Genomic DNA, 144,179 nt, shown 5'->3' with positions numbered 1-144,179 from the left:
TTGATTGATTGATTGATTGATATATTATATTATATTATATTATATTATATTATATTATATTATATTATATTATATTATATTATATTATATTATATTATATTATATTATAAGACAATATACAAACTAATAGTATTGAATACTCTTTGATAGTGATCAATTGTCAATATGGACCATAATGAAATTCATAATTTATGAGGTGAAACAAAGTAAATCACAGGACATGTACATGGATATATCATGTATCATTAAAAAATTTTTAAAAAAATAATGTATATACTAGCTTCAAAACTGAGGCGAGAACAAAATTTTCATAAAGACCTTATGTTTTACCTTAATTTAGGTTGGCAGCTTTTAGCTTGGCAGGGGAAGGAATGTGGATATCCGACAACAGCTTGGATTGGAAAGAAGCTTTCTGGAGACTCTAGAAGTGAAGAGATTGCAATGGTATGGTCACATGAAAAGAATGAAACTTCACAGGACTCCTCAAACATACTTTGACCTTAATGTTCCTGGGAAGAGACCAAGAGAAAGACCTCGTGATGTTTGGGAAAAATAGATGATGAAGGACCTTGAAATTAGAAATGTGAACTGGCATCACATATATAAGCAGCATCTGTGGATGGATAGAACAAACTAGAGGAGGCTCATACACAACCGCACCCGGCTTGCTGGAGCGAAGAAATGATGATGATGATGATGATGATGATGGAGGGGAAAGGTTAATTAAGGATCGGATGCTAACTTTTAAAATGCCACGCATTCATTCTTTGGTGCACGTGCACTCATTCCCGACGTATGTTGGCACGTTGCTACTGTGTTGTCGCTTCGTAGTGTGCAATAGAACTCAGTAAGATGGTTGAGCGGGCTGCCGTGTGTGAGATACAGTCAGTTATCCAGTTCTTGACAGAAAGGAATCTGCTACTGGCAGAGATTCACCAGCAGATCTGTTGGGGATCGGTACAGTAAACAACCTTCAAAAGTTGGGTATTTTAAATATTATTTGTCTCAGTTCCTACTACATGTACAGCAATGAAACTTTCTATAATGAAGCATTCTACATGTTTACTACAACTTACAAATCTCATTTTTGTCCCATATTGGCATCAACTCAATTAAGGTTAGGTTGAAGGAAGAATCCCATGATATAGATGTTGATTCCCATAGGGAACCTAAAATATTTGTCCTGAATGAGTAAATTTGGAAGAATCCCATCTTACAACACTTATTTGTTTTTACTGCTAGTCTAGAAAAAGTGAAAGCAATTTTTCTGAAATAAAAAAAAAGCGCTATGTGTCTCGAAATATAGGGCTACACCGTGAAGTGTTGTGTACAAGTTAATGTGTGAACCTTTCTACGTAGAGGGCCCTTGTTATCACCTGCCACTACCAAATATGCCAATTATTTGCAGTTTGTAGAGAATTTCAGGGCAAAGAGGAGACACATAAGGAGTGAATTTTACTTGACAGACACAATGATCTACAAAGACTGGCAAGGAAGAGGATATGAGCTAAGTTCCATCAACCAGTCATGTGTTTGTGAATGTTGCGGGAAGATCTGTAAAAGATACCATGCTATGAATTGTACTTGGCACGAATCTCTAACAGCCTTTTGCAAAGATGAATAATGTGATTTTATAATTCATGTAAATTCCTTTTTGGCTACTGGCTGCAATAAAATTTATTATTAAATAATTTATAACAGACAGAGGACATAAAATATATACCTGTATTTGAATGATATGGCCTTAGTCTTAATATCGATCAATTCTTTACAAAACGCGTTCGATCACCATATCTGCCAACTTTACAAAACCAAAAATCAGGAGATTTTGATAAGAAAATCACGAAAAATTGGGAGAAATCAGAAGTTAGAATTGGTCAAAGCTGCTTATTCTATATATCTTGTGCAACACAGGAGGACTGTGATATATATTATAACACTTAGTGTCTCAAAACCCGACTGTTGCTATACGAAGCTACAAGGCTAAAAATGTATGCGAGTAAGATGATCAGTCTATGATAAGCCTTCCAAAAATAGCATGAACTCATGCTCCACACATGTGAATCAGTCATGCACTTAGATGCCATTACTTAGCAAATGCGTAGATTAATACATTGCATCACGCACCCGTGCAATTATGCAAAGCGCAATGCTATTTTTATCAAGTAAATAATTAAAATTCACCAGAATAGTCTTCAAATGGCTTCTAAAATCTATAGAAAAGTCACTAGTCATTATCTTTGAAATTCTGTCAATTACTAAAAAAGATTCCAAATCAAGCAACAAGTCTCTAAAATTGACTAGACTGATGTGAACGAACACGAGCATAATACGCAACAACGAGAGATGGACAATCGATATACGTGTGACGATATACAAGTTTCAATAAACATCGCACATTCACAAGCATTTCTCGTATTAATAAACGTTGATATTTCATTTGAAAGCAGCCAATGAGCGAAGGACTTCCGGCCACTGGCATACAAAGCTGAAATGGCGGATTTGAAAACAAATGTTTGAAGTTCACCAAAAAATAAGCTATAATCAGGAGAAATAATAGAATAATCGGGAGGCGGGTAAAACCGTCGAAAATCGGGAGTCTCTCACCTAAATCGGGAAAGTTGGCAGGTATGGATCACCTAGCAGACTGGGCGACCTCCAATTCAAAAGCCTGAAGACAGTAAAACTGACCTTCAAGAAAGGAGGAAGACAGGCAGCAGAGGATGTTATATGCTTAGGCCCACAAACACTAAGCAATATGAGCAGATTTAAATATTTCGGGAATCACTCTACAGACAAAGGGAAGTATTCTGCGCATGTCAGAGAAAGAGTGACCGCAACTCTGATTGCAATAAACTATATCAGAGCAGAGATATCAGTTGGGCTACCAAGCACAGATTAGTCAGTGCGATTATATTCCCACTGTTCATGTATGGATGTGAGAGCTGGACGGTGAAACAGGCAGACAAGATGTAGATCGACGCTTTTGAGCTCTGGTGTTGGAGAAAACTCTTATGAATATCTTGGAATGCAAAAATCACCAATAAGGGAGTTTTAGAGCACAACAAGCCCCGTATGTCATTGGTTGGTACGATTATGAAGCTGAGACTAGCATACTTTGGCCACGTTATGCAATCGGATGCATTGGAAAAAGCAATCATGCTAGGAATGATCAGTGGTATAAGAAGACCAGGTTGCCAGAGGACTTGTTGGTTAGACACCATTAAAACAGACACCACTCTCAGCCTGAAACAAGTAAAGGATCTTTCTCAGAATTTATCTTTTCTTTTTTGGCTTCTAACTTTTCAATTAGACCTTTCCTGTTCAATTCTGCCCCTCGTATACAGGGCCTCTGGATGAATGACTAAACAATGATGCCTAAGCTGGTGTTGATGGACACTGATCTTTTGTTGCAGATATTTCTAGTTAGTGGGTATGCCACTTCTATCTTGTTGATAATGATGATGATGTTGACGATGATTATTAAATAAGTTATATATCGTCATCTGCATATATTAGTGTTGAAAGCGACTGCAGTTACTCTCTGACTGACTTGCTAGGCCTAACGTTAGAGAAGATTTTCTGTCAGGGTTATCTCCCTTTCCCTTTAGCAGTCCTCTGGCACATCTGCAAGGCAGCAGCTTCCAGCTGAATCATGGGCGCCCATATGACAGTTTCTAGAGGGGGCCCAGACCTGGGGGTACGTAGTATTTTAATATTTTGGAAGATAAATGGCGATTTGTATTCTGCGGTAGAACAATCCACGGTATCCGCTGCCTGTTGTTGGAGGACGGTACTACCGCTTTTACGTAATAATGACTTTTAAATCATTTTCTTGAAAGGAAAACACGTAACTACACTAGATTTTTGCCTTTCCCTGAGAGCTAGAGGGGGGCCGTGGCCCCACCTTCCCCCCGGGCATGGGCGCCCTTGAGCTGAATTTATGCGTCATTAACTACACAATGGTTTCAACAAAACCCCAAAAGCTGAACTCCACTGCCCATAGCCATTGGTTCTCCCTTAGTTTGTCAGGTTTTGTAACAACTGCCCAACCCTCGGCCAGACAGTCGCAGGTAGTAGTCTACTGTCATATACGGTAGCAGGATGTACCTGACCTGACTCTGACAGTAATGATGGCAATAAACAGAGAGGGATGACCAGCGAACATCATGCTAGGAAACCATCCACTAGAATGTGTGGAAAGCTTTACATACCTCGGCAGTGTAATATCTCGAGATACATTAGCTACAAAAGAGGTGGCAATTAGAGTGCAGAAGAGCTCTCAGTTTTACCAGCAAGTTCGAACACTCCTCTGGGATCCCAAAGTACCAACAAAATCAAAGCTGGTGATGTTCAACCAGTACTTCATGCCAATCTTAACCTATATTATTGAAACCTGCACTCTCACTAAGAAAGACTCATCAAGGTTTCAGGCATCCAAGTTGAAGTTCCTTAGGTCCACAATTCAAAGAACCAAACTGGACAAGTTAAGGAATGATGTGGTTAGGAAGGAAGCTGGGATTGCTACATCACTGTTAGATCAGGTCAGCATGTCCAGATTGAGGTGGTTTGGGCATGTAATGAGGATGGAGCCAACGAGGACAGCATATGTTAACTTGGAGAGACATGTGGCAAGGAAACAGATGGTAGAAAGACCAAGAACCCATTGGATGGACATCATAAAGATGGACAATGCAGACCGGGAAAGGACACTGAAGAACGTCATTAACAACAGAACGTATTTCAATAAGACAGAATGGAAGAGGCTTGCCAACAGTACCCGGGAAGCTGGAACTGTAAAATGATGATCATGATGATGATGATATGTACTCATGTCCTAGTAGGGGATAGAAGATCAGATTGGTTTGAAACCAAAAGAGGCGTCCAGTATGCTAGGAAACCATCCATTAGAAAGTGCGGAAAGCACTCCTGTTAGTGGATCATAAAATCCATCAAAGAACATTGCATACAGCCCAATACTTCAATATTTGCACATGATGTTCTGATCTGGGGAGACAATGAAGCAGAAGTATAGGGGAAACTAAATCTTTTGAATGGCAAGTTTAAAGAATATGGACTAAACATCAGTAAAACAAAACCAGTTGAAACGACTATCAACCGGAAAGGTACAGATGCAAATATTTCCCAGGAGGGATCTCTGTTGCAGTCTGTTTCTAACTTCAAATATCTTGGAAGTATCATTTCAAAAGACAACACAATAAGCCAAGAAATATTTAATAGGACTCAGAAATTTCTCGATTTTATTTTCAAGTGAGAAATCTACTCTGGGATGATAAAATACACCCGAAAGCAAAACTGACTATGGTCATAGCTAATTCATTGCAATTCTGCTGGTCAAAACTCACTGGTTCATCATAGTATTCCAGCTATTCGATCCCTACTCTGACGCACTGTTTTGAATGAGCAGTGTGCACACTTAAGGCAGAGGCTCACTTAGTAGTAGTAGTAGTAGTAGTAGTAGTAGTAGTAGTAGTAGTAGTCAGGGGCGAAGCATCAGGGGAGACAGGGTAGACAGCGTGTACCCTTAACATTTTGTGAACGAAATATTGTCTAGTTATTTTTTTTAGAATAATTATTTCCACATTTATGACATTATTTTATTCCCCGCTTTACTTATTTTCGTCAAACTTCGGCAATACTAGGGCTCGCGTCAGTTACACGAAGCACGAAGGCGAAAGTAGACGCTATCCATTCTGTGAATGTTACCTTTGATTTTCAAAGTTTTCAGATAGAGCAACACTAACGCTATCTGTAGGTGCTGACTGCGCAACTGTGACTTTCCTATAGTGAGATTTCTCCGCCCCGTAGACAGACTTACCAGCGTCTCTTCTTGCTCTCATTGGCTAGTACTTGGATCTCGGGTATAAAGGTGCTCTTATTGGCTACCATCTCAGACATGCTTTTAATGTAATTAATTTGAATTTACTTTATTATAAGACATGTCTCAAAATAAAATAAAAATATTAAAATACTAAATAAGTTATAGCAAACTTACAGCTAATAAATGACGGATAGCATGAAAACCTTTCAAGTGCATTCGTTTCCTTGTCCGCAAATATTAGTTATGATATTATAACCCCAGCAACTATTGGCTTACATTCTCAATAATGAACTCCAGAGTGTACATACGGAAACAACAAAATTGCTTAATTTGATGCCGTACATTCCATTGGCGTCAGTTTCTAGCGATCGCGCCATGAGTGCCTTCAAACGAATTAAAACCTATTCTAGGAATTAGATGACCAACAAGATGCCTGACTTCAAAACTAGAGTAATACATACATTTGCTGAAATGGACAGGCAGATTGAACTCATTTACAAGAATATTGTTTAAGGTGACTTGTACGAAAACCTATTTATTTCTTATTTTTCTTATTAAATCTTCATAGCAATGAAATATATTGCTATTTTTTATTCTAAAAGTATGTTATTTGACAACTCCCACTGCCTATTTAGTCTATGTTTAAAATAAAACGAGTGCACGTACGGTTATAGTTTGTTATAGGATTTGTCTTAGTTTCAGTCATTAATATTAAATATAGATATGTATGCGTCAAAAACAAAATTCAGTATATAATATGATTAAAATTTAAGTTAAAAATCTGTCTACCTCCTTACTGAGTTCACGCTTCGCCACTGGTAGTAGTGGTAGAAGTAGTAGTAGTAGTAGTAGTAGTAGTAGTAGTAGTAGTATGTCTAGAATTACAATTAGGGCTATTCCAAATTATAGCACCACAATTCACTAAAGAACTCAAAATTCAACCCTGAAAAGAGCTGTTTCTTAAGAAAAGCTTCTTCCTCTTCACTTTTATTAAATTCTAAATTCAGTTTATTCCAAATTAGCAGTGAAGAGGGGGTTTCTCCTCAGGCTTGGAGGAAAAATTTGCATCCAAATCGGATAGAATTTTCCACTGCCAGTATAGTGAATTGAGATTTTCTGACTCATTGGGTACTCCTACAAAACAGATTAGTAATAGGGCATAGTTTTTTTTTGCCCTGAGACTCTCCACTACACACCCCCTCCCCCGCGCCGAAAAAAAACCGAGTGTTGACGGATCACGGCTGTCTGCAGCTTGGTCATTCCAGCTCTGGAACTTTGGACTGTTAGATCGGTAGTGTAGTACTGTTCATTAAAAGTTAGAAAATGTGTGGTTTTTCATTTGATTGAGTTTTTCATATGAAAGCATTGCTTTTAATCGAGCCATTCGTGATGTCATTGTAATGACCTATGATTATTTCAGTTAGGAAAACCACTAAGACAGTCTTTTTGTGGATGTAAAAAGGCAGGTGGAGAGTGTGTGTCTGCCATTATAATAAATACGCCCCAACCAGATTGTGACTGATGGTAGGAAAGCGGGTCTACCATTACAATGAAAATTCCCTAACCCGGTCTTCATATGAGAAAAGACGTTTGGTGATTTCTCCGTCGCGTTTCTAGGGTGACGTTAAGAGCTATGCAATTTAATACAATCTTGCTCACAGCATGTACACTACCTAACCTAGAATTCTGTATACAATGTGAAATTACGTAGCGAAGCAAGGGTACATCAGCTAGTATTATATATTGATATTGTACTTACGCAGTGCTGATTAACAGAACAGCCTTTGTAATATCTTTGAAATCAAAAGGAATGTCGTAGAAATTGAAGAGCAAATTTGTAGGCATGTGGAACAGTTCGATGAGGCATCCCAGTATAGTAAAATCCCAGATGAGAAGGCTTTTGCAATGATAAAAGTACGGGATCTGTTTAGAGCTCAGTATGAACAAAGTAGATCGATAAGGTTTTTAAGATATCACCAATGATACCTAGTATGGAGAGCCAGAAGAAAACTGAAAAGAATATAGCTACTAATCACAGCATCCTTGACTGCCAGGAGTAGAAGACCCATATATCATTACAGGCCAAATCCTCACTGTCCTTTATTTCTTATAATACATCTTAAATCCTGTTACCTTTTATGTTTGAGATAACCTAGTAAATTAGTTATTAAGCTTATGTTTTGAAAACATAACATAGGAGTTTAAATCTTCTATTAACTTTTCTAAATTAAATACACTAAATAAGAAGAGAAAACATAAGAACCCTCAACCATTAAAAAAAAATTAATGACAATGGTAAATAAGCCTTCCGTACCCAATCCAACAACTACTGCAAAATGACCTCAATGTTGTGAAATGACAGTAGATGATGGTATGATGATAAACGGGTTTATCATCTCAGTTTTAATTACTGCATTGATGGGGTGAAAGTCCCTTTTGGGGATCACTTTAAGTACCTAGGTGTTAATATAAGGAAAGATCTTCAATGGGGTAATCACAAATATTATTGTAAATAAAGGGTACAGATCTCTGCACATGGTTACAAGGGTATTTAGGGGTTGTAGTATGGATGTAATGGAGACGGCATATAAGTCTCTGGTAAGACCCCAAATAGAGAATGGTTCCAGTGTTTAGGACACTCACCAGGATTACTTTATTCAAGAACTGGAAAAAATCCAAAGAAAAGCAGCTCGATTTGTTCTGGGTGATTTCCGACAAGACAAAAGAGTAGCTTACAAAAATATTGCAAAAATTTGGGCTGGGAAGACTTGGGAGAAAGGAGACAAGCTGCTCGACTAGGTGGTATGTCAAAAGATAAGAATTTCATGATTATTGGTCCATACTGAACTGTGAATTACAATAATAGTTAAATATTTTAAATTTAATGTCCACCTTTTCAATAGAAATTATAAATGATATAGGCCTACATTTATATTAACATTTAGACCAATATTTTAATCCAAATTACAATTTGAATGACATTTCCGAAAATCCAAACATTTTATATGACATGCTCATTCATACTTTCAGAGACACTTTATCTAGCAGTCAGAGTCCGATTTTTCATTCTATTTACAGTACCTTACTTAGGCGATCACCTATATTCCCGCATCCATTGGCCCCTCCTTAATCCCCTTTCTTTTCCTTGCTACCCCACTCTCTTCTTCGTTTTTCCCTCCCCGTACCCCACTCCCCTAAAGACTTCGGTAGAACCTCATACATTCCTCTCCTCAAACTTTTTTCACATCCAACTTCAATCCACACGTTGCAGCACAAGGTGATTCCCATACAACATATGTCATTTGTTATATCCCCTGATCATATCTCTTTTCATTCTGAACCATCATCTATACAAATAAAATCTTTACGGTCTGCATTGAACTGCGAAATCCCACCACCTTATAGATATTACTAATGTATTTGGACCTCCATGTGCAACACTCATTATCATTCAATATTTTTTAAACAGAAGAGCCTTTCTAACATCGTTCATCGCATTCACATGAACTGAATGTATAGGTTTTTTGTGTACATAACTCAAATATTTTAATATCATGAGAAGACACCTTGATTTTGGCTCAGTTAATCTTTGAACAGACTACAAGGTGTTTAAAGAGCCAGCTTCGATCGCATTCTATGCGTTAACTGCAACCTACATTTTATGTTTATCTATCAAAAGCAGCTTTTAATATATTGAAACGCACCAACATTTTATGAACCTCTATTAAAAACAACTCTTTAAAACCAAGATTCTTTATACAGAATAGCCTTTCCTAACATCATACATCGCATTCACATGAACTGAATATATAGTTTTATGTACACAACTCAAACGTTTTGATATCTTAAGAAGATACCTTAGCTTTGGGTCACTTGAACTTTGAACGGACTGCGGCTTATTTTGAGAGCCAAATTCAATCGCATTTCTATGTGTGAACCATGACCAGCAATTTATGAATATCTATGAAAAACAACTTTTTAACATAGAGCAGCAATCCAGCATTTTAGGAACCTCTATTAAAAGGATCTCTTTATCGTAGTGCAACAAAAATCTTGAACATTACCTTATCTCTCATATGGTATGTACATATCATTTTTAATATTATTGACACTACACTGTGTCTTCCATTGCTTAAACTTTTTACAGAAATTATTTTATTCAACCAGCCTTAACTTAAAATTCTATTGATTGTACGTACAGTTTTTTAAGACCATTGTGTCGTTACATCATTTTATTCGATACATTTCTGTAATTTGCTTCATGGTTGATGATGACCTACGATTTACGTCAAAACTAGTCCCTGAATGATAATATAAATGTATATCATTTATAATTTGTATTGAAAAGGTGGACATTAAATATAAAATATTTAACTATTGTATTATTGTACTGTGAGTGGTATGTTGCGAGCTGTGGAATGACATCAGTAGACAAATATGTTTGAGTCGTGTCTTTAAAAGCAGGAAAGATCACAATATGAAGATAAAGCTGGAATTCAAGGGGACAAATTGGGGCACATATTCATTTATAGGAAGGGGAGTTAGGGACTGGAATAACTTACCAAGGGAGATGTTCAATAAATTTTCAATTTTTTTGCAATCATTTAAGAAAATGCTAGGGAAAGGACAGATAGGGAATCTGCCACCTGGGCGATTGCCCTAAATGCAGATCAGTAGTGACTGATTGATTGATTATCATACCAAAACCACGGGAGTGTCCCACAAACTCAAATGCTCAACAAAGCAAGTGAATATTTCAGAAAGCGGAACACCTATACCCAGGACGGTCGAATAATTGTGCATAGAGGTGACGGCAAAAGGAATCAACTCAACACACCTGCAGAACTGAATGTCCTTATCAGGCGGTGTGATGAAAACAAACGTTAAGACATTGCTGAACTATCAGTAAATATTTTAATGTGTATTTCGGTAGTTTTAAAGTGTGCAAGTGAGATGGTGTGTTTGTGTGAATAAGCTGGCTGTCACATGTATTAGGGAATTCAGGTAATTACAAGTTATAAATCTCATCGTTAGGTCTGTGTTGAACAACACATACCTTTCTGAAAGAATGTTTCTTTTCAATACATGTTTTTTTATTAATTTACATAAATAATGTTACATCATTACTGTGTCTTAAGTGGGACATGTTTCACCTATGTTTTAAGCATCTTCAGCCGCTGTTCCTAATATCTAAGATGAAAACTGAAACCATGAATTCCAAAACAGCACAAGTCCACATTTTGATGCTATATGAGTTATAGGTATCATTGGAATAGTCTCATCATAAGCTTTCACTTGACAATAAGAACAGCACAAAATATACGTTTTGTGCACATGTATTTCGAGTAATGATAATCAAAATATCACAAGTGCACGAAGAAATGCTGTTCTAACTCTATACGCATATACTTGTACTGCGTGTGGCTGAGTTCCAGAACAGCACACGTCCGTACCACCTCTCACGCACGCTAGGTGGAGCTGCCTCGCATCAGCTGTTATGTTGTGTTCCCGCGTGAACTGTGGAGTCGTAAGTTATGAATTTCATTATAGTCCGTATTGACAATTGATCGCCATCAAAGGGTAGGAAGGGTCCACCTATTCATGGAACATGTCAATGCTTCAAGATACAATTGTTTCTCTGCCATGCCACAACACATGACAGACTCAAAACATAATTTTACATCAATTGACCAAGATCTAAGCATTTTAAAAACAGATAAGAAGGGCACCATGCTCAACGTACTGGAGAATTGTTATATACATTAGAACAATACTTTAACCCTAACCATAATATTAATGAAATTAATAAAAATCTAATATTCTATTTGATATCCTCATTCCTATATACAGAAAGTATAAACGGAAAAAAGACACATTAAGTCCACTAATCAGTTCAAATCTACCTACTCGCCCCCCACCCACCCCTCCTCACACATCCCTCCTCCAATCCCTGCCATCATAAGCTATACTCCTGCTCCCTCGCAACAATCAGTCTGGTGTTGGTATCTGTTCCAAGTGCATGTAACTTACGAACAACATAGGGGTGAGTCTCATATTGCTACAGGCGTACATACTTATCTTGATCTTCTTGCTTCTGTTATATTCTCAATTATTTACTTCAAATTATTTTCTTTTCAGAAATTCACCTCCAAATAAATTAAACAATAGATCACTACATTGATAATAAGGAAAAACCTATTCAAAGTACGAATGTTCCTCTTAAAGCTACATAAGTCTTGACCCATATTACGATTGAAAAAACATAAATATCAATCAAATTGAAAAAACATAAATATCAATCAAGTTGCTCATCTACACAGAAAAGGATACCAACTCCCAGATCAACTAAAAAACAATAACTGCTGTAGAAACGACAAAATAGTTCGCCATCCACCACAACATTTTTGACGTGTTATTTAGTTTAAAGTGTAGTTATGCTATTCAGACTTCATCAATGGTTTAAATTAAGACTATAAATTGTGTCATATCAGTGTTTATATCATTATTGGTTATATGTATTCTTATGTCTTCCAACTGGAGCGTGGCTGAAGATGACCCAATATATATGGGGTCGAAACTAGTCCCAGTTTTATAGACAATATACAAACTACCCTTTGATAGTGAACTGTGGAGTGTTAATACTGACAATATTAGTGGATTTTATGTAGTATTTTATGAAACAGAATTGGACAATGAGTGAGGAATGTGGTTCAGATAGTATATCAGTTCCTAAACGGAAATGTAATCCCCAAAACTGGAAGAAAAACATTCAGGAAAAGAGGAGAATGTCTGGCAGAAAAACAGGCAGGGATTGCAGGTAAGTAAAGAGCGTGGTTTCAAACCTACAGTGGCAAAATTGTAACATATAACACAGACATGTTAATATTTGCGGTATTTGTTGTAGATGTAGAAGACAATGCATGACAGACTTGTTAATGGCTGCAAAGGACAATATGATAACACAGCACAATAACATGGAGTCTAAAAATGCACAAGACAGGTATCTGGTTGGACTAGTAAGTGTGGGACTACCAAGAAGAAAATGGTCTCAGCCTCATGAACCTGCAAAAGCCTCATTCAGCTGTTTTTCACTACAGAGTGAGTGAATTCAATATAATATATTTTACATGTAATATACAGCCTACTCTAAGGTGAATAATTCAATATTACCTGCCAATGATCATTCATTAGCACTATTTTCCCCACCCCCTGTGGGTGGGGGCGGTAGATTAACACCCACGGTATCCCCTGCCTGTCATAAGAGGCGACTAAAAGGGGCCCCAGGGGCTCTGATCTTTGGAGCATGGGTTGGCGACCACGGGGCCCTTAGCTGAGTCCTGGCATTGCTTCCACTTACTTGTGCCAGGCTCCTCACTTTCATCTATCCTATCCGACCTCACTTGGTCAACTCTTGTTCTTTTCCGACCCCGACACTATTAGGTTTGCGAGGGCTAGGGAGTCTTTCATTTTCACGCCCTTTGTGGCCCTTGTCTTTCTTTGACCGATATCTTCATTTTTCGAAGTGTCGGATCCCTTCTATTTTTCCCTCTGATTAGTGTTATATAGAGGACGGTTGCCTAGTTGTACTTCCTCTTAAAACAATAATCACCACCACTATTTTCCCCTTCAGCCATTTTCAAAATGTGTTTCCAAGTAGTAATAAAACAATATCTGTTCTCTTTAGGCGAAAGTAGGAGATTTCGAGAAGATAATGTGCAAACAAGCCATTATGTCATTACCCCACGGGATCACTGCATCATGTCCCTGGTGTGTGAAGGAGTACTGTCTCCTGTCGATCAACGTGGGGACGTCGTGAAACATGGTGTAAACCTGAAAGTTGCAAAGACCAAATGAAGACGCATATTATGCCTATCCCTTCCGAGTGGCAAGAAGATTAGGTACTTAGCTTCAGACCTGAAAGTTAAAACAATGTGCATTGACCCGAGTGTGAAACAGCTGTGAAGTAGTGCCGAAATTCAAGTACCTTGGAGTCACCCTCCAAACTACTCTAACATCCTACAATATCCACATCAAAGAAAGAGCAGCCGCAGCAATAAAAGCCATCTACAACATTCAACAACCTCAACAAATATCACTGGGTACAGCAATGCTACTGTTCAGGACAGCCATATCACCAATAGCAACCTATGGGATTAGCATCACCTGGGAAAAACTCACACTCAGCGACCTGATGACAATAGAAAAAGTCAAGGCCTGATTTCTCAAGAGAATTCTAGGCATTGGGAAGTCAGCCCCTTCAAGGTTAACATATGTTCTAACCAAGGAGGACTACTTCATTGACGATATCAAAACACAGTTTTGTCTACCAAACACCAAGCCCTACGAGAATGCACGCCGAACTTTAAACGAGAAAAGGAATGCTATTTGGTCTGACTTCTACTCCACGGACGCCATAATGACGGAAGAGTGGAAGCAAGCAAATTACGAGCTACGGCACGTAATTACATGTTACGCCACTCATAGATTTCACCACAGATTCTGCCAAACCAAAAACTTCCACCAGCCGAACGAAGACTGTATATGTAACCTGTGCAACGATCGTTGTGAAAGATACCATGCACAAAACTGCAAAATGAGGACAACCTCAATAATAAGAATGGCATTAGCACAGTTGACCGTCTGTACAAAAACTGTTTTTGCACATTGTGCGCTTTTCATTTAATAATAATAATAAAACAATGTGGAAGATGTACCTACAGAAATATGAACCTGAGGCATATCTATGTTGTGACACAAGAGAATTCAAGCCTCCAATAACTTATGAGTACTTTTTCTGCTACTATAAAGAGACTTTTAACTATCCTGTTGGACGTCCAAGAACAGACTTCTGTGCACAACGTGAACAGTTAAAACTCCAAATACAGTGTGAAAATATTGCTGCAGTGAGGGAGGGTTTAAAGAAACAGCTTGAATTATGTAAGCATGCAGCTACAAATTTTTACACTGAAATGAAACAATGTGAAATCTTAGTCAAAGAGGGAGGAAAGGAATATGGCAAGTCAGAATGTGTGGTGTTTGATTACATACAGAATATTCCCTTTCCATTCATGCATATAACTCAAATGTTCTATGCAAGGAAGCTTTGGCTATTCCATCGTATGTCCGACAATCAAGCTTTCGTGTCTCTGTACACAGAACTAACAGGAAGGAAAACGCCTAATGAAATGGTTTCGTTTTTGGATCATTTCACCAAACATTGTGTTGGCCCGAGTGTGAAACAGCTGTATATTTCCACAGAGGCTTGTACATCTCAAAACCGAAACAACACTGTTGTCAAATATCTACATCACTTAATGAAATGCGCATATTTTGACTACATAAGACATATTTATCCAACAAAAGGCCACTCCTATCTTCCCTGCAACAGAGATTTTGCTCACATAGAGTTGAAGAAGAGGAAGCAGGACACTGTGTACATTATTCAACAATTCATAGAGAAGAGTGCTAGGAATGTACACATTGTTCACGTTGATCAATCCATGATTATGGATTACGAAACCTTCTTTGTAAAAGACCCTGTGCCACTGTCTAAACATGAAGGACAGTGCAAAGTCACATCATACAAGATTATTCAGTATCACAGCAAAATCCCCAGAAATCTTATCAATTCCAACCGCTTTTCTAGTTTTCAACTTTTGTTGAAATGAAAAAGAAAGAAAAAAAAATTGAATAATTTTCTTGACCTTGCAAAACTTATACCATCAGAAGAGAACAGGATTCAGCCTACTTGGTCGGGTAAGATAGGTGAAGGAGAAGAGATTGTTGGTAAGTCGAGTTACCTCATGTCCTTGTTCTGAGGTGGTGCAGCCATTTAGAGGCACACCTGGAATGGAGGTGAGCTGCATGAACCATTTTAACCACACAGCCACCCTCCTGCCTTTTTTAAATTTCTGGCAGTACCGGGAATTGAACCCAGGCCACAGAGGATGGCAGCTAGTGGTGCTCACCGGTAACCTACGGAGGCGGTGGCAATGCCAGAGTCAGCTGGAGCAGTTTTAAGACCTGTTTAAATCAATGAATTGTACAGATCAATAGGCTATGTAAAAAAAATGGTACTTGGCCAGTTTTCATGTCCAGTGAAGCAGAGAGTTTGAGGAACACCTCAGTATGGCCACTTCTCGTTCTCTGTGACTGTGATCTGATTTATGGTGTTTGCCCGGGTGTAGCAAGGAGTGGAAAGGAAGCGACTGTGGCCTTAACACTTCGAGCGCCAAGGGATGATTTTTCATTGAAAGTGCCAGGAACGATTATTCATCCCTCGTGCTGACTCTTTTAGACTCCGTGTATTTCTTCTTTTCTGTTAGATGGTAACACACATCAGTATATTTTTTCCAAGGAAGGTGTTCAGTCTCCAAATTTACCACTAGGAGCCGCATAAAATTATTTATTTTCGTGTGACGAATATTTAAAAATGTGAAAATCATGTCCGCACATCTCACGCACGTGTCAACAGTGATGGTCTGGCTGATTACATACATAGTTTAGGGAATGGCGATGATTATGTCAAGTCAGAAAGTGAACTGGACTTCATAATAGTGTTGAAAGCACTTCTAGTGAGTTTATAGTCAGTGAGAGTGATTCTGAAAGTGATTCTGTAAGTGGAACACCACTAATTGCTGTGGTTAGAGATAATTCGGAAAGTAATAAAGATTTCTATGGTAATATCAGTATTAAAAATATCACCACATTGCCATTATGCAGTGAAGCAATAATCATCGGCACTTTGAAAAACTTACACGTCTTAAAACAATACAAAATTCCTCCTACAGCACTAAACAGTACTATTATTCCATATTGTGAAACAGTTATGAATCTTGGTGAGGCTATAAGCGAAACATTGAACTGGCCACAACATGTAACAAAAGTGTACCAAATGATATATCAAAGCCTGCATCCCCTGAAGTGGTTTAAAAATATATTGAGATATATATAATGAGACTGCAATGTGCCCAAAATGCATGCATCAGGTATTTATTCATCATATCACCATATGCGCACGTATCCCCATACTACAGACAGTTATCTTGATTACAACTGAATGACAGACGTAGACTCCATGCAACTACTTTCGTTTATCAAGTGCTTTCTGAAAACACTCCTCCTTACCTATCCACCAGATTTCGCAACCTTAAGTCACTACACCTGTTCAATACCCGGTCAGGCTGTGCACTAGAAATTCCTGTACATCGAACCACAACCTACAACAGATCGTTCACGATCACCGCCATGAACTGGTGGTATGAACTCACCAATGACATCAGGGAAGCTAAATCTAAGACAAAGTTTAAAATCCTCTGCCAGCGTCATCTTATAAGCACTTCCAGTCTTTCTTGAGCGTGAATGGGATGCACGAATGTGAGTGAATATGGTTGTTTATTGTAATGTGTTTCAGTTTATACTTTAGTTATATTTACTTTAGTTAGTTTAGTTTATACTTCAGGTTGTAAAGATTTAATATGTTTAAGTAAGGCCATTTCAATTTGTATACTATTACCATGTATTAAAATGAAAATTGTTGAAATTTTTACACTGAAGTGGTTAAGGGTAAGAAAGATCCAGGAGCCCTAAATTCACCACAATAAAGTCGCTTTAATAATAATTAATAACGATATGCTAAAGACAATGGGTTGGGATATAGTACCATATCTGAAGTACTTGTTTGGCAGGTAGCAGATACGCACCCTCTTCGAAGGCAGCCCTGTCCAGGGAGTAACGCCCCTGCCTGTGTGAACCCCAGAGCACCCTGACCCAGTGTGTATCATCTGGTAAGAGTCCCAGCTCAGTGTTACGAGTGAAGAGCTCAATGGAATCTACAGCAGAGAAGATGGACTTTGGATCGGTGGAGATTGTGGAAGAGGCAGCCTAGTACTCAGGGAATAGTACAAGTAGGGGAGAACAGGGTAAGTTGACGATGATAAGCTTCCTTTTGTCATTATGCGGGAATACGGCGCGTTTTACGCCTGTGATGATGTGCTTATTATTGCTTACCTTTTCATGCAACAGTACTGCAATGTTCGAAGTTCGTGTTTAAATGGCTTTTTCATAAAGTAGTTAAGTTTAATTTTATGTAAATTCGTCATCTTGTCCCGTGCCCAAGGTAAGTTGACGAACCTATTGGGGTAAGATGACGAGCATTCTTAGCATAAGGGTACGGATGACTACGTGTAGCCTATACCTGGCTTGGGGTAAGATGATGAATTGGTCAACTTGGCTACTTAGGAAGCGGTTTGCCCTTATAACAGACAGACTTCTTGCAATCAAGATTCGGTTAACACTGAAGTAAGTTGGAAATACATTGACATTTAAAGAAAATAAGACAGATAATTCATACTGTGAGCATACTAGTAGTAGAAGCTTCTGCACATACCTCAAATAGTTTAGTGCGACAGCGCCAGATAGACAACCCCCTACCACTGCTTGTCACAGACTGAAAGGAATTTCCTTCTATGTGTAAGTTATAAGTATGAGATATCGGACCCAAGGTCACACGGTAGCTAATTTAGTGAACACAATACTACAAAAGTTATGATCGATTCATCATCTTGCCCTGGTTTCCCCTACACTATTCATCAACAGCGTTTGTTTCCCATGTAAGGGGTGACCTGAATAATTGCTGGCTGTAGCTCTAAAATGCCTTTGGGAGTGGCAACCCCATCGTAACAATAGCCTAAAACTTGGTGATGGTATAATATCAACACCCCAACCTGGCAGGAACTGGACAAGGGGAAATGAAACCGATGATGATCTGAAGTATTTGTTTGATTACTGTTTACATGAAGGACCTATACCAAGTGAATGGAGAGTAGCTATAGTAGGCCGTGTATAAAGGAAAGGGTGATACACATAAAGCTGAAAATTACAGGCCAGTCAGTTTGGCATGTATTGCATGTAAGCTTTGGGAAAGCATTGTTTTTTATTATATTGTAAAATTAATAACTGATTCGATAGATGTTATACTGTATAGAGTAATAAATAAGTTACATGATTGGGAGCAACTGCAAAATGACCTCGACAGTTTTGTGAGATGGTAATGGTATGATGGTATAAATGGAGTTAAAAGCAGTGCTTTCTTTCTAAATAATTTTTAAGGGATACTCTCAGTTGTACTTGACAAAACATTACGACCTTACAATTTTCAGCAATTATGCACAGTTCGGTTATCACGTTTTAGGCTGACATGTTTATAGACAAATTTATTACGCCATTTTACTTGTGGTCAACATGTCAAAATGGTAACTGCACTCAGTATTTCTAATCATTTTACTTATTTACTAGTTTTGCTCAATGCCGAGTTGCTAACCATTGGAATTAATTCAATAGTTCGCTTTAAATCGATGATTACTCGAAATCTTCTCCTGTTGTTGTGAACAGCACGTTGGCAAAAGCTGATCGATGAACTTTCAAGTCGGAAGTTATATTTGCAAGACTAGATAGAAATTTACCAATGTTTTTTTCTTAAACAGTCTTCACAAATAGGAAAAGTCCTCTCAGTTTTAATTACTGCAGTGATAGGATGAAAGTTCCTCATGGGGATCACAATAAGTACTTGAAATAAATATCTATCTATCTATCACCAAGGAACCTGGGTGTCACCTTAGACCGAACCTTAACATACAAGAAACACTGTGTTAACTCTGGACAGAAAGTCTCAGCCCAAACGAAATAACATCCTCCGTAAACTTGGCTCAAACAAATGGGGAGCCCATCCAACTTTGTTAAGAACCTCAGCTCTTGCTCTGCGTTTCTCTGCAACTGAGTATGCATGTCCTGTCAGCTTCAGGTCAGCCCATACGAAGCGGCACTTAATGAAACATGTAGAATAGTAACTGGGTGTCTGAAACCTACTCCGAATGACAAACTCTACTGCTTGGCTGGTATTTCTCCTCCCGACATTCGGCGAGAAGTGTTTGCAAGGCAAGAGAGGTCGAAGGTGGATCTCACAAGCAACCACCCGTTATTTGGACATCGACCCCCACCCAGAAGACTGAAGTCCAGGAAAAGTTTCCTCAATGTCTCCAAGGCTCTGGATAAACCAACAAGAACAGCACGTTGTGGTATGTGGCGAGCAAACGTGGAGCATCTTTCTGATTGGATGGTGCCTTCTGAATCTCCACCCCCTGGTCATCATTTAGAAAGGACAACGTGGAAGGCACTGAATCGTTTGAGGAGTGGAGTAGGTAAATCCAAGGATAACCTAAAAAAATGGGGTTATTTGAAAGATCAGTCAGACTTCTGCAATTGTGGGGAGCAACAAACTACCCAACACCTGTATGACTGTCAGTCCTGCCCTGTTCGTTGTACACTTCAAGTCTTGATTCAAGCCACTGAAGAGGGAATTTCTGTTGCCCATTTCTGGGCAGACATTGTGTGAAACATGTTTTGTGATGTAAAATGTACTTTGTTTTGTTTGTATATAATACCTTATTTATATTTTAAGTTTTTTAACACTCTGACACGAAATAAATAAATATAAGGAATGTTCTTCATTGGGGTAATCACATAAATATGATTGTAAATAAAGAGTACAGATCTCTGCACATGGTTATGAGCGTATTTAGGGGTTGTAGTGAGGATGTAAAGGAGAGGGCATATAAGTCTCCAGTAAGATCCCAACTAGAGTACGGTATGGTCCTGAAGTATGGGACCCTCACAAGGATTACTTGATTCGAGAACCGGAAAAAAATCCAAAGAAAAGCAGCGCGATTTGTTCTGAGTGATTTCTGAAAAAATAGTTCAGTTAGGAAAATACTGCAAAGTTTGGGCTGGTAAAAACTGGAAGAAAGGAGACGAGCTGCTTGACTAAGTGGTATGCAAAAGACAATTCTCATGATTGGTCCGTACTGAAGCTGACTAGGTATATGCTGTTTATCACAAGAATAATTTATTCTATTATCACCAGGAATAGAAATGTTAGTCAGGCAGGAGCTGCTGGAACAGTCAGATCTATTTAGCACTACCTTGACAAGTAAGTTACTTCTCAATTGACATATTAACTACTTGAAGTTTCTTGTCAATAAGTGTGCTTCAAAATACTAATTTTAACTTCTCTTTTAATTCATTACAGACAATATCCCTCTCAAAGGCTAATAATCACATTTACAAGTAAGAAAATTCACAATATTCAACAATTAAGCAGCAGCCTAAATATGGAATGTTGTCACGACAGAAAACATACGATCATTTTTCAAATTCACAACATTTTAATCACAACACTCAACTTATCTAATTTATTTTTAATTATCCATCTGTTGTTTATAACTAATGGACATTGTTTTTATCAAGTTCAGATACAGAACATTTGGAATTAATGTACCCAAAGAAGATTACTATCCCAATGATCTGCAAATTCTTAATTTTCATTTTTTTTTTTTTTTTTTTTTTTAATTTTTAATTTTCATGAGTATAGACAATATGAAATCTCAATACTCTTAGTGTGCAATGTGGCATTTTTTATATTATAATTGTAAAATGTTAACTTAAGATGTTTTTAATGTGTAATGTATTTTTCAGTGTAATTCTTGTATGAAGATAATGTTTCAGACATTTGACCTTATGGTTACCTACAGGCTGATGATGCCCTTAACAAGGGGTGAAACATGTCCTTGAGAAGTGTATATAGTATTATATAGATTTCACCCAAGTAGCACGTGGCTTTTATTGAATAGGTGGTGATAATAGAATAAATCATTCTTGTGAGAAACTGCTTATAAGTGGTAGGTTCCATGATGTCAGTGGAGAGATGACCTGGAATGACATTAGTAGACAAATAAATTTAAGTACCAGTGTTTTTAAAAGTAGGAAAGATCACAATATGAAGATAAAGCTGGAATTCAAGAGGACAAATTGGGGCAAATATTTGTTTATAGGAAGAGGAGTTAGGGATTGGAATAATTTACCAAGGAAGATGTTTAATAAATTTCCAAATTCTTTGCAATTATTTAAGAAAAGTCTAGGTAAACAACAGATAGGTAAGCAGATCAGTGATGATTGATGATAACCTTCCTCTGAGGATTCTGAACTCTTCCACCTTAGGTTTGATTGAGTAATTGTATATGTCCAGAGAGGCCTGGTACAGGTTCTTCTAGTTGACTCCCATGGGCGACCTGCGCGTCAAGTTGTGGGATGGTGGGATTTAATCAATCGAACCCCATGTGTGCATACAGCCTACTCCTGCTCAAGGCTTAACATCTCCATCCGACAGACGAATCACTCTCAACGTCGTATGCCATTACTCCATATGAACACTAGGGACAGGTTTGGAATTGAACCCAGGCTTTTGAAACGCAATCTAGTGATCCTACCCTGCTGGCCAACATTCCGATAGTGATTTTTTTTTTCACACCAAAGGGACACGAACCAGCTTACCGCGGTGCCAGACCATACAGACCTGACGGTTCAACTACCATGGCAACCGGGCGGGCTTTAAATTCGATTGAGGAAGGTCTAGTAACCGCGCCGTTTATACTCTTTAAAGTAGTTATAAATAATAGTAAAACCTCGTGAATATCAACACGCATTTAACTCGATTAACTACGGAATGGTCTGATAACACTACTACTGCTTCATAGCGTTTGAGATCGAGGTAAGGTACGAAAACATCAGTAGGCCTATTCTAACTTATACTGAATTTGAGGAGAATGGTGAATCTATAGGAAAAGAAATGAATCGTTACATTTATCTTGCAAAAGCCTTCTAAAGAATTACCTTAGTTGACATTTCTCAAATCAAGGTCTGCTGTTACCTAGGCCGAAGCTTTAGCTATGGTAGCGAAGTCAAGACCCCCTGGATCACACACCTATTCTTTGGTACGGTATCAAAGTAAACGCCAGCTGTTGACATCTCAAAGCACCTCGCCACAAAACTCTCCCCACTTCTCATTTCCACTTGTATGCTTCGTGAAACCACTTTTAACTTCAAAAGGAACGAAAATATTGGAAAGACTCAACATTCCAAAACATCCATCAGTCTCTGTGACAAGTTTCCAATATTACAGTCCTTACCTGAAGAAGAAGAAGAAAAAAAAGTTTGATCGCCCGAGTGTCGAGTGACAAATGTGTCACCACTGTTGACAGCTTCAAACTGCAGGAATGGGATTTAAAAAGGACATAACCGTCATTAAAGTGTTTAAAAACATCGTCCGATGGAAGAGAGAGAGAACTTGGGGAGAATATTGTACCGGTAGTTAGTTATAACATGTGAATATGAACGCCACACCCACCACACCTATTCTATGAAATTTGAGAGCCGAGTGATTCTGTATCGTCCAAACTTCTCCAGTGACAAAAGAACTATATTATCACAATACAAGATGTATGGTACCTAATTCCACAAACTGGTAGAATAAAATGAAGCGCAAAGAGACAATAAATCACTAAAATCTGTACGTACGGTACATACTATTGCACAACCAAACAAAACCCTAGACATACAACACCGCACGGTAATGTTTCAACTTCAATACGCCCACACCTAAAACTAAACATCACTACTTACAACTTTTGAACATGTTTTATTATGAGTACCCAGAACCTTCTGCATTTCTTAACAGTTTAAAGTCGCTGTTATTTTGCTTTCAAGTGATCACATACCGGCATTCAAGGAGAAGCTGCACCAGAAAGGATACCTACATGTCATAGGTGGGATTCCCTCTCTTATTTCCACCAGTTCGTATTTATAGAACTTTTTTTTTTTACATACGCGATACAGTAAACCAGAACAGTACAACAATTTTAATATTAAAAAATAATACCTACCTAATAAACCGTATGTTGTACACCACATCAATCCCTTAACAGCCAGAAAGAGAGTGGATATCCCTCCTTACCGGAGACTTGCAAGAATGTGAAGCGGCGAACCACTCTCCACTCTCGGTATAGCCAACCTTCAAAATTATTTGGCACTAAGCAAATACAGTACCGTAGAGTATAGCATCGTAATTGCACTACGATATGTGAATGGGTGAAGAACACCAGCCAGAAATAATGTAGGTAGGTAACCAATGAAGTGAAGTCATTTTACTTTAACACTATATACGCCATGGTTAGGGGCGGTAGAAGGCATCCACGGTATCCCCTGCCTGTCGTAAGTGGCGACGGGGACTAGGGGACCAGCGTGTGTTGGCCACCACTGTTCTCCTAGCTGAGTCTGGCATTCCTTCCACTTACTTGTGCCAGGCTCCTCGCTTTCATCTCTCCTGTCCGACTTCGCTTGGTCAACTCTTGTTCTTTTTCCTACCCTCCCCTGTGGGTGGGGGTGGTAGAATAACACCTGCCTGTCGTAAGAGGCAAATAAAAGGGGCCCAAGGGGGTCTGTACTCTGGAGCGTGGGTTGACGACCACGGGCCCCTTAGCTGAGTCCTGGCATTGCCATTGCTTCCACTTACTTGTGCCAGGCTCCTGAATTGCATCTTTCCTATCCGACCTCCCTTAGTCAACTCTTGTTCTCTTCCGACGCACACAGTCCAAAGATTTGTGAGTCCTAGGGAGTTTTCCATAACGAGCGAGTTGGCCGTGCGGTTAGCGTCGTCCAGCTGTGAGCTTGCATTCCGGAGATAGTGGTTTCGAACCCCACTATCGGCAGGCCTCAAGTGGGGTTGTACCTTAACTTGATAGTTTCCTTCACTTCTAGCCCTTTCCTATCCCATCGTCGTGATAAGACCTATCTGTGTCGGTGGAACGTAAAGCAATAGCGTTGTCCAATTTAGGTTATGTGTTCTCCCAGGACGGTAATAAGTAAGCGAGATTGAATCAAGGTGTAGTAAAGCTAATGCAGTGAGCTCGCAGTTGCGATCAACAGTATTCTGTAAGAAGGAAGTCAGCTCCCAGATGAAACTATCTTTACCGGCTTCGGTGATGGGGTCATGTGAGGCGAATGGAGGAGGATAGGTTGCCTAGGAGAATAATGGACTCTGTTTTGGAGGGTAAGAGAAGTAGAGGGAGACCAAGACGTCGATGGTTGGACTCAGTTTCTAACAAATTAAAGATAAGAGGTATAGAACTAAATGAGGCCACAGCACTAGTTGCAAGTAGAGGATTGTGGCGACATTTAGTAAATTCACAGAGGCTTGCAGATCGAACACAGAAAGGCATAACCGTCTATAATGATGATGTATGTATGTAGGTTGCATTTGACTGTCTCCTTGGTGTAATGAGGGGGACCTAGGGAAGTTTTTCATTCCCCTCCCCGAAGGGGGGGAGCGGGCCAACTAGAAGGTGACGCCTTCTCTCTGACAAAACGGCTAATCTGCTGAACAGCCAGCTACGCACCAATTAGGTGAGTGTACTTAACTTTAATAGGATTCACGTTTCAGAAACTAGAGAACTATACTCTGTAACCGATACCGATTACAACACTGAACAATATTACAAAATTGTAATTAACTTTTTTTGTCAGTTGCCGGTAATTCTTCATATTATGGTCATATTTCCCCGTGAATTTTCATATTTTTGTCATTACAAAATTAATCAAAAACTGTTCAAATAAAGTTTGAAAAATAACAAACCGCACAAATGATAAGCCTCGTTCGAAACTGAGCTGATTGATTGTTATTGCTAGGGCCCGGGTGTCTATGACATGTCATACTTTTTTCCTTTATATTATTTCCGTGCAAAGTATTTTATCTACTGTGACTAAAATTATGCAATTTTCACGTGTCATGCAAAGTCATTTTTTGGCTCTTTTAACCTTTTTTTGTCATTTTCCTGTAATTCTTCATATTATGGAATTTATATTATATAATATTATGAATTTTCATATTTGTGTCATATTTTTATCTCTATATTCCATTTTTGCATACCTGCTTGCAGTCGTCACAAAGACAGATTTCTCACATCTCTTAATTGTTGTCTGTAATTTCTTACAATTATCTTTCTTAGAGATATACATGTATGTGAATTAGGAGGGTACACTGTGTAGAAAAGGACAGAAAGGTGAGCCTCAATTGAACTCTTGATGATTTGACGTATTTCAAATTTGCCCCAATAACATTCTGCGATGATGAAGCGGTCTTTTTCTCCTTACAAATCAATGTGGCGTGAAAATAGAAGATCGTTCCTATATGTAATTTTCTATTGTAATTGTTTCTGATCGCTCATCAAAATGTGACATTTATTTCATTCTGTGCAGAGTCGAGAGTTACCTCTGGATTGAGTAATTAAATAAGTTCGAAATATAATAATAAAACTAATATTTTTACTTATTTATGATTATTGAATGTTCTACATTTTAAAAGTATATTTTCAATATAATTTTAATTAAAACAGCAGCAAGATTTTGAAAATGTCGAAAATGTGACCAAAAAATTTTAAGTCATACTTATTGTCATATTTCTAACATTTTGAGGTCATAAACATCCGGGCCCTATTTATTACACCCCAAATTCTTATTGGCATTATGCACTGTTGTCGAATAAATGTGTAACAATACGATCTCAGATACACTACACAACAAGAAAGTATCATTTTCAAACTAAAATACTGTATGATATTTTGGTATCAATTCTCATCCCTGTAATTATTTTTAAATAATTTGGTGCAGGTTTTTAAAATTATTTTAGAGCGTGTCGCGGTGTTAGGACAAGGGCAAACCTTGTTTACTGTACAGCTATGCTGTGTTACACTTGACACAATAAACTGCTGATAGATAAAATCAAGTGGCCAAAATAAAGGGTCTGTTTTGACAGATTCTACAAAATCGCTCTAATCGTTTCCATACAGTGACATTAGGTTATATATTTTTCTTTGCGAGGATCCTGAGAGGCCCCTTAAAGGCATGAAGGCATGGGTCCCCCTGCGTTGCACTCCCTGATTCTCCCGACCTTGTTCTATCTAGCATCCTTTTCACTTTGATTACTCACATGAGAAAGTACAAATGGGCAAATGTAATCGAAGTATCACAAATGGCCTGAGAAATGAAATGCGATCGATCAATCAATCAATCAATCAATCAATCAATCAATCAATCAATCAATCAATCAATCAATCAATCAAAATCAATCAATCAATCAATCACTACTGATCTGATTTAGGGCAGTCGCCCAGGTGACAGATTCCCTATCTGTTGTTTTCCTAGCCTTTTCTTAAATGATTGAACTGATTGAACATCTCTCTTGGTAAGTTATTCCAATCCCTAACTCCCCTACTTATAAACGAATATTTGCCCCAATTTGTCACCTTGAATTCCAGCTTTATCTTCATATTGTGATCTTTCCTACTTTTAAAGACATCACTCAGACATATTCGTCTACTGATGTCATTCCACGCCATCTCTCCACTGACAGCTCGAAACATACCACTTAGTCGAGCAGCTCGTCTCCTTTCTCCCAAATCTTCCCAGCCCAAACTATGCAACATTTTTGTCGGAAATCACCCAGAACAAATCGAGCTGCTTTTCTTTGGATTGTTTCCAGTTCTTGAATCAAGTAATCCTGGTGAGGTTCCCATACACTGGAACCATACTCTAGTTGGGGTCTTACCAGAGACTTATATGCCCTCTTCTTTACATCCTTACTACAACTCCTAAATACCCTCAAAACCATGTGCAGAGATCTGTACCCTTTATTAACAATCATATTTATGTGATTACCCCAATGAAGGACTTTTCTTATATTAACACCTAGGTACTTACAATGATCCCCAAAAGGAGCTTTCGCCCCATCAACGCAGTAATTAAAACTGAGAGGACTTTTCCTATTTATGAAACTCACAACCTGACTTTTAACCCCTAAATCTGACATTGCTTCCATTGACCTGTGTCAGACACCTCATTGGCGAATTCTAATTCTCTTCCCACCATGGTGCCATTACGTCCGTGTGTCCTAGGGAGCCTTTCATTTTCACAGCTTTAATGATTCTTCTTTTTTTCGATGATATCCTCCTTCTGTGAACCGTTCCCTTTTCCCTTTTCTTTCCTGATTAAGGCTCGGTCAGACAGAACTTAGATTAGTAATTAGATTAGAAAATGAAGTCTTAAAAGAAACCCTATATAAGAGGCTTGCAGTGGTGTCTCAACGGCGGACTAACGCCAGCGTCTTGGAAAGGTGTTGCAATCCAACTGACGAGCCCACTGCTACACTGGGGCGAAACGCTGGTAATTTCACGATTGAAAAAGCCTAAAGACTTATAGACCTTAGATGAATATTGTTCATTGGGTAGTAAAATAATTAACAATGGCAGAAGTAAGGAGGACATACAATGCAGACTAGCACAAGTTAGAAAAGTAATTTGCTCATTTCAGACAGGTATCGGCCAAAAAGAGACAAGGGCCACGAAGGGCGTGAAAATTAGACTCCCTAGCCCTCGCAAACCTAATAAGAGTCGGGGTCGAAAAAAACAGGAGTTGACCAAGGACGGTCGAATAGATGAAAGTGAGGAGCCTGGCACAAGTAAGTGGAAGCAATGCCAGGACTCAACTAATGGCCCCGTGGTCGCCAACCCACGCTCCAAAATTCAGAACCCCTGGGGCCCCTTTTAGTCGCCTCTTACGACAGGCAGCAGATACCGTGGGTGTTATTCTACAGCTCCCACCCACAGGGGGAGGTTTTAACTCATGTACATAGATCATTATGTCCATGCTTGTATTTACGTTCCTTAATTACGGATTGTGTTCTGTTTATGCACCGCTTATATTTTTCATTTTGTATTTAACTTGTAAATGACATCTTTTTTCTCTTTCTTTCTTTCTTTCTTTCTTTCTTTCTTTCTTTCTTTCTTTAGTTTCATGCTCCGAATTTCTTTTTATTTTATTTTATTTTATTTGTGGAACTTTGCTTTCTTTCTTCATTAATAATGTTCTCCAAATCTGTTATTTAACGTAGTTATCTTTGATTTTATAATATAATAGTACATTAATTTTATATAGCCTATGTAAAGCACGTAAATTACATGAAATGATTTCATTTTATGTAGGGCCTAATTTACGTTCATGGAATGTTTATTTCATTTCATGTATTTTACGTGCTTAAGTGTAGGAGCCTTAACTTTGCCACTGCTAAAGTCAAATAAATAAATTTTAAAAAGGGGAAAAAACGTAAGTTCTAGTACCAAAACTAGGTGGTTGGCAACATTATGCGCAGTGGCTAACTGCGCATGTACTGTACCTCGCACACCGCCGAAAAGACGCGGTGTCAGCGAATTCTGATTCTGGGAATCATATTTGTCGACTGGAAAGAAATCTCTCATCACAAAGACTGTGTGCTTCAGGGTCGTCCAAAAAAAGGCAAAGCGGGCACATGCCCGTGGATTTCATAGACTGATTATATTATTGTAAGATCAATAAAAGTTAAGCCGACTAAAAGTATTCGTGTACCCTACGGTAATTATCAAGGGTTATGAATTTCATGTTTTTGGTCCGTATTGAACTGAGAATAACATATGAATAATAACACAGTAAAGGTTTCCACCTATTCAATACTAATATATATTTACAATATTTTATTACATGGAACTAGTTTAGATCCACCTAGGGGTCATCATCAGCCATATTAAAGTATAAACAACTCTTGTCGAATCTTAAAACATGTTATTTTAACGGTAAGAATCTTATGGATTTAAAATTTATAAAGTGAAGTGTGGTAATGAAATGAGAAATGTTAGTATGGTACAGGTGAGTAATAATTAATAATTATACGAGCAATATACATACTAAGAAGTTTGGAACAAAGTATAAATGGGGTGCTTAGTGTTGTAAAAATTATACACTCATGGATATCAGTAGTCCTCGTACTAAAGAATACAATGCAAAATGGCATTTGCCTGGAGAACAAGTGGGAAACCATGGAAAACCACTTCGAGGATGGCTGACGTGGGAATCGAACCCACCTTTACTCAGTTACTGAGTGGACCCCGTTCTAGCCCTCGTGCCACTTTTTCAAATTTAGTGGCAGTGCAAAATATGAAAACACATAAATATTCCCTAAAAAATTAGCTAAATATGACCTAAAACGATCAAATATGACATGAATTTTAGGGATAGGTATCAAGTATTAGATTATTACTAACGTTCAACGTCTTAAGTAACAAAACGTGATAATACACCAGATCACACAAACTGACTGAGAGCTACCAGATACCTTTAATCACATAAACTGACAGAGAGCTACCAGATACCTTTAATCACACAAACTGACAGGGAGCTACCAGATACCTTTAATCACACAAACTGACAGAGAGCTACCAGATACCTTTAATCACACAAACTGACAGAGAGCTAGCAGATACCTTTAATCACACAAACTGACAGAGAGCTACCAGATACCTTTAATCACACAAACTGACAGAGAGCTACCAGATACCTTTAATCACACAAACTGACAGAGAGCTACCAGATACCTTTAATCACACAAACTGACAGAGAACTACCAGATACCTTTAATCACACAAACTGACAGGGAGTTACCAGATACCTTTAATCACACAAACTGACAGAGAGCTACCAGATACCTTTAATCACACAAACTGACAGGGAGCTACAGTACGCTAAAACTTTCAACATTCATTCAGTATCATAGCCTTGATGTGAAGTTATCATCGGATTTCCTAAATAAATCCAAAAAACGAAGTAACAGAATGCTTTATGGTATCTATCAGGCGCCGACTTCGGGTAATTATTGGGGGGGGGGGGGGGAACGATTACCACGAACACAGACATGTGAAATGAGGAACAACTATTAGTGCAAACACTCCTATATAATAACAATATTCACCAAAAAACAGAAAGAAACAGAATAATAATAGAGCTTGTTTCTCAAATACATTTGTGAATGAGTCTTATGCACGGAATTTTCAATAATTTTCACAAGTAAACAGAAAAAATAAGGGCTGCCTCGCCGAGGCAGTAAAGGCGTGCTCGGTTCGCCCGGAAGGACGTGGGTTCGAATCCCCGTCAGGAAGTCGTAAAATTTAAGAAACGAGATTTCCACTTCCAGAGGTGCATATGGCCCTGAGGTTCACTCAGCCTGCACCAAAAATGAGTACCAGATTAATTCCTGGGGGCAAAGGCGGCCGGGCGTAGAGCTAACCACTCTACCCCATCAAGTGCCGCGGTTAACAATGGTGGAAGCCTTTACCTTCCACTCCTCCAAGGGCCTACATGGCCTGTATGGAGGCGTTTTTTTCTTTAAACAGAACAAATGGAACTTGTTTCATAAATAAACATTTTGAAGGAATGTTTTATGTACGAAGCTAACAAAAATAATCACAAGTAAAAAAAAAAAAAAAATAGAACTTGCTTCATAAATACATTTTCTTAATACATGTCTTTTTACTGTACATTATGCATTTCATAATACGAAATGTGAAAAGCTCTACCACCAGATGCACCGCCTGAACAGTCTGCATCGGGAAATGTAGTTCTCTGAAGGAATACCTGCTTTCTAATCTCATTTCTTGAAATAAAATCATCCACCACCTTCTCCAGATTGAACGCCTTAACAGCGTCCAAAGATGACCAAACTCCACGTTTAAGACTTAACATCAAAGAGGAGAATTTTTTTCGGGGTGGGGGGGCGCGAATGGCACTCTGCCCCCCCCCCCCTAAGATCATTTGGGGGGGGGGTAGGAAACGCCTTGCCAGTCACCCCTCATCCCCCAAAGCCGGCGCCCCTGCATTGAGGCCAATCTGTTGAAATTCGTTGGTAGTGAAAAGGGAAGGGAGGTGTAACTGGACCCTTCAAGGAAGAATTGGGCGAGAGATAACACGGAATTGACTTGTTTGCTAATTGCTTCTCAACTCGTATCTCTACTGGAGTGATTCAAAGGCGGAAGCCACTATCGTCACGTTCCGTGAGCTCACGCGTATCCTGTCGCAATTGAACCTGTCCAGAAAGATGTGCTAAAAGACGTCCTCCTTGGAAACAGGTCTTCTAAATCTACTTCGTGTCTGTTCCGAGAAGAGATAGAAAAATATACCTACTACTACACTATTTGGAAGTTCTGTGTTTGAAACTCGACACAGATAACACGTACCTTGTTAACGACTCCTCAGTAACCCTTAAATGCACAGTCTTGCATATGAGAAAGGGAAAATATACGTACTTATTTGTTATATCTGCTTAATGATTTTACAAGTGTCCATTTACTTCTGCCGTGCAGACGAACTCGCTAATCAGCTGGAGTTTTTTTTTTGTTTTGTTTTGTTTTGCTATTTGCTTTACGTCGCACCGACACAGATATGTTTTATGGCGACGATGGGATAGGAAAGGCCTAGGTAGTGGAAGGAAGCGGCCGTGGCCTTAATTAAGGTACAACCCCGGCATTTGCCTGGCGTGAAAATGGGAAACCACGGGAAACCATCTTCAGGGCTGCCGACAGTGGGGCTCGAACCCTCTATCTCCCGATTACTGGATACTGGCCGCACTTAAGCGACTGCAGCTATCGAGCTCGTTAATCAGCTGGAGTGGTGTAAACTTTAAACAGTTAAGGTAAAACAAATAAAATGCAGTTTACCTCAGAAAATTCGGCAGCCAGGACATCCCTGAAATTGACGTCTGGCAGTAGCTACATTAATCGTACAGCTTTGCACATATCGATGCGTAAAACATTCAAAACTCTTAACATTTTGACTGATATAAAGAAAGAAAGAAAGAAAGAAAGAAAGAAAGAAAGAAAGAAAGAAATACATAAATACATAAATAAAAATGCCGACCTGAATGGCTCAGACAGTTGAGGCGCTAGCTGACCCCAACTTGGCAGATTCGATCCAGATTCAATCCGGTGGTATTTGAAGGTGTTCAAATACGTCAGACTCGTGTCGGTAGATTTACTGGCACGTAAATGAACTCTTGCGGGACAAAATTCCAGCACCTCAGCGTCTCCGTAAACCGTAAAAAAGTAGTTAGTGGGACATAAAGCCAATAAAATTATTATTATTATTATTATTATTATTATTATTATTATTATTATTATTATTATTATTATTATTATTATTATTATTATAGTCCCACTTCTTGCCTGAAAGGTCAGCATTGAGGCCTTCGGTCCAGAGCGTCCAGGGTTCGATTACCGGCCGGGTCAGAGATTTAATCGCGTTTGATTAATTCTTCTGGCTCGGGGACTGGGTATTTGTGCTTGTCCCAACACTCTCCTCTTCAAATTCACACAACACACCCTACTACCAACAACCACAGACACACACACAGTTGTGATTACATCCTTCCATATAGGGTTGGCTTTAGGAAGGGCTTCCGGCCGTGAAACAGGGCCAAATCCACATGTGCGACATAGTTCGCACTCGCGATCCCACAGGTGTGGAAAAAAAGCGGCAGAAGATTATTATTATTATTATTATTATTATTATTATTATTATTATTATTAGTAGTAGTAGTAGTAGTAGTAGTAGTAGTAGTAGCAGTAGTAGTAGTAGTAGTAGTAGTAGTAGTAGTAGTAGTATTGTTATTATTATTATTATTATCATCACCGGGCGAGTTGGCCGTGCGGTTAGGGACAAGCAGCTGTGAGCTTGCGTCAGGGAGACAGTGGGTTCGAACCCCACTGTCGGCAGCCCTGAAAATGGTTTTCCGTGGTTTCCCATTTTCACACCAGGCCAATGCTGGAGCTGTACCTTAATTAAGGCCACGGCCGCTTCCTTCCCATTCCTAGACTTTTCTTATACCATCGTCGCCATAAGACCTATCTTTTTCGGTGCGACGTAAAACAAATTGTAAATTATTATAATAATTATTATAACTGGGAGGAGCTGGAAAAACTCAAGTTCTTTTAGAGCTTTTCGAGGAACAGGACCGCCTACTTCGCAATGAAGATAACAACGAGGATGGAAAGGTGTTTGATTTGATGGATGCTGAAGAAGTTGAGATTACTCAATCGTTTTGAATATTGCCAGTATATTTATACAACTACCAGTTATCCGCGGCTTCACTCGCGTGGATTTCGTAATTTTATAAAAGTAATCGTTCTTTGGTACTGTACTAAGACATTATCTGAACATCCCTAAAATATAAAAACTCGCCGAAAAATGGAGTTTCATTTACCCCAGAAAGTCTTTGTAAACCATGTTTTGTGATATTACCTTTTGGAGCTAAGATGACCATCCGACATAGAACTACATGTGAGATGAGAAACAGTCTTCTCTCAAGTCGAAAAAAATACATGTTTCTTTATTTTTAAAGGAGATCTCAAATACCAATTTCCACGTCTGTAACTTTTTCAGTTTTTGAGATATAAGTATCCTCGTAAAAACAATTCAACTCTTTTTTCACTTCTTTTCACCCCCGCTAAGTGCCTTTTCCAAACCAAAAAGAAAATACATGTTCCTTTATTTTTAAAGGACTTTCCAAATACCAAGTTTCACGTCTGTAACATATTATGTTTTTGACATATAGGGCTACTGTAGATATACCGGTACTCATTTTAAAAAATCGCCCGCTTTTTCAATTTTTTCACCCCCTTAAAGCGGATCTTCAGAAAACAAAAAATATGTTTTTCTTTATTTTTAAAGGAGATTCCAAATCCAGTTTTCACGTCTGTAACATCTTTAGTTTTTGAGATATAAGTATCCTCATAGAAACGAATTCAACTTCTTCTTCACTCCTTTCCATCCCCCTTCCCCCTTAAGTGGACTTTCCGAAAACAAAAAAAGTACGTGTTTCTTTATTTCTAAAGGAGATTCAAAATACCAACTTCCACGTCTGTAACTTCTTCGGCTTTTTAGATGCAAGTATCCTCATAAAAATAATTCAACACATTTTCAAACGATCCCCCCCCCCTATCCGTTAATTTTATTTACCCCCCCCCCCCCAAAGTGCGTGTTTCTTTATTTTTAAAGAGATCCCAAATACCAATTTTCACGTCTGTAACATGGGAAGTTTCTGAGATATACTGTAGATATAGTTTTTTAATTCACCCTGCTTGTCACTCCTGTTCACCCCCATTAATTAGATTTTCCAAAAACAAGAAAACACGTGGTTCTTTATTTTTAAAGAAGATTCCGAATATCAGTTTTTATGTTTGTAAGATCTTCAGTTTTTGAGATATAAGTATCCTCATAAAAGGTATTCAACCCATTTTAACCTTAACCCGCCCTCCCCCTTAAGAGGAATTTCCGAAAACAAGAGGGTACGTGTTTTTTTGTTTTAAAAGGAGATTCCAAATACCAATTTTCACATCTTAAGTTTTTGAGATATAGATACACTCAATTTAAAATTTCACCCCCTTAGTGATGGAATTTCCAAAAATCCTCCTTTAGTGAGCATCTACACTGTAATACAAATTTATCCCCAAAATTTCATTTCTTTATGTCCAGTAGTTTTGGTTCGGCGATGATGAATCAGTCAGTCAGTCAGTCAGTCAGTCAGTCAGTCAGTCAGTCAGTCAGTACATGTTATTTTATATAGAGACAAGAAGATTCGACTGTTACAGTAACTAACTTTTCAAATCCATTACTTTTGCAGTGTTTAACTACCTGTGTCTGCTATCTTCTTTTTCCAATCTCTCACTACGATGTTTTAGTTAATATTTTTGGTCAATATGATTGTAACTGTTTTGCGTTCTCAAAATTAATGATTGCCGTTTTTCTTTTCTGTTTTGCAAATCATGGTCATCATGGTATCCGGACCATGAAAAGAGCTAATTTTGTTAAGTTACTTTACTATTATAAACGTTTACTTGACTCTTTCCTAGAATTGTTTCATTCCCTCCGAGTTCAGCTCAAACAGGAACTAAATTGTTTAATGTGTTCAAATGAGTTCAAGAGAATAGGGTTTAATTTTCAACAAGGACAAAAACCACTTGATATTAAATATTTTGTGATAATTCATTTTAATGCATTTCATTTGTCGGTCACTCCCCAGTTACTCTTTCATTTTAATGCCCTTCGTGGCCATTGTCTTCCTTTGTCCGATACCTTCAATTTTCGAAGTGTCGGATCCCTTCCTTTTTTCTTTCCGATTAGTGTTATATAGAGGATGGTTGCTTAGTTGAAATTCCTTTTAAAGCAATATTCAACCACCACCACTACCTCCCCAGTTACTTGTTCCAAAATATTGTAATATTGCAGCCTCTTGTATTTTATAACACTTAAAAATGAGTTAAAAATACGTAGACAAGAAAGAAGTCAGATCTGCTATGTTTTACAAGTTGAAATCAAATTTGACAAGCTATGCAAATCATAATGCATTCAAGATGGGCATCGATGTAGATGCAAAACCTGCCAAGTATGACTTCCACTTGCAAAACTTGCTATCCATGAACTTTAAATTACTATAGTTCGAAAATCAAAGAATGTATTCTTGATTTGAAGAAAAGAATTGAATAATGTATCTCTTAGGAATTAGCCGTAAGACATTTTTGCCATTTTCGTTACGTTTATTGTACGTTTAGCAGGGTTAGCAAGTGGACTACTAATATGGTTTTCTCAAAGAGTGCATAAAAACGTTTAGGCATCACGAGAATGGCACAAAGTGCCAAGAAACTTTCGCTCTTCAAAATTCTTCGAAGTACAGTGTTATTGTCACTCTCCTTGTAGTCTGTCATTTGAATGTAGAAATAATTTCTACCATTAATGACAACGATAAAAACCAGACACTTGTGAAATGGAATACGGGTGAAATTAGATCTTCATTGTGATGTTCTGAATCATCGTGATACTACTAGGAGAAAACAATTCAAGTAATTGGCTGAATTTGCTGTATCGAAGCTTGTACGATAATTTCGTGGTCAAACGAAGAGACGCAGGTAAAGGGGAGTTCAAATTTATCACTCCTACTTTAGAAGTTCGCACGAGTCTTTATAGGAAAATTCAGTGTTCGTACAGTTAAGACCTACCTTTTTCACTTCTAGAGGAAAACGGACAACCTTGTCAGGCATCGGCCATCAACTACAGCCTCTACTTACATCTAATCTGGCAACACTGGGCAGTTTTTCCTTTCAAGAATAACGAGCAGAGATTTGCCAAGCAGAGTGCAGGAAGTTTACCTATTAACAAAAGTGGATTGTAGAGGTGTAACAAACGGTTATTTGATTATTTTTGTGTAACTGCTACATCTGTCACTGCTACAATAAAGTAGCTGTGAAAAGTAATAGTTAAAAATAACGTCCAACGTATTCATCTTTTATTGGTCACAGCCTGGTCATGGCTTCAATCTTATCTCGTTACAGCTGTGTTGCGAAGTCCCATTCATTCACTCGCACATGCGCGCACGCATCACCACACTGTTGAAAGTCGGTGCAGCAAAACACGCATTCCTGTTTGCTATAAAGTTAACGAGATGGAGACAACGGGTGAAATGAGAAGACACATAGCGTATTTTCTGAAATCTAGAGGAGTAAGCTTGACAATGCCCCGATCAAGGATAGAACACAAGAAAAAAAGAAGATCTGTCTGCCAAACCTCGACACATACCGGTACAAGAGGATCGATTAAGTAAAATGAAGTAATGTTATGTTATCTATAATATCAATATGGAAAGTTAGCATACTAATTTATTTATGGTACAAGAAAAATTATACGGGTGAAACATATCATAATGTAGGTAGCCCTGCACGATGTCTGAGTCAACGATTACGGTACCCCTGAGCAGTTGAATATGTCTAAACAATTTACATTTTAGTTACCAGATGACAGCAGCAACTTAAACACACTGTAGAGTATATTGTCTGTCTGTCAGGTCATCAGCCCAGAGGCTGGTTGGATCCTCAAATAGCACCACCAAAGGTTATGCGGTTATAAGGAAACCCCAAAAACCAATGGCAGCACCAAAATGAGGCGTACTAGGCAAGATGAGGAGTGAGGTAGTTTGCCATTGCTTTCCTCACTGGGTCAGAAAGTACTATAGCAGCACGACTGACCCTATGAGCAACACCTTTCATAACACTCAGATGCACTAGTCGTGCTCCGAATGTCATTACTCAGCACCACCCATACCCCCAGCAGCTTCCATATTGTCACAGCCATGGATGTTGACTGGAACTTCGGTGGAAGCTACACTTTACTCTGGCCTGTGCCAAGAGATGGATGCAAAAGTACTGTATCCATCAAGAAATGGCAGCAGGCAGAGTAGAGTATATTATACACTACGTATAGTGTATTTGACTTAAAGCAATCTCCTACGAAAGCGCTCTCACTTGGAAGACATCTGTACTATCTGAACTCTGAAGGTCACATTCTGTGTCTGTAAGCTGCTACTAGTGACAGTTACCACTTCCCAGTTACTGTTTTCACTAGTACGTTATTCTGTTGTCGTAACTCGGTAACCTGTTATTTTTTACCCTCGTTACATTTGTAACAGTGTAACTGTAACTGTGACAAAGTAACTGCTACGTTATTTTTCAGCCATCTCTAGTGGATCGGGTCATTCCATAATTCTATTAAGTATGAGTAGGTGATACTTAACTGGCATTACCACATTTTATGATACAATTATTCATTTATACAGAAGACAATTATTCATTGATTTATTATTAGTGATTTAAGCCGATCAGGGAGGGCTTATGACTAGTTCTTTTTGGATGCTCGCTTTCATCCTCAATACCTCTTGAGTCCTGCTATTAGTTTTTCCTTTCCTTCCTGTGAAAGAGATTTGTGAGATTTAACAACTTTTGGTAGAGGATACCACGAATTTACCAGTTTGCAAAATATTTATTCATAAGGAATTGTTTTAAAAAAATTCTTATCTACACGGGTATCTTCCAGAAATGATTCACCAGAATAGGACTAAGTTATAGTCGTTGAAATTTGTAGGATATCTGTGTTTTTTGCGTGTTTTTCCTGATGCTTTTCTTCTTCCTGAATGCCGGCTACGCTTGAGTTTTGCTGCTTTGTTAACAAAAATAGCAAATGCATTACGGCTGTTCGACAGTTGGCTCACGTACAGCAGCCATTTGAGTTGTTTCTTCTTTAGGGTGATCTTCTTCTGAAGTTGGTCGTTTTTTACGTAATAGATTGGCACACTTGGCATATGTCTGGAATATGAGAACGTTGTTATAGATGAAATTACCCAAAATTAGTAAAACAAAGCCTAGAAGCTGGAGCCAGTCAAATGTTTCCCAGATAAGGAATATAGAAACCATCCAGATTATGAATGTTCTTAGCGAATCCAATACCGTTCTAGTTGTGGAAGAAAGTTCTTTGGTGACACTAATACCAGCGTAATTATAGAATGCAATACTAACGGAATAGAGAACCATAGTAATAATGATGTTAGGATTGTTTACCATCTGTACAAATGCATCGGGAAGATCTTCAATAGTTCCTCGTGAATTATCACTGAATGGTTTCCCCATCGGGATGAAATGGAGAGGAAGCATGAGGCAAACCATGAGTACGAACCCAAAAAACCCCTCCCAACCAACAGCCTGCAGTGCCGGTATATCCAGGCCAGATACATACTTCTCCTCCCAGACGAACTGGATAGCAGCAATAAAATTAGCTCCAATGACCAACATATCGCCAAGAATAACATGGCCCACGCCTTTCTCTATAATAGTAGTGTTTTCACTCTCGTCTAAACGTTGTTCAAAATGAAATATGTCAGCATCTGCCAGACCTACAGAAACAAGACCAAATATAACCAAGATAATACCAACATATTCTCGTACGATTAATATATGGTTAAGGAAAATTCGAGCAAGAATTGCAACAAAAATAATGCCAGCGCCTCTCAGCATTTGGTAAGATGAAGCATAAGTTAGAATTAAACCAGTTAACAAGAGCGTTGTCGAAACTAAATCGCAGACAGCTGGTGGTAACAGAAGAACTCTGTTGAATTTCCGACTTCCTTTCGTTAGTGCTTTCTCATACTGGAGTCCGTCCTCCTTATGGCGATAATAGACAGAGAGGCCTTTAAACAAAGCCAAGCAACACATTTCACTTAAAAACATGCACAAGGATTGAAAGTACGGATGGTGAAAATATCTCTCTTCGCCATCCATTGACATCACATTAGTTCTATCGGCCCATTTTGCTGTCAGCGTGTTCAGAGCCCCTGTGCTAACAAAGACAACGATTAAAATTACTTGGAAGCATGTTTGAGCCATTTTCAGTCCTTTCCTAAATATCACAAATGATCCTGAAAGTCGTCATCAGTCCTTCGCTGACAGCTAACACTTACGAGACATTCACACTCGGTTCATTGAAGCTTCAGTTCAAGAGGTTCAACCTTGATCTCTTAAACTCAAAAATCACTCATTTCTATTTCTTTGGCACATCAAACTTTTGAAGTTCTGACGGAGTTCAGTAAGATAACCTCACTCAATTCCATCCTTACACGGCCATGTGTCAATTATTTTCTTTGAACTGCAACATCATAGACAAAGCCTACCCTGACGTTAACCAGAGAAATACCAACATTACAAGTAGCAAAATCTATCTTTAACATTAACGGTTGTTGTCGGGTGACATATTTATTAATTAATAAGAGCATACAAATGTACATAAAGAATTGTGGGTGGTTAGTCTCTGCTAAATCTAGGAGGGTTCTCTTACGATTCTTGCACCAGGAGAAGTGATACAGAACTGATCACACCAAATTACATAAACAGTCTTTGTTGGGTTCACTTGCATGTTCTGTGGTGTAATCCATGTATCGCCAGCCTTGTCAGTGCAGAAGGCATGTCGAGCCATGTACGATTGGAAGAATATAACGAAGCTCTTTCTGAATACAGCTATGACTCTCTTCAACGATACATAGTACCAATTATCATGTACAGATTGGAACTGATCTAGGAATTCCTAGCTATCAAAGATCTAGAGACAATAGAAAAAGTAAAAGCCCGCTTCCGAAAAAGAGCCCTCAGAATAGCAAAAAACGCGCCCTCAAGGTTTGCATATGAATTTGCAAGAGAAACCTTTTTCATTGAGGACTTGAGGTGCCACTAAATGCTATCATCAACCAGTCAAGAGAGGAAACTACTGCCACTCCGACGAGACAACCGGATGAAAATAGAATAAAATGTCCACTCTACAGACGCCATGAATGATAGAGGATGGACAAAAGGTGACATACTATACTCTAACATAATGCAACAAGTGATGTTAGGTAAGTCACTCCAAACCGTGCTACTAGTTACGCCTGGTTATGCATGGCAGCTACGACTATCAATGCGTGTTTATGAATGCTGGCCACCCTACCATTAAGTGGAAATGATAACGTTAGATGTCTAAAAGAGTTTTATTTATTTATTTATTTATTTATTTATTTATTTATTTATTTATTTATATACCAGATTGTGCCCGTGGCTTCGCCCGCGTTTATTAATTCAACCGTTAGATGTTTTAAAACCATTTATTTAAAAGCAAACTTTAAAAAAAGCATTATATTTATTAACACACACCATTTCTACACAAATTGCATGAATTACATTATTTTAAAAGAAGAACAACTCTTGCTAAACAGACCTTTTAAAATAAAATAAATCTTTTAACAAATACCCAAATAATTTTAGAAACAAGAAAGGCTTATGTAAAATCCTTCATTTGGAGTGTATTGCTTTATGGTTGTGAAAGCTGGACTATTGGAAAAAGAGGAAAGAGATTAATTGGAAGCAAATGAAATGTGGATTTGGAGGAAAATGATCAGGACATGCTGTAGAGGTGTGACAAACGGTTATATTTGTGTAACAGCTACATCTGTCACTGCTACAATAAAGTAACCGTGGAAAGTAACAGTTAAAAATAACGTCCAACGTTACTCGCCTTTCATTGGTCAAACGGCTTCGAACTTGTCTCCTTACAGCTGTGTTGCGAAGTCCCATTCATTCACTCGCATATGCGCGCACGCATCACTACACTGTTGAAAGTCGGTGCAGCAAAACACGCATTCCTATTTGCTATAAAGTCAACGAGAGGGAGCCAACGGATGAAATGAGAAGACAACATGGCGTCTTTTCTGAAAACTAGAGGAGTGAGTTTGACAATGCCCCGATCAAGGATAGAAGACATGAAAACATGATGATCTGTCTGCCGAACCTCGACACAAACCGGTATAAGAGGATCGATTAAGTAAAATGAAGTAATGTTATGTTATCTATAATATGATGATGATGCTTGTTGTTTAAAGGGGCCTAACATCGAGGTCATCGGCCCCTGATGGTACGAAATGAAATAACAAAAGTTCAAATTCATCCACTGACCAAAATAAAATAAAAAATGTCATGCAGAATGAATGGATGGACATGAACCCTACAAAAAAACAAAAACAAACAAACAAACAAAAACAATGGATCAGACACAAAAAAAAGATCGTGAATAATAGTATTACTGACCAAGGGACCACTTATAAAGCACAATGATGCTTGATGTCTAAAGGGGTGCAAAATCCACGTCTAAGGCCCCACAGAATGGTACATGTCGCGAGTAAAGTAGAGCCATGGTATTTGTCATGTTGGGATACTAATCAAAAGTAGCAAAGACTCACGGTGTTCCACACAAGATAGTACTACTCACAAGTATTGTACTTCGTACAGGTAACGCAGACCTATGGTGTTTCGCACACAATGGCGCCACTTACAGCCAACGCAAACCGATGAGTTTCCTCACCTAGGTGTACTAGTCACGGGTGCCGGTCCCACGGGCCCCGTGGTGTTCCTCACATAGTGGGCACTAATCACAGGCAACACAGACCCACGGTGTCGCTCATATAGTGGTACAACTCACAGGCAACGCCCAGACCCGCGGTGTTGCTCACATGGGTACGACGCACGGGTACTGGAAAACCACCAGGACAGGCTCTATACTGCTACTAATCACAAACCTATTTCGTTCCTAATATAGTGGTACTACTCGCAATACAGGCAACCTATGGTGTTCCCCGCGTGATGGTACGAATCAAAAGTAGTTTCATGGTTCTAATTCAATCATCCCTTGGTCGCCCCTTTTAGTCACCTCTCACGACAGGCAGGGGATACCTTGGGTGTATTCTTCATCTGCGTCCCCCCCATCCACAGGGGGTAGTGTGTTTGGTCCACGAGAGGTATTTTATTTCCCTCAAGTCCGCCGGCAAGCCGATTAGGACTCCCCTATCCGCCACCTGGGACGCGCCACGTGGAAGTATCATCTCTCCCCATGCTACGCCTGCGTAGCAGGTTCGTGGTATCTATAATATGATATCTATAATATCAATATGCAAAATTAGCATACAAATTTATTTATGGTACAAGAAAAAATATACGGGTGAAACATATGATAATATTATAATTTAGGTAGCCTTGCGCGATGTTTGAGTCAACGATTACCCCTAAGCGGTTGAATATGTTATAACAGTTTACACTTTAGTTACCAGATGTCAGCAGCAACTTAAACAAATACACTACAGAGTATACAGTATTATACACTATAGTGTATTTGACTTAAAGCAATCTCCTACGAAAGCGCTCTCACTTGAAATAAATGCATACTATCTGAACTCTGAAGGTCACATTCTGTGTCTAAACTGCTACTAGTGACAGTTCCCACTTGCCAGTTACTGTTTTCACTAGTACGTTATTCTATTGTCATTACTCGGTAACCTGTTATTTTCTGTCCTCGTTACATTTGTGACAGTGACAGGCATGTAACTGTGACAAAGTAACTGCTACGTAATTTTTCAGCCATCTCTAATATGCTGGATTTAAAAAAAAGACGATTCGAGATATTCTAAAGGAAATCAATGGGCAACGGAGACTGTTAAATGATACCCAAAGAAGGAAGTTAAAATTTGTAGGTCATATCCTGAGACATAGTGACTTCCTAGTAAATGTCTTTGAAGGAAAAGTACTGGGAAAGAGAGGAAGAGGAAGATACTTCGAAAATGTGAGAAACTTGATGAGATGTAAAGACTACAAGGAAGTGAAGAAAACAGCAGGATTGAGAGGAGGATGGTTAAAGCGACAAGGCTTAGCCGTTAGTATATGTTGATGATAACGTTTCATTGCTGGTATAGCGAAATGTTCATACTCCTTAAAATTTTAAGTGATTGAAATGGACATCGGGTAAATATGATATAAATACATAAATAAACAAATAAATAAAACGACTAAAACTAAATAAAAATAAATATGTAATGAAAGCAGGTATAAAGAATCATCCAAGAATACACCTAGGTTAAAAAATTCAGATCTCTGCGAGCCGTAGATTTGGCTGGGCCTCGCACACATACACACAGACAAACACTTCCGGACTGAATATAATAATAAATTTAATTGCAGCCAATGGTTAAAAGAGGATTAAAATCGCATTATTCATCTTTACAAAAGGCTGTGAGAGATTCGTGCTGACAAGTACAACATCGTATCTTTCACAGATCTTGCCACAACGTTCGCAAAGACAGTCCGTGACTGGTTGATGGAACTTCTTGGTTTTACACAACTCATAAGGAAAACCATGTATGGCGAAGCGTGTAACCAAGTGTATCCTATAGACATGATACCGTATAGGCTTTTGGGCTTATGCCGTGTCAAGAAAATAAGGTGAAATTCTTTACGTTTCGCAGAGAACTGTGCTCTGCGTCATCAGAAGAAAATCTCGACTGTCCAAGAGAAAGGCTTCTTAAACAATGATTTTTTTTTAAATTTAGACGTTATAACAGAAGTGAAAATGGTACGTTCATTCGCCGCCAGATGGCTCCCCGGACGTGGCACAGCGCTAGCGTTCGAAGCTGTAGCTGACCGAACCATCAGAATTATTCAAAGAGGTTCACATAACATTTATGACATTGACAGGTGTATGACAAGGACACAAGTAGGGGCCGTGAAAGCATCAATGGCAAGTCCTTGCCAGTCTTGTAGATCATAGAACAAATCACCGAAAGAACAAGTACATGCAGGCTGATTGGATATAACGTGAACTGGGTATATCAGCTTTACAGGGTTGGTAATGCTGAAAAATAATGAAAGCAATAATTTGATATCTCGCACTGTTGACATCTTATCAGCTGTTGATGTTAGCCAATCAGATCGCTTCGCCGGTGAATTAAAATGGGCTTTGCGAGGCTGTGTTGCTAGATCTGTATATGGCTTAATTCCGGCTTGAGAGCAACAGTAGAAAAAACAGGGAAGGGCTTTGAATACCAATCTCCTAGTTGACAGGATGGACCTTTATGTTTTCTTATATACTGTATATCAATGATATGAGTAAAGAAGTGGAATCAGAGATAAGGCTTTATGCGGATGATGTTGTTCTGTATAGAGTAATAAATAAGTTACATGATTGTGAACAACTGCAAAATGGCCTCGATAATGTTGTAAGATGGACAGTAAACAATGGATAAACGGGGTTAAAAGTCAGGTTGTAAGTTTCACAAATAGGAAAAGTCCTCTCAGTATTAATTCCTGCGTTGATGGGGGTGAAAGTTCCTTATGGGATCACTGTAAGTATCTAGGTGTTAATATAAGGAAATCACATAAATGGGATTGTAAATAAAAGGTAGAGATCTCTGCGCATGATTATGAGGCAATTTAAAGGTTGTAATAAGGTTGTAATAAGGATGTAAAGGAGAGGGCATATAAGTGTCTGGTAAGACCTTAGCTAGAGTATGGTTCCAGTGTATGGGAACCTCACCAGGACTACTTGATTCGAGAACTGGAAAAAATTCAAAGAACAGCTCGATTTATTATGGGCGATTTCCGACAAAAGAGTAGCGTTACAAAAATGTTGCAAAGTTTGGGCTGGGTAGACTTGGGAGAAAGGAGACAAGCTGCTCGACTAAGCGGTATGTTCCGAGCTGTCAGTGGAGAGATGGCGTGGAATGACATGAATAGACGAATAAGTTTGAGTGATGTCTTTAAAAGTAGGAAAGATCACAATATGAAGATAAAGTTGGAATTCAAGAGGACCAGTAGTGATTGATTGATTGATTGATTGATTGATTGATTGATTGATTGATTGATTGATTGATTGATTGATTGATTGATTCGCCAAAGACCGGCTGAAACCCACGGCGTGTTTGCGTTTGATGCTCACAAGCCGGTGTTAAGCCAGTTACAGATACATCATCACCCCTTTGCAAAGTCCATTTAAATTCGACCTCGAAGCGATCTGATTGACTAACTTGAGCAGCTGATAAAATGACTACGGTGTGGGATATCGAATTACTTTTTTTTTAATTACTTATCAGAATGTCTAAACCTCTAACGTTCATATATCCTGTTCACGTTGTTTCCCACCACCTTGTATACGTATGCGGACGACATCGTGCTTGCCTCGAAGTCCAGGGAGGAACCGCAAGACATACTCGATGCTGTGGTGAAGTGGACGCAAGAGAACAAACTTCACTTAAACTATGACAAGACAGTCTCAATGACGTTTAGAAAAGATGGAAAAGCATCAGAGTTTTACATACACGGGAGTCCTCTGAAGAATATATCGAGCTTCAAGTATTTGGGCGTCATATTACAAACTACACTAGTGTCCAAAAGTTAAGCATAACCACTCAACAAGGCCATAACCGCCTGATAGGAATGTCAGACGGATTGCTGAACAAACGGAAGCTGACTCACACATCATGTTACACAACTTGTCCAAAAAAACAGTGTCAGAAAGGTTCTGATAGCTAAGGTAAACCTTTGACAACAGCTAACAAAACTTGGCAATTTCTTGCACAACAAAATATGCTGTTAATAGGGTGTACGGATACCCCTAACGGCCACACATGCTTCGCAGCGATGTGGCATGCTCTCTATCAGATGGTCCAAGAGCTCTTGTTGCAGTCGATCCCATTCCTCCGAAAGGACAATACGAAGGTCTTGGAGGGTCCTCGGGCTGCAATTCGCCTCCCAAATTCGTCCCAGGCATGTTCTACAGGTTTCAGATCCGCAGAACTCGCTGGCCAGTCCATGCAATGAATGTCTTCCCCAGCCAGAAATTCATCCACCAGAGCAGCGCGATGCGGTCGGGCATTATCGTCCATTAAGAGGAAGTCTGGACCAACAGCACCACTGAAGAGTCGAACATGTGGTCTCAGTACCTCCTCCCTCTATCTCTGAGCGTTAACGGTGTTCCTCGGACCACCCATGAAGATGTGCAGGTCCGTACGGCCATTCAACACGATGCCGCTCCACACCATGACGCCGCGACCACTACCATACTGTTCCCGTTCCACGATGTTCCTGTGGTTGTATCGGCTACCCGGTTCTATCCAGATTAATGTGCGACGGGAATCGTTCTGCAAACTGAAGCGGGATTCATCTGTGAAGAGCACATTCATGGTCCACGTTCGATGTTGACGGCTCCACAGTAAACGGGCCCGTCTCTGTGCTGGAGTGAGCGGGACGCACACCGCTGGACGTCGGTCAAACAGCCCTGCTGTTCTGAGCCTCCGGTCTACAGTTTGCCTGGAAACGGCAACCACTGTGACGGCTGCAAGCTCCGCCGACAATTGTCTTGCAGTTGCACTCCGATTTCGTCGGGCGGTTAAGGCGAGATTTCGGTCCTTCTGTGTCGTGGTTACCCTTGGTCGACCTGGTACTGACCTACGACTAACATCTTCTGTGTCTCCAAATCGTCTCCAAAGCCTGGAAATGACACTTTGTGGCACATTCAAGGATACGGCGACTTCGGTCAGTGTCTGGCCTACTTCCAGGCGGCCGAGTATTCTACCCTGCAAAACGGGGTCCCAATGGCATCGTTGCGCCATGATGTTGTCACGTTCACCACGAGGCTACACTCCTCACACTATAACAGGGCATATCCATGATTGTATGCTTTTCGGTGTAGCGTGATTTTTTTTAGTAACTGAATTGGTTTTATTCTCAATTGTCAAATGTTTTCCGGGGGGTGGGGGTGGGGGGTGGAAGGTGTGATGGAGGACACCTGGACCGTCCACTATACAGGGGACTATTCCATAGCTCGCCCCACCACCCTATACACCGTTCTCCCACAACTAAAACCCCTGTGGGTGGGGGTAAAATAACACCCACGGTATCTCCTGCCTGTCGTAAGAGGTGACTAAAAGAGGCTCCAAGGACTCTTAACTTGGGAGCGTAGGTTTGCAAGTACATGGCGCATGGCCCTTAGTTGAGTCCTGGCATTGCTTCCACCTACTTGTGCTAGGCTCCTCACTTTCATCTACCCTAACCGACCTCCCTTAGTCAACTCTTGTATTTTTCCGACCCCGACGGTATTACGTATGTAGGAAGTTTTTCATTTTCATGCCCTTCGTGGCCCTTGTGTTTGTTTGGCCGATACCTTTATTTTTGGACGTGTCGGATCCCTTCCATTTTCCCCCTCTGATTAATGTTATACAGAATAGGGCTGTCCAAGATACGGCATCTTCAGTGACTCCCTGGCCGAGTTTTTATAATGTTCTTAAGTTTCAGTTTATATTTTTGATAGATACCGAAAAACATAGTAAGAACTTTTTTGTAATTTAAGGTGAAAGGAAAGGAAAATCGAATTTCTTTCATTGCGCTGCCGCGAAGTTCTCGTAAGATGCATAATTATTTCCACCTTAAAATTAGGTAACGGTTCGATTTTATCCATTCATTTCTTGGAATTACAGCTGCAGACTTCCCGCTTACCCTCCAGGGTTGGATTTTCCCTCGGACTCAGCGAGGGATCCCACCTCTACCGCCTCAAGGGCAGTCTCCTGGAGCGTGAGACATTAGGTCGGGTGATACAACTGGGGAGGATGACCAGTACCTCGCCCAGGCGGCCTCACCTGCTATGCTGAACAGGGGCCTTGATGGGGGATGGGAAGATTGGAAGGGATATACAAGGAAGAGGGAAGGAAGCGGCCGTCAGCGGATGGCTGAGGTGGGAATCGAACACACATCTACTCATTTGACCTCCCGAGGCTGTGTGGACCCCGTTCCAGCCGTCCTCGTACCACTTTCTAAATTTCGTGGCAGAGCCGGGAATCGAACCCGGGCCTCCGGGGGTGGCAGCTAATCACACTAACCACTACACCACAGAGGCGGACCTGCTGCATTCCACGGGGGATTATATAGGTACAGTTATCTTGGGACATCCACAGGAAATGGCCAGTTTACAGCCGGAAAGTGCGTTTGGGAAGTTCATTGTGGTGTACTACTTTAGTGTGAACTAACGTTCTTACTAACTACTGATATTTAAAGTCGTTTTAATAATTCATTTGTGAAGGAGACTGTCCCTTTTCCAAACGTAGAAACGTGGACAGTGTGCCGTGCCGTAAGGCGCAGACCTCTCATTAATTGGTAAGTTTGTCCCAAGTTACAGAGTGTTGTTTACTTTTCTCATTTTCTTTTGTGTTGCATGTCAGGTTATTGTTTGTATTGTCCAATAGCCACGTGAGAGGTTGGTTGATTGGTTGGTGATTAAAGAAGGGGGGACCTGGGTGTGTGTTAGGGAATGTCGGGCAGGGGGCGGAGGTTGTTATAGAATGATGTGTCCCGCGGTTCGATTAGGAATCTGCCATTCGGCCCGCCCGAAAATTAAGTTGAGCACCACTGATATAGAATCCGGCTCTATGGCTAAATGGTTAGCGTGCTGGCCTTTGGTCACAGGGGTCCCGGGTTCGATTCACGGCAGGGTCGGGAATTTTAATCATAATTGGTTAATTTCTCTGGCACGGGGGCTGGGTATATGTGACGTCTTCATCATCATTTCATCCTCATCACGACGCGCAGGTCGCCTACGGGAGTCAACTCAAAAGACTTGCATCTGGCGAGCCGAACTTGTCCTCGGACACTCCCGGCACTAAAAGCCATACGCCATTTCATTTTACTGATATAGAGGATGGTCGCCCAGTTGCACTTTTTAAAAGCCTAATCACCATCACCACTTTCCGACCCCGGCGGTATTAGAGCACTCGAGGCCTAAGGGGTCTTTCATTTTCACGCCCTCCGTGGCCCTTGTCTTTGGCCGATACCATCATTTTTCGAAGTGTCGAATCCTTTCCATTTCTCTTTGATTAGTGCTATATAGGGATGGTTGGTGCCTTTGCTGGCAGGACCTAGTGTTTACAGTGCACTAGGCTATGTCTTCTGGTATAGGCTAAAGCAATGTTGTTACTTTCATTGATCTGTCTCAGCTTTATCCTTGGTTTGGACAAAATGAAAGTGACTGAGGTATGAGTGATGCTAGTAATGCCATTCCTTTTGCAGCCAGTCCCTGCTAAGAATGGTATGAAAATATTGCTCATAGGGTCAGTTAGTGCATGCATTTCAGTGGGCTTGGCAGACTGATATGTAATAGCAACTTCTGATTCGGCGAGGAAAGCAACGGGAAACTACCTCACTCCTCATTTCCCTAGTACGCCTCTTCAGTGATGCCTAGGCCATCTATGACAGCTGATGGCGGAACTGTTGAGGATCCATCCAGCCTTCGGGCTGAGGACTAAACATACATACAGGGATGGTTGCTTAGTTGTACTTCCTCTTAAAACAGTTATCACCACCACCACCACCACCTTCCACAGCAAAATTTACCCCAACACCATTGCTCGAACTGCTTAGCCAACTCGCTCGGCACATCTCCTGTCCCAGGATATTATGATGTTCAAAATGGATAAAGTTATTTAGATATAAGGAAAATTAATTCAAACCCATGCTTACTAGATATTTTATTTCAACAATATAAGGCGGTACCGGCCTAGAAAACCAATAACGGCCGAGAGGTTTCGTAGTGCTGACCACAAGACACCTCATAATCTGCAGGCCTTCGGGATGAGCAGCGGTCGCTTGGTAGGCCAAGGCCCTTCGGGGCTGTTGCGCCATGGGTTTATTTATTATGTGTTTTATTTTAAGCGAGCTCGATAGCTGCAGTCCCTTAATTGCGGCCAGTTTCCAGTATTCGGGAGATAGTGGGTTCAAGCCCCACTGTCGGCAGCCCTGAAGATGGTTTTAAGTGGTTTCCCATTTTTACACCAAGCTGTACCTAATTAAGGCCACGGCCGCTTCCTTCCTACTCCTAGCTCCTTCCTGTCCCATCGTCGCCATGAGACCTGTCTGTGTCGGTGCGACGTAAAGCAACTTGCTATTTTTTTTTTTTTTTTTTTTGCTATTTGCTTTACGTCGCACCGACACAGATAGGTCTTATGGCGACGATGGGATAGGAAAGGCCTAGGAAGTGGAAGGAAGCGGCCGTGCCGTGGCCTTAATTAGGTACAGCTTGGTGTATATTATTATTATTATTATTATTATTATTATTATTATTATTATTATTATTATTATTATTATAAACGTATGTCATCTGCTACCGTGTGAACACAGTAGTTTGTCGCCTTCTGGCTGTCTGCTCGTCAATTTCGACGTTCCGTTTTACTCTAGGCCTACTAGATGGCAGATTAAACCGAATTTCTCTTGGGCGTCTAAGGCTGAGTTTTAATGAATGTTTTTGGGTGAACATCAAATGTATTACCAGAGATCTTTTACATGCCACCATGGAGTGTCGAATGGACTTTTTCCCCGCCCTTCAAAATTCCGATTACCGTACCTCTGCTGGGCAAGAACCCGCTATCTACCACTGATCCACAGACAATGACTGACGTCGGTTGAGTGATTTCCGAGATTAGGCCTACTCGCTATAAACAAAGTAAGTTATTACAAAGTTTATCTCTTTACAACATTAGTAGCTATATTATGTTGAGTGTGTCGTGTAAGAAATTCATCTCTGTGTATCGTAGTTACAGTAAAGTTGGTTATGATAACATAATAACTTTATTAACCAGTTTTATCACATGATTATTTTTATTACCGTACCTGTTTATTTCTTTCATTTGTTCCTCTCTTTCTTTTGTACCATTATCTCAGGAAATGAGCGAGACGTATCGTGATTGAAACGGATTGAAACTTTATAATATAAGAAAGTGAGAAAATTTAATATTGCACAACATAGCTAGCAAGGCTTTATATTCTATTCTGCGATCTATCGGTGGAAATATGAAGCTTCCGCGTATCCCCCCTGCCTTGCACGCTCATCGACATGCTATGCACGCTCGATCGCAGAAGGCTTTGTTTTACTTGTATTTTCACGCCTCGAAAGATAAATGAAGTTGTGTACAACTGTATGGTGTACACCGATGAAGTTTGAATCGACTAGTTCGCTTATCGGTATTCACTTGTAAACAACGGGTGATAGGAATAGTCGTCAAATATTAAGTAGTGTACACTCTCAAGGATTTCTTAGAAGATACTAACAGTGTATCATTGTGATACAACAGACAAAAAAAAGTTGTAAGAAACTAATATAAGAAACTACTATACGGTAGTTAATCCTGTGCCTACTCCCTTGAAGGCCAGCGTTGTTTAAGATACGTTTGTTTTAAGAACCAGACCGTTCCATTAAATCGACAGTAGAGAACCGAGCAGGAAACAGGAAGGAGGATGTGGACTGTGTAATAAGGAAACATATGTCAGACGATAAGTTTTAGATGGCCATGCTTGCTGGGACTATCATCACGTGAGTGTCTTTTTTTTTTTAAAATCGCCGTTGTTTTTAGATGTTAATAATACTAAGTCCTCTTCTCAAAACTGAATTTCTTTATTAGCGTGAAATGCATGAATTGTTCTAAGGGCGATACTGGAATCCTTGATTACAGATATTATATTTTTAGACATTCTAAGGAAGATACACGGCAAATCTATTCTTGTATCCAAAATGCTCTTGCATGAAAAGTTATCTCGATGTGATTTGCTATCATTGTCAAAGAAATCCTCCCAATGTTTGCCAGTTTTTTTTTTTTTTTTTCCTTATCTCGTTTAACTGGCGCACCTGTTCTTGGAGGGCTGGCCTGCGGTTGGGTCCCAAATCTCTTTGTAGTGATACTCGAGTTGGATCCCTAACCCGTCGGGTGGCCAAGATCATTAAGATCATTAACTCTATGTGATCTGACACCGTTGTTAGCCGGCTCGAGTCCTGTTCGTCGAAAAATGTTCATCGTCAGAATGTTGGCCGGCAGGGTAAGAGAAGTGGTGGGTGGCGTGGTATAGCCTCCAATTTCTAGTCACTAGATTGCGTGCCAAAAGCCTGAATTATTCCACACTTCTCTGCAGTGTTCATATGGAGTGAGGGTGGTGATTTTTTCCGGCGGGTTGGCGAGCACGGGGCCCTTAGCTGAGTCCTGGCATTGTTTCCCCTTACTTGTGCCAGGTTCCTCACTTTCATTTATCCTGTATGACCACTCTTGGTCAACTCTTGTTCTTTTACGACCCCGACGGTATTAGAGCACTCGAGGCCTAGGGAGTTTTCATTTTCACGCCCTTCGTGGCCCTTGTCTTTCTTTGACCGATACCTTCATATTTCGAAGTGTCGGATCCCTTCCATTTTTTCCCTCTGATTACTGTTATATAGAGGATGGTTGCCCAGCTGTACTTCCTCTTATAACAGTAATCACCGCCACCGCCACTTTGTCAGTCGGATGGAGACGTTTGCATTGTACTACGAGAGTGGGCTACGGTACTTGGCGATACCGGGTTTCACCCTCTCCCTTCCTACTATCACATATCGCGTCATTCAGTTTATCTAATTAACTCCTCTGGTGAGGTTGACGTCAGGAAGGACATCCGTTCGTAAAAAAAACGCTATTATCCGATTTTATACGTGACCCCGTAAAGAAACGCGACAAGAGTTGGGCATACGTACACTCGAGTTGGATCCCAAACAGTTGAAGGGTCAGTACAGGTGTACGTCCCCCAGTAAACATTTTCCATTATGAACACTGTCTACTGCGACTGTAGTTGATATTCCCCAGCTTCGAGCTAATATAATTAAATTACGCTATGTGTAAAATGAACTAGTCTAAAATTTATGTTTAAGTCGTGAATGGTAAAAATTGATAACGTGTTGCAAAAATGAATACTCTGAATCTTTTTTGTAGTCCTGGTTTTATCTTTGCTCCTTAATTTTTGATGCAAGTGTCGCACCAAATTTTCTTGAGGATATCTGTCAATTTGAATGTATTCGGGTATGGAGCGCAAAACCATCCATTCGATTTTCTATGAAAAGATTAACAGCAATTAGTGCCGGTACTTCGTACGTTCTGATGAACTTGAGAATTCCGTCCAAATTGCAGGTCAGGTGGATACAAGCTGTCTGCAGCCGGGGCGTAGCCAAGGACGGGGGTGGGATGGAGGGTGGGGGGTGGTACTGGGGGGTCAGAACCATCCCCCCCATATAATTTTTACAAAAGAAAATAAATATAAATTGACAATAAATGAGTGGAAGTCGACTCAGTGAATTGGCTCTTCTGAAGATTCACAGAAACACAATTTGTAAAACCAACAGATCTCTCGAATCTATTTTCTAAGAGGTCTCGAAAGTTGTATTTTAAATTGTAATTTGAACATACCATTCCGTGTAAAACTGTTGACCTTGATCATGTTGTTCTTGTTTTGTATTTTAATGTAAGATTTTGTAGTTTACTGCAATCTGAATATCAACATAGTTCACTTGTGTTGATGTCTGTAAGACGACACACGCACAAGTACCTTCTTTATGTTTTATCATCATTTTGTAACTATAACCCCCCACCCCTCCTACGCTATTGGTCTGCAGCAATGTGTAAGAGAGATGAACAAACATTTAATCTAACTTTACAGGTGGTGGTGGTGATTATTGTTTTAAGAGTAGGCAACCATCCTCTATATTTCGGGGTCAGAAAAGAACAAAAGTTGACCAAGCGAGATTGGATAGGATAGATGAAAGTCAGGAGCCTGGCACAATTAAGTAGAAGCAATGCCAGGACTCAGCTCAGGGCCCCGTGATCGCTAACCCACGCTCCCAAGTTGACAGCCCTTGGGGCGCCTTTTAGGCAGGTGATGTGTTATTCTACCGCCCTCACCCACAGGGGGTTATCCTCACATGTATGAGTTTGATAGCCATTAGGTCCTCAACAAAACAAGATTCTATTTTTTGTGTTGACAAGAGAAATGTCAAATAAAGACGTTAGTAGCTCTTCGATTTCTGATTCCTTATTTAAGAATTCAATAGTTAACAAAAGGGACTGAATATTTCTCTCGACTGATCAAGATACACCAGTTCCCGATGTAACTATTGCACAATTCAAGGCGTAATACGGGAACGAAATCGAGTAATGTTAAAGTCCAGGACCGAACATTAAAGGGAATCAACTCGAGCTCTGGAAGTTTATCTTCGGAAGCAACTTCAGAACTCTTGACCGAGCTGGATAGCTGCAGTCGCTTAAGTGCGGCCAGTATGCAGTATTCGGGAGATAGTGGGTTCGAACCCCACTGTCGGCAGCCCTGAAGATGATTTTCCGTGGTTCCCATTTTCACACCAGGTAAATGCTGGGACTGTACCTTAATTAAGGCCACGACCGCTTCCTTCCCATTCCTAGGCTTTTCCTGTCCCATCGTCGCCATAAGACCTATCTGTGTCGGTGCGACGTAAAGCAACTAGCAAAAAAACAAAAAAGATGGTTTTGTAGTGTAAACGTTGTGTTTAACATACCCCCACAAAAGAATCCATGGGGTCAAATCCGGTAAGCGTGGAGGGTATTCGATACTTCCTCTTCGTCCTACCGAACAGGTGGCCGTCAAGATAGGCCCCTACATCCCGATGGTAGAGGGGAGGTGCTCCATCCTGCTGGCAGTGCCAATCTTCATTCCTAAACATCTCTTGTATGCGTGGTATAGCGTATTCTTGTAGCAAGTTGGGGTAATTTGGACCATTAACGGTATCATCAAAAAATAAAGGTCCAATTAAACCAAATGCTGACAAACCACACCACACTGTGACTCCAGATAAGTTCACATGGTGTTCCATTGTCACATGAGGACTGTTAGCTGCCCAGTAGGTGCAATTGTGACGATTAATGGAACCATTTAACTTGGAACAATCTTGTATGAGAATTGATTGTCCTCTGCAGATTTTGTTTGGTACCACTCACAAAATCAGTTCTCCTGTCATCATCTTCATTAAGAATAAAATAACGTAGGAATAAAACTTCTCCATTGGGCACGCTTCAAAATGCGATGGACGCTCGATTTTGGAACTCCTGTATCACGAGCCGCTTGCCGAACAGATTTTCTAGGCCAGGGAAGGGGGAACTTTTCCAAATAGTGTGCCACTTGTTATTTTTATTTAAGGAATGGCTACAACCTACAATACCCCCCCCCCCCCTCCCCGCGCCTTCCTTTTCAAATTCCCAATTGTGTTCCATAATATGTTACTTTTTCTGATTTATTTATTTATTTATTATTAGATATATATCCTGTAAATACATTTGATTGCATGATCCGTGGTCATATTTTGCAAATACTACAAAAAAATTAAATATGTAAGTTTTGACAATACATATTATTATTTGTAAATAAATAAATAATAAGCTTCCATTGTAACACACTTCGTCATTAAATATTATTACCAGGCGGGTTGGCCTCGCGGTTAGGGGCGCGCAGCTGTGAGCTTGCATCCGGGAGATAGTGGGTTCGAGCCCCACTGTCGGCAGCCCCGAAGATGGTTTTCCGTGGTTTCCCATTTTCACACCAGGCAAATGCTGGGACTGTATCGGAATTAAGGCCACGGTGGTTTCCTTCCCAGTCGTAAGCCTGTGTTCGTGCGACGTAAAAAAATTGAGAAAAGATAAATATTATTAGATTTAAAAATCAAAAATATTAATATTGCCAATGGACTTCACTTCCTGCATTAACTTCATTATCTTTCCATGTTGTCGTAGTTCGTATGCTCAACAATAATTTAACTAATTTCTACCTCATCACATTTCCGCAAGGAAATCAGAAAAAAAAACAAAAAAAAACAGCTATCCTTGCTTGTAAGGTCACATTCATGCTTTCATCAAAACATACTGCATACATCTGGGAGTTATCCAAATTAGCTTTCAATTGCTCTGAAACTTCTTCACTTGTTCTTATTATTCTATCCTTGACAACAGTTCATCTGGCTGGCATTCCTTTCATTCTGTTAATCATTTGTTGTTAGGGAAGTTTTCAAATAATGTGTCGGACATCAATAAGGAAGTTCATTTCAAGAACTCGCCGTCAGAAAGCAATTTCCCATGCATGTCGTACTATGCAGTGAGACAGATGGAAACAGCTGCACTGATATTATTAATTGGTGGAGAAGATGGTACAAAAGAACTAGTTTGTTTTGTGTAATGTTCGATATTTTGTGACACGAACTCTCTTCTTTCTTCATTTGGCGTGGAAAATACTTTTGAATGATTAGTATCGAAACGGCACTTTACATTACATCTGAGGGATACAATATTGTTTTCGAACACAGGCAACACATCTTTCTATCAGTCCGAATTCTCTCGTCCACTGCTCTTGAAAAATCCGGTCACTACCTTTGTTAAGTTTCTGTTCTTTTCGGCACCGAAAACATGTTTGCGAGGTTCGTACACAAAACCACCAGAAAACGACACTGTTATCTCACTTGACTTACGGACCTATCAGTGTAGCTGTGTTGCCATATTTACGTCCGGATGTAACTAGTATTTAGATTTTCGATATTTATTTCTTACACGTGGAACACTATAAGATATGTATTGTCTGTAGTACAAAACGTATATAGAAACATTATGTTCATGTGGCATGCCACCGAAATCGTGTTCGCGGCATAGGTTCGCCATCCCTGTTCTAGGCGATTGTTGAAATCGCGTCATGACTTATCTTTCTCTTGTGGGGCTGTTGGGTGATCGTGGTCTTCCGAAATGGCTCTTATGGACATCCTTAACAGTTCCTTCTTCCTCAAACTTATCTCGCAAACGAGTAATTGTGAGTCTCGAGTTGGTGCATCGTGTTGAAATTCCATTCTAAGCCATCTTTGCACTTCACTTATGTTCTCAGCCTTCCAGCAGCACTTTATAAAGAATTTCCTTTCCTCAAAGTTTAGTCTGACTCCAGCCATTATTTCCAGCAGCCACAACGAAAAAAAAGACAAAAGGCTTGGTTGTTATGGACTGTCAAAGAGTGTATCTTGTATAACGATTTGTTACTGCGCAGAGCTTTGCTTCCGTGCTCTGTGGTAGATTTGGGGCATGCAGCATTCCAGTTTTATTGTTTGTAGAATTGTCATTGTTTCTCCGGCAAGAAACATAATGGATTTCTTTTCTATAACTCCTTCAATACTCGTAGGTAAATAATATGACTGGAAAGGACTTGTATTGCTGGGAAAGATGATGACTAGATTGGAGACGAACTGATGAAGTTGACCAAGGGAAGAGTGTAGATGGAACATCACGCACTTTCGGTGACGAAGAGGACACTGTGATTGACGAATACGAGAAAGAGGACCGCATAATGTATGTTCCACGGGCATGTTAAATGAAAGGAAAGAACTGTCATAGATGGTCAACCAAACTTCTTATGAAAGCTGGAAGAACACCGAGGCGTGACATTGTGTTCATTAGACCCGCTCCTAAAGGCCATCATAAGGTCGTGAAAACAACATCCGATGCTTTGGGATTGTTTATCGATGCTGGTATGTTGGAAAATATAGGTCATTTCACTAAAAATGAAATCATTGCATAGCCGATTAAACATGAAGCTGGCCAACGATATAATGGAGATTTTGCAGATTTTGTTTTATTATTGTTGAAAGTATTACTTTTGAAAGTAATACGGTATTTCGTATATGTTCGTCAAGTAGTAGTCTACTTCCATAAATGTTATAGTGTGTTTCAGTTGTAATACCAGGGGTGGTGTGTGGTATTGTTGCAGGGTTGCACAATTCCCAATAAATGTGCACTTCATTTGTCGTCTTTTCTTCTTGTTTTAGTTTAATTAACCTAACATGTATTCGAAAACATGTTAAAATCAACCACATTCGGTCGTTCGTTGTACTAATGCTTCGTAATGGACCAACAAACGCTGCTGGTTTCGAATCAAACTCAGGGGGTTTGCTTTCCTACGGCAACTCCCTAGCAGACAGCGCGGCACATTGTTCTTCAGCAGGGAAGAGCCTAAAGCCTGTATAGAATCAGGTAGCATACTTGCCAGTATCGGTCTCGGGAGTTGCACGAGACCAGCAAGTCCCCTACGGAGAAACAGTTCTAAATATCCCCGTTAGATTGTGCCACTCTGCGGAAATTACTTCATTCCTACTTTCTCACCTCTCGCAAATTTCATTTACGTTGCACCGACGCAGATGGGTCTTACGGCGACGATGGGATAGGAAAGGTCTAGGAGTTGGAAGGAAGCGACCGGGGCTTTAATTGAGGCACAGCCACAGCATTCTCCCGGCGTGAAAATGGGAAACCGCTGAAAACCATCTTCAGGGCTTCCGACAGTGGTGTTCGAACCCATTATATCCCGAATGCAAGCTCACAGCTATGCGACCCTAACCGCACGGCCAACTTGCTGCGTAATTTCTTTTCCACGCCATACCAGACCACCCACAATATTACCAACATCTTGCCTCAATGAAAAACAGGAGGGCAAAATTTCAGTTCAAGTGAGGCAAAAGTAACTGCGCCAGGCTGAGTGGCTCAGACGGTTGAGGCGCTGGCTTTCTGACCCCCAACGTCGCAGGTTCGATCCTGGCTCAGTCCGATGGTATTTGAAGGTGCTCAAATACGTCAGCCTCTTGTCAGTAGATTTACTGGCATGTAAAAGAACTCCGACACCTCGGCGTCTCCGAAAACCGTAAAAAGTCGTTAGTGGGATGTAACGCCAATAACATTCTTATTAAGAGTAACTGTAGTTACCTCTTATTTCCTGGGTTGTAATTGCCAGATTTTTAGTAGGAATGTAGTTCATCACTTAACGGTAATAGAGTTTCTTGTTATTTCTGTAAGGTATAAAAATGTGACACTGAAAATGCAACACCCAGCTTCAGATACCACCAGCCGCCACTGTATAATACAGCGGATTCCTTGCGCAGCTTATCATTAAAAATATGGAATATTCAGTGTCCCATGGTTCACGTTATGTTCTAAAAAGCTTGCACTGCCCATTCAGGTATAAAAATGTTGATTTTCGAATTTATAAAAAGGGCGAAGTGCCATATAGGCTATACTAATCATGGGCAAATACACGAACACCCCTGTGGATGAAAGCGGTAGAATAACACCCACGGTAAAATAACTTCTGCCTGTCGTAAGAGGCGACTGAAAGGGGCCTCAGGGTCTCTTAACTTTGGAGCGTGGGCTGGCAGCCACGGGGCCTTTAGCTGAGTCCTGGCATTGCTTCCATTTTCTTGTGCCAAACTCTTCGCTTTTATCTATGCTATCCGACCTTTCCCCTGTGGGTTTGTTCATTTAATCGTGTCAGAAACATACATTATACTTTCAATTAACTTATACAGGACAATAACAAATCTGGTGCTATGATCATTAATCATTTCTGATGATGCCAGGTAACGATGTGATCTAAGCTCTACATAAATACAAAATTAATTAAATGTGGTGTGACCAAGAAGCGGCTAATTTACATGCTTCCTTGGTAGCGTCGATCACATTCTGGAGAGAGCAAGTAGTTGGACACAAGTTACAAACAAGAAGATGGCTCATTGTCTGTTCTTCACCACATTCTCATAGAGTGGAGTCACAAACAAAACCCCACTTTCTCATATTGGTCTTTGTTCTTCCAACTCCTGAACGCAACCTGTTGAGCGTCTTCCATATTGACCAGCTTTCCTCGTGGCCTTGGAGGAAGTCTTTCGGAAGGCGTCATCCATCCTTCAAGGTGGCTGGATCTGGAACGCCATGAATTCACTCTGAAGTTCGATGGTGATTCAGTGAGGCTTTCAGTTGTATGGAGAAAGCTTTTCCTTGATTTGAGCCGTTGGGTTGCTGGATGATACCCATATAAAGTATGGGTCGTCAGGTTCAGTGCTTTAGATTTCTCCAGTCTGGATGCACACTCACAGCGAATACCTGGAGGTGCAGATCTCAAACATCCTGTAATGAGTCTGCAGGTTTCATTTAAGGCGACATCCACTTGATTAGCATGACTAGATCTTTACCAGACAGGGCAGGCGTATTCTGCTGCTGAATAACAGAGGGCTATTGCTGATGTTCTTAAAAGGAGAGGATGCGTCCCCCAGGTTGAACCCGATGATTTCCGGATAATCCCCGTGTGGGTGGGGGTGTTAGAATAACACCCATGGTATTCCCTGCCTGTCGTAAGAGGCGACTAACAGGGGTCCCAGGAGCTCTGAACTTGGGAGCGTAGGCTGGCGACCATGGGGCCCTTAGCTGAATCCTGGCATTGTTTCCACTTACTTGTGCCAGACTCTTCACTTGCATCTATCCTATCTGACCTCCCTTGGCCAACCCTTGTTCTTTTCCGACCCCGACAGTATTAGGTCTCGAGGCCTAGGCCTAAGGGAGTATTTCATTTTTGCGCCGTTCGTGGCCCTTGTCTTCATTTGGCCGATACATTCAAGTTTCGAAGTGTCGGATCCCTTCCATTTTTTTCTCTCTGATTAGTGTTATATAGAGGATGATTGCCCAGTTGTACTTCCTCTTAAAACAATAATCACCACCACCACAACTGCACGGAACTTATTTAACTTATTTAATTTCAACATTTGAGGTGGGCATTTTTCTACAATTAAGTGTTCATAATACAGTGCATTCAGTTTCTCAATCCTGTACAGTCTTATACCTATACAACCAAACTAACGCAATACAAGCATACGACTGCCATTTACAAGTAGATCCGTAAATAGTCGCGTGGACTAACATCGCAGTTGACTCTGTCTTTAGTATGCCACTGACGCTCTAGCGGTCGGTGATGTAATAATTCACGCTAAATGTAGTGGGGAGACGTTCTAGGAAAGGCACTGAACAGCATATTGTAATAAAAGCTAGTGTATTATGTTCGCAGATATAAAACAAAGAAGCCTGGATTACAATTCACGCGACCACCGAAGTGTTTTAACACCTCAGGCAACTGAATATGTCCAGAGATTTAATATGGATATGCTTTTCAGTTGGGGAGTCTATATACAGACTTGGGTATATAATAATAAAAAATAAAAAATAATAATATCTTGAGGAGTAATACAGATAATCATTGGCGGTTTGGTTTGTTGTTGTTGTTTTTTTTTTGCTAGTTGCTTAACGTCGCACCGACACAGATAGGTCTTATGGCGACGATGGGAGAGGGAAGGGCTAGGAGTGGGAGGAAGCGGCCGTGGCCTTAATTATGGTACAGCCCCAGCATTTGCCTGGTGTGAAAATGGGAAACCACGGAAAACCATTTTCAGCTTCCATTTGTGACAAATTTTACAGTGACATTTCATGGATAGGAATGCGCTACGTAACCGACACCTATACTGCGGGACGGAGACAAGCTGGCGGCGGCTCAATTATGCTTTGAGGCATATTCACGTGGGCATCCATGGGTCAAATGGAGCTCGTGTAAGGCACCATGACGGCCGAGAAGTATCGTACACTGGTTGCAGATCACGTACACCCTTTCATAACGATCATGTTTCCCAACGGCAGTGGCATTTTTCAACAAGACAATGCGCCATGTCACAAGGCCAGGAGCGTGATGGAGTGGTTCGAGGAACACAGAGGCGAGTTGCAACTGATGTGCTGGCCCCCTAACTCGCCAGATCTTAACCCTCGGATATGATTGAAAGTGGCGTCAGAGCTCATCCCTCCCCCCCCCACCTCTCGGCCCCCGGAATTTACGGGAATTATGTGACTTGTGTGTGCAGATATGGTGCCAACTCCCTCCAGTGACTTACCAAGGCCTCATTGCTTCCGTGCCATGACGCGTCGCCGCTGTTATGGGTGCCAAATGTGATATACTGGCTGAAAGTGACAGGGCGTTTTGTCTTATGGGGTTAAGGGCCCCGTAGTCCGTCTTGTCTGCGCTGTTCTAAGATTACAGATAAAACGGAACACGGAAGAGGACGCTGATGTTCGGTTTTGCTGTCAGACTTGCGGTCAGTTTTGCAGACGCGTGCAGCACGCAGCGTTAGCTTTGAGATAAAAACTGAAAGTCGATCAAGTTGGCCGTGCGGTTAGGGTAGCGTAGCTGTGAGCATTCGGGAAATGGTGGGTTCGAATTCCACCGTCTTCACCCCTGAAGGTGCTTTTCCACGGTTTTCCATTTTCACACCGGGCAAATGCTAGGGCCGTACCTTAATCAAGGCCGCTTCTTTCTCAGTCCTAGTCCTTTCCCATTCTTGCGTCGCCGAAGAAATTCTATGTGTGAGTGTGACGTTAAACCACTAGGAAAAAAGTGTAAAGAGAAAGAAATTCCACCATTTCTACCATTTTCGGCACCAAACGATCGGCTATGGACTTAAAAAGGGAAAAATAACAAAAATCGAACATTTTGACGTACTTAGTTTCAACGCAATGACAATTCAGTTCAAATCAAGCCAAACCTCACGGCATAACAGCTCTGGAGGGCAATGGCCTACCGAGTGACCACTGCTCAGCCCGAAGGCCTGTAGATTACGAGGTGTCATGTGGTCGGCACAACAAATCCTCTTCGTTTTCTGGACCGGGGCCGCTATCTCACCGTCAGATAGCTATCATGTGGGCACTGCTGGTGTGTAATTGTCTTGTGTTACTCACAGCCTCTTGAGAACTACCGAGGGAAGAATATATCAACAAGCTCAATTTGGAAATGTATGGTGTTCATTCAAATTTTACTTCATATTAAAATGTTTTCATTTTACAAAAAAGTTCGTTCAGAAACAGTATAGGATTAATGCTAATACATTTTAATAATAATATATTTAATGCAGCCAAATAGCCATAACAGAGAATATAGATTACATTGATGGGTTACATACTTGCATAATCACTTATAGACATTGTTCTTCTTGTACAGAATTCAGTGTGGTACGGTACTGTTCACGCGTTTTTCCACATAGTGTGCACTCACAGTCTATACTTGGGTCATGGAAGTGTTTTGATTTGCAGAGTAGGTGATGAAAACCGTGAACTGCTAATCTTGTAATGACATGTCTTAATTCAAAATTAGTTTTTGTCCACGAGTGATCTATCATTGCCCCTGTGCCATAGAAGTCTGGTTGGACTTCTTCTCTCTTCTCCGTCAGTTTTGCCAGCAGTTTCTCTGATGCACCGGTGTTCGGTAGGGGCAAACTTGTCCCGAGATCTTCTACGAGAAATTATTCCCTTGCCAGGAGACATACAAGTCTAGACGGTGTCGTTTTTGATACACCTATCACCTTCTTTATATAGTTCGCTTTCACCCTTTCTAAGGTTGGTAGGTTCCTCATTGTTAAATGTGACCAGATAATTTCAATGCCATAAGTCATTATTGGAAGAATTTTTACTCTGAATAGCAACATTGCTGTCTCCAGACTGAGTGATCTAATGTCTTTTGTTTCATGCATTGTCATCGTTGCTTGAATTGCCTTTTCTGTGACATGTTTTGTGAAACAATATGTGCTCGATTGCAGGGTGACGCCTAAATATTTGAAGTCTGGTAGTATCTTTTTTTTAATCCTGAATGAAGATCTCTGTTGAGGGGGGTACTCTCCCTCCTTTCCTGAAGATCATGGTGTCTGTTTTTGAGATGTTTATGAACAGCTTGTTTTCAGAGCACCAGTTTTGCATGTCATTTACAGTTTCCTGTAGTTTTGTTATGTCTCTTGAGCTAATTACAATGACATCAGCATACGCGCAAGAAAATACTCCCTCCTTTTGGGTAATTCTTAGGATATCTGCAGTTGAAACTATGAACAGCAAAGGACTCAGTGGGTCACCCTGTAGGACCCTGTTTGATTGAGCTATTGGATCTGATAGAGTAGGTTATCCGAAACTCGTACTTCGTTCCATTGCAGTATTGATGTGATGAGATAGGCCCATATGTTGTTCGTGCCTAGCATCTCCTTAAGCTTGTCTATCACTAGCTTCTTGTTTGTCAGGTCGAAAGCCTTAGTAAAATCTATGAAGATGGCATAATATTTTCCATTGTCTTCTAAGGCATCCCAGATTTGGTTTAGCAGGAGTTCAATAGCGTTTAGAGTAGATTCTCCCTTTCTAAACCCAAATTGGTTTTCTGGCAGATGCTCGTTTATTTCCTCATTTATTTTTCCTGTTATAATTTTGGTAAATATTTTGAAGGGGCAGTTTTCCAGTGCTATGCCTCTGTACTTATTGGGATCTCTTGGGTCTCCTTTGCCTTTGTATAGAACTTTTACAATTGACTTTCTCCACTGGTCGGGAATGGAAGCAGTTTCTATACATTTGTTATATAATTTTGTCCATATGCAGTGTCTTTTACATATTCATTATAGATCCCGTCTGGACCTGCGGCTTTCTTGTTTTTGGTGCTGTCTACAGCGATTCTAGTTTCCTCTATGGTCAGGTGTACCCAGTCTATTTGTATATGTGGAGTGATGATATGTAGATCTTTTTTTGGGGTGCGCTGGACTTTCGATGTTGAGAATCTTACTAAAGTGTGATTCCCAGTTTTCCATGTTTATGTAGTGCGTCTGTTGTATTTTCTTTGGATGTAGAGCTATGAACGGATTTTTCTTGGATTCCTCTGCTAATGCTAATATATTTTGTACAAGTGTTACTCCAGTAACATCGAGAACAAGATAAGTGTTCATAATATAGGCAATTATGAAATACATAAAATTGTTAATATAGTTAACGAAGGTTCAATAACAATTACACAAGTCAAGTAATACTGAATCAACACAAATAGCCAGATCTCAAATGGTTTTTTAAAATGATTTTAAAAGGATGTTCAACAGATGAGTTTCATCAATAAATTTAAAGGACATTGTTAACTCTAAGATTTTAGACAAATGTGTTTTAACTTAAAGACATAATTTTTATTGTTATATGACCTGTAAAATATGATAAGATTTGTCACTCATGTTTACAAAGCATATTTTAGCTCAATAGAATATGTCCACAATCTTATTAAACCTTGGGTAAATTTTAATTGGCTGAAGATCCTCACAAAAAGGAGCGAAACATGTACCATATTAACAATTTAATAACGTTGTAAATCCTCATTAGCTTATTATGTATTGAATAGGTGGTATTTAATAAAATTATAAGAAATTGTATCACAAGTAGATCTTCAATACAGACAAAAAATGAAATTTATAAACTGCAATTATCCCAGTTAATCGAGAGTTGAGTGTACTTGAGTGTACAGTATGCTAAGTTGGGCTCATCAGTTGGCAAATAGCATACCGTGGGGGCACTGCGTAGGCTACTTGGAGCCACCGGCGGTGCCAAATGCACTATGAGAGACTTTGCCTCATTTTCAAAAATTGATGCCTGCCTGACCATCAGATGATACAGATGTTGATTCCCTTAGGGAGCTCCCCGTGTGGGTGGGGGCAGTAGAATAACACCCACGGTATCCCCTGCCTGTCTTAAGAGGTGACTAAAAGGGGCCTCAGGGGCTCTGAACTTTGGAGCGTGGGTTGCCGACCACGGGGCCCTTAGCTGAGTCCTGGGATTGCTTCCACTTACTTGTGCCAGGCTCCTCACTTTTATATATCCTATCCGACCTCCCTTGGTCAACTCTTATTCTTTTCCGACCCCAACGCTATTAGGTTTGCGAGGGCTAGGGAGTCTTTCATTTTCATGCCCTTCGTGGCCCTTGTCTTCCTTTGGCCGATATCTTCATTTTTTGAAGTGTCGACCCCTTCCACTTTTTCTCTCTGATTAGTGTTATATAGAGGATGGTTGCCTAGTTGTACTTCCTCTTAAAACAATAATCACCACCACCACCTTAGGGAGCTTAGCACACTGGAGTGAAATACTGGCAACGAGGAATGAGTTAGCGGGAAAAATTTATAATGTACAATAATGGACCAACTATATTGGCATTATGAAAAGGTGAAGTTGCAAAAAAACCAATAAGACTTAAAAAGAAGACAAAAAAAAAGGACCAATAAACCAGAAAATGCTAGAAAAGGCAAAAAAACAAAAAAACAAATAAAACCCACTATTTTCTGGCCTGTAATGACCCAATGTTGGGCCTTACCTTCAGACACTTGAGAAAAGGAAAAAAAAAAATTTTCCTGAACTTCTGAGCCCTACCCATGACTTTTGGCATGTCACTGTATATATATGATATATAAACTTCATTCTAATCCCATGTTTACCTCATAATGTTTGCATTTTGATATTGTAAATCTTACTGTTTCAGCTTGGAGATGTAGCAGAAGAGTCTGGTCATCAGTTTGATCAAGACATCAGACAGACAGATCAGTCATGGTTCTGTGAATCTACCGCTGATGCCAGGATGTAAATCGTCTACCCGTCTGACGACCGTGAATGAAGTTACGCAGCATGTCGGGAAAGAAGGCGAGACCAGCCGAACCTACCACAGATTCTGAGACAAATTCTACAGAGCTCGCCTTTACAGAGGAAATGCTGTCCAGTGATACAACTTCGTCAACAAACGATGACGGGAACAGTCTGTCATCAGAAGTGTGGCTTGTGTCACTACTGCTGTTGCCAGTCATGGTTTTGGTAGCCTATTGGCTCATTATTAGGTAAGTTTTACAAGTATTCTCTTTATATTGTTTTTAGAATTTGAGAATAAATATAGAGTGTGCAATAAACCTAAGTACACCTGTCTTTTCTTTGTCAAAAGAATCTTTTGTATGAAAATAGGATTTCTGCATGTTCTGAGTTGGAGTAGTTGATTTTTTAATGGTAGATGTACCATCATAATCATGGACAGGTGACTTTTTCACAGTGGTAAAAGGCGATCCCGTGTAAGTGATTCGTCAAATACCAGTTGTCCCATGAAAATACTCAATAAAGAATAGGATGCAAATTTAGTTGTGTGTTCAACATCTACATTCAGTTCAACTCTCACTGGTAAGGAGAATTATTCAACAAAATAAAAAGTCACGGAAGATTTAAAAGTATGTGTTCAAAATATCTCTATGAAACGAGCTCGTAGTGTGACAGTCTTCTTCTTCTTCTTCTTCTTCTTCTTCTTCTCCTTCTTCTTCTTCTTCTTCTTCTTCTTCTTCTTCTTCTCTTTATTATTATTATTATTATTATTATTATTATTATTATTATTATTATTATTATTATTATTATTATTATTATTATTATTATTATTATTATTATTATTATTATTATTATTATTATTATTATTATTATTATTATTCATCAATAATGTTAGAAAGTACTCAGCTGTGGTTTTCCTGCATAGTTATCCTTATCCCTGTCCCCATTTTGCAATGTTTTTCACTCACAGTAAACACACGAAAACTGTAACATTCGTCAATGTGATATATTTCTGGAATTGGACAAATTAATTGTAAATATTAGTAGGTTTATCTATATTATTATTATTATTATTATTATTATTGAAATTGTACTTCGTTGTATATTAATTTCGTCGTAGGAAGCAAAATGTTAATTTATATTGTGTATTATAATAGTTATTTTTATGTACAGCAGGATAGCATAGTACAATAGTAATTTGTTTCAGTCTCTTTTTTCATTTGTTCAGTATTTTATATATTTTTATGTTATTTATGTATTTCACTCTCTTTTTTTAATTTATTCAGTATTTTTTATATTTTTTGTTATTTATGTATTTCACTGGTTAAGTGTAAGACAGGGACATGTGTCCCTAACTTTGCCAGTTAAAATAAACCATATCTATCTATCTATCTATCTATCTATCTAAATATCAAGATGATTATCTAAAACTGGGTTTTATTAACTTTCTTGTAAAAAACCAGAAATGGCTGCAGTGTTTTGTTTGCTTGGACATTTTAGGCAATGATTGTCATGAGTCATCAAAATTACAAAAGCTGTGTTAGAACCAAAGTTGGTCAAACTGAATGGTTCAGAGTTGAGACATGATTAAGAAGGGGAAGTGTATTGTCTCCTTTACTCTTCATTATCATCATGGATAGAATTCTACATAATATCAAGGAGAAGATGATGGGCAAGCAAGTACTGATGAAATTGTAGTTTGGGGAGATAATGAAGAAGTTGATTTATGGAATGAGGAGGTAAGAAATTTCAGAATGAAGATTAGTACTATGAAAAGCAAGACTTTGATCATGACGAGAGGTAACAGAAAATCCAGGGGAGTTATAAAAATAGGAAATGAAACTCTTGAAGTAGTGAAAATTTTTAAATATTTGGGTGGCATGTCACAAGATGGAAATTTGGATGAAGAAATTGATTTAAGAATACAGCAGCCTGCAAGTTTATGGAACAAAGATGTGCCAATGAAGTGCAAGAAGGTTTTATACTCATCCTATTATAAACCTATACTGACCTATGCTTCAGCAGAACCAAAGTAAGATACAAGTAGCTAAAATGAGGTTATTGGGGAGTGTACAGGGAAAGACAAGATGATATAGAATACAAAAAGAGGAAATAAGAAGTGTGGGAATGTGTTAACTTCAAGAAGAGATTTGATATAGCAAAGCTAAAATGGTTTGGACACATGATGAGAATGCCAGGAGGCCAAAGAGAACATTCATGGATACAGAGACTGCAAAGAGGCCTAGGGGATGGCCTAGAATGAGATAGAGGAGCTCTGTTGTGGACTAGGAGTTAATAGCAATAAAGTACTAGAAGAGGAATGGTGGAAAGATCGAGTAAGGTGGAGGGTTATGGTACACTACCCTTCCCAGAGAGAATCTGGAAAAGGGAACTGATGAAGAATGGATGGTAATAATTTAGTGTTTTCTTTCCGTACAATAATTTTAATATTTTCGGTTATCATCACCTGAATCGTAAAAATTCTGGATCCTTATGGTGATTCATTCTTTGTGAACTGATGTCTTCTAAAAAATATATATAATTCCAAGAAAAGTGTGATACATTTCTTAAGAAACACCAAGAGCTGTAGGTAAATTATTATTAGCAGAAGTTTTCGTGAGCTGAATTTTTATGTAGTTTGATGAGTAGTAATAGGAATGGAGGAAGGAAGGAAGAGTGGGGGGGGGGGGGGGGGGGGGGGGGGAGCAGTATAAACAGTTTGGAAGGGATTGTCCTAGAGTATAAACTGAGCAACTTGGCTGTGCAGTTGGGCTCGCGTAGCTATGAGCTTGCATTTGGGAGATAGTGTGTTCAAACCCCACTGTCGGCAGCCCTGAAGATTGTCTTCAGTGGTTTCCCATTTTCACACCAGGCAACTACAGGGGCTGTACTTTCATTAAGGCCACGGCTGCTTCCTTCCCACTCTCAGCCCTTTCTTATCCCATCGTTCGCCATAAGACCTATCTGTGTCAGTGGACGTAAAGCAAATAATTGTAAAAAAAAAATATTAAAATATCTTAGAGTATGCGCAAAGGTCAAGAACCAGTTGCTTCATGAACCTTAAAGAATGTTGCTATAATCTCTCGTCACACCTCGAAAAAAAGAACAAGAGCACAGAACATGCATATTCTTATCATAGCCTGGTGAGATGGATGATAGATCGAATAACAAATGAAGAGATACTGAATCGAATTGCTGAAAGGAGATTGATTTAGCTAAATTTGATGAGAAGAGGAGATAGAATGACGGGACAAATCTTAAGACACCCAGGACTTGTTCAGTTAGTTTCTTGAGGGAAGCGTAGATGGTAAGAACCAAGGTATGAATATAACAAGCAGATTAGAGCAGATATAGAATGTAGTAGTTACGTAGAAATGAAAATATTAGCACGGGATAGGGTGGCATGGATGCTGCATCAAGCCAGTCTATGGACTGATGACTAAAACAACAAAGACAACAACCCAATCACAAGTCCTCGTTTCCTCAGTATTGGCAATTCCTTCACAGTTACAGCAATTCATGAAGGGAACAGTCTGTCGCAAGACATCAGAGGGTTATCAGTGTCCAAGTATCTAACAGAAAGTCAAAAATAGCAAAGCAGCAAGACATAATCACTTTCCTACTTCCTCATCCTCTTTTCTTTTAAATCCTCATTTCCCTGTCTACTATATCCTTTCTCTGTACCTTTCTTAACTTGGATGAAAATTTACAGTACAATAGTAACTTTTATTTTACAGGTAATTCTATTTTTCTTTGTAAATCTTAAAAAAAAAAAAAAATCTGCCTCTGTGGTTTAGTAGTTAGTGTGATTAGCTGCCACCCCCAGAAGCCCGGGTGGTACGAGGGCTGGAACGGCGTTCACTCTGCCTTGGGAGGTCAACTGAGTAGAGATGGGTTCGATTCCCACCTCAGCCATCCTCAAAGTGGTTTCCCACTTCTTAAGGCAAATGCCAGGATGCTACCTAACTTAAGGCCACGGCTTCTTTTCTCTCTTCTTTGCCTTCCCTTCCAATCTTCCCATACGCTGACAAGGCCCCTGTTCAGCATAGCAGGTGAAGCCATCTGGGTGAGGTACTGTTCCTCCTTCTCACTTGTATTCCCGACCCAAAGTCTCACGTTCCAGGACACTGCCCTTGAGGCAGAAGAGGTGGGATCCCTCACTGAGCCTGAAGAAAAAAGGCAACCCTGGAGGGTAAACGGATTAAGAAAGAAAGAAAGGAAGAAAGAAAGAGAAAGAAAGAAAGAAAGAAAGAAAGAAAGAAAGAAATTTTTATTTTTACAACTTCAGTGTCTATGTACATCCTCAAAACTGTACTAATTTTCTGTAATGTTGTGTTCTTTCCCCTTGACTTTTATAACTTTTAATGAATAAGTAGTTACTCAGTAGTTCTGCATATTTTAAAAGTTTATAATAGGTTACTTCTTGATTTGTAATTAGTTATTTATCACTTCACTTATGTTACTGGTTAAGTGTAACACAGGGGCAGCTGTCCCAAACTTTGCCAGGATGAACAAATTATCTATCTATCTATCTATCTATCTATCTATCTATCTATCTATCTATCTATCTATCTATCTATCTATCTATCTATCTATCTATCTATCTATCTATCTATCTATCTATCTATCTGTCTATCTATCTGTCTATCTATCTATCTATCTATCTATCTATCTATCTATCTATCTATCTATCTATCTAAATGCCCTTGTACAAGCTACGCTCTGCCAACGTCAGATGGAGGAGATAGTCAGTGATTTGACTCACCTGTGTATGACTGTATATTTAAATGCCCGTAAGTGAAGTATGCTGTAAATTAATTACAATTTTATATCTGCATTATGTTCCCATATTGTCACGTTTACTTTTTTTTTCAGACACCGCCGGAAGAAACGTGAAAGCGCTTTGACAAAATTTAGGATGTCGAATGTTAATATCTTGAGTGGTGAGTATTCTTTCTGTTCTCCTACTGTTTCAAAACTGAGTATGGAAAAGTAAACCTTATTTCGTAATACATTATAATTTCGTGTGGCTATTTCTAGCCGAGTGCAACCCTTGTAGGGCAGACCCTCCAATGAGGGTGAGCGACATCTGCCATGTGTAGGTAACTGTGTGTTATTGTGGTGGAGGATAGTGTTGTGTGTGGTGTGTGAGTTGCAAGGATGTTGGGGACAGCACAAACACCCATCCTCCGAACCACTGGAATTAACCGATGAAGGTAAAAATCCCCAACCCGGCTGGGAATCGAACCCGATACCCCTGAACCTGACCAATAATAACAATGGTGGAATTACAAGGAATCAGGACATTTATCTGCTAAAGCCATGTTTCCATTAAATGAAGGTGTACTAGAAAATAGTGTACATTCTCTAATTATTCATAATAGGCACTTTGAAAATACATCAAACATTATCAGAATACATTAAAGTCATCAGTAACCAATCACTTAAAAAGGCTCTGTCTGTTGTAGAGGTGGACAGCAACAATCCGTTGAGTTCACTGGTCACAGAGACTTAACTTATTACCCTATTTTTACTATTCATTACTAGCTATTGTATTAATCATTTATTTATTTACTTTTTTTTGTTTGTTTTGTTTGTTTTGTTTCTGGGTTTCCGAATTTGGCCAACTATGAACTGCATATAGCTTAAGGCCTTTCTTCTCTTCCCAAAAACCTCTTCATTTTTTGCTTCCCATCTTTCTCTCCTCTTTGGAAATGATATGTTCGGGCTATGTTTTAGTGGTTACGCTTGAAATGAATTTAGACTGTCAGTACTTCTTCTGAACTCCCTTCTATTGTGGATCATCTCTACTGTAATCCCAACTTCTTCCACATCCCTCGTGACCTCTTCTACCTATGTGGAGTTGGCCTTTAACCCCATGACGTATTTGAAGATCTTCTTGGTCAGCTGTTTGTCATCCATTCTTACCAGGTGTCCATAGAATTATTTTTTTTTTTTTTGCTAGGGGCTTTACGTCGCACTGACACAGATAGAATTTATTTACTTCTATAAATGTCTCACACTAGTTGAAGCCATACTATTACTATCATCATCATCTATTGCAAATATTTGAATAAAAATAAATTGCTTGGGATTCGCAGATGGCCTAGCGTTACTAGCTAATAGCATTCAAGGAGCCATAAATCAAACAAGACCGAGCTCGATAGCTGCAGTCGCTTAGGTGCGGCCAGTATCCAGTATTCGGGAGATAGTAGGTTCGAACCCCACTGTCGGCAGCCCAGAAAATGGTTTTCCGTGGTTTCCCATTTTCACACCAGGCAAATGCTGGGGCTGTACCTTAATTAAGGCCACGGCCACTTCCTTCCCACTCCCAGCCCTTCCCTGCCCCATCATCGCCATAAGACCTATCTGTGTCGGTGCGACGTAAAGCAACTAGCAAAAATTCAATAAGTTTACAAAGTATAGCAAAAAAAAAAAAAAAAAAATAAGACTCCAGTTATCATTCAAAAAGACTGAACTAATGGTAGCAGATCCACTAGTAATAAACCACATAACAATAAATAACAGGAAAGTAAAAATAGTGAAGCAATTTAAATACCTGGGAGAAATTATAACATACAACTTAGATGAGAAACCTGCATGGCAAGAAAGGACTAATACAACAATAAAAGCTCAAAAATTATCATTGTCTACATACAATAAAGAATGTCTATCAATTAAAATAAAATTGAAACATTACAAGACGGTGGTTCAACCAAAGGTAACATCACTCAGAGAAACAGAATCAACATCCTAAAAGTAGGCAGAAGAATAGCAAGGACATGCATACATAAAGAATATTGTAAAGATGGACAATGTTAGATAGTGCCAAATGAAGTGGTGTACAGAGAATTGGAGCCCATCACGCATACTATTCGGAAGAAGAGGATCTTTTTTTGGTCACATTATGAGGACACCAGAAACCAGATTACCAAGAAAAATTATAGAGAAACCCCAGAATCTGAAGCAGCAAGTAGGATGGATTAAGGAAATTAGAGAGCATATTGAAGAACTAAAAATAACTCTGGATGGCTTACAAAACAAAACTGAAATTTCAAAGGAACTGAAAAACATAAAAATAAGATTTAACCCAAAACTAAACAAACGACCTATAGAGAAAAGAGTATTTACTGATGAACGACAGAAAAGATCAGTCAACAAATTATTAAACAGATTCATTTAAAACACCACCTAGTCGATACTTTATTTCTTGCCTTTGGGCAGAATGATAAAAACATTATCATGTACAGGATATGTTTTGACCACTTAGTGGTCATCTTCAGCTGTCTTTAAAAATAGCTTAGATGAAATAATTTGATTAGTAAGTACATTAAAATCTTAAATTACTTTTTTTTTTAACCTTAGATGCAAATTGTCATTTAAGTACCTTTTTACCCACCATTACACTAAAATACCCCCCACTTATTCCCCCCCTTCCCCCTCCCAAATTTCAAGTGCTTTAAGCAATAGTTATAAGTTCCCATGGGAAAAAATTTAAGATTTTAATGTTTTTATAATTTTGCCCAAAGGCAAGAAATGAAGTATCGATTAGGTGGTGTTATAAATTAATTTTTTAAATAATTTGTTGATTAAATCATCAATACGGTCATGAAGTGGACAGCTTGCAGAAAATATCAGAACGAATGAAAAGCAACAGAGCAATTTGGAAAGAAAACTTATCGAAGAAGATGACCAGAACGTGATTGACTGAAGTGGTCGAATTAGGTCGTAAAAGAAGAAGAAAAAGAAATGTCCCAGTGAGCCTTAGGATTAGGAACAGTCTTTTAAAATATGTAGAGAAACATTAAGACCAAGTGAGTTGGCTGTGTGGTTAGGGGCACGCAGCTGTGATCACACGATTTGGGAGGTAGTGGGTTCGAGCCCCACTGTCACCAGCTCTGAAGATGGTTTTCCATTGTTCCCCATTTTCACACCAGGTAAATGCTGGGGCTGTACCTTAATTAAGGCCACTGTCGCTTCCTTCCCACTCCTAGCCCTTTCCTATCCCATCATCGCCACAAGATCTATCTTTGTTGGTGCTACGTAAAGCGAGTTTTAAAAAAAAACTTTAAGTATCACACTATATTAGGTTGAAAGATTAAAGAAGAGATGGATGTAGGAGAACTGGGGTTGATGAAGAGAGAGTCTGTCTATTTGAAGATGTGGAGCTTGTCCTTGTCTTCTCTTTCTGTTGCTCACTCTTCATGCACTGACCTGTCATTGTGTTTGTCCGAACATGTATTCCTTTTTGTGCTTCGATCACTCTGTACAGTCTACAGGGTGTTTCAGAACTACACCAACAAAAAAAGTCAGGGATGCTCGTCTTGTTGTGTTAAGAATGACGGTGCAATCGGATTGGCAGTGAAAATTTGTCTTTTCTAAAGAATGATGTTACTTCTGGGCGCGTGATTCAAATGAATGAACTTACAGTATTTGCTATGCCAGAGCACAAGCCTGTGCTCTGCTTCAGGGAAGGGAGGGGAAGTGGGGTGTATGATGGAGACAGAGATAATGCTCCGCGCGTATACACGAGTTTCCTTGTTCTACTCGCACATGTCTCTTACTGGCAATATCCACAGTTCATTTATTAAACAGCCGTAACTGTACACACTGTGATTAACACACACTTGTCAGCCAAGGAATGCACCAGATAGTTTATCTTCTCGTCTGTTGGTCGCAGCCACGTTCTTTATTATTTAACATGCTCGAAGATGCAACGCTGCTGCCCCACGATTGTGTATTACTTCACTCACAACATTGTAAATGGAATGAAATGCTAAACAAAGGAAACAATATGCCCAATGTTTTGATTACAGTAGATGTTTAGTATGACATCCTCCTGCTTCAGTGCACAGTTGACAACGGTGAGGTGGTGATATGTGGACTCTATGCGGGAGGTGTATTGTGTCGTGAATGACCTGGAAAGCTGCCTGTATTCTTGGTACAAGTTCATCTTCTCTTTCTACAGCGTCAATTTCTGCACAACAAACTGTACACTGCCTACTGGGGCTGAGAAGCAAATACGCGAAACGAACGAGAAACTTGTGGTTTCGCACCGAGCGTTACCTCTATCTTCCGTTTTCCACTTACCTTCCCCCCCTTCCCTCCTTCTGACGCACAGCAACACAGTAACCTCATTTTCTTGGAAAGAAAAATTTTCTCAACCAATCCAATTGCACTGTTGTTCTTAACTTAATACGAAGAGTATTCCTGATATTTTTGCCGGTATAATCCTGGTATGTGTCACTAGATTTGAGCAGTTAAATTTCGTGTGGCTATTTCTAGCCAGGTGCAGCCCTTGTAAGGCAGACCCTTCGTTGAGGGCAGGTGGTATCTGCCATGTGTAGGTAACTGCATGTTATTGTGGTCGAGGATAGTGTAATGATTTGAGCAGTGAAATAACAGTAATATAACATAACAGTGATATAACATGACACTTTTAGACACAGGGAACTTATTCTTTACAATATTTTACAAAGCAGATCAATTTTAGCCCATATTTGGACTCTACATATACCTTCTATTTAAATAATTTTGTGGAAATCTTCAATTTGTACGCATCAGTTCTTGATTTTTTATCAATAGGTATATTGTTATTACACATTGATGATTGTTCGTCCATTGGGTAAGGATTTTAAGCCTTGAGCAGACCCCTTGGTATTATTCATCACACGCATCGTGAATCCTTACTCCATACAAACACTGTGGAGTGATTTGGAGTTGAATCCGGGCTTTTGGCATACAATCTAGTGATTAGAAATTGTATACCCCCACTTCTCCTTCCCTGTTGGCCAACATTCTGAAGATGAATCGTCCCAAGATGTTACAGCTTCTTCCAGGCACACCCCTATTGTAAGTGAGCTGCATATACCATTTTTACCATATACCCACCATCTTGCCATTCTTAAAATATCTGGGCGGGCTGAGTGGCTCTGACAATTGAGGCACTGCTCTTCTGACCCCAACATTGCAGGTTTGATCCTGGTTCAATCCAGTGGTATTTGAAGGTGCTCATATACGTTAGTCTCTTGTCAATAGATTTACTCGGACGTAAAAGAACTCCTGCGGGACTAAATTCTGGCACCTTGGTGTCTCCTAAAATCATAAAAGTACATAGTGGCACGTAAAGCAAATAACATTACTATTACTAAAATCTCTGGCAGTACTGGAAATTGAACCTGGGCCCATGAGGATGGTGGCTAAGATTGCTATCCATTGCACTACAGAGGAAATTTTACAAAATTCAATTTTAGGAGAAAAAGTTTGCTGCCCTCCACTGACAACTACTATAGCCATGTAGAGCATCTTGGGATAAAACATAAGTTTAAATCTAATGCAAATTAACTTAATCAGTTACTGACCTCAATAAAGAATATTTTGAATAATCAATAACACATTAGTGTTAAATTTTAAAGACAATGTTTTTGGTGTTCCTATGGCAGATGTAGAGAAGTCATCTCGTCATCCCAAATTAACCATCCCTTTATACCAACATTGTCTATCATCAATCTATCTAAGTGTTTATATTTTGCCCATTGTATTGTGTATTTCTGTCTGTTGTACAGCTGGTGATTCGCCTGTGGTCAGCATGTGTGAACTACAAGCTCAACTAGGTCTTCTAGAAGCACAGTGTCAACCTGTACTTCCTCCGGAAGAAGAGCACAGTCGTCGAGTAGAGATAGCCGAGTTGGAGGAGTATGTGATGGCGGCACTAGCATCGAGTGAGCTCAAACGTCAACACGAAGTGAGTTACAAGCCTTGTCATTACACCACACCTGGTGATTTTCTCTCATGTTATTAGTTTACAACCCTAATTCTTAACATACAACATCCTTGGTTGTGTCCTTGTATTCTTTCCTGAAATTTTATCTTCAGCAATTATTTTGAGGAGGATGTTATGTGTTAAGCATTGCCCAGGCAAGTTTGTTTTCTTCTTCTTGATCACCATAGTTACAACTTATTTTTCCAAAATTTCCAAAATGGCATTCACGGGCACAGATCTAAAAATCACAGGAATAGAACCAACTTTCGGATGGTTAGGCTGTGTACATTTGCAAAGTTTTGCCCAGACGTGCCATTTTGGGCTCATCAGTTGGATTGGTACACCCCTCCAAGACTCTGTTTAGTAGTGGCAGACCAACTGCATGGTCCCCCCGTGCTAGCAAATATGGATTGCTAACCTGCTAAAGGAGAAGTGAATTCGCCTTTTTCATAAATGTACTCCCCATGGAGATATAATTTAAGAAATAGCATTCACAGCCACAGATCTAAAAATCACAGGAATAAAACCAGCTTTTGGATGGTTAGGCTGTGTGCATTTGCAGAGTTTCACCCAGACGTGCCATTTTGGGCTCATCAGTTGGATTGGCACACCCCTCCAAGACTCTGTTTAGTAGTGGCAGACCAAATGCGTGGTCCCGTGTCTTAGCAAATAGGGATTGCTAACCTGCTAAAGGAGAAGTGAATTCTCCATTTTCAAAAATATGTGCTCCCCATGGAGATATAATTTCAGAAATGGATAGTGTTGGTCTATGCAAGCATCACTAAATCACTTTCAGTAACCACATGAGTGATATCCGCTTTGTCTATAACAAATACCAGTCTCAGAGTTAATTATTTTTATGTACTTAAGTGAATAGTGGCTAGAGATGGGCAAGAAAAACGTGAGTTACAATGTACAGTTTAAATTAACCCTCTCGAGCATGAGGTCGTTGGAGTTCTTGTGCATTTTTATGCATTTCACAGTCAATCTATCACATATAACATTGATGCCGTCTTTTGTTTTTTACGTAACAGACAGCAAAACAGCCCTACAAGAAAAGGTACCGGTACTCCTGCCACCGCGTCAACATCCACACGTACCAGCCACCGATTATTTTCCGTGGGCCCTCCCCATTCAGTTAACTCAGGCTTCACAAGTATCCTTGGCATCAACCTCTAAGGTAGTCGTGCAAGTATACTTGCACCATGCAATACAGGGTCTCCCATATAAACTAAGATCATCCAAGCAGCTTTTTTACTCACCGAAACTAAGCTGCAGTATTGGTGGCGAGAGCATAGTTCTTGATTTTGCAAGCATCAGTCGCCATTTATCATTCTCTTGTTCAGTGGCTTAAACTGTCACTGCAAATCTCAGCACTTATTATAATAAAGGCCCCGTGGATGGCAACTCACGCTCCCAAGGGTCATGAGTAGAGCCCGGATTTCCATGCAAATGCATGTTTTTAAATAAGCTGGTTACAGTTCTGAAACTTCGCAAATATGCGTTTTGTGGTTTAAAGATTCCAAATAACCATTCTTTTCCCTTGCATGTTTGCATGTTTTGACTTTTTCAGGAGAAAATTCATGCATAATGCATATTTTGAAGGTTTTTTATTTAATAGCAAATATTTGGACGTTTATATTGCATAATATGATTTTTCTTCTGACTTTGGTGCATATATAATGTTAATTTGCATGATAGTGCCTTTTATGAAGCGAATGAGCGACGAAAGAATGCCAAAAAAGGTGATGGAAATGCAAATCCAAGGAAGGAGAGGCCGTGGATGACCACGATTGAGATGGAAGGATACCATCCAGCATTATAGAAAGAAACCTGGACTGGGACATAGTGTTGGAGGAGGAGTGGTGGAAAGACCGAAGAAAGTGGAGAGGAACCATATTTGCCCCTACCCGGCTACAGCTGGATAAAGGGAAATGATGATGATGATGATGATGATGATGAGTGCCTTTTATGAATGTTGGTTTCCATAATTCGGGATCATTTTTCCACATTATACAGTATGTCTATTACTGAGAGAGAGACAGAAAGAATGTATTCCTGGCATCCTATGAGACAACCAATATTAATTAGTATATACACTAGAGGTTCTATAATCCAATTAACCAAGCCTTTTCTTATCTGTTGCTTGGGTAAATATTGACGTAAGCCGGAAGTCTCCATGTCGACCTCTGTAATTCTTAGAAATAAGATGTTCCAGTTATACACTGCTATAAATTGAACCTAAATTGCATGTTACTCATTGATGGCTCATTTTTCATCCATGTTAGATGAACAAAACAAAACTTGTATAGCACTTCTGCGACGCTGCGTTAATGAGATAGCGGCTTACAAACCTTGGTTTTGCACTGAACACTCTTCCATTGTTGTCCTGGAATTTCCTGCCCGGAACTCTCACTCATCACACGTCTTTGATATCGCAGCAGGCAATCGTTAACAGTGATTGAGGAAATTCAAATGTGTCTGCAGTCATCGTATGGAGAAGTAACTGCGGCAGCTAGAGATAGGTCGAACAAAGTGATGCGTTGAAATACTTCTGTTGAATTTGCCAACCTTATAAAAGACACACTGTGGTGAAAATGCAAGAGAGGTACAATTTGATCTCGCTTTGTCCCAAATGTCTTCATTTAAGTATGCACCTGTCACTTCTTGTGACGTAGAAAGATCATTTTGTGTGCTTAAGAATGTGCTGACAGATAAATGGATGAGCTTAAAGCAAGACACTTTGGAGAAATTACGGTAGTTGTACAAAGTGTTCAAAAGAACTGAATTTTGATAGTGCATATTTTTCAGTTTATTGTGCATGTTTTGCCATATTATAGTGCATGCATGCATGCATGCATGCATGCATATTTTGAGATTTGATAGTGCATGGAAATCCAGGCTCTAGTCATGAGATTTTAATGATAGTTTAAGCCGCTGAAGAAGAGAACTTTGGTTCTTAAAACATATTCGGTGTATTGAAATTGTAATAAATTTCATATTTGTGTTGACAAGGTGGACATTCATATTTAATTGACCTTTTAATGTGATATAATGGTTTGTCAATGTGGGTCAATTTACTATTGGCCACTATGGTTAAGATTATCAATTAGATATCATGAAGTTCAAACTTCTCCAGCAGGCTACCACAGCAAAATGCAGGAAAGCCGAACAATGCAGGTATGTTACAGCAGTCCATCAGAATGAAAAGATTAAAAGGAAGCACAACTAAGCAACCATCTGCTTCGAACACACATTGGGGGGAAAATGGAAAAGGTCTGACAATTCATGCATTTCCTTTTACTTTTCTTTTTTTTCTGTTTAGCTGATAATTTTGAATTTCAACCTGAAATACTGATGAAAGTAATGGACAGTAATGGTCAACTCATGCATTTCCTTTTTCTTTTCTTTTTTTTTTCCTTTTAGCTGATAATTTTGAATTTCAACCTGAAATGCTGGTGAAAGTAATGGACAGTAATGGTCAACTCAATGCGTGCATCGCAAGGGACGGTGGTTATCTAAAAGGTCTGACTTTCAAAGAATGAAAATAAAACATGACTTGTGTTATTGTGTCATGAAATGGCATTATGTTACACATCAATTATCACTCTAGTCGTTTACATTCCCATTACTTTCACCAATATTTCAGGTTGAAATTCAAAATTATCAGCTAAAAGGAAAAAAAGAAAAAGGAAATGCATGAAAATGAAGAACTCCCCAGATCTTCCAAATATTGTACTATTAGGCTCAGAAAGGACCAAGGGTTCACCGAGGGAGGTCAAATAGGAGAGCAAATAGCGAGGAGCCTGGGACAAGTTAGTGGAAACAATGATAGACTTGCCTTGGACCCTGTAGTCGCCAACCATACTTCCAAGCTGAGAAACCCTTGGGAGCGTGGGTTGGTGTCAACGGGACCCTTAGCTGAGTCCTGGCATTGCTTGCACTTAATTGTGACAGGCTATCCTATCCAACCTCGCTTGATCAACACTTGTTCATTTTTCCCCCAACGGTACTGCGTATGGAGTTCTAGGGAGTCTTTCATTTTCACGCCCTTTGTGACCCTTTCATTTCTTTGGCCGATACCTTCATTTACAGGCCTCTTCCGTTCTTTTCCTCTAATTAGTGTTGATAGAGGATGTTGCAAAGTTGTACAGGGTCCAGCAGAAACAATCTACCATTTTAGTATAGGTTCTGTAGTAACACTAAATTGGGAATGTAAACGACTAGAGTGATAATTGATGTGTAACATAATGCCATTTCATGACACAATAACACAAGTCATGTTTTATTTTCATTCTTTGAAAGTCAGACCTTTTAGATAACCACCATCCCTTGCGATGCACGCATTGAGTTGACCATTACTGTCCATTACTTTCACCTGTATTTCAGGTTGAATTGCCTGGACCTCTTCATGAATGCGTCATCTCAAAGTCTCTGACATGTGTAAAACTGCAGCGTGTTTGTTTACTAAACACCTGGGACTCCTGTCAATATCATTCCTTACTCTCTCAATGTTTGCTGGCATTAGCACTGTCCTTGGCTTTCCCTGTGGCTTCTTATTCATGGCACTTATGGTAGCAGGAAAATGCTCAACCCACCTCCGAATTGTGTGCTGTTCTGGTACTCTTCCATGTCTCCCAGTGTTGAATTGCTGTTGAAAGTTCCGCTGTGTAGCTGTCACAATGTAACGACTTTTGAAATACAGTTCAATCACAAAAGCGCGATGCATGGCAGTGCAACGCTCCATAGTAACTAAAATGGCATCCTTCCTGTTACACGCTACCCTGCTAGGTTTTATTCCCATTGCAGGGACGTACATGCTACCAATTGTTGAAATTGGTGGATTGTTTCTGCCAGACCCTGTACTTCCTCTTAAAACAATAATCACCACCACCTTACACTGACATTTAAAGTTAAAAACATGATCGTTCCGTATTGAATAGAGAAATAAGAAGATGTACAATATTAGAAGGATCCACCTTTCAATACTTCGTTGTAAGTTGAACTAAAAAGAAGTCACACCTTGTTTATTGGGACCGGTTTCGACACATTACAAGTGTCATCATCAGCCCTACTTTACTATTTGGCTGATGATGACACTTGTAATGTGTCGAAACCGGTCCCAATAAACAAGTTGTGACTTCTTTTTAGTTCAACTTACAACGAAGTATTGAAAGGTGGATCCTTCTAATAATGTACATCTTCTTATTACACTGACATGTTATATGTTTCTATATATACTTGATTTGTCACCTATTCTGTTCCTTTCCGTTACTTATTTTATTCACATACCTTTTTTAAATTTCATTATAATAAAAGGGATTTCCTTTTTACATCTGACTGCCTTCCTGTTCACAGCTGTTTCCAAAAGGCTGTATTTACCCATGCGAGTATGGCCAGCTGCCTGCCAACAAGCCGAAGAACCGATACGGAAACTTGGTAGCTTGTAAGTTACTGTACTCTTATATCTGCCTAAAATAATTACTGTATTGTCTGACAAACTCTAGGAGAAACTTACATAACTGGTGCTGGAGGAGGAGGAGTCAAACCAAGCTAACAAGTTCAAACATACTCTTTAATTGGGCTTAAAGAAGAAGGAAGATATTCTAATTTTTCATTGCTTTGCTGTGCTAACAATTCTCAGGTCAATTTAGGCACGTCTTTTCTCCTATAGTATGTTATAGAGTAGTCAGGCTAGGTAGTTCAAGTGGTAGAGCACTGGCCTTCTGATCCCAACTTGGCGAGTTTGATCCTGACTTTGAAGGGGCTCAGTACGACAACCTCCTGTCGGTAGATTTACTAGCATGTAAAAGAACTCCTGCAAGCCAAAATTCCCACATCTCCAAAATGCATAAAAGTATAGTTAGCAGGACATAAAAACCAATAAAATTATTATGTTACAGATGATGACACGAGGGTGATACTGGAGAAGATCCCTAGTGATCCATACTCGGACTACATCAACGCCAATTATATTGATGTAAGTTATGAACTGAATCATATCTCTTCTTTTATAACATTGGCCTCACCTAAATGTGAATATATTTTATTCTGCTAATGTAGTTAGTTTGGGAATGGCTACCTGAGGTAAAAAAAAGGCTTGCTCAGTTCACCTGTAAAGATTTGAGTTTGATTTCACCTTCCTCTTCTTTTTTCTTAGCAGATAATTACTTTATTTTCCATGTCTTGGGGATGCACTAAATTCTTCCTCTCCAGAACTTAGTACCCTCTGTCACTAGTGAGCATGAGATCTTCAAAAGAGGAGGGGTCATTCATCTCTTGCCAGGTATTTTGTTCCCTAGGAAATAGAACTCTTCACAATTGAATCTTGTGTTTGCAGCATATCATTAAATGGGTAACTTTGGACCCTTTTGAAATTAATCTGTCAATAAATCATTAAGTTTGAAAGATAAAATACAGTATTGGCACCAAACTCTTAATGTGAGACTGCATTAAATACAGTAGAGTCTCGATTATCCGACCTAAATGGGACCTGGAGTACGTCGGATCACCGAAAATGTCGGATAATACGGAATAACTTTGAAAATGAACTGAAACAAAGAGGAAGGCTACACTCTAGTACTAAAACAATTACATGTTTTACGGTACTCTGTTTATTGAATTATCAATTCAGTTGTACAGCACATGCAGTATTGAACGAAAACATTCCAGATGTCTTACAAAAAGAAACTTGTCTCCATAGATATTAAGCTGCCTAATGCCGTACAGTTTTTCCACCGATCAAGCCACCCAGCACTGGCAGGAAAATTAGGGTCCCCTTAATTAAACTCCTTCTGGAAATACACAGCCTTTTCCTGCAGAATGGGGCCAGATATTGGCAGGCCCTTTTCCTGAAAGAAATAGTGCTTCACTTACTTCTTCGTATTCACATTTTTAAAGTGTTTTTGTCTGCTCTGGTAGAGCACCACTTTTCAATTTCTTCCCTCTGTTTTTTCCCAGTCTCCCACGGTAACACATCCAACACCATAATCTGAAGCCACATTTTGAAGAATTTCCTCTTTGCCCAGTGACTTTAATGCACTCAACTTGTCTTCCATAGAAACAATCACTTTCTTCCATGTACTCGCTATACTCACAGAGGATATGAAAATTATAACATCCGCACCCAACCAGTACTACAATGAACAATGACTGAAGAATCACTGCACCTGTCCTTGAGGAAAAAAACTGTCCTACCGCCAGCAGTCAGGCCAGTGCTTGTCCCATGGATGCACCCTCCACACTGGGTGTGCCTGAATTTAGTCTCCACCAAAAGTTCAAATTTAAGTCTACTAGTGTCGGATAACACGGAATGTCGGATAAGCGAAGGTCGGATGAGCGAGACTCTACTGTATATGTAATGTTTAATTTGGGTTGGACTTCATTTTGTGCCTGAAAAGTAAAAAAGTAAGGGTATCCGAAATTAGACCCTTGAGTGGAGTAACTTTGGACATGCCTTTGTTTTACACTGCTGACCATAGTTGTACATGCCAAGTCAAATAAGAACCCACCCTGTGTCTTGAGGCTAGTCTCCACTGATTAACATTTAACAGCAACATGTTAACTGTTCAATACTGTTTCATTTAACATTGTGTCAACACTTACAAACATGTTAAACTTGACTTCCTCTGTTTATGCACAGCTAGTTCATCATATCAGTTAGTGTTAAAACATTCAAGTGGTGTCTCTGCATTTTCAAACAAGGACAATAGCCTTTGTTATTGCCACTGTTGCTTCTTACAGGATTTTGAGAAAGATGATGATGATGATGATGATGGTGATCATGATTGTTGTTTAAAGGGGCCTAACATTGAGATCATTGGCCCTTCTTGAGAAGGAAGGATAGGAGAATGTGCGTAAGACAACATGTGAATAGAAGGCACAATGTGGATGAAATTATGAATGAGCTTAAAGTAGAAGACAGGTTTGGATTTATAAAACTTTCTGAGAATGTCTGAGCATGATTTTGATGTAGTTTGCCTATATGTACTTTGCCAAAGCCATGCCAATACCACACGAACAATGAATTGATTGAACATGTTTTTCAATCCTACTTTTGGGTGAAATAGGGCTACCTTTCTTGGAGAATAAATAATAATCCCACTGGAAAACAAGGCAACATGCTAAATATGTTAACTTTAACATATCAAGTTAACATGTTAAGTCAGCTATGAGTCAAATGTCCATGTACATGTCATTTTTAACATCATCATCATCCTCATTGTCCCATTTCCAGCTGACACCGGGTGGAAGCAAATATGATTCCTCTCCACTTTGTTCTGTCGTTCCACCCTGCTTCTTCCGACACGATGTTCAAATGTTAAACCATTTCCATGACGTTGTTTGGCGGTAGCTTGTCCGTGCCTGACCGAGTCATCACTACACCTAGCGGCACTGCAACTTTTGACGTCAGCTGTTGGTTGGGGTTTGCCTTTTTTGTTTCATTTTTAACATGTTGTTGTTAAATGTTAATCAGTGGAGACTCGGCTTTATAATAACTATCTTTTCATATTCTCACATATATTTTATCATATTCCTTGACGTACATGAGCACACAACTGACATTTGTGCTTAAACTACTTATGGATGTTAATAAAACCAACAATAATTGTCCTTTATCTTACAAAAATTCTAATTTCAGCCATCTACCGAATGGGATTTATAAAATCTAAAACAAGATCTCTATTTCGTACAAAACTTTGGTGGGGGTAGACATAATATACAAAACATCCTCAACCAAAATTTCACATGTGTCTCAGTCATTTTTAATGAAAAAGTCCTTTGCTGATGGTATTGATTTGAGGTCTTTTTAACCTCCAATTCTTGGGTAGAAATCATTTTGTTCACAATATATACGTGTCTTTCTGGGAAAGACAGTTATGATAAAAGTTCCCTCTTTTATAGTTTCCCCACATGGTGATGTGAAACTTTCAATTATTGCCTTTCTTCAGAGACCGAGATCGGTATTAGTGATGGCCTGTGTGATTTGGTAAGGTGTGCAGAAAACACTAATATTAAGTTGGTTACTCTGATTCAAAAAAAAAAAAAAAAAAAATGCACAGTTGTGGGACTTTCAAATTGCTATACTGTTGTCCAAAGTTACCCTGTTGCACAGTAGCCCTACTTCAAAAGATTGCTTCAGCACCCCTGTCCTCATCTGGTTTAACCTTTAGAATGTGAGACAATGATATATCATTGTTTAGTACTTGTGCATAAAGTGCCAGCGACGATATATCATTGTTTGAACAGCAGATAGCAGTACCTTACATTTTGTTTCCATTGAGTAAAGAATGTAGTTTATAATTTTATCACTACGCAGCTCATTTGTTCATTTATTTACGCACCTTGGATTTCTGAATTTCATGTGTTTCTCTGCCCATGTTACGATTGGCAGTTACGTAACAATAATTATCTACTGAACTATTGCACAGATACTTTTCAAATTTTCTATGTTTATTCACTTAAATTGCTGCATTGCAGAGGGATAACCACATTTTATCTGTAATTTTAATTTTGAATTATTTTTATTGCTATTTTTGTAATTTGATTTTGTTTTCAAAGTGTTCAGAAAATATTTTTAAAAAAATAAAATATTTTGAACCTTATTAGTATTATAATCATGTACATACCATGCTCAACATTTCCTGCAAGTTTAAAGTCAAAATATTCAAAATTATAAGTTATGTGCCAGTTTAAAAAAGACTTGCAAAATGCTACTAATCAGCATGAGAGCATGGCACTAAGAGGGTTAAGGTCGTCCAAGGAGCATACAGTAATTGATGCGCACTCCTCGGTTCTTCTTTAGTCCTTTAATTAGCACCTGCTTACATTTTCAAAGAAATATTTTCAAAGGATATTTCTTACACCAAATGTACTCTCTGAATGCTCTGATGTGTTGACAAACATTTATTTACATTGCGTACTGAAATTAGGGAGTTGTGCTTGAGAGCCCCAGGGGCTCTGAACTTTGGAGCGTGGGTTGGCGATCACGGGGCCCTTAGCTGAATCCTGGCATTCCTTCCACTTACTTATGCCAGGCTCCTCACTTTCATATATCCTTTCCGACCTCCCTTGGTCAACTCTTGTTCTTTTCCGACCCTGACGCTATTAGGTTTGCGAGGGCTAGGGAGTCTTTCATTTTCACGCCCTTCGTGGCCCTTGTCTTCCTTTGGCCGATATCTTCATTTTTCGAAGTGTCGGACCCCTTCCATTTTTCTGTCTGATTAGTGTTATATAGAGGATGGTTGCCTAGTTGTACTTCCTCTTAAAACAATAATCACCACCACCACCAGTTGTGCTTGAGAGCAACACTGCCAAAAAGTAACAATCAATAATTTTGATAAAATTGGTCCTGAATTGGTGCTGTTTCCTGTGAGACGGACATCCCCCGATCTCTGGTTTCATCTGCAGGGACACTGTCCTCTGTAAAGTATGGGCAGAAGTCACCATACCCCTACATAGTAATATACCTCTGTGCCTTGCAACGATAACAATCACGCTGGAGCACATGATCAAACTGCTGTCAGCCAAAAGACTGGATGAGTACTTGTGTTTGAACATCACCTACTAACTACTATCTCTTTCTGAAGAAATTCCTTTGTGGCAAGTGTTTTCACACTGACGATCCAGTGAAAACGATGATTCAGAAATGATTTTCCTCGTAGGTAGCAGACTTTGTAAGCACAAAGACGCACACACGAGATGCTGTCAATTGTGTACACTGTTCTATTTACACACACACACTAATAAACTGCCATCTGGAACAAAACACTGAGAAGAAGAAGAAGAAGAAGAAGAAGAAGAAGAAGAAGAAGAAGAAGAAGAAGAAGAAGAAGACGACGACGACGACTGCTTCATTAGCATGTCAACCAATTACCAACTCAACAAAATCACACATGAGTACACGACTTTCACTAGCAACTCTCACTAACAACTCAACTCCAATTCCCAAGACTGCCTCTTTATATACATTGCCTGGCCAGGCTTCTAGAAAAGTATGACACAACACGTTTTCTCGAATTTTCTCGAGTCTCCAGTAACCTGTGTACAAATGGATCAAATGTTCGATAAACTTGTAGTGACAAAGTGCATTGTTCTGGACTATTACCCTGTGTTGTACACATTACATTGGATTTATACATCATATTTACAGGTAATAATAAATTACATACTATTAATTACGTGTTCTACATTAAATAAAGGAATATTAATATACATACAGCAGATGTGTCGTGACATAACCTCACATGTATCGTTACACAAATATTACAACCACGATTTATACCAAATAAAGTCTGTACATAACTACGCAAATAAAAATAATAATAATAATAATAATAATAATAATAATAATAATAATAATAATAATAATAATAATAATAATAATCATATTAATAATCATAATAATAATAATTGAGCTCAATATTTTCATTATTTACCCATGGGTTAGAGAATTTTTTCCAAGTTATACTAGTCCATTACACTTGCATCAACTGCTAAGATGTGGTCTACAAAACTTGCCCCAAGCTATGATAAATATTTCAGTAAGTATGAAATGATGCTGAAAACTAGCTTAAGGTATGCAGGGAGGCATGAAAGAAGGAATTAACTAATAATATATAAGTATTCTCATTTTATTCCTAAATGGCCTTTAATAAAACAATAGCCCTCATAGTAATTAACCAATAATATGTAGTGTTTCTTGTTTCGTACAGGCCGACTAAGGACTATGATATTCAACTGTTGCATTTGGGGTGGGTTTTAATATTTGTCCAGTAATTCCGCATCCTCTGGCTGTGTTGTTCCTTTCCTTTGTCCAGAGTGTACTCGTCTTCCTTCTTGGTGGTTTGTATTTGTTTAAGCATCCTCCTGAGAGATGTCTGGTAATGGTTCTTATTTTATTAACAAATGGCCCTTGGTTACAGAATAACCCTCGTGGTAATTAATAATTTCAGGAACAAGTTTTCCAACACTGTTTATTGCTAGAATAAGAGCTGCCAGTATTTATGTGGAGGAATGTTCTGAGATTTTTTGTTTTTCAGGGTTACAACACACCAAAGATGTACATTGCGACTCAGGGTCCTAAGACCAATACAGTCGGGGACTTCTGGCGCATGGTGTGGCAGGAGAATGTGCACATCATCTGCATGCTGACCAGAGTCTGGGAGAAAGACAAGGTAATAATAAAACTAATTATACTGCTCTTTCAAATGAAAATCCCAAACCTGATTCCAGTCAAGATGGAATGGATGAAGCCCCCATCTAGTAGTGAGGCATAATTAATGACTGACATTACAAGTAATATTTAACATGTTTAGCCTGTATTGTCAACTTTGAACAGTTTAAAGATATTAACATTAAAAGTTCAACCTTTACAATACAGTCGAACCTGCCCTAACGGACACCCTCATTCAGCGGACACCTCCCTATATGGGCAGTTTTTCTCGGAACCGATTTTATTTTACATGAGACAAGTGTTAAATTGGCCTCATTTAAGCAGACACCTCAAACTCCGGACAGCGGACATCGCCATTTGTCCCGTCCACTTGACTTAAGCAGACACTTTACACATTGCAGGACAATTTGATTTGTTTGTATATTATGTAACAATCGTTTTACTACTGAAGATGGCCTTGAGATTAGGCTGAAACATGTAAAAAAAAAAATGAATTGTATTGATAGGAGGATTTTATAAATATTTTCTTTTGTAAAGTGATAACCGTCAATACGGAATGAGATTCATAACTTGCAATGGACAATTTATTACGCCGGACCACATGTCATCCTTCTTTTGAAACCATTCTCCAAACATAAGGAAATCCTTTTTGAATGTTTGTAGTATTTCGAGTGCAAGGGGTGAGAAGGTACATCGGACTGTAGTTCTACCTAGTGGTGTGTAGGCCTATTCCGAGAATTCTTATTGCCCAGAAATGCTGCCAGAGACTGTTGACTCTCAAGTTACCTGGGGATTTTCTTCCCTTCTTGCATCATTCTATTCATAACTCAGATTGTTGCTGATAAGGTCCAGCTCAGGTAGTCAACTTGAGAAGGAAAAGACAGTACCGGTGCTAATTAGTGAGACAGAAATACCGTAACATTTCAGTTGTCTATTAAACATGAGTAACAAGGGATTACTTCACGAAGCTGTAATGTTTGTAAATGATGTAAAATCACTTATACTAACTCTCTATGAAATACTAACACAGAAATGACATAGAATAATAAAGATACGTAAGCTTATATTTAAGGTGGATGTTCTTTGCTGTTAAAATGTTCGATTATGTTTATAAACTTGTTTTAGCGGACACCTCTCGTAACGGACGTTTTTCCTCGGAACTGACGGTGTCCGCAGAAGGGAGGTTCGATTGTACTTATAAAACTTTTTATTCTTACAGCGAAGTTATAGGTACATGTTTCACCCCTCTTGGGGACATCTTCAGCCTAGTAAAGAGCAAAAGTTAAATAGTAAAATTAACATAACAAAGAAAAGTGTTATATACATGTCTACAACAATTCAAATTTACATGGTTTTAGTGTGCCGTTTGACAACAAAGTGGTGACGTGAAATCAATTTGAAACATCTCATCGTTGTTCAAGTATGCAAGAATCTTACTTTTGCTGACACACAGGTGAAGAGAGATAAATCATGACTAGTAGTTCAGTCTTGGTTGAGTTCCTGTAGACATGTATATAACACCTTTTCTTGTTATGCTAATTTTACTTTTTAACTTCTGTTCTTTGCTATGCTTAAGATGTCCCCAAGAGGGGCGAAACTTTTAGCTATAACTTCGCTTTCAGAATAAACAGTTTTGTAAGTATTGTAAATGTGGAACTTTTGATGTTAATATCTTTAATGACTGATATTGGAGAGTGTCGCTGGAATGAAAGATGACAGGGAAAACTGGAGTACCTGGAGAAAAACCTGTCCCACCTCCGCTTTGTCCAGCACAAATCTCATATTGAGTGACCAGATATCTGAACCACAGAACCCAATGGTGAAAGGGGTGCATTGCTACCTGATCCATTGAGGAGGCTACAATTATACAGGGTGTTTACAAATGAATATCGGAGTTTTAACGCCTTATAATATTGAATACGTTAAACTTACAGTTATACATTATATGTCAAATGAAAGAGCAAGTCAAACAGTTTTGTTTGTTGGCACCAGTGCGCATGTACGTGCAATGGTTTCACCGCAATCCGCTAGACAGCGGTAGTAGCAAAGATGGCGACTAGTGAACAGAAAGCTTTTTGTGTTTTGCAGTTTGCAAAGACAGAATCTGTAGTTGCTGTGCAACGTGCGTTCCGCATTAAGTTCGGTTGTGATCCTCCAAGTGATAATAACATTCGCAGATGGTATCATAAGTTTGAAGACACCGGTTGCCTTTGTAAAGGGAAGAGCAAGGGATGACCAAGATTAAGTGAAGAGACTGTTGAGCGAGTAGCCCAAAGAAATCAGTCCGGAAGGCTAGTCGTAAATTACAACTTCCTGTGTCGACCGTTTGGAAAGTTGTAAGAAAACGCTTACAGCAACGTCCTTACCGTTAACAGTTATTACAGGCTCTAAAGCCGGCAGACCACAGATTACGAGCCAACTTTGCAAACGACATGTTGTTACATGATTATGAGTTTATGAATCATGTTGTTTTCAGTGATGAATCGGTCTTTCACCTTAGTGGACATGTAAACACTCATAATGTGCGCATCTGGGGCTCAGAAAATCCTCATGAGTTGGTACAAATGCAACGAGGTTCCCCTAAAGTGAATGTTTTTTGTGCCGTATCCCGGCGAAAGGTTTATGGGCCTTTCTTTTATGGTGAACGTACTGTAACTGGTACTTCTTACCTCGATACACTAGAGCAATGGCTCTTCCCTCAGTTGGAAGAAAATGAGCCAGAGAACTTCATTTTCCATCAAGATGGTGCGCCATCTCACTGGCATAAGGACGTACTACTACCGCTGTCTAGCGGATTGTGGCGAAACCATTGCATGTACATGCGCACTGGTGCCAACAAACAAAACTGTTTGAGTTGCTCTTTCATTTGACATATAATGTATAACTGTAAGTTTAACGTATTCAATATTATAAGGCATTAAAACTCCGATATTCATTTGTAAACACCCTGTATTGCTTTTGCAATTAAGAAATATTCAAAATGAGTATGTCTAAAAATGTCCTGTCTTTCCCTTATTTAATCTTCCCTTCATAACAGTAACTAATAATGAACAGATTTATTTTGCATTTTTCTAAGGGTATTAATGTGCTCCAAATGTCATAAGACACTCATCAATGAGGAGGTACTCTGCCATGCTGGGAAATCATGCAAGTCCTGACCCTTGAAGAAAGGAAAAGTACTATCTGTGCACCTTTTCTGGATAGATTTACACCCTAGTGCTGAATTGGTCGACCTCGGCAATCTTCGAGATTCGTATTGGCAACCTTTGAAACACAAACTATGAATCACTTATGCATCGCTGTGCGACATCTGGCGTACACTTTACGTACTAGTACTGTTGTTATTTACACAGCAAAGCCAAACTATAGAATTCACTCCAGGAATAAGATTCACATTGAGAAATGTTATATAATGTGTGTGTGACACAGTTGTTGGCTTAAGATAACAAAGGTTTAGCAAAATTCATATCGATCGATCATATTATCGATTCAATTCAGATTTCATTTCCATTCAGTTGGCAGTACTACTGGAACCGGAATTGCTCCCTCCTTACTCCTCAAACCCGTACACAGATCTATCGATAAAAAGTGCGCAGATAGTACCTATCTGGTACAAATGATTGCAGAAGACAAGATAGGAAGGAATGGTGTATGTGAGTGGAGAAGAGTATCCTGGACATGGAACCTCTAATCTATAGCAGGTAGCCTTAACTCAATGCCCGATGTCAGATCACAGTGCCCTGTCGCTCGATGTTCTGCAGAGGTCACAGTGCTGATGATGTTGTTAGCAGTGTTGGACCATTGCTTTTGTTATAATTATTGGTCACACTTAAGCAAATTAACCTCACACTAAAGGCAGGTCTCCACTGATTAACATTTAACAACACGTTAAATGTTAAAAGTGTTAAATGTTAACTGGTGACACCATCAATATGTTCAGTGTTAAATGTTGAATACTGTTTCATTTAACATTGTGTCCACACTTAATAAACATGTTAAACTTGACTTTCTTTGTTTATATATAGGCCCAAGTAGTTCATCATATCAATTTGTGGTAATATATTTAGGTGGTGTCTAGTATTTTCAAATAAGGACAATGGACTCAGATGAAGAGGATTTGGCCCTTTGTTATTGCCACTGTTGCTTCTTGTTATGACTTAGAAATGCAGTTTTACTAGACACATTTCCTCCCCTCGTCCTGCTCATTGCTTCAAAAGCAAACCACTTTGAAGTATAAACTTCGACCGCTCCCGCACCCGACTTCTGATATTTTTTTTTCAATACTCGACTGTACTGGGAGTGGAGGGACGCTAGGTTTTTTTCATTGCACACGGGAACAATTACAGATAATTTAGAGTTCCTGGAAACTGTCGGCCTTCTTCGCTTTACATCTGTATTCCTTTGATGAGACATCCCAAAAGCAAGGCCTTTCTATTATGTCATTAATTAAGTCCAAAGTAATCTTGCTCCACTCCATTTCTGACTATAAATAATGTTAGTATAGTGCAGAGAGATCGACATGCGTGCGCGTACCAATACTGTATTTGTAGCTTATAACGAAGAGAATGAGTGTTGCGGAGTGTTGTAACTATAATCGTGCTTCACGAGAAGCACGTCGCTTGACTATCTGTTAACATGGAAACGGTAAGGAAGTAGCCGAAGCTGTGCCAACATCTCACGAACAACGAATTGACTTGACACGTTTTCCACTTGGAGCGGAAAACATGCCAACATGTTAAAAGTGTTAACCTCAACATTCTGAGTTAACATGCAAAGTCAATTGGAAGACACAATCACAATATACATGTCAATTGTAACATGTTAAATTTAACATGTTGGTGTTAAATGTTAATCAGTGGAGACCGGCCTTAATGTTAACATGTAATATACTGTGCATTCATTTCAAAACATCCCACCTTGATTTAATTAAATGGTTCTTATTTAACCAAGTGATTTTGCCATGCTGTTACGGTGCACGCAGCTTTGAGCTTGCATTCGGGAGATAGTGGGTTTAGACCCCACTGTCGGCAGCCTTGAAGATGGTTTTCCATGGTTTACAATTTTCACTTACCGGGCGAGTTGGCCATGTGGTCAGGGGCACGCGCTGTGAGCTTGCATCCGGTAGACAATGGGTTCGAATCTCACTGTTGGCAGCCCTGAAGAGGGTTTTCCGTGGTTTCCCATTTTCACATAGGCAAATGCTGGGACTTTACCTTAATTAAGGCTACGGTCGCTTCCTTCCCATTCCTAGGGCTTTCCTATCCCATCATTGCCATAAGACCTATCTGTGTTGGTGTGATTTAGAGGCGTCATAAAAATTGAATCAGAAGTGGTTGTGAACTGCCCTCACTCTCGAAAACTAAATTAACATTCTTTTTTTCCTCAATAAGAGCCAGAAGAACAAAATAAAAAGCATTACATTTATTTATGGTGATAAGTTTTGAAATGATAACAACAACAACAACAGTAGTAGTCAGACCGACATGTCTACTGCAGAAACACTGGCCGAAATGGAAGATGTGTCATTTTTGAAAAACAAAAGGAATTTCCTCAAAGATTTTGGGTCGTAAGAAAATGTCTGAGGATCAAACAAGGAACTGTATGTGAGAGTCGAAAAGATTAACACCTTTATGGAGAAACAAAGGTTAACATTTTATGGTCACCTGAAGAGAATGAACTCGGAGAGATTAGCGCACAAATTGTTCACTTTCCAGGAAATGTCAAAATCTCATCCTGGCTGGCTGAAGGAGGTGCACAAAGACATGCAGGTAAATGATATACGACTAGATGACATAATGGAAAGAACCTGATAAACTGCGAAACATCTCAGTGGAAGAACAGCTGAAAAGGAGTGGGAGGTTGAAAAACCTTTGGTTACAATGTAAACAATAATATATAAGCCTAAGAAAGAGAGGGAAGTAGTTTGTAGTCCACAGTTTACTGTATCGATATAAATAAATAAATTAATAAATGAATGAATAAATAAATGGCCTCAGCTACCATGTGCAGACATTTTAATCTGATGCCATCAGGCTATGTGCTCTTCAACTTCCGTTTAATTGTAGACCTACTAATTGGCAGAGTAAAGCAAATTTCTCTTGGACTTTTATGGCCGAGTTTTAATTAATTTTGTTGGACCAAATGTGTCACCAAAGATCTTTTACATGCTGAATTCCTGTTGATTCAGGCTCTTATAAAGCTCAGTGAGGTTACCCCAGTATTGGCAATACGTGTCTTTAATGGTGACATCAAACTGAAATTTAACCAGTTCAAGTTGCAATTTAATTCATGCCTTGTCAGGAGATATTGAAAAAGGTGTTGATAGGACTTCCAAATCAGGTGCAATATCCACCATTTCTAAATTGATTGTTAAATTGATCATACAGTTTGCTTTGTGTCGCACCGACACAGATAGGTCTAGATTCACAACTAAGTATTTTTTATTTTCCACCTTGTTGATACACTAAATTGCTTAAGGCAACTTATTGGTTAAAAGTGGTAGATGTTTCGTATATTATAAACATCTTCAGCCACATAACACTGTTTAGATGAAAAATTCATATAATGACAAAGTATCAATGCTTTAAAGGAGGAAGTGTCCTTAAAATTTTTAAGAAGATTGACAATATTAAAAACAAAATACTTAAGAGAAATTATATAAATTCTTTCTACAATTGAAAGCAGTTTTCAAGGAAACACTTGTATAATAATCCATAGAAAATATGGCCTAATGATTATTCTTTTCTTGAAAAGTTCATGAAATATAAAGGCCAATTTATAAATTAAAAATTATAAATTGGCCTTTTTTTTTCACAAACTTTTTAAGAAAAGAATAATCATTTGGACATTATACAAGTGTTTCCTTGAAAACTGCTTTCAATTGTAGAAAGAATTTATATAACTTCTCTTAAGTATTTTGTTTTTAATATTGTCAATTTTCTTATGTTAATTTTAAGGACACTTCCTCTAAAGCATTAATACTTTGTTATTGTATGAATTTTTCATCTAAACAGTGTTATGTGGCTGAAGATGTTTATAATATATGAAACATCTACCACTTTTAATCAGTAAGTTGCCTTAAGCAATGTAGTGTATCTACAAGGTGGAAAATAAAAAATACTTAGTTGTGAATCTGTGTAAGTGCGATACGGACCATGAAGCTCATTTTATGTAAAACAGATAGGTCTTACGGCGATGATGGGATAGGAATGGGCTAGAAGTGGGAAGGAAGCGGCAGTGGCCTTAATTAAGGTACAGCCCCAGCATTTTTCTGCTGTGAAAATGGGAAACCATCTTCAAGGCTGTTGACAGTGAGGTTCGAACCCATTATCTCCTGAATACAAGCTCACAGCTGCGCGCCCCTAACTGCACAGCCACTTGTTCGGTCGTACAGCTTTAAAAGAGCCAAACAATCATGCAGTTTGCAGTTTGATCTGTCTTGCTCACATACATGTTGTGGTAGAGGAAGAAGTAAACATCAGGTGGGCGTGGCTTTTGGATCGCCACTAACTGGACTGATGGCAGAGCTGTACCGCTGCAGCCATTATGGCGCGAGTTGGATTGTAATAATGATGTGTTAATTGTGTACTTCTACACTCCATGTATTATTAAGTAATGATAGATATTCCTACAAGGGTTGAAAATTAGATACAGGAAAATCAGTTTGGTTTCAGAAGTGGAAGGTCAACAATAGAGCCCATTTTTATTATGAGACAACTAATGAAAAAGCAATGAGAGTACGGAAATGATATGGTTATAACATTAATTGACATTGAAAAGGTGAATGAGAGTGTCCCCAGGACTAAAGTTTGGGACAGTCTGGTGCAAAAAGGAATTGGACAGGGATTAATAAAAATGATCATGGCAATGTACAAGGAATGTTGTAGTTGCATGTAAACACAAGTTGGCAGGACAAGTTGGTTCAAAATAACTAGTAGGCTGAGACAGGGAAGTGTTCTATCACCAATCCTGTTTACAATAGTAATGGATGACATCATGAGAACAGCAAAAGCAACATATGGAGGAAGAGAAATGAACATGATGTTATTTGTAGATGATAATATTGTGATTGGGGGTGAAGAGGGCATGAAGGTTCAAGAACAGTTGGATGTGTTGAGTGGGAAGATCAAAGAATGTGGATTGAAAATAAGTGTAGAAAAGGGTAAAACTCTTGTTATGACTAGAGGGGAGAAAGGAGGGAAAGGTCAGATAAGACTTGCAGACAAGCTCCTGGAAGTAGTGGAAACGTTTAAATACCTGGGGAGTGAATTAATGGAGAATGCTCGACTGGATGCTGAGATTAGTAAGAGAATTCAAGCTGGAAACTGTTTCTATCATAGTGTAAGAAACATATTACGGGACAAAGATGTGCCAATGGAAGCAAAGGAAACTATTTACAAGATGTATTACGTACCCATAACAACTCACGGAGCACAAACTTGGACATTGACAAAGAAGGACGAGAGTCGAATACAGGCAGCCGAAATGAAGTTCTTGAGGAGTATGATACAGAAGAGTAGAAGAGACAAAATAAGGAATGAGAAAATCCGGGAAGAAATTGGAGTGGAAAAAATGAATGATAGAATAGAGAAGAGCCGACTAAGATGGTTTGGACCCATAAAGCGAATGAGTGCTAAAAGAATGCTAAAAAAGGTGATGGAAATGCAAATGCAAGGAAGGAGAGACCACGATTGAGATGGAAGGACACAATCCATCATAGTATTATAGAAAGAAATCTGAACTGGGACACAGTGTTGGAGGAGGAGTGGTGGAAAGACCAAAGAAAGTGGAGAGGAAGCATATTTGCCCCTACCCAGCTACAGCTGGATAAAGGGAAATGATGATGAGATATTCCTACACACACGTGTTCCTTTCCTTGTTGCCATCTTTATATACTTACACATCTTCAGAAATGTCCCCTGTAAGGGACTGAAACTCTTTATGATTCTCCCTATTTATGCGGAGACAATAAAGAAATCCAGGAGCCTAAAAGGTTTTTGGATTACCTTGTAAAATTCCATTTTTGTTTTATTTCAGGTCAAGAGTGAGCAGTATTGGCCTGACCTGGGCAAACAAGAGAACTACGGACAAGTCAACGTGATGACAACTTCGAATCAAGTTTTTGCAGACTTCACTTTCCGTCGCCTGGCAGTCTCCTGTAAAGGGACGCGGAGAGAGGTGTGTAAACGTTTTTAAAATATTCAGAAGCAAGCTCTTCGTATTAATATTTAAGTGACACAGTGAAAATTTAATTCTTTGTGTTGATAACTGCCTCTGAAAGTTCACACCTTGTGAGAAATAACCTTCGATCTTAAACAATTAGCGTGTTCTGTTAATATTGTCTTGTGCCCCTGGGAAAGTACCAAATGAAAATGCTAAGTGAAACTAAGACACCAAGCAAGTGCCTGATGGTTTGGGTCACATAGCTGTCAGATTGCATTCAGACAAAAGTGTGTTTGAACCCCACTGTCGGCAGCCCTGAAGATGGTTTTCCGTGATTTCCCATTTTTACACCAGGCAAATGCTGGGGCTGTACCTTAATTAAGGCCATGGCTGCTTCCTACCCACTTATAGCCCTTCATTGCCATAAGATATATTAGTGTTGGTGCGGCGTAAAGCCAATTGTAAACAAAAAAAAGTAATAATAAAACTAAGACACCCCCTGTGGGTGGGGGTGGTAGATGTCATAAAAGGCAACTGAAAGTGGAACCAGTAACTGTCAACTTGGGAATGTGGTTTGGTGACCACGGTTCTCCTAGCTGAGTCTGGCATTATTTCCACTTGCTTGTCTATCCTATGTGACCCCCAGTGTTAACTCTTGTTCTCTTCTGACTCTGACAGCATTAGGTTTCTGAGGCCTAGGAAGTCTTTCATTTTTACGCCCTTCGCGGCCAGGGTTGCCAGGTTTTTGACACGACATAACGACATTTGCTCAAGAAAACACTGAGATATAATTTACTATAGTAGGTATAATTATATTGTAGGCACAAATTTTATTACAGTATTTTGTTGTTTTATGTTCTATATATAAACAGTTTCAAACCCATATTTTTTTTCACTTCCAGCTTTTTTCCTTAATCCTGAATCTCTCTTAATCGCACATTATAACAACACTGGTATGAACTGTCAGTGGAGAGATGGCGTTGGAGGACATCAGTAGACAAATAAGTTTGAGGGGTGTCTTTAAAAGTAGGAAAGATCACAATATGAAGATAAAGTTGGGATTCAAGAGGATGAATTGGGGCAAATATTAGTTTATAGGAAGGGGAGTTAGGGATTGGAATAACTTACCAATGGAAATGTTCAACAATTTTCCAATTTCTTTGCGATCAATTAAGAAAAGGCTAGGAAAACAACAGATAGGGAATCTGCCACCTGGGCAACTGCCCTAAATGCAGATCAGTAGTGATTGTTAACTATTGATTGTTAACTATCAGCACAGCACAGCACAGCACAGCACAGCACAGCACAGCACAGCACAGCACAGCACAGCACAGCACAGCACAGCACAGCACAGCACAGCACAGCACAGCACAGCACAGCACAGCACAGCACAGCACAGCACAGCACAGCACAGCACAGCACAGCACAGCACAGCACAGCACAGCACAGCACAGCACAGCACAGCACAGCACAGCACAGCACAGCACAGCACAGCACAGCACAGCACAGCACAGCACAGCACAGCACAGCACAGCACAGCACAGCACAGCACAGCACAGCACAGCACAGCACAGCACAGCACAGCACAGCACAGCACAGCACAGCACAGCACAGCACAGCACAGCACAGCACAGCACAGCACAGCACAGCACAGCACAGCACAGCACAGCACAGCACAGCACAGCACAGCACAGCACAGCACAGCACAGCACAGCACAGCACAGCACAGCACAGCACAGCACAGCACAGCACAGCACAGCACAGCACAGCACAGCACAGCACAGCACAGCACAGCACAGCACAGCACAGCACAGCACAGCACAGCACAGCACAGCACAGCACAGCACAGCACAGCACAGCACAGCACAGCACAGCACAGCACAGCACAGCACAGCACAGCACAGCACAGCACAGCACAGCACAGCACAGCACAGCACAGCACAGCACAGCACAGCACAGCACAGCACAGCACAGCACAGCACAGCACAGCACAGCACAGCACAGCACAGCACAGCACAGCACAGCACAGCACAGCACAGCACAGCACAGCACAGCACAGCACAGCACAGCACAGCACAGCACAGCACAGCACAGCACAGCACAGCACAGCACAGCACAGCACAGCACAGCACAGCACAGCACAGCACAGCACAGCACAGCACAGCACAGCACAGCACAGCACAGCACAGCACAGCACAGCACAGCACAGCACAGCACAGCACAGCACAGCACAGCACAGCACAGCACAGCACAGCACAGCACAGCACAGCACAGCACAGCACAGCACAGCACAGCACAGCACAGCACAGCACAGCACAGCACAGCACAGCACAGCACAGCACAGCACAGCACAGCACAGCACAGCACAGCACAGCACAGCACAGCACAGCACAGCACAGCACAGCACAGCACAGCACAGCACAGCACAGCACAGCACAGCACAGCACAGCACAGCACAGCACAGCACAGCACAGCACAGCACAGCACAGCACAGCACAGCACAGCACAGCACAGCACAGCACAGCACAGCACAGCACAGCACAGCACAGCACAGCACAGCACAGCACAGCACAGCACAGCACAGCACAGCACAGCACAGCACAGCACAGCACAGCACAGCACAGCACAGCACAGCACAGCACAGCACAGCACAGCACAGCACAGCACAGCACAGCACAGCACAGCACAGCACAGCACAGCACAGCACAGCACAGCACAGCACAGCACAGCACAGCACAGCACAGCACAGCACAGCACAGCACAGCACAGCACAGCACAGCACAGCACAGCACAGCACAGCACAGCACAGCACAGCACAGCACAGCACAGCACAGCACAGCACAGCACAGCACAGCACAGCACAGCTCAGCTCAGCTCAGCTTTGTTAATAATTGTGTTGACATAAACCAGATGCCTCTGTGTATTTCTCCCGTGAGTCCCGCTCTTGGGCTTGGCGCCGGTGTTTCGCTCGCCTGCTACATGTTTCGATCATAGTCAAGAATCGCTAGATGAAAAATAATGAACTCAAATGCATGGTAAATGTTATTGTAAATAGATAATTTTAACCATGACAGAAGTGAGTTGTTTAATTATGGGAGAAAGGAGCATCCCGCATGCTGTTAAAAGGGGGCAGTACTTCAGTCTTCCAAATACAGGAAATCCCACATAATACGGGACACTTGGCAATCCTATTCATGACCCTTTCCTTTCTTTACCTGGTACCTTCATTCTCAAAGTGTTGGACCTCTCGCATTTTCCTTCTGATTTGTGTTAGTAGAGGATGGTTGCCCAATTGTATTTCCTCTTAAAACAATCATCATTAAGGCAAATGTAATTTTAGTGCCTTGCACTTTTAGCTTATTTAAACATAGTACATTTTCAGATGCATTAATAAAGATCATTATTCACAAACTAGTGAAGTTGGGAAATAACCTTCTTGAAGTAATGGTTCCCCTGACTAACGTATTTTCTGTGGCTTCCCTGTGGGATATCCAGTAAAAACACTATCTACATTTTGACATTTACCCTAAGAATCTGTGAAAAAAATGAACTAACATAAGAGGAAAAAACTCATACACACAAGGTGCAGTATGAAAAACATTTAGTAAGTTATAGAAAAACAGAACAGATAATGGTCTTATCTTTCTAATAATTCAGAGAATCTAAAACAAAACTGAAAGGAAAATGATTAAAGAAATAATTATGAATAAAGTACATTTTCAGTTTTGTTTGTAAATTGACACAGCTGTGTTTTCATCGCTAATACCTCTGATTCCACCGTGTCTATCCATTGATTCCTTGGCCTCCCTACTTGTCTCTCCCCTTTCACTTCTCAGTCAAAGTAGGAGGAGGAGAGGAGGAGGAGCCTGCTCATATGGTGTACACCTGTGTATGGAAATTAATCACACAGCAGTGAAATGTTGATGAAAATATGAAGAAACAGTGTTTTAATTTCATGTATGTTCTAAAACTTTGTAAATAGTTGTAAATATAAAATAAATATTAACCTATTCCAGCTAGTGTCAGAATATCCAAAATAACCTGGGATGAGATATGCATAAGCAGGGAAGATACCTGGAAGTGGAAAGTTTTATTATCAGTGGCATGCACTGAACCCCATCTACCCCAGCGCTAGTGGGGTAAATAACTTTGTATTTGCATTTTTTTATTATTCCTAAGAACGCTTTTTATAAAGTTTAAAAACTGCAAAAACCTAAGTCAAATGAAGTACAGCTGTTTCGACAATCCGCTTGCACTACCGCAGTTCAGCTTCTCCAGCAAGCTGGGTTTCCTTGCCGGAGCGGCAGAGATGTACCCCAGCGAAATTTAAGTCACTAGGTTGACGCATGCACTTGAAGCTTCCTTGTCCTGGGAGAGGGGCAGTGCTGTGGGCCCTCCCCCGATAGCAATTTATGGCGACAGGCCAGCTAGCTTAGGTATGTACATTTAAATACTTGACACTTGAAGTGTTCAGGGCTACACACTAGAGACTACAAGGAAAATATCACCACGTTAACAGTATAGCCACTTGCACATCGTCTTGCTAATAATAATAGAGCCAGTTTATGAAATCAATTGTAATATAGAAGAATATACGTCGGCGTTCAGGCAAAAGTGACTAAGTCCATTTTTTACGAATTTGAGTTAAATGCACCACTGGGGTAAAGAAAACATGTTCTACACGTTGGTGTGGTAGTTATTTTCTTAGAATGAACCATTTTGGGGGTACGGGTACGCTACCCTCTAATGTGAAGTCCATTTTTGAAGATTGGCATCCAGGCTAAAGTGACTAAGTGGACTTAATCACTTAATATGTAACATAGTAGAAGGTACTGCTAAAAGAACTAGCCCAAAATGTGCAATAGCCTTGCATTAGGCTTTTTAAGTTAAAAACAAATAGTTAGAACCAGTGTAATTTTGTGAAAACCATGACTACTATCACGAAGCGTCACTGGGTGGAACTCTAAGTACATTATTTAAAATCTGCTATAGATTAAGTTATGATGGTGTAATCATTGCCTTGAATATTAATTTGGAAATATTTGTGAGTGTGTGGTTGAAAATATTCTTGAAAGACCTTTCTCACGTAGACCTTTTTATGAAAACTGCAGCCTTATAAAATTGTAACAGGCCGGGCTGAGTGGCTCAGACGGTTAAGGCGCTGGCCTTCTGACCCCAACTTGGCAGGTTCGATCGTGGCTCAGTCCGGTGGTATTTGAAGGTGTTCAAATACGTCAGCCGCGTGTCGGGAGATTTACGGGCACGTAAAAGAACTCCTGCGGGACTAAATTCCGGCACCTCGGCGTCTCCGAAAACTGTAAAAGAGTAGTTAGTGGGACGTAAAACAAATATCATTGTTAAAATTGTAACATTGACTTTAGAAAGTGTAGTGGGGCTACGATTGCTTATATTTAAAAAAATAAAAAATAAACATTTTTGCAGCTGGGGTAATGAATGTGTTCACTGCATGCCACTGTTAATTATTGATGATGATGATGATGCTTGTTGTTTTAAGGGGCCTAACATCGAAGGTCATCGGCCCCTGTTAATTATTAATATCACAGAGGCTTTCTTCTCATACCTAGCTGTTTCCCAGCTCACTTTTGCATAACCTGTATGTGTTAATATAACTGCTAACAAAAAATACGAATAGTGGGACCAATGTTTCTTGTAAAAGAGCTCTGAGAAGAGCTGTTTCCACATGGTGTCTTTGACATAATTTGATAGCCAGCAGATCCTAGGATAGACTGGCTGCCTATTGCTGTTGCTCGCTTAGCACCACCTGGGGGACACATGCAGGGCAATGAGGAGGTAAATCCTGCGGACGTGAGCAACGTTTATCACCCACATTGTAAGTGAGTGTCAACTGCGGGCTTATCCAGGTAGTTTGGAAGACTTCCTATCTCCAACAGCGGAAGCACTACAGTGGATTGAAAAGTTGGACTTTCAGATATAACACTAATGCCTGAAGTGAATCAATGTTTTTGTTATTGTGTATATATTGTATATTATGTATATAATTTCCTTGCCATTCACTAATAATAATAATACTGCTAACAAAAATAAATCTTTGTGTAAGGCAATTTTTATCTGTTGTAGATACGACACATGCACTTCACATCGTGGCCAGACCATGGTGTTCCTCTATATGCACAGTCGGTGGCTCTCTACCTCAAACAGCTGCTGAGAGCTCCTCGGGGCGATGGACCCATACTCGTTCACTGCAGGCAAGTACATGGTATGACCCTCTGTATTAACCTTTTAACTGCTGAGTTCTGATGACCAGGCAAGCCCTCTGGGCCGTTTTTTTTTTTTTTTTTTTGGGAAGAAGCACTTTCACAGATACATGTTTACTGATACAATTAATGGAATGCATATCGTCCCCTTAGACCTGCAGCCCAATACGGGGTTGGTGATGAAGTGAGATTATATTTTACACCATATTTTTACGGCCGGATGCCCTTCCCGATCCAAATCTCAGTTGAGAAGATAATGAATATGAAATGAAATGTCGTATGGCTTTTAGTGCCGGGATATCCCAGGACGGGTTCGGCTCGCCAGGTGCAGGTCTTTCTATTTGACTCCCGTAGGCGACCTGCGCGTCATGATGAGGATGAAACGATGATGAAGACAACACATACACCCAGTCCCCGCACCATTGGAATTAACCAATTAAGGTTAAAATCCCTGACCCGGCTGGGAATCGAACCCGGGACCCTCGGAACCGAAGACCAGTACGCTGACCGTTCAGCCAACGAGTCGGACATGAATATGAAATGAATGATGGTGAATGAAACTGGGTACAGAAGTGGAAGGAATCGGCTGTGGTTTATGAATAGGAACTGTCCCGACATTTGCTTGGGAGTGCAAAAGGGAAACCATTAAAAATAAAAATATTCTCAGGACAGCTGATGGCGGGGTTCGAACCCACTCGCCTGCCGAGTGCAGAGCTTGGCTCCATGGCCGTAGCATGTTAACGCACACAGCTACTCCACTCGGTGATACTATTACTGAAATATAATATAAAAGTGTTGATCCAAGAACTGGTATTATAAAAATCATTCACATTTGGAGGAAAATAATTTATTCAAGGGGTGACAATTCCGCATGAGATTCATCATTACTACTTTGTCTCGCACTTTCTTGTAGTTCACTATCGCCACTTAGATATTCTCCATCTTCATTATCAAAATATAGCACTCCAGAATCACTATTTATGAGGAAACATTCAATTTCTTCGTCAACAAGAGATGAATGTATACTTCAAGACACCGTGATGGCTACACGTAAGCGGGAAAGATGTTCCACTCCAACGAAGCTGAAATAACACCAGATCACTTTCAAAACACGCAAAATGGTGTGGTATATCTGCCGTACAGAATTTCCTCGAGCATTTCCACGGAATTTCAAAGCATGACACTATATCGCGTACATTTGTAAGATCGGTGAAGTACACACTGCACCAAAACGAATATATACGGGTTTGGCAGTGAATGGGTTAAGTAAGTATTGTGAACCTCTTTCATAAAAACGGGGCACTAACCCTTCTCAGCAGGAGCATTTAAAAATCTAGCCTTCAGTGGATGCAGGAGGAGCTTTCACTGGGCATTTAAAGGCTAGCATACCTGTGCACCAAACTGTTTTATGATACCATATCTCTGTTAATTTCCAACCAATTATGATTATAATACTGGAAATAGCTTTTCAGTTCACCATATATAATGTGTTTAGTCTCATTGTTGTTGAAGTGAGGTAATTTGCATATGGGTTCAAATTTGTCTAAAGATATGAATCAAATAAGGTGCGTGACAATGGCACAATTTTTTGAGAATAAGACCTAAAATTTAGTTTCTGTACTGTTTCCATCAACATGAAGAGGGCTAAGGTAACATACATCTAATTTTAATTGACTGCAATCAATTCCGTTACCCTAGATCGAAATGGAAATAACATTCCTCAGGACTTTATGTACTGTAAGTGTAGTCATTTGTTTCCGTTACATTCAGCAGCAGAAGCTCAAGTGAAAAAATAATGTTTGAAAGACTTTACTAGTTGCACGGCATTTAGAGCTAAACCTTGGGGTGAAAAGACCTTACAAAATGTTTATTTCTTATGTAATTATCCACGTCATCCCAGTAAAAATTACACACAGCACTACCACATCTAGCACAAATAGTGTCGGAAATAAACAGTCCCTTCTGTATCATTTCAGCCTCATCACGGTCTAATATCAACATCACTGTCATCAGAATCATTGCTAAAATTATAACTACTATCCTCATAATCAGGGGCTGCCTGGCCGAGGCGGTAAAGGCGTACTCGGTTTGCCCGGAAGGACGTGGGTTCGAATCCCCGTCAGGAAGTTGTAAAATTTAAGAAACGAGATTTCCACTTCCGGAGGTGCACATGGCTCTGAGATTCATTCAGCCTACACCAAAAATGAGTACCAGGGCGAAGGCGGCCGGGTGTACAGCTAACCACTCTACCCCACCAAGTGCCGAGGTTACGGATAGTGGAAGCCTTTACCTTCCACTCCTCCAAGGCCCTTCATGGCCTGTATGGTGATGACTTTGCTTTGCTTATCCTTGTAATCACTAAAACACTCATTTAAAATGCTAGAAAAATTATCCTTGTTCATTGACACCATTGTGGGAAAAGCACACGAGTGAATAGTCGATGAATTTTACACTTCGATAAGGAGGTGAAATTAATTAAAATGAATTGATAGATATATGAAATGAAAGAATGAAGCTTTATCTAGATGGCTGTGAAGAGACCTCGGACATAGTTTGAAAGAAACTCACTAGATGGAACGCCAATGTAGATGTGGCGCAGTGCGTGCCAGGCACGTCACTCCACAGCAACAGACAGCTACTGCATGACGTGTGCTACATGTCACTGCACGCTGTCGGGTTAAAATGTTGTTCCCTAAAAAAAAAAAACAATTAAAAACGTCTGGGAGACATATTTTTATGAAACGAATACCATCCATTTTGTGTCATATTTAGGAAGACAGGAACAATGAAAGGAATCCATAACAGGAAAAACAACACAATGACAGGTTAGAGTGGGGAGAGGGAGAAATTGAAAGAAACTCAAAAGGACAAGGGTAATCTCCATATCTTTATACACTGTCATGTACAGATAGATCGATCAGTGGCGGCGCGTGACTTTCATCACTGGGGGTTCAAAAGAAGAAAAAATTGCCTCCCCCCCCAACCTCTCCTCTCCCCATCTCCGCCAGCTTCTCTTCCGTCGTGGGCCGTAACCTCCTAAACTAATATGACATACATTCTAGAAATGTGATCAAATACGAGAGGAGCAGAAAATACAGTAGGCCTACATGCCGAGTTTTACCACATGCAAAATAAGAAATAACTGCTTCATTGAAGTCCGCAGAGTCTCGAACAAAGTTCCTTTCAATTGACAACATAGCAAGAGCAATAAATCTATCCTCGGTCATTGTGCTGCGCTAGAAAGTCTTTATTCTCTTCAGGGTAGAGAAACACCTTTCTGCTTCCGATGTCATGGGAATAGTAACAACTATATTTAAAAGTTTTCATTGGTATTGCCTTGGCGCTATTCTTTGCCTCAATGATTTTTGAGTTAAGTTTCTCTCCAAAAGGTAATTATTCCAAAGAAGGCAAATTAATAGGTGTTTAGTAAGTAATGATATATTTGGGACAAGATATTAATTGGAATTTGACAGTTTAATGTGACTTTTGGTAGTAACGATGCTTTTCAACACTAGCGCTAGTTACGTGCACTATTCTCTGTTGCCTAGTCAAATTCCCGTAAGGCCAACAGATGGCTGGCACATACCCCAACCCCAACAACACGACTAGCTAGTCTTGAGACAGTGGCCTATTGCACATGCGTAAAGAACAGAGATCCGTTTCTGCGATATCCTGGTCTTGCCTTAGTGCTGGCTTTCGTCCCCTTGCACCTCGCCACTCCCTTCGCCTATGTACGGACGGAGAGATCGCTTTTGCAAGGGGGTTCATTCCAGACAAGTATCCAGCCACAGACCTTGCACAGCTCACATGAATTGAAAGCCAGTACGAGTATATTACGGATAGAGGGATTTAGCAAGAGCTTCGAGATTGACAAGGGAGTTGTGAAAATTACGTAGTTGAGTACAATTTGATATAAACTGGAGGTTCATTGCTCCATTGCGCTATACCAGAAACCGCCACTGAGATCGATCTGTCTTCATCTCATAAGTTATGAGTTTCATTATGGTCCGTATTCACAACTGATCTCTGTCAAAGGGTAGAGAAGGGTCCACCTGTTCAATACCATAAGCTTACATATTCTTATAAAACTTGGACTAGTTTCGACCCCATATATATTGGGTCATCTTTAGCCATGCTACAATTGGAAGACATATGCACACATATAACCAATAATAAATTAAACACTTTGGTATGCCACAATTTACAATCTTAATTTAAAATATTGTTGAAGTCCGAACATCACATCCAAACTTGAAACTAAATGACGCATCAAAACTGCTGTGGTTGATGGCAAATTATATCATTGCTCCTACAGCAGGGGTATATAATCATAAGTCTCAACAGTCAACCTGATGTTGGTGCCTGTATCAGATGGACGCAACTTACGAAGAACATAGGGACATTCACTTCAAACCAAATTAAACAATAGATCACTGCATCTGATGAAAAGGAATACCTATTCAAATTACAAATGTTCCCCTTCAAGCTACATAAAAGTTATTACCATATTACATTGAACATTGAACAAACATAAATTATAAATCAAGTTGCTCGTCTATACAGATAGGAATGCCAACTCCCAGATCAACTCAGGAACATTTGAGAGAAAGTTAGGTAAACAAGTGGTGGTGGTGATTATTGTTTTAAGAGGAAGTACAACTGGGCAACCATCCTCTATATAACACTAATCAGAGAGAAAAATGGAAGGGGTCCGACACTTTGAAAAATGAAGGTATCAGCCAAGGGAAGACAAGGGCCTTGACAGGCATGAAAATGAAAGACTCCCTAGGGCTCCATACGGAATACCTTCAGGGTTGGAAAAGAACAAGAGTTGACCAAGAGAGGTCGGGTAGGATAGATGGAAGTGAGGAGCCTGGCACAAGTGGAAGCAATGCCAGGACTGAGCTAAGGGCCCCGTGGTCACCAACCCACGCTCCAAAGTACAGAGACCCTGAGGCCCCTTTTAGTCCACCTCCACCGCCTCCACCCACAGGGAGGAATTAGGAAAACAACTGATAGAGAATCTGCCACCTGCATATCATTGATGAGTGATGGGTTAATTGATTGACGGCAATGTATGAAAATGTAAAGGTTATTCTTGTCCTTTCGCATTTTCTTTCCATCTCTCTTTCTTCCCGTACTGACTTGTCGTGTTTCTTCTCATATGTTACGTCTTCCTGTCATTGTGCCTGTCTTTTTATATATAACTTGAACTGAACTTGTTTGTTCCTTTTCATTACAGTACCTACTAATACCATTTTATGAATTTCTACAATATTATTATGCATGTGATCAAAACAAAGCTTGTAAATCTAGATATCCAGATGAATGAAAACCTACAACCTGTTTTCCAGTCTTTGACCAGATCAGGGATGTAATGAATGAACCATATATATAGGCTATTATTACAATGGGGTCACCACTCCCAAAGTGGTAGATATACAGAAATACAAAATTAAGTCCCTTGTAGCTATTTGTCTGTACAGGCTAATCTCAAGAACCAACAAACGGATTTCAATGTGATTTTCACCATTGTATAAAATATTTGTCGGTGAAGGCTTAGATGAATGAAACATTAATCTACAACAGATTGGAATCAAGCCATGATGATTTTAGTGAATAAGATGAAAGAAAAATCAGCCATACTTGCATTTTCTTGACTTTAAGCTGCCTAAACAATCACTTATGTACTTCAGTTATGTATGGAAGAATTGCTGAGTATAGAAACCTCTCTAGGAAAGCCCATTTTGGTATATACCCTATCCATAAAAGGTAGCTGTAGGCATTTTTATGTTATAGTTTGCTGAAAAGCATCAACCTTAGAATTAAAAACCATATTTTGAAATTAATCACATAATCCTTATCAAAATCAATTGTTTCTTCACTGTGATAATCTTATTGAGATGAAAATATTATTTACAATTTATAACTTAGATGAATAGTTTAGGAGTTATTGTCGTTTTAGCAAAAATGCAGGAATTATTTAAATATAGCATTGGGGAAGGCACAAGCTAACAAGCAGGCAGCTGGAAGGGCCTTGGAAAAATGTCAGGAGGAAAGCAAGTAATTTTCAACAGGTAAATCTTATAACACTTATCACCATCAATTCAAAATTCCCTTCTAAATAGCTGCTTCTTTTAGGTAGCCCTCAATTCTTATTACTGATCTTTGATTTTCATTTAGATTGTAGCCAGTCCCTATCACTTCCAGAATCTCAAATAGCTTTGTCCAATCATTGTTGTCAAATGCCTTTTCTAGATCTACGAATACCATATACGTGAGCTTGCTCTTCTTAACTCCATTCTTTAGGATCAGATATAGAGTCAATATCGCTTTGCATTTTCCTCTATTTCTTTGGAAGCTAAACTGGCCTTCTCCCAACTCAGTGTCTATTCTTCTGCAAATAATACATCTCAAGATTTTACAGTTATTGTGTACATTAATTTTTTCCTTTATAAACTTCAGCTACAAACTGATATAATTCTTCCATTGCAGTGCCGGTGTGGGTCGGACCGGTACAATAATTCTTGCTGACATCAATCTGCGCATGGCCGCAGCGGAGAGTGCTGTCGATGTATTGAGGTACCTGCAGTGTATCCGTAAACAGCGGCCCAACCTGGTGGACAATGTGGTAAGTTAGAAATGTTTTACAAGCAAAAGTCCTTTGAGTATTACACAATGAAGCCATTAAATGAAATAAGTTTCATAATGATAGATCCGTATTGAACTGTTATTACAATAGAGTTAAATTAATGTATTAATAGGATCCACCTTTTCAATACAAAATGTAAAGAGTTTAAATTACATAAAATTAGGGACTAGTTTCAACCTAGTACTAGGTCATTGTCAGCCTAAAGCAAATTAAAACACAAATACAGAAGAAATTAAACAATGTAAAGACACATAAGGTCTCATGAAAATACATACCATGTGAGATATTGTGCAGCACTATGTTAAAAAATAACTCTATGAAAGAGATTCATAAAAAGTCCAGTATGCATTAAAAAGATGTTATAGAAAGGAATCCTTGAGTTGCTGGATAAGGAGATTAGAATACGCTGGCTCCTTTAATATGCTGGTATCCAATTGAAGAACCACTGAGCCAAAGTCACGTTGTTTATTTACGATAAAATTCCAGTGCGCCATATAGCATTAAAAAGTTGTTAGGGATGGAAATTTTCAGTTGTGGGTCAAGGAATTCAACATATGCTGGCTTCTTAAATGTGCTGCTGTATATTCGAAGAACAACTGAGACGAAGTTAGGTCGTTTTTTAAGATATTCATAGACGTAAAAACACATGGATGCTGGAAAGGCTCTTCAGTTTTTTGGAACTTGAAGGAAGGTAATTGTTGCGCGTGGAGGATCTCTATTTTTTTAACATAATGTAGCGCATCCCTGGATTTTTAAGCCAAGTGCGAGCATTCCAGTGTCGCTGCGCTGTGTAAGGGGGAGTGATGAGTCAACAGGAGGCAGATAAGCTGGGCGCGCCTGTGCCAACCGATGAGAGAAACTCACTGTATCTTCTTGTTATCAGTTATGAGGCAATCAGAAACATCAGAGCATTGACCAGTTCAAGTTTTGTGTTCTTAGTCCTGTGTGAGCCATTGCAGGATTTCTTCTGAACTGCCCCTGTTATTTGAGATCAAGGCTCCCAGGTAGATGAAAGTCTCTACTACCTTGTGTCTGTGTGTGACAGTTAACAGCAGCGGGTGTTGCAGGAACAGTATCGACTGCTGCACATGGTTCTAGTGGAATGTCTGATCGAGGACCATACGGCAGTGCCTTGTGATGGCGACTTCAGGGCTCGCGTCGAGCGTCTCAGAGGAGAGGGGGATTTAGAGCGGCAGTATCAGCGACTCGAGCACCGCTGCTCGCAGGACCAAGTCCTTGTGGAGTATCTCGAGTATGAACCTGGTAAGTCCTAAGATATTCACCTTCCACCTTTCTCTAATTACAGTTCTGCCTCTCAAGACAGATAGCTCAGAGGACTTGACAATTTCACCCAGTAGCGTAGCCAAGATCGGCCGATGGGGGGGGTATTGTTTGATGATAGAACACAAAGAAGGAGCTAGTATATGTGTGGTGTGCACGTTCAAGACTTGTCATTATAAGGACACTGGTACAAGTTTAGATTGCAGTTCACTACAAAACTTTACATCAACACGTTCACTCCCGTAGACGCCTTAAGGCATTTAAGAGCAGCCTATGTGTGGGACCGTATCCGAGTTAAGGCGTTTAAGGTTGCGCGATGTAAACGTTGTTTCGAATTTAATGCTAAATTCGTATGAAGTCGTAGTTCGTGTTGAAAACCATAGATGCCATATGAATGAACAGTCCCTCACCCTGACTACCTGAACAGAGGGTACATTCCAATGCTTTCTTTCTTTTTTTTCTTTGAGTAAACACGGACCTAAGCCAGTCGCGGTATTCTTGTGAGGGTGTGTAGTGAAGTGAGTTTTGTGTCGCGATAACATGACGAGTTACAACACACAGTATACGAAGTGAGGAAATTGAAATCATACTACTGAATGATGATTCTGATGATAAACTCATCCCTGATTACAGTGATAGCGAAAGCAATTCTGATGAAGATATACCAGACTCTGGCCAAAGTGAAATTCAGCTCATTCAAATAACCAATATGCATCGGTCTTATCGCCTGCCTGCAGTCAAGTTCACTGGCCGGATAGGATTAAATAGCAATGAAATTATGTCTATCATCAATTTATCTGTAAATGACGATTTCCGTATGCCATCAGACAAACCTTTACGCGGAACAAGTTATTAGTGCAGCACTGCGTCCATTCATAAAATAGGCCTATTCTATTTTTTAAACGTGGAAACCGGTCAATGTAAATGAGATGAACAACTTTTTAGGACTAATTTTTGTAACCGGAATAATTCAAAAACCAGATCTGAAAATGTACTGGACAGAGGACACTATTTTCGGCTCACAGATTTTTTCAAAAACCATGGCACGAACCTGGTTTGGAAACATATTGTCATTCTTGCACTTTAATGACAGCAGTCATTATGAGGGGAATCCTGATAGGCTATACAAAATTAAGCCGATTCTCGAAAGGCTCAACAACCAGTTTTCGTACAGTAACATTTAATGTAAAATAGTGCAGTATAGAGATGAGGGGGATTTAAAAAGGCTGGGATGGAGGTTTAAATCATCCGCTGAGGAGCTGGTAGTCAACGTGTTAAAATACAGAACAAGAACATTATGATCAAGGTGAACAGTTTTACAGCAAATGGTATGTTCTGTTTACAATCTAAAATCCAACTTTTGAGGCTTCTTAGAAAATATTCTCAACAGATCTGTTGGTTCAACAACTATTTCTCTGAATGTCCATGTAGTTTGTTGTTTATAGTCAGTTTTTGTTTATTTCCTTTTTGTAAAATTTCCATGGGGGGGGGGGGTTCTAACTCCCAGTAATCCCCCCCTCCTCCCCCGGTTATGCTGCTGTACTCACCTATTTGTTGTTACTGACATGCCAAAAGTCTTGACACTTAGTTGTTCATTTTCAGTGATGATTCAGAAGTAATATTAAATTTCACATGTAGTTAATTATTATTATTATTTTTTTTTTTGACAGGAATGAAATCGAACAAGTCACGTTTAAATGCAGTGAGCATCAATGGTTTTCGGATTAAAGACCAGTTCATCACGTGCCAGCTTCCGACCACACAGACTGTGGCTGACTTCTGGCAACTGGTTATGGTGAAGGACATAACCGTCATCCTGGTTCTCAACGATGTGGACCTAAAGCAGGTAATGTTCATCATCCCCCTGTGGTTGGGGGCGGTAGAATAACACCCACGGTATTCCCTGCCTGTCGTAAGAGGCGACTAAAAGGGGCCCAAGGGGCTCTGAACTTTGGAGCGTGGGTTGGCGACCACGGGGTCCTTAGCTGAGTCCTGGCATTTCTTCCACTTACTTGTGCCAAGCTCCTCACTTTCATCTATCGTATCCGACCTCCCTTGGTCAACTCTTGTTCTTTTCCGACCCCGACGCTATTAGGTTTGCGAGGGCTAGGGAGTCTTTCATTTTCAAACCCTTCATGGCCCTTGTCTTTCTTTGGCCGATACCTTCATTTTTCGAAGTGTCCGACCCCTTCCATTTTATTTTCTCTCTGATTAGTGTTATATAAAGGATGGTTGCCCAGTTGTACTTCCTCTTAAAACAATAATCACCACCACCACCACCACCACTAATGTTCATCATTCCCAGCTAGAATTCAATGCTATGTGTTTGCCATCCCTTTAGAAGATTCCAGAATGCCAGAATTTTTAATTATAACATTTTGAAACAAAATACGTTAATTTTTTTGGAGAATCTACTTGGTCAAAAGCATCACCCGGTCAGTGTTCAAGCATGCATTCAGGCACGTGGTCGACATTATGAGGACATCTTTTATTAGAGTGCAGTATCCCTGCTGGTACACCAACATGGCGACAGTTACTCAATATGTGATGTGCCACGTAAGCTTATACACAAAAGGTATAACTTCACTGTTTCTCCTCTGTTAATACTGATGGTAGCGATTTATCAGTGGCGTATGCTGGAATCAAGACGTGGGCTACCACTAGACGTAGGTTGCCCCTTTTCGATGGTTGGTTAGTGAATGTCAAGCCCTGGGCGTTTTGAGCTGCAGCCAGTAGCCAACGGAGAAGCCTGCTGTGTTGTGAAGGCTACTACACAAGCTACTGACTGCCCTGGCCTTTGCTACTGTCAATACTCAACACCTGATCAGTGGAGATGGTAGCCTAAGGTTTAGTAAATTTAAGTCCGGCTTTGTGGCTAAATGGATCTGGTGATCATAGCCATAACTATAGACTCCCAAGTAAGTCACGAGAGACCTCCAAGGCCAAACTTCCCTAGCAGTCTATCGTAGCGAAACGGAAACCTGTTGAAAGACATATGACTTCTACAGCTGTCAATGGGCTATGAGGCACAACTCCAGCACTACTTCTACAACAGTCCACCGGGTGCACGGCACAGCTCCCTCTCGACTGCTAGAGCAGCCAACTGGAGTGAAAGGGTTAATGTACTTTGTAGAGTTGTAGAAAATGAGATCTAACATGGAAAAAAAGCATTTCCGGACCCATGGCCATGTAACATACTTTCTTCTTCTACACGCAAGGAATGTGTGGTCAAAGTTTGGCCGTAACTTACTGTTACACACCCTATTGCTAATTAAAAAAAACTGCTTTATGTGCCCAGTTTATGGTTGTGCTAGGTGGATGGTTGTCTGCTCATGCATATTGTATGGCATTATTTACTATTGAGATCTCTTTTGCCAGTCTAAAGCTAACTTAGTACTAAAGTGTATTTTGTGTCTGTAGGTAGAATTTGCTGTTTGGCCTACTTCAGAGTCTATCCTGACCCCTAATGCTGGCATGGAGGTGAACTTGGTGAGAGAGATGGATGAAGATAACAAGTGGCACACCCTTGAGTTCACAATTGGTATAACAAAGGTGAGTTCTTATCATCATAAATTTACTTTTCATTATCATACCCTTGTTTGCTGTCCATCTCACAATACTGTAGAGGTCTTTTTGTAGTCGCTAACAGTCCAGTAACTTTTTACTGCCGGGCTGTGTGCCTCAGCCAGTTGAGGCTCTGGCCTTCTGACCCCAACTTGGCAGGTTCGATCCTGCCTCAGTCCGGTGGTATTTGAAGGTGTTCAAATACGTCAGCCTTGTGTCGGTAGATTTACTGGCACATGAAAGAACTCCTGCAGGACTAAATTCTGGCACCTCGGCGTCTCAGAAAACCGTAAAAGTAGGTAGTGGAACGTAAATCAAATAACATTGTTATTAACTTTTTACTACTCTATATAGTACAACATCATCTACCATTCCATTCTTCCTCTATCCAGCTAACAATGCAATTGTGTTCTAATCCAGGTTCCTTCTTATTACCCTGTTCTTGGTTGAGAACAACCACCATAGTTTGTGTCTACTTTTTCTTCCTCTTTCAGTCTTGGCCTCCTTCATTATCTTTCCCTCTTCCATGTTTTAAACATATCCGAACCATTACACTATATATCTCTCCAATTTGTCTGAAAGCTTTTTTACTCCAGTTTCCTTCCCAACATCCTCATAGTTTACCCTGTTCCTTTCTTGTATTTCCACCAAGCAAGTTGGCTGTGCATTTAGGAGTGCGCAGCTGTGAGCTTGCATTCGGGAGATAGTGGGTTCGAACCCCACTGTTGGCAGCCCTGAAGATGGTTTTCCATGTTTTCCATTTTTACACCAGGCAAATGCTGGAGCTGTACCTTAATAAAGGTCATCGCCGCTTCCTTCCCACTCCTAGCCCTTCCCTATCCCATCGTTGCTACAAGACCTACAGCAGATTGTAAATAAAAAAATAAAAAAATCTTTGCATTTCTCATGATACTTCTTAAAAATTTCATCTCATTGGACTGATTTTACTCTTGTGTATTTTCACCAGTGTCCAGGTCGCTGTTGCATATGTCATTTTCTTCTTTCTTGGTTTTTCTACCAATCTGGTGTCAGTATCTTTGTGGATTAGCCAGTTTTATGGCCGTATGCCTTGCATGTTGCAAGGTTGCTACATTAAAATAGTAAAAATCTGAGAAATGTATTTTAAAAGACTACTTTTTAGCGTCACATTTTTTGGGGGCTAAAATGAGGAAGGACTGGACTTTACCACTTTGGTTTCCGCATTGGAAATACTTGCTAGAACTATGGATTTCATCACATCATCATTGTCAGTCCCCCTTCGCTGCTCCCTAGAATGTTGTTCTAAATGAACACTCATGATAAGATAGAAAAATGGGTTTTAAGTGTTACACTCACTTCAGTCAAATGAGTTTCTAGCCTGTTCCATTCATACCGAGCTCAATAGCTCCAGTCGCTTAAGTGCAGCCAGTATCGAGTATTCGGGAGATAGTAGGTTCGAACCCCACTGTTGGCAGCCCTGAAAAATGGTTTTCTGTGGTTTCCCATTTTCACACCAGGCTGTACCTTAATTAAGGCCACGGCCACTTCCTTTCCACTCCTAGCCCTTTCCTGTCCCATCGTCGCCATAAGACATCTGTGTTGGTGTGACGTAAAGCAACTAGCAAAAACAAAAAAAAAAGTTCCATTCCTCGCTCCAGAATGAATTCCTGCATTAAGAAAAGACATACTTGACAAAAACATTAGTCCCAGGGTTTGGTTCTAATAGAAAGTACAACTGAGAACCATCCTCTAGTAATACTAATTATAGGGGCATTAATCCCACTTGCAGTGAAAGCATCTAGCCACAGCATGACTGCCTTTTCTTTATTTCTCAGCTGCTCCACCTGCAGTGCTCAGATTGCTATATTTACTTTGAATGAACTGTTACCAACTCCACAACCCCTGGAACCATGGTTTGGGTGGGACATATTGTATATGTAAACACTGTACATTTCTTTTCTCAGTTTTATGTTGTTATGGTTTTGTGTTATCAAGTTCTCTGAATTTCCTGTTGATTTCAAGAACAACATACCGAGTTTATTACTGTAAAGTGCTGTTAATGTCACCAGTTGATTTCTAGTAGTATTTATAGATGCGAGTGCAGAGTGCACTACTACTTCAAGGCTTCTCTGCATCGAGGCTAAAAGGTTACAAAGATAATAGTGGAAACTCTCTTGAAAATGCACAGCTTTCAGATAGACAGTGCCACCAAAGCTATCCAGTGGCTCACACTTATAATTAATTACAGCTGATATCTGCTCCTGTTGGCTGCAATGATATAACGCCTGAAACTGTGATCTTGTAGCTGAGTGGAGCCCTTGTAAGGCAGACCCTCCGATGAGGGTGGGCGGCATGTGTAGGTAACTGCATGTTATTGTGGTGGAGGACAGTGTTATGTGTGGTGTGTGAGTTTCAGGAATGTTTGGGACAGCACAAACACCCAGCCGCCGGGCCATTGGAATTAACCAACGAAGGTTAAAATCCCCTACTCGGCCGGGAATCGAACCCGGGACCTTCTGAACCGAAAGCCAGTATGCTGACCAATCAGCCAACGAGTCGGACTGATCTGGGATTATAACATTTTATTAGTCATAAGCCATGAAAAATGACAACTATATATGTTGTACATGTTATTTTCTGAAAATTAAAGTCTAGACATGAGAAATTACTGTAACAATGTCCGGCTCCATGGCTAAATGGTTAGCGTGCTGGCCTTTGGTCACAGGGGTTCCGTGTTCGATTCCCGGCAGGGTCGGGAATTTTAACCATCATTGGTTAATTTCTCTGGCACGGGGGCTGGGTGTACGTGTAGTCTTCATCATCATTGCATCCTCATCATGACGCGCAGGTCACCTACAGGCGTGAAATCGAAAGACGTGCACCAGGTGAGCCAAACATCTCCTCGGACACTCCCCACTCCCGGCACTAAAAACCATACACCATTTCATACTGTAACAATTTACAATATGCAGCCATATTTACATAAAATTCATTCAGGCACATACATTCTATTTTTTTTGTAATTAGAGATTAGGTATGTACAGTGACAACTATGCACATACCACAATTGTCTGTCTGTCTGTCTGTCTGTCTGTCTGTCAGGTCATCAGCCCATAGTCTGGTTGGATCCTCAAATAGCACCACCAAAGGTTATGCGGTTATAAGGAAACTCCAAAAACCAATGGCAGCACCAAAATGAGGCGTACTAGGCAAGATGAGGAGTGAGGTAGTTTGCCATTGCTTTCCTCACTGGGTCAGAAAGTACTATTGCAGCACGACTGACCCTACGAGCAGCACCTTTCATAACACTCAGATGCACTAGTCGTGCTCTGAATGTCATTACTCAGCACCACCCATACCCCAGCAACTTCCATATTGTCACAGCCATGGATGTTGGCTGGGACTTCGGTGGAAGCTCTGGCCTGTGCCAAGAGATGGATGCAAAAGTACTGCATCCATCAAGAAATGACAGCAAGCAGACCACAATTATATAAATACCATATTATGTAGATCCACATGTAGTGGCAGTTCGTGACAAAATTTTTGGCAGGGTTAACAACATCATTTTTCCTCACGCCAAAGTAGATTGCAAATCAGTACAAAATAACTTAAATCATTTCACTTGAAGTTCCTTGTACGGTTTGCTTCTCCACTCATAATATGGTAGAACCCCTATAACGGAGGATCCATTTTATGCAAGACTAATCTGTGAGTGTACAACAAAACTAAACTTACAACTGCCAGCCTGAGTGGCTCAGGCGGTTGAAGTGTTGGACTTCTGACCACAGTTTGGTTGGTTTGATCCTGGCTCAGTCCGGTGGTATTTGAAGGTGTTCAAATATGTCAGCCTAGTGTTGGTAGATTTACTGGCACATAAAAGATTTTCTGCAGGACTAAATCCAGGCACCTCGGTGTCTCTGAAAACCATAAAAGTAGTTAGAGGGACATAAAAGCAATAACATTCTTCTTCTTCTTCTTCTTCTTCTTCTTCTTCTTCTTCTTCTTCTTCTTATTATTATTATTATTATTATTATTATTATTATTATTATTATTATTATTATTATTATTATTATTGTGACTAATACTAAAATGTTTTCATTCTGTACCCTGATGGTGGGCCTCCTAGAGGATGACGTCCTCTTTCAGGCCAGTAAATGAGTTGCAATGATTTGAAGTGCGGAAAAGGTGAGAGGGGAGCAGCCGTTGCCTATAAAAGGAACTGTCTTGGCGTTTGCCTTAATGAGGAGAATGTAAAACTATGAAAAACCATTCTCAGGACAGTCGACGGTGGGACCAACCCCACTGCCTCCCGAATGCAGATCTGAAAGGCCACGGTAAAGCAGTGGCCACTGTTAGCCGAAGCTACTCAGCTTCGAGAAAGAAAAATTGACAGTAACTTTGCTACAGTGCTGTACTGTAGTGAATATTAAAGGATGCAAACAATATTCTTGGTTTTACGTAGCACGAAGTTCACGTAGGTATGACAACAAGCATAAAAATAATGTGTACCGGTACCACATTTACTGATACTCAAATTAATTTCACTTGAAACGATTCTCCACCCGCAATGTAAAGCAAACTTCTTCCCACGATTATGAACACCTGTTCAGAATTACCTACTAGCGAAATCTTCTGGTGATGTAATACCATAGTAACTTCTGTAAGCTGTGACCAACAGTAACAGGGGAGGTGGTGGACCATTGTAGTCAACTGTAATACTATCTCGGTTTGAGGTTGGCTGTAGACGGAAAGGCACATTCTTTACCGTAGCCCTCGCTTATGGGAATATCTGTGTATAAACCCTGATGTCATTTGCGTGCACATGCATATAGTCTTCTGGCTTGTAGCACAATCTCCGATGTGCTCCCTACATTGTCAATCGAAACGAAGTATATTGGAGCTTCGATATAAATTGAATGCTTTCGATCAATTGATGAAATCAGGTCGAAACAAAGGAAAATATTGTGAACTATCCGTGAATGTGTGAATATGCATTAGAACTGGGTGTTCACATGCTTCTGTGCTCCTGTGAGCCCACCGCCACTGTCCACATGCACATTAACATGAAATCACATCGTGTTACTTTCTGTTATTTATTTTTATTTTTTTCTGTTTAAATGTATAGACATAATTTGTTTTATTTAAAAAGGATTTATTGAGGATTGCAAACTATTTATGGGCCGACAAGAAATAATAATTGTCACACATACCACCTACACCAGAGGTGCTCACGGTGGGCATTCCGTCCTGCAGACGCCCAGCACTGTAAGCGGGTGGGCGGTAGGGGATGAGCACAGCGTGTGCTCTTCAACCACAGTGACATTGTGGCTATGTCACAGGCCGTGAAAGTTGGGCGAAGTTCTTCCAGTCACTCTCGATCTCTGCGGCGATACCCGATTTTGAAATGGAGGCAGAAAATCCTGAAAAAAAGAGGGCAGAAATCCACGTCATTTTCAATTTACGGTGTAAGAAAAAAGTTATTTACATTCATTGCAGTTTACGTATTTACCGGATACAATAAAGAGTTAGGCCTACAAACACAAATACTTTTATAATGTACGTAATGAATTACAATTTTCACTAATAGATTATAAATGGTGCTTTAGAAGCATTTCTAATATAACATGGAGTTTAGGTGGATATGCTGTGGCCTGTGGTTGTTTGGGTTTAAATTACCTGATAAACTCACCAACAATCCAATCATGCTTACTGGGAATAACATCAGTTAGGTTATTTATTTGAAGGCATACTGTACATCTGTCTTGTAGATATATTCACATTGTTGTTGTACTTTAATCTTGGATAGTAAATATCTATGTCCTCATTCGTGATGAAACTCCCCTCTCACCATTTAGAGGCGAGGGGCACCTGTTAAATTTTAAATACTATTTTCAGAAATTCAGTGAACAGAGAAATTCACACAACACTACAATGCTGTGCAACATCAAGCAGTAAACTTGTTTAATTATGTAATTATATTACATTTTGCTTAATGAATAACAGGTATTTTACTTTTTTAAATGGAAATACTGTCATGTCCATCCAAGGAATTGTAAATCATAGATTGTACGCTTAAACCCTGAACCTTTGTAAATTGTAACAAAAAAATTATAATGTGTCAGTTTTCTTTGAATGACTGAATAAATATAAGAAAATAAAACTGACTGTTTATATCAAACGCATTATAAATCAATGTGGAATATCTTGAAAAGGTCAGGTATTTTTTTTCTGATTATAGCACTTTATTTTATATACTGTATCCCAATCAGCACTTCGGTGAGTAGTAGAGGAGAGCTTTGTATTGTCACTTGAACGTCGCTGTTCCTTTCCCTGCAAAGTGTGTTTGCTCTCTCACTTCACTGTAACGTATGTTTGCTACGTAAGCTGCCTACATTTACGTCACACCAGCCCGGCTGCACTGGGCTAGTCTCTATGGTCACCCAGCTGAGCACCTCTGATCTACACTAACATATTCACTCATTAAGAACTTCACTAACATCACATCAAACACTTCTACACTCATACTTATGTTTCATTATTGTTTTGGAAATCTGAAGAAAGACTTACACGCACTTTGCTGTCTGTAAATATTATAAACATATACAGTATATAGCAAATACTGCCTCTTACTGCCATTTTTTACTAAAGTTTTCTTTACAACTTGCTTTATATCATATGTAAGGCTTTTCAGGTGTTTGCTCTATTAACCAGCATTTTGTCTTAGGTCTGACACTAGACTCGTCAGAGTGAGATGTGTCAGACCCTACCCACTGACGCTGGGTGTATGCAGGTGAGCTTATCGGAAGCCTGTATATGAGGCACAGTCTGATAACTGCATACAGGAGGTAAATCTCCACGATGGAATTATTGCCCGCCATGTTTTTGACATGCTTTATTGGTGAAAAATATCTAATTCCCTCCATGGTAATTTAGAATTTTCCAACTTGCTTTATGTCGCACCAACACAGATAGGTCTTATGGCAATGATGGGACACGAAAGAGCTAGGAGTGGAAAGGAAGGGCCGTGTCCTTAATTAAGGTACAGCCCCAGCATTTGCCTGGTGCAAAAATGGCAAACCATGGAAAATCATCTTCAGAGCTGCCGACAGTGGGTTCGAACCCACTATCTCTCGAATACTGGCCACACTTAAGCAACTGCAGCTACAGAGCTCAATTTTCCTTAAAATAATTAAATATTATTCACATTTGACATTGTATTACTTCACAGCTGTTAATGTCCGGTTTTTAGTGTGCACTTTGAGCCACAGTCACTGTCGCAAGTTTCCACACCTGCTTTCCGCTATTATCATTGTTTTTACAAGTTGTTTTACGTCGCACCAGCACAGATATGTCTTATGGGGATGAAGGGATAGGTCTAGGGTGGGAAGGAAGCGTACCGTGGCCTTAAGTAAGGTACAGCCCCAGCAGTTGCCTGGTGTGAAAATGGGAAACCACGAAAAGCCATCTTCAGGGCTGCCGACAGTGGGGTTCGAACCCACTATCTCCTGAATACTGATACTGGCCACACTTAAGTGACTGAAGCTATTGAGCTCAGTTGTTATTGTTGTTACCTATTTGATTAAGGTACATTTCAAAGGAAAATCTTGTTTTTGTGTATTCAACGTTCCTTTCTTTACAGCTTTTATTTATCGGTTTATGCATGTCTGGCTAGTGCAAAAAGCATTGGTCTAAAACATCAGGAGTGTTACGCTAAGAGCCTTTCCCTTTTTTACTTGATCTTCTTCTTCTCCTTGAATTGCCGTCTCCTCTCAGAAGGTTGGTTAACCATCTCAGAGATTTTTGCTTTAGATGTTGCAGCACAAATAAAGCTCAATAGTGGAACAGTTTAACCAAGTTTTCAGATTATCAATCCAAGAATTGTGTCTTCCTCTCTGTCTTCTTTTGCTTTGTATCTTCCCTTGAATGACCAGCTGCAGTCGATGACCGAGATACTGCAGCTTTCTGGTTTTGACAGTATTTAATATTTCCTTTCTCTTTACCATTTACCTCATTACCTCATTGTTTGTGACCTTATCTGTGCAGCTCAACTGCTGTATCATTCCCTAATAATGTTATTGACTTGTACTTTTACAGTTTTCAGAGATGCCAAGGTGCCAGAATTTATTCCTGAAGGAGTTCTTTCATGTGTCATTAAATCTACCGAAACGAGGCTGATGTATTTGAGCACCTTCAAATGCCAGCAGACTGTGCAAGGATCGAACCTGCCAAGTTGTCATCATTCCCTAAGTCCATAACTCAAATGTTTCTAATCTGTCCATTTCCCCTTTCTTTAGGGTCCAGGTCTCAACTCCATAGAACAAGGTGAAGATGCAGCATCTCAAAAGTCTAATTTTTAGATGTAAGCTAAGGTCTGTGCTGCAAAACACACTTTTCATTATATAGAATACATTTCTTGCTTGGCCAATCCTGGACCGTAATTCCTCAGTACAGTCACTGTCACAGTTCAGAGTTGTTCCAAGATTCTTGTCCCATGTCACTCTCTGCAATGTAATCAAGCTCTCTTTGTGTTGCATTTGAAATACGAAGGTAATCCCAAAAATTAAGGGCCGATTGCAGAAACGGCATTTAGACGATGTCTACGGTTAAACAATGCCTAAGTATGGCTGCCACATTGCAGAGACGTTATTTATCACTTAGACACTGTCTAAAACCGATGTTCAACTGGTCATGTTTAAACACTGCCGAGAGCACTGTTTAACCTCAAATGACAGGAGTGAATCACAATCAGAGGTTATGTACCGTGAAATATGCAATTTGTTATCATGTTGAGACGATTCCGGGAAGAAAGGTTAGTCCGACGGCCTCTCTGTGGGTCGCCCGCTGCTAAATCGCAGCAATTAGTTTGACATGCACGGGGAGATAATAAAAAAATAAGGTTCTGCTTTACGAGAGACTTGTTTCTTGAGACTGACAAAGTGACAGGCCGGTAACTGTCAACTTGAATACAATTCTTGGCAATCGATATATTTTATTATATACATGGGGTAATTTCCATGGAATTATAGGTCACTTCGACTACATACATATCACAATTACGTGTCCCGATCGTCTGAGGGCTGTCACATACATCAACCAGGAGAGATTCACTTATATTTACTGCCAAGTAAACACACATAATAGTGAAAACTAAAAAGTAGGTTGTATGGGATTTTTACATATATAATCGCATAGGTTTTCGGTAACTATCAGATGGGAAAAGGCAAGTGGTGGTGATTATCGTTTAAAGAGGACTGGGGAAGAAGAGCCGTGGCCATAATAGCCCTAGTATTTGCCTGGTGTAAAAATGGGAAAACTACGGAAAACAATCTTCACGGCTGTCGATGATATGTTTCGAATCTACGATCTCCAGAATGCAAGCTACATCTATATGGCCCATACAACACACTCGGTTACACATTACTATTGCTTCATCTTCCCTTCGTCGAAGCTACCGTATTTATGAGTAGATTACACTCACTGTAACAACATTATAATGAAAGCTACACTTCCCCGTATGGTGGCGTGTCGCTTTAGTGTCGATAATATTATGAGATTTAATTTGCACCGAAAGCAATACTCTTATCTGTGGGCAAGTCATGCTCAGCCATATTTGAGTAATGTGTAGGAAGACAAACAGCTGACTGGCGTTTGGCGCGCGCACCGACGAATTTCATTGGTTGCGACAAGCAAAGAGTTACATGAAAGATACTTCAGTCTCCATTTTCAAACCAAAATTGAAACTTTAAGGGATGTCTAGTTAAACATCGACTGAACATTGTTTATGCAATGGAAGATCGTGAATGATTTAGACGTTGTTTAGGTAGACGATGCCTAAGGCTTAAAACTAGTCATCGTTTCTGCAATCGGCCCTAAGTCTCTTATTTTTTATGAATACATAGACCTGTTTATTTCTACAATGGTTTACATCATTTTACAGCTTGAACATTTAGCTATTTTTCTACGTAATTACCATTTCGGTCGATGCATTTTCGTAGACGCTGTGACAGTTTTTGTATGCCCATGTCATACCAGCTCGCCCCCATGTTGTTCAGGAAGTTGTGAACCTCATCTTTCACTTTGTCGTCGGTGCTGAATCGCTTTCTAGCCAAATGTTCTTTCAACTTAGGAAACAAGTGATAGTCACTGGGTGCCATGTCGGGACTACAGGGTGGGTGGGTGATGATGTTCCACTGAAACTGTTGCAGGAGAGCAACGGTTTGCCGGGCAACATGCAGGCGAGCATTGTCATGGAGAATGTTTACGCCCTTGTTCAATATTCCTCTTCTCTGATTCTGAATTGCCCAACTGAGCTTTTTCAGGGTTTCACAGTACCTGTCAGCATTAATTGTGGTCCCAGCGGGCATAAAGTCGACCAACAATAACCCTTTTCGATCCCAAAACGTAGTTGTCATGACTTTACTGGCAGACTGTTTGTTCGAATTTCCGCGGCTTTGGCGAAGAGGGATGCCGCCATTGGCCCAGGTTTCGTCACCCATGACAATTGAGTCCAAAAAGTTGTCCTGTTCGGCTGCAAAGCGTTGAAGAAATGCACAGGAAGAATCAACTCGTTGCCGCATATGGTCTTCATTCAGCATGTGTGGCACCCATCTTGCGCACAGCTTCCGGTATTTCAACTTTTCCGTTAAAATTCTTTGAGCAGCGCTTCGGGAATCCTCAGAAGCCAAAGTGTGGAGATCATCCAGGGTGATCTGCCGATCTTCATGCATGATTTGCTCAACCTTCACGACTGTCTCGACAGAAATTGACAGTCTCCCGCTCCTTTGTTCGTTTGTCATGAATTTCAGTCCGACCGGCTGCAAACTCTCTACACCACTTACAAATATTTTTGACATCCATGCATGACTCACCATACACTTCCGTCAATTGGTGATGGATTTCAATCGGTTTAGTACCTTTTGTGTTATAAAACCAAATAACTGCGCACACTTCGCACTTGGCGGTAACATCCAACGGGAGCTTCATTCTCAACAGCTGCCAAGCCAAGACTGAGTGCCTCAGCGCAGCATGCACATGTTTATATGCTAGCGCGGGAAACACTCTTCACAATATTGTGACAAACAGCCACACAAACAGAGTTCTGTATTTATAAAAAAAATAGGAGACTTTAATTTTGGGATACCCTTGTACCACCATAAAACATGCCTTTCTCACAGTAAGTGTTAATCCCCATTGCTTTTTTGCTTCCATGATTCAGTTGGTCAATCATTGTAAAACTTCTAGACTTTAATCTTAAGACCATTCTAATATACTCTTTGGGTTCTATGTAACATTGTTACATTTAGTATTTTACATACATTCATGCTTTTGTTAGATTAGACTTGTTTGTTCCTCTCAGACGACACTGGAGTTGGTGTGGCTGAAAGGGTGGCCCAGAGACCAAGAAGTGCCATCCTCCCCGAAAATTCTTCTCAAATTGTGGGAAGACATAGAGCGAGTATACAAGGGTAGAGGTCACATCCTCGTCACTTGCTTGTGAGTAGATATTACAGCTTGTAAATATTAAAACATTCTGTGGTATTCAGTTGATTTGTCAGTGATGAACATGCGTGGCTCATCCTACGTGTTAACATGTCCATAATTAAATTTGTTACAGCATGACACTCATTCTTGTACATAAGTATGTAACTCTACGAGGACGGTTTGAAAAGTTCTCGGAATCACCGCTAGATGTCAGTGCTAGAGCAACAAGGTTCCCGCACAATAATCACACATCCTTTGTGAGTGAATACGTGGTGCGTCAGTGCTCTAGCTGCAGAAGTGTGGTAGTGACGACTCTTTGTTGTTGTTGTTCCCGCGTAGTGATTTGTGACAATGGAAAAAAACTGAGATTCGAGCAGTGATTAAATACTTTGTAAAGAAAGGTATGAAAGCAAAGAAAATTCATGCCGACTTTCAAACACACTGGTGGACTCTGCTCCTTCATTTTCAACTGTTGCCAAGTGAACCAGCGAGTTTAAATTTGGTCGGGAGAGCTTGGATGATGATCCGCGTAGTGGACGGCCAAAAAGTGTTACGACCCCAGAATTTATCGCAAAAGTGCATAAAATGGTCATGGAGGATCATCGACTGAAAGTGCGGGAGATTGCTGAAGCTGTAGGGATGTCTTCTGAGTGGGTATATTATATTTTAACCGAAGAATTGGGTATGAAAAAATTATCCGCAAGATGGGTGCCGCGGCTCTTGACATTGGACAATAAACGCACCAGATTGGAAATGTCCGAACAAAGTCTGGCCCGTTTTCAGTGCAACCAACAAGATTTTTTGCGCCGGTTTATGGCTAAAGATGAAACCTGGGTCCACTACTATACCCCAGAGACAAAACAGCAGTCAAAGCAGTGAAGACATGCTGATTCACCACCACCAAAGAAAGCAAAGGCAGCGCGTTCGGCCGGAAAGGTCATGGCCTCAGTTTTCTGGGATGCAAAAGGCATTCTGCTGATAGATTATCTTCCTACTGGCCAAACAATTACAGAGTAATACTATGCAAATCTCCTAGACCAACTGCAGGAAAAGATACACGAAACAAGGCCTGGTTTGGCAAGGAAAAAGGTCATCTTTCATCAGGACAACGCTCTGCTGCACACAAGTGTTATTGCCATGGCAAAACTTCATGAACTGGGGTACGAATTGTTGCCATATCCACCTTATGCACCTGATTTGGCACCATCAGACTTTCATCTATTCCCGAAGCTGAAAATTTTCCTTGGTGGACGGAGATTTTCTACAAGGGAAGAACTGACAGCCGAATTGGAGAGGTATTTTGCAGGCCTGGAGGAATCTCACTTTTGAGATGGAATCAAGGCATTGGAACATCACTGGACCAAATGCATTAGTCTACAGGGGGACTATGTCAAAAAATAAAAGCAGTTCCACTGAGGTTAAGATACTTAATTCTAGTACATTCCGAGAACTTTTCAAAGCACCTACATAATCTTATTATCATGTAATACATGCATTCGAACTTTAATAGTGGCAACTATTTATTTGATACTAAGACAAAAGTGATACCTGGTGAAACATTTACAGTCCTTCATTGTCGACAACTTGTTCCCAGCAATGTGGAGGGTTGTAGAATATCTACAGCAATGCCTGCTCTGTTGATATCTCTGATGGAGCGATCTACCACCAGTAGAATCTCAGGAACAGTCTGGGACACAAAGTGATTTCTTCATCTTTGGGATAAAGTCATAATCACACGGACCTAAGTCTGGTGAGTATGGTGGACGGAAAAGCACTCCCAAACCTCAGCGACCTACCAGGTGAGTTGGCCGTGCAATTAGGGGTGCGCAGCTGTGAGCTTGCATCTGGGAGATAGAGAGTTCGAACTCCACTGTCCGCAGCCCTGAAGGTGGTTTACTGTGGTTTCCCATTTTCACACCAGGCGAATGCTGGAGCTGTACATTAATTAAGGCCATGGCTGGTTCCTTGCCACTCCTAAGCTTTTCCTATTCCATCATTGCCGTAAGACCTATCCATGTCGGAGCAATGTAAAGCAAAACATCAAACCAAACCCCCTGGCACTACAGCCCTTAAAGGGCCTTGGCCTACCAAGCGACCGCTGCTCAGCCCGAAGACCTGCAGATTACGAGGTGTCGTGTGGTCAGCACGACGAATCCTCTCGGCCGTTATTCTTGGCATTCTAGACCGGGGCCGCCATCTCACCGTCAGATAGCTCCTCAATTCTAATCACGTAGGCTGAGTGGACCTCGAACCAGCCCTCAGGTCCAGGTAAAAATCCCTGACCTGGCCGGGAATCGAACCCGGGGCCTGCGGGTAAGAGGCAGGCATGCTACCCCTACACCACGGGGCCGGCAAAGCAAAACATCAGCTACTATAAATCAACTATTGGGTGTGCCACACATGCCCACGCATTATCTTGCACACGATAGGAAGGTCCTGCAGAAATTGTTGCTGCTTTCTTTGCAACACAGTGAATTCTTCATCTTTTGGATAGTCATACTCACACGGACTTAAGTCTGGTGTATATGGTGGATAGAAAAGCTCTCCCCAACTTCAGCAACCTACCGGGTGAGTTGGCTGTGCAATTAGGGGGATACAGCTGTGAGCTTGCATCTGAGAGATAGTGAGTTCGAACTCCACTGTCCGCAAACCTGAAGGTGATGTTCCACAAAATTTCAGAAATACTGTGCATTAACAGTCTTTCCTTGCGGTATGGCATGTGTAAGAATTACACCATTGCAGTTGTAGAAAAGAATCACTTCAGTATAACTTTCACGTTCGTAGGTGTGTGACAAACTTTTGTTTTGTGTGGTGACCCATAACGATGCTACTCATCAGATTGGCACTTAAATCCTGGTTCGTACAATGTGGACCACATCTGGAGCACAACAATACGGCATAGGGAATCCTCTTCTTCATGACCATAGCGCTCCAAGTGAGTTTGAGCAGTGGTATACTGTAACCATACTTATGCTTCCGTAACTCATGGGGGAACCCACCGATTTACAATTTTGCAATTTTGCAATTTTCCGCATTATCAGGTGCTTCTTTAGAATACGCAGCACAGTCATATGCGATGATCCCATCTCGTGACTTGAGTCGAAAACTGCCTGTCATTGATCTGTGTCTAACAACGCGGCAAGAGCCTGCACTTGGTCTTCACTGACACTAGGGTGTACCGGCCGAGCCATGTCCGCTCTGCTTTCATGACGCTCATTGATAGCTCTAATCCACATTCACGTTCGTAGGTGTGTGACAAACTTTTGTTTTGTATGGTGACCCATAACGATGCTACTCATCAGATTGGCACTTAAATCCTTAAATCCTGGTTCTGTATGGAAACGCCATTTCACCACTTGCTTCATGATGACCTTCATGACATTTTCTTGCTGTACGGCCATGGGAACAATGAATTTTCAGCCAACATGGCTGTTCCTCTTTCAATATGCAACAGGTTAGTGCGGCATCTCACACAAGACTGACTTCTCACTACAGCATTGTCATGTTTCAATTGGTGGGCGATTCCATTTACAGTGAGGTAGGTTATACACAGAGTAACATTTCCTAGAAGTACAAAAATTAATGTCCACCTCTGTAGTGTAGTGATTAGCGTAATTAGCTCCCACCCCTGGAGGCCTGGGTTCGATTCCCAGCTCTGCCACGAAATTTGAAAAGTGGTACGAGGGCTGTAACGGGGTCCACTCTGCTTCAGGAGGTCAACTGAGTAGAGAGGGGTTCGATTCCCACCTCAGTCATCCTCGAAGTGGTTTTCTGTGGTTTCCCACTTTTCCTCCAGTCCAGTGCCTGGATGGTACCTAACTTAAGACCACAGCTGCTTCCTTCCCTCATCCTTGTCTATTCCTTCCAATCTTACTATCCCCCAGACAAGGCATCTGTTCAGCATAGCAGGTGAGGCTGCCTGGGCAGGGTTCTGGTCCTCCTCCCCAGTTGTATATCCCCAACCCAAAGTCCCATGTGCCAGGACATTGTCCTTGAAGCGGTAGAGGTGGGTTCCCTTGCTGAGTCAGAGGGGAAAAACCAACCCTGGAGGGTAAACAGATTAAGAAAGAAAGAAGACAATAATTAATTCCATTTCTTTTGCATCCACACTGAGTTGCCATTATTAAAGTTCCAACCCACAAATTTTGTTTGTAGTTATTCTAAAACAGTATTTAATGGTTGTAGTAGAAATTCTGTAGTATTTACTCATAATGATTGGTTGTTGATGTAGTTTTTACCATGAATAATTCCATTTCAGGTACTTGAGTTTCAACTTTATTGAAAGTATCCTGCTCTATGCTGGCCTTTGGTCACAGGGGTTCTGGGTTTGATTCCCGGCAGGATCAGGAATTTTAACCATCATTGGTTAATTTCGCTGGCAGGGGGGCTGGGTGTATGTGTTGTCTTCATCATAATTTCATCCTTGTCACGACGCGCAGGTCGTCTACTGGCGTCAAATCAGAAGACCTGCACCTGGCAAGTCGAACAGGTCCTCGGACACTCCCAGAACTAAAAGCCATACGTCATTTCATTTTTATTGAAAGTCATCTTCAGCGTATAAATACAACATAAATATCATGCTAAGTTCACTTACATAAATGCAGACTCAATAGATTAATCTTACAAACTAAGTTAAGGGGTGGAGCTGTACAATTAATTAATTAATCGCAGAGTGCTCAAGGAAGAAAGTTTTTTCATTTATACAAGGTGAGGTAAGTGTGCATTCTGCCCGAAGGCAGAGCCGGAGTTTACGTACGGTAGGGTGTCCAGTTCCTTTCTGCTCCTCCATTCCCTTACCTCCCACCAACAGTGCGTGGCGACCCGTCCAAAACTTGACCACGCCCAATGTTGCTTAACTTTGGAGATCATCACGGGATCCAGTGTTTCAGCACGGCTACAGCCGTTGCCTTCATTTATACAAGTCTCTTGTTTATTTCTGACACACTTTTGTATTTCTATCATATTTAAAGAATTTAATATGGAGCCCTAGGTTTTAGTGCTAAGAACTCTCAGATGCTGATCCAAATTGAAGGAGTGATTTTTTTTTTGGTAATATTTTAAGCCTTTTTTTTTTTTGACTCATTTAATTTATAAATGTTAGGCTCTTCAGTCTGTTGAAACTAATATTTGAATAAGTAAATCTATAAACTGTCTGAATTATACTTGAAAAAGAAACAACTTAATACAGAATGAGATGTTTCGTTCCTGAAAGAACATCATCAGATTCTGTCAATTCACACTCAAATATTTAGAAATGTATAAGCATTTATGTTTTTTTTTTCTGTTTAAATACTTCATCATCATCCTTTCGTGTATTAGTCCTATAGAAGAAACGTTACGGTCTATACAAAAGATTTGCATTTTCACGCCGTCTCTTCCTGGGGCGTCCGAGAGATCTCTTCCCACCGGGACTGTAGTTTACGACTGCTTTAGGGATCCTGCTTCTGTCCATCTTGTTCAAGTGTTCTAGCCAATTTCTCTGGTATTCATAGATGTATTCCAATACAGGTCTAGTTTTAAGATCAGTTCCCACTTAGTGACTCCTGCTGTTTGCTGCATGTATTTCATTTCAGCTGTTGTTATTCCTCTCTCATCGCATTTCCTCAGGGTCCACGCTTCACTTCCATAGCAAAGTACAGGTCTTGCCAAGGTTTTGTAGACTCTTGTATGGGTGTGTTTTTGAACTAATGATGGTCTAAAAACTTTATTGATGATTCCCAAACATCTGGTGAATTTGGAGATTTTCTCGGGTATGTCCAGTTCTTCAAAGAAAGGCAGTTTGTAGCTGAGGTATTTAAAATCATTTACTTTTTCCAAAATGTTGTTATTTAAGCAGATCTTGCTTCTTACTGGTTCCTTGCCACAGAAACCCATTATCTTAGTTTTCTCAGGGGATATTTCCATTGAGTACTTTTCTGAGACTAGGTTTAGGTTTAAATTCTTAAAAACTTGAAATCTAAAACTTACCTCTCCACTCTAGCATAGCTAGTGAAATGTTTATACATTTCTAAATATCTGAGTGTGAGTTGACAGAATCTGATGATGTTCTTTCCAGAACGAAACATCTCCTTCTATTTTAATGAAGTACCTAAAATGGAATAATTCATGGTAAAAACTACATCAAAAACCTATCATTATTCTAAAACATGTCTTTCTGTGTGAAGGTGTTTATTTGTTCCCTGGATTATCCAACCTGTTTGTTTGTACCAGTTATGACCTGATTCCCTAAGTGATGTGTATGAGACAGTCTACTGTATGTTCATCATCATCATCATCATCATTTCCCAACTCCAGTTTCCCGGGTGTGGTGTACAAGCGCTCGGCATCTCCTTCTGTCTTCATACATCTTCTGATCCAGTACATCCTCCCATTCGTATCCTCTCTCCTCCACATCTGATCTTACAGTCTCTATCCAACGTTTTCTTGGTCTTCCCTGTGGTCTTCTTCCTACGAGATTAAGGTCGAAATATTTTCTGGCAGGTCTTTCCCTGTATGTTCATACATGTATTGTTTCAGCGATGGAGTGACAGCATGTGGACTGTTTGTAGCTCTGTCCTTCCTGGTGGAGAAAATGAAGTTGGAACAAGTTTGTGATGTGCCCCATGCTGCACGGACAGTGTGCCAGAGCAGAAAGAAGTTCATCACATCCAAGGTACTCAACTCTACAAATGATGACATCAGAAATATTGGTTTACTTCAAAGGGCAAACTTGTCAGGTACTGCAAGGTGGTATTGCTAAATCTGCATGTGGCTTAAGACCGGATTGAGAGCACCATTTGAAGAAAAAGTCCACAGTTCTAGACCTTCAGCCAAGCAACTCAATGTTGAAAACATCCTGATTGCCGATTGGAACCTGGTTCATTACTGAACAGTGTTGCCAACTTATATTTTCAAGATCCGCTAAATACTACTAAAATTCCACTAAAATTCCGCCAATAAATCCGATCTCAAATAATGGGCAATAATAATAATAATAATAATAATAATAATAATAATAATAATAATAATAATAATAATAATAATAATAATAATAATAATAATAATAATAATAATAAAAAGTAAATGTCTGCACTCACCTGCTCTGTTAGTTTCACTGGGATTAACCCCCTGCCTGCGAGCCGGCGAGCTAAAACTTGTAGGCGTTTTACTGCCGGGTGCAAACTAGATGAATCCCCTACCTCAAGGGCCACACACAAAACAGGCCATAGCATAAATATAAATGTTACTCTCTCACAGTTTCATTATCTGTCGTCATTCATCAACTAAGAGATAAGTACCCTTTCCCCACGCATTACAAATTTTATACCATGATCTCATAACATCACATCCAAATAATATGTTTTCCTCATGTGACTGCTAGCTCTTGACTCCTGACAAGAACAAGAAATACGGAATAGCTCAGAGAGAGACTGGAGTACACATTTAAAAAAAAAACCACGTTAAATTCTGCTATAATAAATCTAGAATTCCACCAAAATATCTGCTGTCTGCTAAATGATATATTTCTCCGTCGACAGCCTTCTAATTCTGCCAAATCTAGCGGAAAATCTGCTAAGTTGGCAACATTGTTACTGAATCTTATTGTTGGTGCATTTGTAATTAATTTTCATTGTTTTCCCCACTTTTCCAAACACAAAGGACACACTAAAAGTTTCTTATGATGTGCCGGCATGATGCCATATCCGATCGATTACATTAGCAGTTCGCCTTTTCTACCATTACGAGTGCTCGTGTGAGTCAATACATTGTTTCACTTAACTTTTAGAGGGCAGAATTTAATATCTTAAATCCCATAACAGGTTACCTGCGATCGGAATTTAATATGTTAAATGATCTGAGATCCAGCGTCACCGGCAGATGTAATATTAAAAAACTCAACAGATGGCAGTAAATGACACTTACAGGTCTGGTTGAAAGGGGAATCCTTGAATAGAGTTGCATTATATCACTGCTAGCCTTTTACAAGCTGAGGGAAGCTATCATGTTCAGTCAAGTGTGCGTTGCGAGTTTTAAAACTGGCTTTTTGTGATTTATATAGCTATTTTTTGCAACATGGTTAGTAAGAAGAGAGTCAGTGAGCAATAGATTGCTTCACTTTTGGACTCTACGGATGTAGATGAAAGTGATTTTTCATGTGAAGAGTCCAAAGACAGAAATTCAAGCAGTGCATCTTCTCAGTGCAAGAGAGACTGAAATGCCCCAGAGAACGAAACAGCTGATAAAAGGACTGACGTTAGTAACTTGGACCCAGGACCTTCAACTATTATTCTAATATATAATATTAATTAAGGACCTGTTTTACATTCATATTTTGACATGTGGACCGAGCCTATAGAGTTCTTTTCACTATTTTTTAATGTCAAAATTTTGACATAATTCACTGGGAAATAATAATTCAGGGAAATGAATGGAAACAACAGGCAACATGTCCATCTAGAACATGTAGAATCAAAGACTGATCATCTCCAGCACGATGTCAGCTGAGAAACAAATCCATCAGGGACATTTGAACACTTGCAAAGCTGCCCAAGTCAACTGTGGATGATGTGACTGTGAAGTAGAAACACGAAGGAACAACCACGGTTAAGCCAAGACCAGCTAGACCTCATTTAATGAGGGTCAGGGACCATCGAGCATTGCGGAGAGTAGTTGTAAAAAATCGCAAGTAATCAGTAGAAGGAATCACTCGTGATTTCTGTAGCGGTGGTGAATTGGACGTTAAAACAATTTAGAATCGTTAAAACCATAAAATAAAATCAAAATTGAACAAGGTAAAATCCACGGAAACCAACCAAGCTCTGCTACCAATGTAACCATTGAACTGATTATGTAAATGAAATATTAATAATAATAAATTTATGAATTTACGATCACAGTAAAAACAGTAAAACAAACTTAAGGTTCAACCGAAGCAGTGTACTATGAAACGTAAACAACAGGTTGGGAAACATGAGAACTACAAAATGGATGTGGAAAGTGGCATGGACTCTATGAGGTAAATGGAAGGTATCCATTGTGAAAGAAAAAATGTAGAGTGTAATTACCCTTGATTTCATTTATTTAAAGTATACAAAACAAAATAATAAAAAAGACAAACAAAAACTCAAAGATTTTGTTATAGTAAATGTAAGTGTTAATTGCGCCTGCAGATTTATGCAATGTGCCTAAGAAATTTTAAACACCACCTATACATGATGATTTAAATGAGGGCTAGTCCCAATCTACACAAATTAGGAAAGAAGAAAGAAATAAAATCCTAACACAGAGGCACAGAAAACTTGCATCAGTACCTAAAATGCTTCCAGTAAAGAGCATAGCTTTTAGGTGCATGTGTTAAGAGATGCAGAACTACGGGAGGCAACCCAAGGAAAAGTTAAATTACATGTTAGTTGCAAGGTTAAAAAAGAAAAGGGAAATGCCTCCAAAACAAAATGTAAGTTACATGATCTTAACTCAAAAGTTAAGTCATTTTGACAATTTTAGTGGTGAATGTGGATCTCGAGGATAAACTTCTGTGCAAAGAAAAGAAATAATTACATTTAAATGAAGTTCTGAAAGAGAAGAAGAAATAGTGCTTACCCCGAGACAGGTATCCCATGACGGGACTGATGCAGGACCGCGTTCACTCTCTAGGATGGTCAAAAATCAAAGAATCAGAGAGTACCTCACTCCCATAAAGGAGCGGGTAAGATCCAGAAACTGGAAATGGTGCAACCACCAAAGTAACCAATCAGGATACGGAATGTACCCTTGACTTTCACATTCACCAATTATATTTTATCTTATTTTCACCAATCAGAAGTCTCTTTTTTCTTGCTGATCCAGAAAAGTCTTTTATGAAACAGGAAATAAGCCTCTAAAACGGCTCGTGTAGGTACACGCTGTTACACAAGTTAGTTACAAAAAAAAAATCCAAAAACGGAATGTTTCTAAGTTCAAAAGTCCAAATAAGATAATATCTTATACAACACCATAAATAGTTTTTAAAACAATTAAATAAGAATTTCCATTGGTTTCCCTAATCCTGCCACAATTTTCAAAGTGCTACCAGCAGTCCAGCCAGCACAATGACTGTGCGTCAGGAGTTAAAAATAATTGGGTACAATGGTCGAATTGCTGCTCATAAACCAAACATTTCTGCAGTCAGTGCTAAGCGACGTTTGAGGGTCTCTAAGAGTGTCGCCACTAGATGGTGGATGACTGGAAATGAGTGATTCGGACTGATGAAGCTCACTATACCCTGTGGCAATCAGATGGGAGGGTTTGGGTTTGGCGAATGCCTGGAGAACATTAGCTGCAATCATGTGTAATGTCAGCAGTGAGGTACGGAGGAGGTGGTGTTATGGTATGGGGGTGTTTATTGTGGTCCCCTTATTGCATTCAAGAAAACTCTAAATGCGGAAGAATATGAACACATTTTAAACTCTTGTGTACTGCATACAGTAGAGGACCAGTTCAGCGATTGTTGGTATCAGCATAACAATGCGCCCTCTCATAAAGATGCATCTGTGGGGCAATGGTTTGTGCACAAATAACATTCCTGAAACGGACTGGCCTGCTCAGAGTGCCGACTTGAACTCAACGGAACTCCTTTGGAATGAGTTAGAATGTTAACTTCGCTCCAGACCCTAACATCACTACCTTCCCTGGTTTCAGCTCTTGAGGAAGAATGGGCTGCCATTCCTCCACAGACATTCAAACACCTCAGTGAAATTGTCCCTAGCAGAGTCAAAAGCTGTTATAAATGTGAAGGGCGGTCCCACCCCATATTAATATCCAATAATAGGGAAAGTGACATGGGTAAAGTCTAAGTGCAATTTCAGGTAGATGTCTGGATAATTTTGATCACGTAGTGTATGTTTTGTTTCATGAAGGGTTTCATTAGATTTAATATTTTCATTAATATTTTAATATTTTTGCCAAAGACCAAGAAATTTTAATTTTTTAATTAAGGGCCATTTTTTAATAAAAATAACCAAATCTTTTATTTTCAAACCACATTTATTTTTAGGTTTTATACATGTTTTTCCTGCATAGGTGCCTTGTTTATTTAGGCACTTTCCATACCTTAAAACTAAGTTTTGAAATCCCTCTTCTAAGAAGTATGCCACCTGCTCTGACAGCCAAACGTTTACGGCCGTTTTCACTTCTTCATCATCGTTGAAGCACTTCTCGCCAAGATGACTTTCAGCTGCCAAAACAGGTGGAAATCACTCGGAGCAAGGTCAGGGCTATACTGTGAGTGATCTAAAACTTCCCACCTGAAAGTGTCAATCAGTTTCTGAGTCTGGACAGCAGTGTGAGGCCTTGCGTTGTCATGAAGGAGCAAATTCCCTTTGTCAGCATGCCACGTTTTTTGTTCTGAACCACACGTGGTTATCGTGAATCTTCTGTCCTCATGAATTTTCATGTCAATTGCAGCCACCAAGTCTTCTGTGATCACAGATGGTCGACCTGAGTGTTCTTTATCATGAACATTTTCACGCCCACTTTTGAACTCTCTTTCCCATTTCCGCACTTGACCTTCGCTCATTGCATTATCACCATACACCTCACAAGGCTGAAGATAAATGTCTGCAGCCGCCACGTTTCTTGCACTCAAAAAACGTATTACAGACCGTATCTCACATGCGCTGGGCAATCCAATAATCTTGAACATGTTAAAGTTGCACAGTTCAGTGTACAGGTTAGCTACACAGATGCAACTGACGCCTGCTTGTTCGCAAAGGATGCCAGGAGGTAGCGGGAGTGTGCGTTCCTTGTTCTCCCTTGGACCTTTTTAATGGGTGCACCGCCCAGCCGTTTCTACAGGCCGCCCGGTAGGTACATAATATTACCATATTTACGCGAATAATCCCCGCACCCTAACTTTAGGTAGGCTTATTTTGAAAAAAAGAAATTCCAACTTTGACGCAAAAAACTGCATCCCAATTTCATGGCTCAATTTTTTTAATTTTTTTATGTGCAGGTATTATTCGCGTAAATTCGGTAATACATATTTTAGTCATTGGGTGGTCCAAATTAAAATTTAAATACTGTAAAACTGTTTATTTAAATGATAAATCTTAGTTATTGTCAGCATAACTGCATCTGTTACATCAGACTTCAAATGTTTAGCTTGACTATCATGTAGAGTCATGTGTAAGTGGTGAACATGATTATGAATGAGCAGTAAGATATTAAAAGTTCAAAATACTCTGTTATTTCTTATTCGTGGTAATAGCACTAACCTGTCTGATATTACTATTAATGCCCTAAGGGGAATAAATTGAAATTTTATAATATTCATTTTTTACGTAAAATTCCCCACCTGGCTACTCATTCCTGCCACCCAGCTGATGAAAATTTCTTGGGAAAATACTGGCGTTAACTATGGAATTATAAAATAATGGTCCTGACTTAACAAAATATACCTCGTAATTGTTGGCATAATAATCTTGTATTCCTTTTTCTTAGACTATAATATAACTTGAATTTGTTTTTTGCAGGTTCAATTTGACTTCCTTTATGAAGCTGCTGCAGAATTCCTGGAATCCTTTCAGGGTTATGCTAATTTCCAGTGAAAAATTGATCAGTGGTTATATAGTGTTATCACAAACTCTTCAGGCTATGACAAAAGACAAAGTGTCTGGTCTGATCCTTTTCCTTACTGCACCTCGTCTCCAAAGAAGAGCTTCAATCCCAGCAGTGGCATCCAATACTTGAGACATTTCCAGAGTCCAAATGATCCTGGTACACAAGATAAGATACCACACAGAACAGCGATGGTAAAAGGACGAGAAAAAAAGTAATTGGGCTCGATTACAATTTCCTCTCTCTTTTGTTTTTTCTTTTTCTTTTTTTCCACAGGGCTGTAACAATACAAAAGTTTGCAAGGAAAATATATCATTTTGTGTGTTTTTTCCTGGCATAGAGACATTAAGTGGCTATCATCAATAAATATTGTAATGGTTGATTAAGTCCATTACACAAAATAAGAAATGAAAGACAATGTGAAAAAACTTAGAAATTTTCAAACATCATAACATTCAATTTAAATGAGGATAGAAAATAACGACATCTAGGGTCAGGAAGCAGGAAATGGCGGGAACCCTACGAGGCAGCGGAATGAAGATTTTCGTGGCCAAAACTTTAGAAAGAAAAACAATATTCCTAAGAGTCCTGTTTATTGTATAAAAATATGGTTCAAAAATTCAAAACAAAACAATCAAACAACATTTACTGAACATAGGAACTGAATGACATAAAATAAAAAGGTTATTTAAGTTTTTCCAAACAAATGTACAGTACAGCGCAATGAACATAGGTTTTTGTGGCTCATTGTATTAACATAAATAAATAAATGAATACTGGATTACAGCCACTATATTTATTTAATGAAGCCAAACTTTCAGCCAAATTGCATTGGCATTTCTTTGCTCACTGTCGGAAGAAGAACTTACCATGCCCTGATGAAGGCCAGTGCAATTTGGCTGAAAGCTCGGCTTCATTAAATAAATATAGTGGCTTTAATCCAGTATTAATTTATTTTTTTCACATTAAAGGTACAGCCTCTTACCTGGAGGGCCCGGGTTCGATTCCCAGCCAGGTCAGGGATTTTTACTTGTTTCTGAGGGCTGGTTCGAGGTCCACTCAACCTACGTGATTAGAATTGAGGTGCTATCTGACGGTGAGATAGCGGCCCCGGTCTACAAAGCTAAGAATAACGGCCGAGAGGATTCGTCGTGCTAAGCACACGACACCTCGTAATCTGCAGGCCTTCAGGCTGAGCAGCGGTTGCTTGGTAGGCCAAGGCCCTTCAGGGCTGTAGTGCCATGGGGGCGGGGTTTAAACAAATGTACAGCGTGCTTTACAGCCACATGAGTAGCGAATGACATCTTGGTGTTAATAGCCCTACCTTAAAATGGAGAGCAAATCACTGTACCTATTAAAGAGAAAATACATTTTAAAAGATTGAAACATTCAGAACCTCATAAACAAAATAATAAAGTCACATACTTCTCAGTTAAAAAGGTGAAACAGAATTATGGAGGCAGTGTCATAAGGTAGGTTAGCTCCACAGTTTATATAAAAGGTTAGAAAAGACACTTTCCTCATCACAATTAGGATGGAGGTAATTGAAAAATTATCCCATCGACAATAAAACTTGGCCAGTAGACCTCAGCAGGGAAAACACCTGCACATTTGAAATGAATTAAAGTTACTTCAACATTACTAGCAAACAGCTAGTCCACAAGGAAGTAAAGGCTTACCCAAGAAACGCTGAACTCCCCCACATGGAGCGGACAAGTCACAGACCACATCTGTCCTCTACGAGAACCAGATCAGTAAGTCAACTCCCAAACACACGCTTCGCAGCAGGTACGCTCGCGAGGCAGAAGAAAGGAATTTACCTCATGAAAATTAATATCCAATCAAAGTGCAGGGTTATCCTCTCTTTACAAATACTGACCACTGTTGATAAACTTAATGATTATATGTTAATATGGTTGTTTCATCCCATATTGACTTGTCTGAATCTATTACAGAACTATTTAAAATAGTTTTACTTGAGTCTGCCTTGTCAATACACCTTATAATGATAAACTATTTATTTTACCATACATGTTTCATGAACATCATCCATTCCCATTTACTTTTCAAATAAAATAATTGGTTCTGCGGCGCGATGAGTGTGTCTCTAGCGGGTTCCACCTTTTCAATAAAAAATACAATGTTGTTGGATGGTATTTACAACATTATTTATTTCAGAACATGTTTCGGTGTTCAATTTTTGACACCATTATTATTATTATTATTATTATTATTATTATTATTATTATTAACTGTAGATGTTTTAGGATTTAACTAGTGCAATATTCTATTGTTTGTATATATGTATATTAAGGAGTTACGTATGACAATATGTTGTTTAATGTTTAGATTGCCAAGTTTTTTCACACTTTCTGAGCAGCTGAGGATGGTGTCAAAAATTGAACACCGAAACATGTTCTGAAATAAATAATGTTGTAAATACCATCCAACAACATTGTATTTTGTATTGAAAAGGTGGAACCCGCTAGATTCTAATTTAATTGTTCATTTTCTTTGACGTCATTATCTGATATGAGAATAACAGCTTAATCCGTGACATACAGTTTCACATTCATTATGAAATACTGTACTACAATGCTTTGAAGGAATCTATATAAGCGCTGATATATTTGCAATGAATAGCAAATACGCCTCAACTGATGAGCGCGAAGCTCATTCGAAGCCTCACCTTCTAACTGATTGCTGTTGACACCTGGTGGCTCTACTGGTAACTATAGACTCACAAGACAACCGCTAGATATCATGATGCCATTGTTATGTATTAAGGATCTGCCTTGTCAATACAATACATAGTTTATTATCTAATACATATTGATATACAAGTACTGTATATGATTCTAGAATATAAAAGCATTCTCTTCTTCAGATCCTAGTTAAAATCACTTAAACACATTAGGCCTGTTAAAAATTGTACAATCTCACATAAAACAGTCCACAAACAATCTCCAGTTCAAAATGCATTAAAAATTCCTTATCATATAAATATCACCTGAAAGTTAATTTGTATTGTGTTGTTTTTCAATTTTCAAGTGCTGATGTTGTGTAACTGCTGTAGCCTCCATGGTTCAGGCGGCAGCACATCAGCCTCTAACTGCTGGGTTCCATGGTTCAAATCCCGGTCACTCCATGTGAGATTTGTGCTGGGCAAAGTGGCAGAGGGGCAGGTTTTTCTCTGGGTACTCCGCTTTTCCCTGTCATCTTTCATTCCAGCAACACTCTCCACCATCATTTCATTTCATCATTGGCCCAGAGGAGTGCGACAGGCTTTGGCAGCCGGCACAATTCCTGTCCTCGCCGCAAGATGGGGCTTGATTAATTCCATCCCTGACCCAGTCATTGACTGGAAAACAGGTTGTAGGTTTTCATTCGATGTTGTGTAACTGCTATGTAGCTT

The 144,179-nt window shown here is 39.8% G+C and overlaps 1 protein-coding gene across 5 annotated transcripts; it reads left to right on the top strand.

The window, feature by feature from the left end:
* Positions 1 to 51,196: 51,196 nt before the first annotated feature.
* Positions 51,197 to 141,703, top strand: LOC136882342 (receptor-type tyrosine-protein phosphatase kappa). 5 transcript variants are annotated; one of them, XM_067154934.2, is made up of 16 exons: positions 51,197 to 51,292; positions 66,802 to 67,150; positions 71,775 to 71,842; positions 77,465 to 77,643; positions 83,020 to 83,107; positions 83,565 to 83,641; positions 89,703 to 89,837; positions 98,873 to 99,013; positions 105,098 to 105,225; positions 111,730 to 111,865; positions 112,954 to 113,149; positions 114,838 to 115,013; positions 116,588 to 116,719; positions 128,067 to 128,203; positions 134,708 to 134,843; positions 140,680 to 141,698. In XM_067154934.2, exons 2-16 carry the CDS (start codon positions 66,930 to 66,932, stop codon positions 140,752 to 140,754), a joined length of 2,025 nt encoding a protein of 674 aa, XP_067011035.2. In that variant the 5' UTR covers positions 51,197 to 51,292; positions 66,802 to 66,929; the 3' UTR covers positions 140,755 to 141,698. The 5 variants fall into 5 exon arrangements, 4 of the variants coding, with proteins under 4 accessions (XP_067011035.2, XP_067011034.2, XP_068085621.1 ...); XM_067154933.2 differs by lacking the exon at positions 51,197 to 51,292 and adding an exon at positions 51,685 to 52,159; XM_068229520.1 differs by lacking the exons at positions 51,197 to 51,292; positions 140,680 to 141,698 and adding exons at positions 51,685 to 52,159; positions 125,005 to 125,032.
* Positions 141,704 to 144,179: the final 2,476 nt, after the last annotated feature.

This window comes from Anabrus simplex, chromosome 10 (assembly GCF_040414725.1).
Source record: "Anabrus simplex isolate iqAnaSimp1 chromosome 10, ASM4041472v1, whole genome shotgun sequence".
NCBI classification, from domain to species: Eukaryota; Metazoa; Arthropoda; class Insecta; order Orthoptera; family Tettigoniidae; genus Anabrus; species Anabrus simplex.
This window is presented reverse-complemented; position numbering and strand designations above follow the sequence as displayed.

Bases quoted from the DNA above. Each gene is read 5' to 3' on its own strand.
- LOC136882342 (XM_067154934.2), top strand. From the start codon at position 66,930: ATGAAGTTACGCAGCATGTCGGGAAAGAAGGCGAGACCAGCCGAACCT. The intron at 89,838-98,872 runs GTAATAATAAAA...GTTTTATTTCAG, and splicing joins GAGTCTGGGAGAAAGACAAG to GTCAAGAGTGAGCAGTATTG. The intron at 113,150-114,837 runs GTAAGTCCTAAG...TTTTTTTGACAG, and splicing joins GTATCTCGAGTATGAACCTG to GAATGAAATCGAACAAGTCA.